Below are 144,179 nucleotides of genomic sequence, written 5' to 3'. Positions count from 1 at the left end.
ACATGATACAAATATGTATTTGTGGTAAAATGAGGTGTACGTGATGAATCAAAAAGAGGTGTAAGGTGTATGTATGGACTTGGAAGTGAAACAAATACTACAGGGTTTTCCAATAAGAGGTGTTATTTTGATATTCAAATAAAAATGCCATTTTTTTAATATAAATGATCGAATGTTTATTTTATTATAAAGAAGAAGGTATGCCGTTAATAGTGAAAAATAACATCAGTCAAATGACCACCACGACCACGCCTACAGGACTATATCCTTTTCATGAAATTTTCCATAACCAAATCGCAAAGTGGCTGCCTTATGTCCTCGGTAGCCTCACGAATTCCATCTTTGAGGTCTTGAATCGACGCTGGGCTGTTGGCGTAGACCTTCTATTTCACGTGGCCTAAAAGGAAGAAGTCGCAAGGTGTTAAATCACAAGATCTCGGTGGCCAATTGTGATGATCTATTCGATAGTAACACTGTCCGGAAACTTTTCCCGTAAAAGATCAATGGTTTCGTTGCTCGTGTGGCACGTAGCGCCATCTTATTGAAAGTAAACGTTGTCCAGATCAATACCATCCAATTCCGGCTATAAAAAGTCATTAATCATCTCTCATCAAAATAACACCTCTTATTGGAAAACCCTGTACAATACAATAATATTATTTCCACCTAAAACATGCACACAATTGTCAGGTACCTACAATATAATTCACTACCTCAAAAAGTTACCCCAAACTATTCTTAAGTCCCCGAGCAACGCCGGGAACCTACTCTTCAGTTAGTCTTTAGTTAAGAAGCTTCAAATTATGTTTGCTTAAATATGATGTTGATAATTTCGATCATGCTACTTTATGTTTGATGACTGTTAATCAGACTTTAGATTTTCGACATTTGAATGGTTCGCGTTAACCCTTTCAGTAGTGTTAATGCAAATTAACACGAAGTATGTGATTTTTTTTACTGTAACTGTAGAAATTTAGAAAAGTCTGGTTTTTGTTTGCTTATAGCGTGCAATCTTCTCTTCGGCTTCTATTTTTTCTGCATGTTTTAAATCTTTATTTCCGCCACAAAAACGCTTAATATTTTGACTTGATTGTTCGATCCGTCGAATTTCTGCTGTCATTGATTACTTAAGGCGATGCCATAGGAAGTAATGCAAAATCATGTGTTTTTGGTTTGAAAATTTGGTCGCCTAGAAATGTTTCAGATGCTTTAATTAAATACTGCGAGTAGAATACATTTGGCCTGGCCTTTGAAATAATTGAGTATTTAGTCTTTTTATAAGCCCAGAAAAAAATAATGTATAGATCTACGAAAACTGCTTAAAAGTTCAAAATCTCCTACTTACGAACGCATTTTCTGTTAAGATTTTATTGTATAATGTGGCAAATTAAGTTATTTATTAAATGATCGGAAAAAAATTAAATATTTATGCCTGAACATCTACAAAATAAAAGGCACATTTTGGCCATGCTTTTTTCTTGCATAAATCAAAACAGGCGGATGGTGTTAAGCGGGAATTTAAACCTTATCGCCATCTACGTAAGGGTTGTTATTGATAGCGGCTCAATTTAAAATACTACACGACGTAGGGCATCGCCTTAACTAAAGGTGAGATATCAATCTTTTCTACTCCATATAAAGATGTATTCTATAATAATAACGTCAGTTCAATTCATTGTTCACAGTTATTTGCCAGAATATTGTAAATGAATTTTGATGATCAATCAAATTGACACCGAAAGAACGGGGAGTTTCAGAAGATTTGAACAATTCATCAAATTTCAAAGTTGATTTTTAAGTTCTATGAAGGTTCTATTCAAGTGTTGTTATTATTTCAGTTTTGTGAAGCAACTGTTCAGTAATGATATAACAAAATAACTTGAATAGAATCTTCACAGAACTTGAAAATCAACTTAGAAATTTGATGAATTGTTCAAATTCCATGAAACAACCCGTCCTTAGTGACGGGCAAATTTTTGACAAGTATTGCGAATTTTTAAAGATTTTTAATCTCTAATATTTCTTCTTTCTGAATGAATTCTAGTTAAAATGTAATTTGTTTCAAACCTTAGAAATTATCCTTACATTGTAAATGTGGATTTTTGACACTAAACAGTTATTTATATTATTTGTGTGTTACGTTTATTTTCCGTTAGTATTTAAAAAAAACCTGACGTTCAATGTTAAGCCAAATTAACGAAAACGAATTAAAAAAAAAACTATATTCAAAAAATTTCAAATTATTTTCTCTGGTACTTATTGTCTATCATTACATATTTTAAATATGTGGAAACAAGAATGCGGGTGTGAAAGGGTCATAAATAAATCACCCACGAAAGGGTTTAGTTCCAGCATTTGATCCACTTAGTTGTTGTTAGCCGACACGCATGAGTGAGCGACACCCCGAGATTTTAATTTTTACTTATTTCAATTAATCCCGATTTGTCGACCCCTGTAGTAGAATGTTAGATTGTTTTGCTTGGTACCAACAAGCTGATGCAAACGGGATGCATATTCACAAACGCGCCCTGAGAGCGACCATGATGTTACATAATTTCTCTGAAGTTTGATATTATAATACTTGTTGTTGATAAGGTACTAGTAGTTGTGAAATTATGATGATGTCGTCATCTCATATGCAGAGATTTGCTACCGAAACAAGATGCTGTAGTGTTGAGATATCTACGGGGTGTCTATTTGTAAAAACTAATGAAAATCATTAATTATCAAATTATTATAATTATAATTATTATTGACAAATGGAAAACTTAAAAAATATATTTTTTAAATAAAATAAAAAATCAGAAAATATGTTTTGAAGATTTTGAATGTGTTAAACATCGAATTTGTTTTGGTAAAAATGTCAATATTATTTATACATTCGTTTGCTATGCTTTGTAGTCAAGGAATTGTCTAGTTTACTATACTATGCAGTCAACGAATTGGCTAGTTTGCTATACTATAAAGTCAAGGAATTGTCTAGTTTGCTATACTATAAAGTCAAGGAATTGTCTAGTTTGCTTTACTATGCAGTCAAGGAATTGGCTAGTTTGCTATACTATGCAGTCAAAGAATTGGCTGGTTTGCTATACTTTAATAATAATAAGTGTTTTATTATCTTTTTTTTTGTAACAAATAGATATAATGATATCCTCACTGGGATCTCCCGTGCTGAGGATTTCATTTACATATTATGTATAATTTAATTATAAGAAAATTAATATTACATCAAAGTTACATATGAATTTAATAATGGACATATATAAAATATTATATAGTCAAGGAATTGTCTAGTTTGCTATACTATAAAGTCAAGGAATTGTCTAGTTTGCTTTACTATGCAGTCAAGGAATTGGCTAGTTTGCTATACTATGAAGTCGAGGAATTGTCTAGTTTGCTATATTATGCAGTCAACGAATTGGCTAGTTTGCTTTACTATAAAGTCAAGGAATTGTCTAGTTTGCTTTACTATGCAGTCAAGGAATTGGCTAGTTTGCTATACTATGAAGTCGAGGAATTGGCTAGTTTGCTATTCTATGTTGTCAAGGAATTGGCTAGTTTGTCACATAATTTATTTGTGAACGGTGACAGTGAAATAGGCCCTTATGTCAAGATTGTTGTGTTGGAACTCTTAGATTAACAGTGTTAGGATTTCGCAACAGTTGAGCTTCAATTTGTCCAATTTAGTTAAATTTACAACTTTAAAATAACTTAAGTCGCTTACTCTTCACACACTGTAGGAATAATTTTAAGAACCACTAATACTGGATTACCATTTTTTTAAGTTTGTTGTAGGAGTAATTAAGCGCGCTTGAAGTGAAATGACACTAAACTGTGCTATATAAATGCTATGTTATTATTATTATGTGGTACTCAAAAACTAAAATGAGGTGTTGACGTGCCATACCTCTAATGAATGTGAAAGAGTTAAAAATAGAAAATTTCCCCGTAATATTTGTCTGCATAAAATGTCGCTTAACCGAAATGTTGGGCCGATACAAAAAAAAAACACCTCACCGCCTCACCAGCTTACCGCCTCACCATCTCAAAATATTTACATTTACAAAACAATTGGGAAAAATATATTTTGTGAGGTGGCGGGACATTTTGTGATTTTGTATGGGACAACATACCTTTTTATAGTAGCCCAATTATTCGTAAATATAAAACAAACATAATGGTGGCTTCAAATATTTTTAACAAATTATTATAAGAAAAAATTAGTCGCCTGAAATATCATTACAAATTGAAAATATCTACCGAGTAAAAATAAATGCCGCCGACTGGAATTGAACCCGCACCTTCTGATGTCCGGTCAGATGCTCTGGACCACTGAGCCACGTCGGCTTATTCCAACCCGTCAAATAATTCAATATGTACTAGTACTTCAATCAAAATTACTGCTTATAAAAAAATAAAAAAATTAAATATAAAAAAATCCAATATTTTTGTTATTTGATAACGGTTCCCCGCAAATTAACTAAATACAAATCCAAAATTAAGCTGTATGTTGAAAAATAACATCATTGAAACTCTGCTAGCCAAATAAAAATATATTTTTATTTGATTCCCAAGTTAAAACCCCTTAATTTGTTTGTTTTTGTGAACAAAAAGCTATTTGCTGGGTATTCTTTTTGTTCGCTTTTGGGAACGGATCATCCATATGAACCAAAGATAATAGAAAAAGGATATGAACCATTATCAAAAAAAATCGTAGTACCTTCCTTACTATCATGGTAGGAAATATGCTCTCAATGGTGTTTGAAATAGAAAACACCACGTTTTATATTCAAATCAAGAAGTTAATCACAGAAGATCATATCTAACTGTTTGAATTGTTTACTCGTGTTAGCAGTGATGCCATTCCTACGGAAATTTTGGTAGTTCTTCTGAAATATGTGAACTTGGGAAACCAACCAAAATTTGTTAGCGAATTCAGTTCAAATCTACCCATCTTCATTCACCCGAATTACGCAAGTTTTTGAAACCCTGTAGATCTTGGGGAGTTTTTTCTTCGGAAATTCTCCTGTTACCCCCTCCCCAAGATGCGACACATTGTAGAGAAATCGTATCTTCTGAAATTCTCTAACCACCTCTCTCTCCACGATACGAATTATTCACAATCTGGCCTTATTCACTATGTGGCCCAACTAAGCTCAGTAGTATTTTTTTGGCCCACCGAACGTTTTGGGTTGGACACCCCTGATCTAGAGCCTATTCAATATATTCGCATGGTTTCATCAAAATTAATGCAATAACAGCTAATAGACGGTTGCCTATATTGCGTAAACACCACCTTGGGAACAGTTTTAGGTAAGACGAACACCTTTGAATAGATTAATTTTCTAAGTGAATGTACAGTATTAATTAATAAGAGGCGTTAAGCTATTAGAATTTTGGGCACTTTGGGTGAAATATTACTATAATATTGTTTTTAATTACATCCGTGGCAGTGTAGATAAGATCCTTGGTTTTGGATCCTGAGACCGCAGGTTAACACACACCAAATTAAATCTGTATACGGTACGATACAAGGTTCAAAGGCAAATTTAGACTTTGCTTAATTTAACAATATTTTTGTTTTACATAAGATCTGAGATTTTCCAATGATAGTACGAGGCGTATCCAGAAAGTAAGTGTACTGAGGCTCTCACGACCGAATGATTTTTCATTTCGACATGTTGGCTACACTTACGTGTAGCCTGACTCTTCCCCTCCGCAACGAGACCGGTTCAGGGTCAGTACCAAAGATATTACAAGAACGAGATATGCTATGTTGGCCGCCGGACCGTAGGCGGAGTACTACCTAATTAGGGTACTTTGAATACTATCGGGACGTGTACGCACAGAAATCTGTTCTATGTATTAGTGCCAACTGAAACGATACGTCCTTAGCGTAAGCGAAGTTGTGCAGTAGTATTGGTGAAAAAAACCGGCGACACTGCGCAAAAAAATTCCTCACAGTATGAACTGCTCATGGCACATCTCGTTCTTCTAATATCTTTGGTCAGTACGTTGAGAAGTGTCGACGCGACAACACGTTTCGTGAAAAATGTCAATACAATCTCCCGCCAAGTGCGAAATACGCGGCGTCATCCGTTATCACGTTTGGAAGGGAAAACCTCCGTTTGAGGTTTATAATTTAGTGAAAACTGCATATGGTGATAAAGCTATGAATCGTAGGAGTATGTGCAAGTGGTATCGCGAGTTTAAAAACGGTTCTCACCTCTTCACCCTCCGCCAAAAAGTTCAAAACCACAATTTCAGCCAAGAAAATTATGGCATCCGTGTTTTGGGACTGTCAAGGCATAATTTTGATTGAATATCTAACTCAAGGGGAGACCATCGACTCTGCAAGATACTGTGAGACCCTAAAAAAATTGCGGAAGGCGATTCAAAATAAGAGGAGAGCACGACAATGCCAGACTGCACACGGCCACCGCAACGAAGGAACTGCTTGCTTCGTTTAAATGGGATGTCCTAAACCACCCCGCGCATTCTCCTGACCTAGCACCTTCAGATTTTTATCTCTTTACCTCCCTGAAGCTGTACATGGGTGGAAAAAGGTTTTCAACAGACGAGGAGGTACAGGGGGAGGTGGAGAAGTGGAAGAAGGGGTTGGCGGGAAACTACTTCGAGGAAGGCATCAAAAAGTTGATACCCCGCTTCACCACCTGCATTGAGAGGAATGGCGACTATGTTGAAAAATAGCTTACATATGTACTACGGTAACCATGTAATTTTTATGTTTCAATAAAGAAAATTGTAACCTACAAAAATTCAGTACACTTACTTTCTGGATATGCCTCGTATATCGGATGTGATAGACATCTTTGGTAAAATCCTTATCATATCTGTGTACTGTATAATATGATACTATCTGATCATATTATTACACCATCAATCTTTATGTCGTTTCCTCTGTTTTCGGCATTATCTGGCATTTTAAAATAATGTACTTTGTTCAACTCTGTTATCGCGAGCGTTAGGAGATAAGGATGATCACTTTTATTGAAATAATTACCCATATTATACACAAATGGGAAATGTACAATTTTGCACAGTAGGTAGAGAAGTGACTGGTACAAGCAATCATTCGGTCATTTCTCATCCTGATCCTACAAAGCTCCTGCTGCCAATAAAAGCTGGACTTGTCCCATACAAAACTGCTGCTGCCAATAATAATAATAATAATATCTTTATTTAGGAAAGTTTACACATTACAACTATACATACATATTGTGGTGTACATTGATTTGTAACTTTTATATTTAAGGTTATAAAATTAACATAAAAATACAAATTTAATATTGTGAAGGTAAAAAAAAATAAAAGTTCATTTGAGGTTTCTCAAATACCGCCTGACTAGGCTAGCCTGTGTTGAGGCAGAATTTTTCGTGTTAGATCCTAATACCTTTGAACATTCCTATAATTGTATTGAGATGGATTCTCTAAATAATGTGGTGACTTCAATAACTGCGAATTTGGGTGACTGCATCGGTGAAGGCCTTATTCTTATTTTTGATCCAAATTTTTACATTATCTTGGAAATTTTTTTGTGAATCACATTGTTTTATGCTGTCTGGAAGAATGTTGTAGAGTCTTGTCGCAAATTATTTAAAGTTTAATACAAGCTGAATTTGTCCCATACAAAGCTACTGGTACCAATATAAGCTGGACTTGTCCCATACAAAGCTACTGCTGCCAATACAAGCTGGACTTGTATCCCTATACCATACAAATAGGTAAGTACTTGTATCATTCAACCACAACAATCGGAACGTATTAATTGGAAAATCTTATCGCATTAATGAAAAAAAAACATCCTTTAGCAATGACGAACAGATACATATAAGTACAAAGTACATCAAAATTTGCAGCCCTGCGCAAAACTGCACAACATGGATTATGATTCATCACCACTGAATAAATAATACACGCTAGAAATGTCATCCATATAGATATGAATGGACATCAATATCGCCACTGACTTAATACCTTTTTATCGTCATCCCATTTGATCATAATGTCGAAACCATCGACCAAGCATTATCTAGAAAGGTTTTTATTTTTTATATATTCAATAATATTGTTATTGGGTTTATAAAAACAGTTTATTTTTAAACAAGTTCTGCTGTGTAATTATTATTACGCGTGACAGCTGTTTCGCCCTTTGAAGGCATTATCAAACTGACAGCAAAACTTGTTTAAAAATAAACTGTTTATAGTGAAATTAATCTTAGTTAGTATTAATATATTATATCGGTAATTGAAACACAACATTGTTTTTGAAATTTAAGGTTCGATTGGCCAGACTTTTGGATCACGAATCACACCACAATCGCATTTCTTACGTTATTTATTATTATAATTCTTCACCCCGTTACAATAAGACAATAATCATACTTTTTTCACTCTTATTAAAGGTCCCCGGTAGCTATCTTTATTTCGTTTTCCAAGATTCAATAAAATATTAAATATTACAAATGGAAGAAATTTGAAAAGCAATCGAAACAGTAAATCTATATCATGTATTATTATTATTGAAATATTAATAAGAACTCCGGTCACTGCTTGGAACGCAAATATGTTAATCATTACGCCACCAACTATAGTCACAACGACGGCATAAATTCATCATAATTGCCTACTGAATAAAATAATCATAATAATTCGTTCTGCGTAAGAACTGGGTAAGAGTGTGATATTTTCTAAATTGAAACTGATGCATATTTTAATAATAATAATTACATAAAAAACGTTAAAAATTGTATTTTAAAATTCAGACAAGCGATAAGGTAGGCATCTTCCCATTAACGTATTTTTTTAACAAGACAACTCTTTTTATTCTTTGTTTGAAAATGTTAAAATTCTTATTTCCGTGGAAACAAAATTTTAAGTGCCTAATTAAAACTTTTATTTACAAAATTTACCTTGAAATTTCTATTTCTTCCGACGGATTACTGACGTCCTCCATGGTCGAGGGGTAAGCTACTCGACTACGAATTCGGAGGTCGTGGATTTTGATTCCCCATCTCCTTTACTTCTCCATACCCTTCAGTCTCATATGAAACACATATACCGATAATTAATCGGGTTTTCAATAATCTCACTCACGTACCGCAAAAACAGGAGCGATTAAAATTATTACTGAGCCCTTTGCGAAACCCTACTGATTTGTAAAACATTTTTTTTAATTAATTAAGATCATCCTAACATTTAAAAATGATTTCAATCTTTTACAATCGCAAAGTAAATACTTTCATGCACGAAAAATATAATTACACCATTGCCCCGGGAGGATTAATTTATCAGCGAGGCTTTTATTAAGGCCGCGTGAAGCAGTGGGTCGCTACTCAAATAGGCTGAAACGCTATGCCTACACGCAGCAAATAATAATAATAATACATTTCTCTTTTACTAAAAGCTTAACAGGAAATCTATCAATCATTCGTGGGCCTGTCATCCCGTTTTTAATCGGATTACGAATAATTTGAAGAGATGGTGTACCTTGAACTTTCTGATTAAGATGTAATTTTTTCTTAATGTAGAAACTTTTCGTTATAATCGCTCTATCCTAAGAAATAAATTCCTACTAAGAGCCCAAAAATGCACCGAGTTATCGACTATTTTGGTTGATAGTTGGATAAATGTTCAGTTTTTATGTCTAGTAATTTTTGTAAAAGAAAGATGTTGATTATTTATCACAACTTTGTTCACACACATATTCCCGCGACAAATCCATGTATAAATAAGTGTAAACATAGTTTTGAATAGAATGGATAGGAATTTACAAAATGAAGGTTAAAAAATGAATTTCGGCAGCTAAATTAAATGATAAAGGACAAAAAATAGGGCTCTGGTTGAAATCCCTGCATTACTAATAACTTTAAATATCTACTTTCGACTAACCTGAAAGCATAAAAAAGATTGGAAATGAAACTTTGATGGTTTATTTTATATTCAACATCTCAAATGTAAAATTAATTACATGTACAACTGTGTGTTTCCTGAATAATCTAAAAAAATAGTAATAATTTTTAAAAAAAATCACGATGAAAAATTATCAATGATCTGATACACATCTGAAAGGCTATAGCTTTTGTCTCTACGCGACTGCGTCACTACGTCAAAATGTTCGGCTGTCCAACCGTAATTTCTTTATGTTTCCCGTTTCCCGTTGTTCGATCCCTTCCTTTATATTTCTTTTAATAACAACGGCGGGTAGGTCCAATGCGATGAGGCGGCTGCACTTGGTCAGGGAGCACTGCACGCCACTGGCGGGGAGTGAGAGTGTTAAGGAGTGGGGAGGTTTATCTGTCCGGAAATCTCCCACTTTCAAAAAGACAAAATACATTAATAATTTGTGACTAGCCGCTCTCCGCACGAACGGAATGTTGAAGGTCACCTTTGTTCTGTAGTGGGGTCTAAGACAGGGCCGGATTTAACTGGTACAGGGTTTTTCAATAAGAGGTGTTATTTTGAATAGCCTGCTTTTTCGGTAGATATTACTTTTGAAGCTGTAATTTTTTGACATTTGACAAGTAAAAACTACGTTTTTAATAAAAATGGAACGATACACGCTACAAAAATGCATTAAAATTCACTTGAGTGAATCAAATGCAAATCATCTGGAGTGATGACGCCCATTTCCACCTCGATGGCTTCTTCAACAAGCAAAATTGTCACATCTGGGGCTCGGAAAACCCAAGAGTTATTGTTGAAAAGCCTTTTTATCCTCAACGTGTGACTGTTTGGTGCGGTTTATGGTCCAGCGAAGTCATTGGACCTTACTTTTTCGAAAATGAGGCTGGAGCAACAGTTACGGTGAACGGATTGCGCTATCGAGAGATAATTAATGATTTTTATGGCCGAAATTGGATGGTATTGTTCTGGACAACGTTTACTTTCAACAAGACGGCGCTACGTGCTACACAAGCAACGAAACCATTGATCTTTTACGATTGAATGTCAAAATAACACCTCTTATTGGAAAACCCTGTACATGGAATGCGCGCCGTTGATGACAGCATAGTCGCGTGAAAAACAACGGGATTATCAGTTATTTGTTATGTACAAATCAGTTCTAATTTAAAAAAAATTAAACAAAAATCTGTAAATATAATGCTGCATGTACATTTGGGAGTCGAAACTCAAGCCGAGCCTCCAATTATGGGAATCGAATGAATCAATGTCGCGAAACGCCGCTTGCAGCTGCTTCGTTCCCTTCCCATTATTTGAGATTTCGTATTTCGGCTCGCAAATGTATACGCGACATTACATTACTCGCGCAGACTCGTGAATATTCTAAAATCTCGACGAATTATTTACAATTTTGAAAATGGAAATTATAATAATTTTTCTGTTAGAAAAAATATATATAATTTGTAGGCACTGCATTGCTTGTGTGAATTCTCCAAACAATCAGTCAATTTTTTTTTTCAATTTAAAAATTTCACTTAAAATCAAAGCAAATTCGAGTCCATTGAACCATATTTCCCGCAGAAGTAAATAACACACATCTCTAACAACCGAAATTTAGTACGTTTGATAGGTAGGTACTTCGCTTGTCTGAATTCATCAAACAGTTCCAATTTTGAAAATGAAACAAATTCGAGTTCTAGAGTTCATTGTTATAGAGTTTACACAACCGAAATTAGTACTTTTGTTAAAACATAACCTATCGCCTAGTGCTAAAAGCAGCACTAATATTTTTATAGAATAGTTCTTACTTCAACGATTTTCTACCCATGCAACAAAATTCTTGTGGTAGGTTTATAATATATTATCATATCTACTTTTTATTTTTAATAAAATAACAATATTTCATAATGACATGTTTTCTCCGTGTGGAATGTGTCAAAAGCAAATATAATATTTTTTAAACCCGCGACCTTCGGATTCGTAGTCGAGGACCTTACCACCCGAACAAGGAACCATGTTGTGAACCGATTAGTTGAAAAAGGTCATTTTTCGTACAAAACAATATATCACTGTGAACCAATTATGCATCCGAAAATGTCAATTTTTAAAACTAAAAACTATATCACTGTGAACCAATTGTGCAGCTGAAAATGGCGCTTTTCATACTACAAACTGTATCAGTGTGAACCAAAAAAAATGCTGAAAAGGGTAATTTTTCATAGTAAAACTACATCAGTGAACCTCTCAGTGAATCATTTTTAAAGACTTCTAATAATCTGTTTAATTTTATATGTATAATATGTAACGTTGACAACATATTTCAATTTAATTTTACCATAGCAACCATTTTATTTGTCAATTCAGTAGATAATCTGTGTTATTTTATTTTATGATACATTATTACTGAAGCGTCCTTGTGTTTTCATATTATAAAAGGAATTGATCTGGAAATTAAAAGGGACTGAGTGCAATATTTAACAATATCGGTAGAACGAGTCGAACTTCAAATAGATTGGCAGTTTCAGGAAAAAAACACCATAAAATAAAAACCACGTTTTTAAATTAGTTATATTAATAGTTAACTAATCAATTTTTGTCGCATATTTTGTCGGATATTATAAAATTTCGAATGGTAGCAGGACCACAAATGAACGAATCTGCCTCTGATCGAAGGAATTACTTTTTTAAATATAAAGAGATTTAACGTTAACGCGGTGATGCCAAAGCACTTTAAAACTTTGAAAATTGCGAAATACAGATACCAAAAATAAAACAAGCAAGAACTTTAATTTTTGGAGACACGTGTTCTAATTTTAACAATCTTTATCCAATCATCTGTAGTAGGTAGTGTGTAAAAAAAATACACACAATATTTTCCTAGTATTACAGTGGAGCCTGCTCGAATGAACTATTAAAATGAACATATAATTGTCATGATAATGTAACATAATAGTCGATTTCAAAAGATTTTTAAATGATTACGGATTTTTTTGTTTGTTTATAGATTACTTACATTAATCAAAAACCTGTCGAGTCATCAAATAGATTTTTAAATGATTTATTTTTATTAGTTCCAGTATGGTAAAGACGTTGGTGAAATTTAAATTATAAATATCCAAATGATAATGTTTAACCGTTAAACTTAAACGTACTTTTTTAACCATGTTTCCTTAAATGTTGGGCACACATTTTTACTGACTAACTAACTAACCATCACGCCATTTTACCGCAGGGGTAGGCAGAGATAAATGCCAAAAAAAAAATTGGTCTTGGCACACACTTCTTGTTCATTCTCGTCTTCTTATATACATTTGCGTAATTTTTACTGGAGTTTTTATTTTAAAAAAATTGATCTTTTATAACGAAACAGTCGTTTTAATCAAATTTAAAAAAAACAATCCTTTAACTACAAATTTCACAAAATATACTTATTTTAATTTTCAATCAAGGTCATTTATTTTTGTGCTATAATCCCATGTTACGCTTCCTCCTTTAGCTTACTTTTTTTTTACATTAGTTCCATACAGGTGATACAAGATAATTTTCTCAGGGCGTATGTCTTCTTTGAGGATGCTGTGTGGAGGGTATTGGTAGGGAATGAAAGTAAAGGAAGTTCTTGGTAGGAAAACGGTATCATCAAAGATATATTCATGGGGATGGGTAGGAATCTGGGGGTCAATGTGTTGACGGGAGTGACGGACGTTTAAATCCATCCCTCCCACTGCGGTGCAAGACAATGGGTAGAGAGAGAGAGAGAGAGAGAGTCCGGCTGGAGCGGTCACAAGGTCTCCCTCCACCAGTCTCTCCCGATACGACACGTCACGCAGTAGGTGGGCAAAGAAAAAATTCACCCAATGAACCCGGGCACCCTGCTAAGTTAACAAACGTAGCGAACCACTTTTGACCTATGACAGACGTGTTGGTTATCCAATAAATGGTTCCCAAAATTGTGAACAGACAGACAGTTTAGACAGTCGTGTATATTATCAAAAAAACGCATAGATTATTTGTTATTATCTCAGAGTTCACTTCTCATTTTCTAGATATTGAAGAAAGGGCCCTGTTCATAACATTAAGTAACTCTTTGACACAAAACTTTCGATATAAAATCTATAAAAATAATTCTCAAACAGAAATGTTCAAGAAAGGCTATTGGGAAGACAGCCGTTATCCATGTATAAATAAATGAATGTTTGTTGTTTGGTTGGTTTATTCCCTATAGACTCACTACTGGACAGATTTCGCTGAAAAATTCAAGGTTTTTTTCTTATTAGTGTCAGGAGTATTTAGAGAGTGTTTTGAATGGCAGAAGAAGTCAGGGACATCCGAGGAAGACATGGCACAATCAAGTGAAACTAATACTTACTAACTTTCTTTTCCGATTTTATGTCCGGGTTAAATCTTCCCCATAGGAAAAACTAAACCCTTCCACACACTTTTCCACAAATGATCATCTAGTCAATCAAAATTATGCATGTGCATTATATAAGCAAAATAAATACAAGAACAACACGTCAACTCACCAGAGATCAAATGGGAAAATAATTCACCGACTCCAGATATTTTTATATCAGAGGGTTCGGCTCGATAGAACTCCTAACTGGGCCTATAAATCCTACTGATCCCTCAACATAAATATTTTAAAAATCTTTCGTTATCCTACATGTATTTAAAATGACTGATGTTTGCATTTTTATATATAAATTTTTTGATAGATCTAATACGTCTAAATTTTTAATGAGAGTGCTAGGTATAATGCCAGTAGCCGAAATAACGAATGGTAATATTTTTATAGTCTGAGAATGACAAATTGTTTTTATCTCATTTAATAATAATATTATTTACACCTTAAAAATGGACCCAGTTGTTAGGTACAATAGACTTCACTACCTCAAAACTACCCCAAACTATTAATAAGTACCCTAGCAATGCCGGTTACAACTCAGCTAGTATAATATAAAAAAGCAACGGTCAAACAAGCCGAAACAATACCCTGTCTTTTTGTGTTTATTCTTCCAGATTGGTTTCTTTATTATTATTAGAGTTGTGCCGAGCTACCCATTGCGTGGTTCAGGACCTGTTTTAACGAGCCAACTCAATTATACTGTTTCAGCACTTTGCAATCCGGCTATCGTTCATTCTACTTAGAAAGATTTTCAAGCGCCGGATTTGAAGTGGATATTTTTTAACATTATCTCCACTAGTTTTATGTAGGAATGTTGTTTTGGGGCATTTTGAAGGAGATAATGAGGAACAAGGTTTTATTCACCGTCTCATTAATATTCCAGTATTTTTAGTTCCACTCAAATCTCTGCCTCGAAAGTGGCGAATATACAATGCTTAGGATATGACGATTACATGTCCCAAATAGCTCCAGGCATTTGTGCGGTATTCACATAATAAAGCTACCGCGCAGAAGAGACATTTCTTACCATACCACACTTTTTTTTTGTTTGTTTTTGAAACATTATATAGATGTAAACATATTTTTTCATATATCTAGTAATAAAAATACATAAAATACAAAATAAAATAAGTATAACAAAAAGAAAAAGAAAAAAAGATACCCCGGTTTAAGAAATAGTGTTTGAGAAATGTATTTAACTCCTGTTAAGATGACAATTCAATTTGTGAGTGTATACAATTCAATTTTTTTTTAAATATATATAGCACATGTTTTACGGAATGTGTCAAGACTTGAGGCTTCCTTAATGGCACTTGGTAGGTTATTATAAATCTTTTGCCCTTTATAAAACACGCTGTTCTGTGTGCACGTAAGCTTAGTTTTGGGAAGCCAGAAGTCTCGGCTACTCCTCGTAGGATAATTTAATTGATCATTGGCGAAAATTACATTGAGCTTCTCAAAACAAACCGAAATAGATCGAATATTATTTAACGTGAAAAATAATTTTTCAGGAGAAGCAAGTTTGGGAGATTTGGTTTCAAAGCCAAAAATAAACCAAACATTTTCAAGTGAAAATATCTACTGGCCCTTTTGAGGGTAAATTTTTACTATGTTTATTGCTTCGTTTGTAAAAAAAAACGAAAACCAATGGAAAATACGACACTTTTTAGTACCTGGTGCAATTTTTAACGATGAGCGAAATTAAACTGGAAGGTAGCACTAAATACCGCTCTCAGAAAAAAGCCAGGAAGTTACAACCCTCTTTCAACTATTTGATATCGACACCTTAGCGAGAACTTTTCCCTGAACAGAAGCCTTAAGATTTTGAGCTGTGAGAGAACTGCAGAGAAAATTAAAATTCTACTAGAGAAGTTTTTAGAAACAATCGATGGCTTACCTTCATAAAAAAACGTTGTTTTATTACATTGAATAGAACGGTGTAACAATTTTGAAAATAAATTTAACTGCTCTCCTCGAAGTTCTAAGTAATAAATCACAAAAAATCAAAAAACAGCCCTGCTATCCTCTGGATTAATTATTTGTAGGCATGTGGCAAGTGAACACAGCAGCGCCCTTACGGTAGGTACCTACTGTTGTATATATATTTTATTATTATATAAATATATATAATAAAATAAATATATATTTATTTTATTTTTATATTAATTACACCCAGGAATCTGTGAGGAAAATAATGTTCTTTATGGCCTTTGACATCTTTGGGGATGCTATGTGGAGGATCTTTTTTGGGAAAGGAAGGAGATAATGTTCTGATAAGGAGAAAGCTATGATCTAGCGATCTGTGTGTCCAGGAGTGACAGCGAATGAATATATCCCTACCACTGCGGCGCAAGGCGATGGGTCGCGATGCTAGTTGGAGGGGCCAAAGGGTCTACCCAAACCAGCCTCACCGAATCTGGCACCCCACGCAGCTGGTGTGGAGGTGCACCCTAAACACACCTCAACCGATGAACCAGGGCACTCCTGCTAAATCAACAAAAATAGCGCACCACGGCGTTATAATGGTTAAAGTGGCCTTGTATCATCAGCGCCGCGAGCTGGTTTGAATTGATTTGTTCTGGTCTTGATTGCCGACAATACGACAGCTCGCAAAGTACTCCCGATTCGATTTTGATTTAATAGCAACCTTTGACGCCCGTAGGCATTTTTATTGCATTTCGACCAATACTCATTGACCCATAAAATCATGAATAACAGTCGACAGCCCGTTCCGCAAAGTTTAAAAATATCTTCGTTCAAAAAAGCAGCCAATAATGTTAACATCTAGGCCATATTTTATGTGCGATGTTTTTTTTATATAGACAAGCTTATCAAGGGCTAACGTTCCGCGCAAAATTAAGCAGATATAGTCGACATAAATTGACACAATGTCTTTGGAGATCTGAGGCTGTACTCGGGAATGTTGACAAATTGCTGATATTATTGATAAACTTTTATACTGTCTAGGATGGGATTTCATGAAAGCGCTCTTTGTATGCAATTGACTATTGATATATTGGCTCCAACAAAAAATTATGAAGAAAATTCTTATTAAAAGGTCGCAGATACAACTAGATCTGTCTCTAGCCAAGAGCTATCTAGTGTTTCCTTTGTTTTCAATGGGCGCCGATGGAGTTTGGCTTAATTCCAAATGGTTTTCTTCAATTCATCAAGATACCACTAGCCCGCAATGCGCCGTGCCGCTGCTGACTTGACGAACGGTTTAACTGGGTAAATAAACAAGAGGACCTTCATTTGGTGTACACATATATAAAATAATAAGACTCATAAATACGATTCTGCTTAGAGTTTATGAGATCAACTTCTTTTATATATTTATATTCTGAATAACACTATTTAGTATCAGTTTTAGATTTAAAACAACGGTGTTCTACCGACGCGACGTTTACAAATACTGCCCTTCATTTATTTATACGCCTACGCTTTTACACAAAAGTAATACAGTGTATATAGGAGAATATCTGTATTACATAGGAAATACTAAGAGATGTAATCCATTTTAAAGTAGGTATAAAATAGATATATGAATACACAAATGTAAAATTGTGATTACAAGTATAATGAGAATATAATGAAAAATAATAACGTAAGAGTAACATAAAATATAATAGAAACTAGAACAACACTACATATAAGACCAATCACTAAAACTACATTACCAACGGTATTATACTTTGTAGGATTCAAAAGAGGCTGGTTGGTGAGTGTGTCTGATAGTTGGTTGTGTATGTATCACAGAAGAATATTACATTTTTTCTTGCGTTCCTATTCAGCACATGGAATTTTATGGTGGCGATGGTGGCAGGGCTGTCAATTAAGTTATTGATGTGTAATGTGTAATACAACCAGGTCTGACACAATTAAAAATGTATTTTTCAATAATTGCGAAATTACTTTGTGGCACAATTTTTAGATAAATTTCATTCGTTAATATATTGATATACTCTTATAAAAAATAGTGGTTTTAACAGAAACAACAGTTTTTTTGCCAAAGATAAGTCGATAATGATCCCAAAGGCGCACTGATTGCTACCGAAAATCGAATTTCCAATACTAATTCGCACATTTTATTCGTGATTTCGAATTGCTTTTGCCCTTGTAAGTGACATACCTTTTGTAGTCTGCTTTAAATAATTGACTTAACGTAACGTATTCCTATTTGGCTCTACCACTTGAAATGTCAAAATTTATGTCTGTAGTTTATGTCTGATACTGCTGCATAAAGTTAATAATATTTTTCTTTAAAAAATTTGATGAAGTGATTTCTTTTCAAGTTAAAAAATTAAACAATAAAACGTGGTATTTTCGAAGGAAGCAAACACTTTGGGGTGTGACATTATATATTAATTAAAAAAAACACACTTTGTAATACACCACTTTTTATTTGAATTAATAATGACAGCCAACCGGGTTTCGCTTATCTCAACATTACATTACAAGCAATTTACTTCCTGCATTGTTTGTAAACGAAAACAAGCTTCAAACTGCGAATAATCTCACAAATTCACTGTCTTCACATAACACGTACATAAATACAAAATAAAACGTACGAGACGCCGATACAAAACGTGAATACAAGCGGAAACCTGACCTAGGTACGTGTGAACAGAAGTTATAGAATGCATCAAATCGTAAGATGCGGAACACTTTCGTGAGGAAAACAGAGCAGCAACAGCCATTGAATAACGCCAAAGCAACGGCAACGTACTGTCAGCGTCAGACACAATTGTAGCTGAAATGGAAGGCGTCGGCGTCGAGTGTTTGGCGTCGCGACCCCACCACTGAATGTGTCACGTGACTTCAAGTGGGTGACTTGGCGTGTCTACTCCTTACTTGTATTCTTGTTAGGGTATCGGAAATTTACTTGATCATCTTTATTTAGCAGAGATTCTTTGCTTGAAAATCATTTTAAACGTGTATTGCTACATTTATCATACCTAGTTGACGCTGATTAAGTTTGAAATATTAAAATTGTTGTTTGATTTAATATTATTATTTAGATAGTGAGCTGATGCGGTCATTTCTAGTGTCACAGAAGTCAGTCAATCCTTTTTTCTCTATGTGAGAATATCTTCGGGGATGCTATGTGGAGGGTTTTTTTTATTTTTTATTTTTTTTATTTATTTATTTATTTATACATTTTAGGAAAAGTTGACAGCAAATCTTTAATTATACAATGATATCTATCCAGGAGGGGAAGTAGTGAACATAGGTTTTGAAGAGATGATGCGGGAGGGAGGAAACACAGCTGATGAACTAAGTGGTAGAAACGTTCCGTTCTCATGTGACGAATGTCAACTGTATACAAATGTACCAACTATGGACCTAGGGATCAATGACGATAGTTCCTCAGAACATTTTCCATAGAAATACCGGTAGAACAAGGACAAAATTCCCACTTGACGCATTCGCTGTTGAGATTTCAATCGGCTTGTTAAGATATGGGAATCTATCAAAGGTACCGTCAGTTCCTGCACAGAGTACCTTGGGGCTTCAGACCAGAGGTGGCTGTCAAATTCAATAGACTATCAAAGTGTCTGCGAGTCCTGTACGATTCGTCCAGTTTCTGAGACTTGATTCTGTATTCGATAGAGCTCCCGTGCCTAACCTGGTTACTTAAGATTTTTTCAAGTTCTGTTTATATTTCAGTTCTGTCAAGCAAATAGCCTATAATGATATATTAACAGAACTTGAATAGGACTTTCACAGAACCCGGAAATGAACGTTGAAATTTGATGAATTGTTCGAATTCTCCGAAACAACCCGTCCTTAGAGTTACACCATGCAAGTCAACAGAAGGCAACATATTTATATTATTTAGTCGATTACGATTTATATTAAGTAGTTTTGATGACATGTTATTTTGGAAGTTTTTTCTATGAATCCACTACCCTTTTCGTAAGGTATTAGTGTTTCCTAGAATTGGAGTGTCCACAGTGATATTACCTTTGTTTCGATGGTGAAGATTGTGAATAAAATGTTAATGAATATAATATGTAATAATAGGCTTAAGTAAATGAGAAAAAGAATTTGGCATTCTCAGACTATAAAAATATTACCATTTGTTATTTCGGCTACTGGCATTATACCTAGCTCTTTCATTCAAAATTTAGGCGTATTAGATCTGTCAAAAAATTGATATATAAAAATGCAAAAATCAATCATTTTAAATTCATGTAGGATTACGAAAGATTTTTAAATATTTATATTGAGGGATCAGTAGGATTTATAGGTCCAGTTAGGAGTTTTATTTGATCTCTGGTGAGTTGACGTGTTGTTCTTGTATTGTTTTGTATTTATTATGCTTATATAATGCACTTACATAGTGTGGATTGACTAGATGATCATTTGTATAAAAGTGTATGGAAGGGTTTAGTTTTTGCTTTGGGGAAGATTTAACCCAGACATAAAGTCGGAAAAATGAAAATATTTTTTTATTATAACAAAAATTTCGTTAAAAGGAGATTTTCACAACAAAAAACTCGTAATGTTTACAAAATGTGTCACTAGATACAAAACGAACGGAAATTGTCATTTTTCCATCTTGCACCTCACATATAAATTGAAATATTTGTGCCTGAACTTCGCAAAATGTTTTTTTTTTGCATACATCAAAACCGGCGGTTGGTGTTAAGTGAGAATTTAAACCTTATCGCCATCTTCATAAGGTATGTTATCGTCAGCGGCTCGATTCCAAATATTACACGACGTGGTGCTACGTTTGATTGTTTTTAAGTATTTGGAAAAACAACCAGCAAAAATGCCACATCTCAAACTGATGTTATTTGATTTCTGCTAAACGGTAATAGTGCACAATTATACTCGTATATGGCTCTAAACACTAGATAACCGTAGCATTTACCCTTTAAAATTGTAGTATACATATCAAAGTTTTGTTTAATGGCATTACTCCCCATAATGATAGTGAAAACGCACACCCTAAAAGTTCAATGTCTCATGTTGACTCATGTCTCATGTTGACTCATGTCTCATGTTGACTCATGTCTCATGTTGACCGCAGTATATTTGGCGATGTGCGCTTTGTGTACACCTTCGTGAACATTGTTTGGTTTGTTGTACTTGCCATAATTTAACTAAAATGGAGCTAAAACAACGAAAATAAAGACATAACGGAATGTAAAGGAAACATAATAATAATTGCCCCAAGTGAGTTAACCAATCCAAATGTTTCCCTTAATTTGTCATAAGTTCATAGGTGTACCAATTAATGCCTGCGGCTATGCACGCAAAATAATTAAAATCGAGTTATATCGAAGATGAAAAGGAAAAAGGGGTCAACCGAAAATTTTATGTTTTAAAATTTATACTTGACCCATTTGTTGTATTTTTCAACACGATTTAATGTATTTAAAAAAAAAATGCTACGATTGAGAATCGAACTCCGATCAATTGATTGGAAGGCAACAATGTTTACCATTACACCACCAGGTATTTTAATAATAACGGCAGTATAAATTTTTATTTTTATAATGTTTTGAAAGTATAAGGATTATAGTATGTATTATAATTCCAATTTTGAAAAACACTAATTAAAATATTAAAATAAAGGTGGATATCAATTTGGGAGTGGGGTTTTGCCGCCCGGACCGTTTGGTGACTTAGCAGGGGTGCCCGGGTTCATCGGATGACGTGTGTTCGAGATGCACCTGCCCAGCAGCTGATCGGAAGAGGCTGGTTTGAGGAGACTCTTCGACCTCTCCAACTGGTCTTCAGACCTATTGCCATTGGGAGGGATATATTCATACGTCTGTTAATCCTGGACTCGTACTAACTAGATTCACACCTAATCCTCATACCTTTTGACTTATTAGATTGTCCTCTTCTTCCTTTCCTTAAAAAGACCCTCCAGACAGGATCCCCAAAGATAACGTAAGCCCTTAGTGAAATTATTTTTTTAGGGCTTCCTGTGTGGAATTAATGTAAAAAAAATATAGGCACTTATTTTATCGCTAGTCTGAATAATTATGCTTCAGAAAATTGATTCCAATTTTGAAAATAGCACTTCCATTCATTGTAAATCTGTTATATAGTTAATTGAACCATAGTTACAGACAGACTCACAACCGATTTTTTTTATTAAGTATTATCACTCTTCAAAATGCCGTAGACATGCCAATAAACTGAAAGCTAAACGACAAAAATCTACTGAAATATTGATTTCTAAGCATATTATTAATTTGTCTTTGTAATATATTTTTTTTTTTTTTTTTTTTTTTTTATTAATGCAATAAACAACATAATATATTATAATTTTACTGGTCTTCCATTAAAAGCCTTAGCTTGTGGATGGAAGAAGAGTTAACATTTCACATATTATGTACAAATAAAGTCACGTGTACAGTTAATACAATGCAGTTAATACAGTTAATACATTTCATATAATTACAATTACTATTTACTAATCATGTATTTCAATATATATATATGTGTAGGTAATATAGACACATGGCAATCAGACCCGTTAACTAAAATATGTAAACATATATGTATTCAGTAAGAAGAAAAACAAGTAAGATTTTTAGTGTGACATTCTCTAAAATACTTTTTGATGGAGTTCAACAATTGAATTTTGTTCCTAATGCTTCTGATTTCTATTGGTAGGTTATTGAAAAAGAATTTTCCTTGGTGAGTATAATGGTGTTGTGCAAAAGAAGTGTTTAATTTGGGGCACACAAATACATGTTTAAGTCTAGTACGATTTTCAGTTATGAATGCGTATTTATCTTTTTCTTTTATAATTTGTATAATTGAATTTTTTATAAATAAGTTTTTAAATGTTGGAACTTTGAATTCTTCGAATATGCTGTCGGTTGGGAAGTCTGGAGGTTTTTTTAGTATAATTTTTATTATTAGTTTTTGAACAATTTCTATGGGGGTCAGATTAGTTTTGTAAGCTGCTCCCCAACTGATAATGGCATACTGAAGAATAGACTGTACTAATGCGTAGTATATTAAATAACATATTATACTAACGTAAGCCGTTCCCAAATACCAAGTCAGTTTATTAATTCTTGACTTTCGATGAGAAGGCCCGAAAATATAATGAGATTCAAAATGAAATTCATCTACTCTATTTATCCCTTTTGATTGCTGAATTATTTATTTGCTAGTTGGGAACAGCTCTAATGCGATGGATGAAGTGACGAAGCTTTTGTGATCACGTTAAGCATTAAATACATGGCCTTATGACATTAATTTTGCCCCACCTACGTTAAAACAACAGATTGAAATTGAAACTGAAACTGGTCAAATAAGCAGTAACAATAATAAACATTTCCAAATAATGTTTTTGCTCTCATAAAAAGTCTGGCGCTTGCAGCTTAACCCATTTTGCCTCTCTACCGTCGATATATTAATATAATTCACTTGCAGGAGAAAAGCACTATGAGAAAAACCGCATAACGTAATATAACGGATGCAATAATTGCTTTTCGTCGCCATTGTCGTACCGCGAAAGAGATTTATTTCCCGACTGAGAGTGGTTTGTTTGCAGCTAAATATTTACTCCGCTCGCTTTATTTCACGCCTGTTTTCACCTGAAAATTAAATAAAGGTTCGTTTAATGAATTTATTGTGGTGATGTGGGAATTTTGTTCAAATGGATAAATACATGTAATTAAACAATGTACATCGAGAATGGTTTTCAAAAATTTATTCCGATTGCTACAAATTAAACACAATGAGGTCATGTAATACAGCGAAATTTAACGTTTTTTTTTTTTCAAATGTATTTTGATGACAAGATTTTTTGGATAATATCGAATTGTTACATCAAAATGTTGATAATTGTTTGTTTTTTGTTTTTGAATCTTTATTTAGATGTACGCAAATTTTTCAATACATCTAATGGGAAAATATAAAATATACTTTGTACAAAAAATAACAATCACATATTAAGATAAAAAGATAAATACAAAAAATTACATTATATAAGATATCTAGGTGACTAAAATAATATTGGTGAGGATGTTCAACAATCAAAAATAATTTTTTACATATAAAGCACATGTCATAAGATAAGTTAACATATTTTTTATGAATTGATCATTAGTCATTAGTCACACCTTTAACAGGTCTCGAATGTCTCGACAAACTTGCAATGCTTATGTAAATCCGTGTAAATCCCATTCAAATCGGGCAACCATCGAGACTTGTTGTTTTTGTGTTGGCCCCGTGATTGAAAGAATAAAAATAGTGTGCGAAAGCGGTTTTCGACTAGCTACTCTAGTTTTAAATTTATAGAGTATTGAATATGGATGACAGAGCTGTCCAAGTATACTTGTCAGAATTTTCCAAGCCATCACTATCCAAGGCTGGCAATGAAAGTGTTGACGAACCCCCTTTCGTCGTGGGGATATCAAAACATCCAGAGTGGTAGACACGCTCATTGTTACCCTGGTGAAAAACACCATTCCGAATCTATATATATTTGGATGATTTGTATTTCCAGCCGAAATATTTGAGCAGGCTTTCTTAAATCAATAATAATAAATTCTATTCAGTAGTTAATACTTAAATGCTTAATCTTCCTCGTGTCTGATATGCCTATCAGGATCCACATTGGCACGCGCGCGTTACATATCCGTACTTTGAACAAAGATTGATGGGAGAGGTTGAACTTCATCCGCAGATAAGCCTGCTGATCCGCAAGACAATTGAAAGGATCCATCCGAACCAGGCGATTGACATCCTTTAATCATGGGATTTACTCTTCTTTGTTGCCAATGTTGCCAGATGCCACTGTTGCCTCATATAGGGCCGGAGAAAATATATAAAGGCACACAAAATTTGAAAAAAAATATATATATAGCTACACGTGAGCGAAACTGAAGCGAAATGATTAAATCACGAAATAACACAACACATTACGATTTAATGTGCAGTCATAAATATTCAAAGTTCGCTTAAAAATGTAAATGTCGCCAATTTAACTAACACCCAACTTCAACTGAATGTTATTTTATAAAACAACTTTTTCTTAGGGCCGTCTGTTTCAACAGAATGCTAAATCGTGAGCTAAGTTAAAAATTTAACTGTCAGTTAAAGTAACAAGGATGTTAAATCGGACCGCGCGCTGTTTCAAGTGCCTTTATGCAAAAGTAACAGTTACTAGTGTGGCCAGTCTAAAAAGCAGAATATTCCTCGAAATTACGTGGAAAAACGCACGGCATTATTTTTTGGTACGGCTACACCGAAGATTAAATATGATCTCTGGTAAAGTGACTGTCAAAATACAGAAGTTTGTTGTGCGTTGTGCGTTGTGCGTCATTATAACCTCTTCTGACTTCTTGTTTGTTATTGTGTTCGAATTTTTTTATTTCAGAATTTAATTTTTACTTACATGATGAAGATCGATTTATAGTTTTAGGAATAATTTCTTGAGAGTATTGGAGGGGCTAGTTTCCTTTGATTAATAATTCCAACCAAACTTTGTAAAAAAAAGTTATATATTTATTACATAGTTTCTTTTCAATTATAATATGTATATTGAAACATTATATACAGGGTTTAATTAAATAAGTTTTATACCAAAGTTTATGAAAAAAGATATACTTTTATTATATTGTTTTGTTCCTAGAAAAACATTTCTGTGGGTATTTAAAAATAAATGACGACCTGTTATAATATATACGATATTACACGGAAAAAATATAATTTACTTTCCAGTAGTCGTAATGTCTCCCTCAATTTGATCCGTCACAAATTTTGCAAGCTCTTTCGACATGCGATACCGTGCCAAAAATTCGGAATCATCCCAAATGACCATATTATTAACACGGGGTCGAAATGTTTTTGGCTTTCGCTGTAAAACATATTGCATGACGAATTCATCTTCACTACTATCATCTTCGATAATATTAATCATGATTAATAATCGTTTCGTAACAACACTCAACAGAAGAACCTTACGTATAGAACTGTCAAATATTTCAAAATGGCGGAGTAACTCGAGAATCGCGAATAACTCGCGAGTAACTCTCGGATTTCGGGAAGTTAAAACAAAAGTTAAAAGTGACGTAAAACCAGGAGTTAAATTGACTGAAAAACGCATTTTGGTGAAATTTAACTTTAGCATTTACTTTTATTCTTACTTTTACTATAGCTAGCGTTGAAACAGACGGCCCTTAAAAATAGAACAAAAGCATGTTTATATTTATATTTATAAGTAGTGATAAATATTCAAAGTTCGCTTAAAAATGTAAAAGTTGTCAATTTGACTAACACTCAAAATGCATTTTCGTTTACGACGTGGTAGAAAGTGTATCTTATTTTATTAATAACTTTTTTTTAAATAGAAAAAAACATTTTTATAGTTTACAGGATTTATTAAAAAAAAGAAGTTATTAACTTCTGGCTTTTTCAAAAGATCACAATTAGTGGTGATGTAAATCTCGGGAAAATTAAAAAAAATAGTAGTTTTTTTTCTCTTTACTACAACCAAAAAATATGTTTATTCTCTTATAAAACATTAACATTATTAATCTTTGAGACAATTGACAAATATTTGTGCGTTGTGTTCTACGCAGAATGGAATAAAAAAGAGTCTTATACCTATAATATACCTTATGACGGGATTTAATCCCTCAATAGGAAACATGATGATGTAAATGTAGTAATAAAAAGAGATATGAATTACAACATTTTATTTATTTCTACAGCGTACAAAACCAGAGCAAACTAGAGATCTCTAAAATGTTCATAATTGAATTTAATCTCAGGGCGTGTGCGTCAGATCGAAGATCTTGCGCATCGGACTTTTTAATAATAGGTAGCAATGATAAATGGTGTGACTAAAAAGGTGATCAAGAATAAGTAACATAAGGAAACGTGTGTGACATAGTATTCTAACCTGTTATAAAGAGAAGAGGGCGCCAAACATCACTTTACATGATGTTAAATTTAGTTGAGAAAAGCAACGACCAGCAAAACGATTATAACATGTTGCGTCATTCTTCACCAAAAGATCGATGTCTCGAAATGTTCGTCCAATGTCGTTTATAGCGTTTGCTGTGTCTTCCTGAGATGCGCCTGTCCCCGGCGGTGGTTGATTTGGTACTCTCAGACCGGGCCCGCTCGAGTTGCCGTCTCCTATCTTCTTGCCGGAGTTCAGTGTTTACATACTCCAAATAATCTTGAAATGTAGCGGGTAGTAAGGAACTGCTACAATGCCCCCTCATCCAAAAGACTTATGCCCATAAGTCTGAGGTTCGCCTGACACCTCGTGGCCAACTGGCCTTGGAACCACTCCTGCAGTAGAAATCAGTAGTTGCGTAAAGGAGGGCAGCAAGGGGCTTCAAAAATGACGATATGACTTTCCGACGTCCATGTGGTAGAGCACCTCAGGCTCCAAGTTGTCCAAACAAGCCCGTCCATTTCAGTTTCAGAAGGTTGCCAGAGAAGGACAGCAAATGAAGATGATAAGTGATACTTCAGTCGCACCAGCACGGAAATGAAGAAGAAGCAAAGCAATCCAGATGATCCTGATGAGCGCATCATGTAGTACGTTCAGGGAAGATGATGATTGACTTGTTCAGTAGCACAGCACGGCGATGAAGAAGAAGCAGAAGAAGTCTTCGTGAGAATGTTCGATGTCTAGCCTACCCGAACTGGTCATTGATGAAAGAAGCTAAATTTTATTAAAATAGCAAGCCCTTTACAAGGAAAGAAGGTGCACACCTTACAAGCAAGAATTATAATATATTTACTAATTGAAAAAGGTGATGCTCAAGTTGAAAACCTGAATAAAAACTCTAACAAACTGTTTTGTACTAAAAATGACAGTTGTAAATAGGCGAGGTAACCAACAATGAAAAATAAATTCCAAGGCCCAAAAAAAAATATAATAGTAAAACGTCATGATGACAAATGCAATTAATATTCAAAAGGAAAATTTTCTTAAATAAGAAGAATTTACCGTAATATCGAAGATACCAGCTAAATAATGTATAACCATACAAGTGAATGAAGCTAATAATCAAACCAAAAGCAATGGTAATGAAAAGTTTTGCACTACTTGACAATAGATGGCAGTAGTGTAGAAATTAATATTAGATAGAAAATCAATAAATCTTCTTGTTAAAAAAATATTGAATAAGAATACAGAGTTTATAGAGAAATTAATCTAATCATTATTTTATTTTCATGCACATATTCTTCCGTCACAGAGCGAACCAGTGAATGACTGAAGAATACCGTAGAAAATTGACGAAACACATGATTCGTTCCTTACTTTCCTGAGCTCTAGAAAAGCAGGGAAGGAATCAAATTACGAAGAAAAATGTTAAAACAAGCACTACAAGTATATGTAAAACATAAAACACCATACAGAACCAACCACCATAGAGCTGTGAATATGATAATGGTTTACCGACTATTGATATTGAAATTTTCATAAAAATCAACAAAAATATCTAAATTGTAAGCCTGATGAGGGCTATCATGTGCTAAGGAGCCTAAGCCATTATAACACCACAACAACTCTCCAAAATAAGTGCTGAAATGACAGCATCTTGATAGAAGTATATTTCCTTCAACATACTAAAACACAACAGAAGAGCTAGAATGCTAATGTGTGAAAACAAAAGCTCGATGCTCATAAGCTTATGATAAGGTCATTCAATAAGACATGACAGCTTAATAAGTAAGGTAGAGCGCAAAATATGCACATCATAATCATTGAGACTGAGAATAGCAGCGGTAAACATTAACCATAAGAATGAGAGCGAATCCTCTTAATACAAATAGATGTGTATGAAAATTTCAGACAAACACAAATAACAGTAGATAAAAATCATTAGAAGTAACGACATGGTAGCATAATAAACAGATTGAAAGAGGAATAGAATTCTCCAGGGAAAAAAAACCATTACTCAATCAACAAAAGTATCAAAAGGAAATGAGTTTCCTATACCCACGTGATCAGTGTAGGTACCAGAAACCCGTTCACTTTTTCCCTTGTAAATAATAATAAAAACAATTAATTTTCTGTCCTAATTAAATCTTTAATATGGAATGTTCCAATAGGCTTTCCCTTCATATCTGCCAGTTTATAAACGACGGCCGAGAACTTATCAATGATTTTGCTCCTTAAAAATTTGGGAGCAAGTTTAGCGGAAAAATGCTTAGAAGCATCCGACAACACGAAGGAACGTCTCCAAACAATATCACCAACTTTGAATTCAACATTCCTTCTACGAAGGTCATAATGAACTTTATTCCGTTCATAGGATTGACGTAAACACGTCCTAACTTGGCTGAAAATGTCATTTAGCTCAGAAACATCTTGAGCCCACGTGTCACGTTTCGAGAATGTTAAATCTTCCGAAGAAAAATCAGGAGATTTGTAATCTTTGCCTGAAATGATGGCTTCCCTGCCGAAATTTAAAAAGAAAGGAGTGTAACCCGTTATCTCATGTACAGCAGTGTTAATAGCAAGCTCTATTTCAGGTAAATGGTTTGCCCAGGTTCGATGATCCGTTCCCACGTACGAACTTAAGGCTGTAACTAAAACTCTGTTAATTCTCTCTACAGGATTATTCTGTGGATGGTATCTACAGTTAAAAAACATGTGACGTACATGATATCTGTCAACTAAATGTTTCAATTCTTTCGAAATGTATTGGGGACCATTGTCTGCGATGATGCAATCAGGAACGCCAAATTTTAGGAATATTTCATCCTCTATAATAGCAGAGACATTTTTCCCATTCGCACTTCTCAGCGGAAAATTTTTTGTAAATTTAGTGAAGAAATCAGCGACAACTAATAGATATTTATAACCTTTCTTGTAGGAGCTGGGAAGAGGTCCCAATAAATCCGTCGAGATAACCTGCCAAGGACGCTGGACCAATTTAAGATCTCCCATAAGACCGGGCGCAGCCTGATTTGAACTTTTCTGCCCTAAACAAGTGTGACATCTAGAAACAAATTTTCTTACGTCTGAGGACATTCTAGGCCAGTAAAATTTCAAACAAATCCTATTCATAATCCCAAAATGGGCGGATGTTGGAGGTACGTGATGTAACGCAATCAACTCTTGTCTTTGATCCTTAGGAACAACTTCCTTCCAATCATTAGGCTTATGCAGGGCTTCCATACTCTGCACATGCTTATATAAAACTCCCTCTACAAGTTTCCACTTGGAAAATAACTCAGGTTTAGCTAAAATGTCACGACACATTTTATTGTACCACCGATCAGTACTAATAATGGGAGATTGAACAATAGATGATATAACTAAAGGATCGCGAGATAAAGCATCCGGGACAACATTTTCCTTCCCTTTCCTGTGTTCAATAATAAAGTTAAATTGCTGCAGTCTGACAGCCCACCGAGCTTATCTTCCAGAAGGTGATTTTAAGTTTACTAGCCACTTCAGACTATAATGATCCGTAATTACCTTTACAGGAATGGGAGACCCTTCAATGTAACCCCTGAATTTCTCCAAAGCAAAAATTAACGCATTAAGTTCTATCTCAGTAGTAGAGTGGTTCCTTTCCTGAGCCGATAACGATCTACTAATGAAGGAAATAGGGTGTTCCCTGTTTTGTTCATCTAATTGAGAGAGTACTGCGCCTAAACCTTCGTTTGATGCATCACAAGAAATTGTAAAAGGTTTATTAAAATCTGGGCATGCTAAAACTGGAGCCGCGACTAGAGTTTCCTTTAATTTAGAGAATGCAGCCTGCGCTTGATTATTCCAAGAAAATTTTTTACCAATAAACTCTTTTTTGGTTAAGTTGTGTAACGGAGCAGCAATAATAGAAAAGTTCAAAATAAAACGCTTGTACCATGATATAATACCAATGAAACGTCTCAAACTCTTTTGTGAGGTAGGTACAGGAAAATCAACCACAGCTTTTACTTTGTCTGGATCAGTTCTCAGACCATTACTATCTATTACATAACCAAGATATTTAAGCGATTCTCTACAAAATACCGACTTCTCTATGTTAATAGTGAGACCCGCCTCGAACAGTTTACGTTTTACCAGTTTAAGTAATGCTAAATGCTCTTCAAAAGTACTGGAAATTACAATAATATCTTCCAAATAAAAGAAAATTTTACCATCAAATTCTGGGCCAAAGATTTTACTCATGAGACGCATCATTCTCGAACTGGCTCCATGAAGACCGAAAGGCATAGAAGTAAATTGAAAAAGACCCCTTTTAGGAATAGTGAAAGCCGTTTTTTCCCTTGAACTACGTTCTAGTGGAATTTGATAAAAAGCATCTTTTAGATCAATAGTGGATAGGAAACGAGCTCCCCCCAAGCTGTCTAAAATATTTGAAATATATGGTAATGGAAATGCGTCTCTCTAAGAGATAGAGTTAATTCTTCTGGAATCTAAACAAAGGCGGTAAGTGCCATTTTTCTTTGGTACTAGTAAAATGGGACTGTTCCAAGCACTACTGCTTGGTTCAACGACACCCATCTCCAACATTCTATCAAGCTCTTTGTGCACAACTGGGAGCAGGTGAGGTGAAATTGGATAGTAACGCTGTTTTACAGGTGTACTATTACCAGTGTCCATGACGTGTTCCTCTAAATGCGTACGACCAAGTTTGTCACCAGAAATTGAAATATACTCTTTAACTACATTATCAAGTAAATTTTGCTGATATATGGATAAGTGTTGTTTGTCCACAATACCTCTGACTTCAGAAGTAACCCGAGGAGCAGATTTAACTACCTTCGTATTCATAAAATTAAAAATATCCGGACAAATGTTAAAAGATTTCCAAAAATCAATACCGAGAATTACATCCGTCTTTATATCTGGCATGATAACAAAAATAAACTCTTTTACAACATTATTACATGTTATAAGAAGTGAGATTTTCAAATTACAACAAACGGAATGACCCGTCGCAGAAGTTAAAGAAAATGAATTATTGAGCTTAGCCAACCTGGCACCAAGTTTTAAAAGTTTTAAATGAAAATTATTACCGAGAATGGAAACATGTGAGCCTGAGTCCAACAGGCCAGAAAAAACAGATCCCAGTGTAGAAAAGGATACGAAAGGACGGCCGTCCCTGTCAGCCCTCCCTTCGCAACCTGATGCTCCTAAATTTCTGTTCTTAGAAGGTGCATTTGTATTTAGTGGCGCCTTTTCGCTAGTAGTTGAAGGGGTTTGAGGGGACTTTGAACCTTTCCTCTGGTCAGAACGACTGTCTGCCAATTCAATTAATTTGCCCAATCTTTTGAGGGTAGCGATGTCCGGAATGGAGTTTAAGGCAAGTTTTTGAATATATCTGGGAAGCATATTGCACTGGAGAATTTCCGAAATTTCTTCATCAGGCAATTTCTTGTTTAATCTTTTATTTAAGATGAGAACATTAGTGATAAAGGTACCAAGTGAATCATTAGGCGCTTGCATAGTTGACCTCAACTGTGCAAGGAGTCTACGGTCATAATCGAGAATTTCATATTCCTCCTTGAGGCCTACCACAAGGTCATCCCAGGATTCGAAAAGAGAGCGATTGACCCTCAGCCAATCAAGGGCAATCCCATCAAAAAGTTCAAACGCGCCTAAAAAAAGATTGTGCTTACTTACAGAGCGAGACAGGGCAAGTTCTTCAACACGTTCAAGAAACTTTCTAATACAAGTAGTGCCATCGTACTTGATATTCCATAAATGCAGTGGAACCAACGGAGATGTGGGAACAATAATCTCTGAGTACTTGACGGAAGACATGGCGGATTCTTTTACTTGACTCCTTGTATCAGGCATTGTGACTAGATGTACCTATTAATCCTTCCAATTAATTTCCAATTAATCCTTTACATATACTAGATGTATATGTAAAGGATTAATTGGAAAAAAAAAAGAACAACGAGTCAACCATTAATCACGTCCGAAGACGGCAATAATCAAAAATAGTAAAATCCCTAAAACAGGAAAAAATAGTGTATAAATTATTCGTACCTAAACATCTAATGGACAAAAGTTCAGAAAGGACATACACCAATACTATGAATCAGATGTGGGAATCTGGATCGACACGGGAATGGGATTTAATCCCTCAATAGGAAACATGATGATGTAAATGTAGTAATAAAAAGAGATATGAATTACAACATTTTATTTATTTCTACAGCGTACAAAACCAGAGCAAACTAGAGATCTCTAAAATTTTCATAATTGAATTTAATCTCAGGGCGTGTGCGTCAGATCGAAGATCTTGCGCATCGGACTTTTTAATAATAGGTAGCAATGATAAATGGTGTGACTAAAAAAGTGATCAAGAATAAGTAACATAAGGAAACGTGTGTGACATAGTATTCTAACCTGTTATAAAGAGAAGAGGGCGCCAAACATCACTTTACATGATGTTAAATTTAGTTGAGAAAAGCAACGACCAGCAAAACGATTATAACATGTTGCGTCATTCTTCACCAAAAGATCGATGTCTCGAAATGTTCGTCCAATGTCGTTTATAGCGTTTGCTGTGTCTTCCTGAGATGCGCCTGTCCCCGGCGGTGGTTGATTTGGTACTCTCAGACCGGGCCCGCTCGAGTTGCCGTCTCCTATCTTCTTGCCGGAGTTCAGTGTTTACATACTCCGAATAATCTTGAAATGTAGCGGGTAGTAAGGAACTGCTACAACCTATAGAAAATACCCCCGTAGACGCGGTTAGTCACTGCAAGCCCTGAGATCCAGCGCAATCGTTGAAGAGATACAATATAAAATGGACGCAGTCCATTTTTTTGACGGCTTTTTTTTTAATTTTGACGGCCGGCATAGTCCAGTGGTAACGCATTGGACTGCCATTCCGAAGGTTGCGGGTTCGAACACGGCGTGCGCAAACAAATTTTATTTGATTAATTTGTGTTATTTCACAATTAATTATTTAAAATAATATATAGTATATTTGCGGCACGTTCCAGAGTGGAAGATACTACCAGTATCGCCCTGGTGTAAGACCACCATTCCGAATTGAAACGTTGCTCCAAATGGCTTTAGCCGTGTTTAGTGACTAGATCTGAATAGCCAGGTAATTCCCCACCTTCCTCTTTCCCTTCCCCACTTACCTTCAGCCTCACAACATCCCCCAATTGGGGATGCCATAGTCTCACTGGCTCCAGACGGGAGCAGTTGGGACTCTCGTGAGGTATTCACTATAAAAAAATAAAAATAAAAAGTGTTGGTCGAAAAGACTTAGATACGTATTCTAGAGTTAAAAAAAAGATTCCTACAATTATTTTGGTTACAATTTTTAGGTAGGTACCTACTGTCTGTCAAATACTATAAATGCAGCTCGGAAAAATTTGAATATTTGTTAAAATAAAACACTATTACAAATATATTAATTACCTAACAACATTTTCTTTTGAATTCAATAAAACATCGAATCTCCGTAGATAGTAAAATTAGTTTTTAATTTAGTTGTAAGAAGTATAATGATTGCTGTCCGTAGGTACCTAAATAGAAAAAAAATTAAATATAAAATGAATGAATGCAAATCTTGAAAATGGAAATTAACCCACTTCTCCACATCCGATCGAGCTGACACTCGGCAGATAGATTTGTCGATAGCAATCAGCAATTTTGGTAGTAATTAAGCATATATTATGTAATCACACGGCATATATATACGCATCTCATTCTCTGAAATTGGATGACATTAAAGCAGAAAATAAATATCGGTCTTACCCAACCCAGTTCACGGGAATGAAGGTTCAATCCTAAGTCAAACAAAAAAAGCCTTTGATACTGGCTACAAGCCGGGCAGATGTAGTAAAAAACTTTATTTTTTTTAATTTTCATCGACGGCGACGGTAAAGTTTGTTCTCAAAGAATTAATTTCAAAAAGTCAAAGAAACCGTTGTGCAAATTGTATGAATTTTTATATTTTTATACATTATCGAAATATATAAGTTGAATTACAATTGACACATTATATTATATTATAAAATATTTTATTATAAAATAACTTTTTCCGTGCAGTGCAGCTTTTCTAGCGTGGTTATATAACTACAAACATTCAAATATGTTTAGAAAGCAACAAAATGAATGTTTAACTTATACCGCTTTAGAAAGTTTTTTCTCTTAATAATAACATACATTTATTATTGAAACTATACTTTAGGCTCTCGATTAGCAAGTTAGAGGTCGCGGGTACAAATCCGGCGTGCGCAAGTAAATTTATTTGATGAACTTATGTTTATTTAGTAAATTTGCGGCACGTTACAGAGTGGAAGATACTCTTAGTATCGACCTGGTGTAAGATCACCATTTAGAATTGAAACATTGCTCAAAATTGCTTTTGCCATTTTTGGCAACAGATTCACCAGGAACTTTCCCACCTTCCTCTCCACCATCTCCTTCTCCTCCCCACTACCTTCAGCCTCACAGAAACCCCAATTGGGGATGCCTAAGTCTCATTGGCTCCAGGTGGTTGGGAGTAGTTGGGACTTTTGTGATGCAAAATTGCTTCCTAAGAAAAAATACTATGAAATAATGATAGTGATTTTCTTAGAGATATATTTTAAGAAACACAGCAAGAGGGAAATGTATTTTTTATCAAGTTGTTACCCAAATAAATAGAGTTAGTATTAAATTGTCTGTTTAAGAAATTTAGCGATAATAATTATAAATTTGAATATGGAAATCAAAATAAAAATATATTTCTTTAATATTGATACTAATTACTGCCTTTAGATAGATTAATACTAATATTTCATTTTGACGTTAAGAGCTTAATTCTTTATTGAATCTTAATTTTTTTTTTGGTTTTAGGCATTTCACCCTGAAAAGAGTGCTTTGTGGAATCTTAATTATTACTGCATCAAAAAAAACACTTGCTGGTGCTGGTGGTGGTATCTCACACAGCTCTCAATGCGGAATTTGGGCGTAACCCGTATATACACCAGACAGATAATAAATTTATATATTACATCTGTGGGCATGGCCTACACCATATGCCGTGATCTTGCTAGCCGAGCGATATTTGAAAATTATTTCATCCAAATTATGGAGTTGCCGTGGTCACACGTCAGCTGTCAAGGTGACAGATCATTAAAAAAGAAAATAAGATTATACAGGGTGCAGCAAAACAGACAGTGCAGTTTTGAAGGGTCAGTACATCCAGTGTGGTGGACAACACTGTCCGCAAATTGCCGTTCTTTCATCGCCACCCAGCGGGCCTTCCGGCTGCAATTCACGAGTTCTTCCTGTGGGGCTACCCGAAGGAAAAATGTTTTTAAACATCGGACTCACGCCTTAGAAGAACTCAAGTATCAAATTCGGAAGGAAATTGCCGCTATACCTGACGATATGTCAAAATGCGGTCAAAAACTTCAGAAATCGCCTCCATCAATGTATCGCTGCTGGGGGCCATCATCTTCAGGATTTACGGCAACATGTACCGAATAAAATATAATAAACCCCATTTAAGTAGGTGAGCCCCTTACCAAGTACCCAAGTAAGTTGCGCAGTTTTTTTCAACAGCCTCATCAAAACTGCGCTGTCTGTTTTGCGGCACCCTGTATCTTCCGTGTGAGACTAGAACATGTAAAGTATAGCGCTCCCGTGAAACTAGCGATAAGCGATAACCTACCGATTAGTCACATTAAAAAACATAAAAAATGTTGTGTAATCTTTGCACATAAAATTATTTAAATGTTTTTTTTCTCTTTTACGTAATTAGTAGATACAAGTTAATTTTATTATTGTGGGCTTTCTAATCCTACCATCGTGTTTTTTAATTCCACTGCTAAACCATTTATACAGTTTTTTTACTATCCTTAATTTTTTCTACTCCTTGAAGATTCTTACTATGTATTTAACAGAAACTCCAGCAGATGATTTCTTTTGTTACATTGACTTTTCAAAGGGGAATTCAATTACTTAGTTTCGTTTTATTTTCTTTGTAAATCCTCTCCATTAGCTATCTTATCCGTCAATGTCCCAGCTTCATACATATACAAGTTAAATTATTTTGTTTCTTAATTCTGTGTTACGTATTTTTGGGATTCATGATCACCATTATATATATATATATATATATATAATTTGCTGTTGTTAGGTGGGTCACTGCTTGAAATCAACAATACGAGAAATGACTGACGGTACCCACTTCATATAAAAATCTTTAACATACAATTTCTTTTAAATATATAAATCTTGAACATAAAATTTATTTGAGCTTAAAGTAAAACACAAACATATTTATCAACTTGAATGAAAAATTCACATGACGCATTGAGTATTTATATTATTATGATGTTTTTGACCGGTTAGTAGCTGAGTTGACTAGTGCGTCTGGTTCCTACTTCCACCCAGTCTTCACGGGTCACGGCGTCACGTGTTCAATTCTGTTGTTAAGTCTTTCATCAAAGGTCATCCATATTAGCGAACGATTCACTTCAAATCGCGAATAATTCAATCGAAGATTTAAATAAATTTTACTTAACCATTAGTTGATATCGATCTTTTTTCTTATTTCCAATTTATATCCATTCTTAGCTGACATGAATAGGTAACTGGGTAAATAGATATCAAACATACTAATTTCTGCTTTTGGTCAGAATCACCAGAATGACAACTCTGTATGTGATTGTAACTCTGGTTCAATGAACTCGGATTTGTTTTGAATTTCGGTGTCATTTTCAAAATTGAAACTGATTGTGTCACGAAAAAAATGTTGACTGATAGTTGATTATTCGTATCAGGAACTCGAGTCGATAAATCTACCAACTAGCCGATTGCTGATCGGGTAGGACTGACATTTATTTCGTATATTAACTGGTACAATGTCACCAGATTTCAGAAAAATGCGTGTGTACGTGATTGCCACCAAAAGTTGATATAACGCATTGTCATCAACGAGTCTATCTGCTCGATCGGATTCTAAGTCATCAGACGTAGCGAACCACTTGGGGTGACGTATGGTCTAGATGTTGGTTGTTTAATAAATTGTTCCCCGCCTTCAAAATTGTGTTTAAAAAATTTATAAGGCATATATAAATTAGGAATGGGATAAGATAGCCAAAAGTATTTATCAGAAATATTCCTTGAAATGTTTGCAAGTGCAGTATGGGCATTGCCCTTTACACTATAAAGGCCTCGCACACTTCTACACCATCAGAGAGCTGTGCAGTCTGTGCACCGTGCACTGTGTGCATGCTTTATAACTTCACACAATACCAGTAAACCACAACCCGTGGCCCGCGAGGGCATTTTGTGCACCCGCAGGTTTTTTCATGCAACCCGTTTAAAACGGCAAAAAAATCAATGAGCATTAATTAAATAGTTTTACCTTGAACCAAGAATTTGTCATGGCTTTCGTTTAAAACATGATCAAATATTTTTTCTTCTGTAAACAGTAATGGACATGTTTTTATTTTCTTTTAATAATTTGAATAAGCACCCGTTATAGTATTTGTTTACTACTTATTAGATTGCCATCATTTATCATGATCAGAAATACGAAAGGATATGGCGAAACTTACTTATCACTGTCTTCAATATTTTTATCCAGCCGCCAAAAATTACATACATTTTCATGTGTATTGCTCAAAATTTCAGACAAATAAAAATCAAAAACATTTATTAGCTTGAATTTCTAGATTTTTGTCTTAAGCGCTTCTTTAGATCGTTTTGTGATTGGTTTCTTTTTAAAATTGCAATTGTTTTAAAAAATAACAAAATGTTTAGGTAGCTAACTATCCGATCAAGTTTATATATATATATGGTTCAACTTCAAAAAGTCATATAAAGTCATTAGAAACGATGAAAAAATAAATTTTAACCTAACCTACTTAACCCAGTTAATAATGTTTTTGTTTCATCACTTTCCATGACTTTATATAGCTTTTTAAAGATGTGATGAATTATCATTTTGATGATTTATCCGGTCACCGTTATTACAAGCGATGTGAACGTTTTTTACTGATTATGTAGATTTCTCTGATCGAATGTTTGGCACATTGCTTAAATCTTCTGTTTTATAGTAAATATGTTTTAAAAAAAACCAAATTAAAAGTTCTTTGAGTGTTGTGGGTGTTTAAACAATATCTTATTTTCGCCAAAATTGTGGACTGGCCGCTTTCTGCATAACTAAGTTTATTGGCCCTCCAGCTAAAAGGGTTGTGCACCACTGCTCTATATTCAACACTCCCGCCTGGCTTGCGTAATGGCGTGTCATCTTCCAATTCCATTTCCAGACTACAATCAGCCTCGGCTCACCGCTAATGGAATCTGGAAACGAACGATAATAAATCCACTCATTTCGATTTCACCAAGATTAAAATCGATTCGGTTCTGATTTAATGTTTAAAAGCCGCGCTTCGAGCGCGAATTAGTGCAAATTAATGATTGAAAAATCTGACGTGAAGGGTTTTTATTTATGAATCTTTCCCGTTTGATGTTTTTGCTATCGATATTTAAAAAAAATAATTTAATGCCTATTTATTTTTTTCTGAAAATTTCTCGCAAATTAAAACATTTTATTACAAGTTATAACGGGAAATACTTTTCCGAAAAAAAAACAGTAATAATATTTCATTTCTACCAAATTACACGAAAATTAAAATAGGTAGAATAGGTCATCTTCTAATAGACACAAGTAAAGAGGGGATTATAAATTAGTTTAATACAGTCCTAATTTAATTATCTAATTGAAATCAGGGAAAACACGTACATAACGTATTTAAATGACCAAGAATAATACAGAATAAAGTTATAAAATACATGTAATACCCTCACTAAGAAAAATACCACGAAACAAACATGAAAACTATACAAATATAAAATATGCCATTAAAAAACAAAATCGAATTCAGTAAAGACTGAAAGTGGTAAAAGAAACATAGGCCCTGAGGGTGTGCCCATATTCAATCTCATTCCCGCTAGCTTGACAACCGTAAATAGAATGAATATATGAAAAAAAATTCTCTTAAGATCAGCGAGGAAAATTAAAATGTACTTAAGTAAATTAGGTAGTAAGCAATAATATTTAAATTTTTAAAATTGTGTATTTTAAAGTTAAGAACGAGAAATATGTATATTTATTTTATCTTAACATCTTAATAAAAAAATGTCTATTTGTAACAAGCATTAATTTTGTGGCTCACCATAATTTACAATAAAAATATATAAATTTTTTTCAGAACACTTTAATTTTAATTACACCCTACCGGTTTCGGAAGCACCCTTCCTTCGTCAGGAGAACATTAAAACTCAGCTTTTCTGACTGTCTTGTAATGGACTGTCATGTAAAATGTACACGTTTTCACCAGTGAGCAGTAAATATGCTTGTAGCTTTAATCTTAGATATTGTGTGGCCATTGCGTGATTTGTTGTCATGGACAAACTGGGTGAAGGTTTTTCATCCGTTACGATGTGCTTTATCTAAAGTACTTTTTAGATCATAGATTTCTTTATTTAAGTTTTCTACCCCGACATTGAAACAGTATTATCATTAATTGTTCTTCACCTTGATACTTACGTGGTCTAATTTGTAAATTCTAATTTTCTACTGCATTAAACTAGTTTACAAGCAAACTTTTCTAAAATATACATAGTTTGCTTCGTACCCTTGACAGTATGATAAAAACAATCAAACAAATCTTTTATTAGGGTAGGTAATTTGGCAGAGCCCCAGTTTCAATACGCTGAAGTGCAAAGCGCAAATGCACCTAAACGTTAGGACTTCATCAGGAAAAGTTTAGCCATAACGCTTTCTCAAAGTATTTTATTGGATTCTCACTGCCAGAACTCGGGTTATTCGTGTTCTGAGCTTTCTAGGCGATCGCTTCCAAGTGCTTTATGATTCCCAGGCAGCCTTTAATATTTGGCATTCTACACGAGAGGTCTCAGACAGAGTTCTCTTACGTGTAACTATTTCTATTTGATTATATATTCAATATCCATAAAATTTAAAATGTTGACAAGATTAATCGTCAGAAAAGACACAGAAAAATAAAAATGTAACAGGAAATCGAACTCAAAATATCTGTTTGACTGGGATAACGCCTCTAACTACTCTAAGCACTAATTAGTGTGTTTTTCTTAAAGCAGTGAAAAATACTTTACCGTGTTGTACTTTGAAGACTATTCTAAATAAAACCACTTAAACGTAACATAACAAAAAATGTGGTTTTGAAGGGTTTTACCAAAACACAGTCGATATCATTGTACGGACTGAGACTTATAACACATATTGTCGATTGTTTAGAAATCATGCCTGAAATTAATTAAATAATATAATGCTTATATTACAGATCATAAGAAAATATGTGTACGTGTGACCAAATGTTTTTTCTGATTCAAATTTTCGTTGGAGAATCGCCAATATGATTAAATATTTTAAATGATCATAAACGTCAATATTTTTAAATTTATTGTTGAAATTTCAAAAAGATTACATACGGTGTAGATAAGTGAAACTTTGGCCTAAATAATTTGCCAAACTTTTCTTTAACGTGTTACATTAGAGCTTATTAACGTAACTTATAGTTATAAGTTGTTACATTAGCATTCAAGCCAAGTAATATGCTATGAGTGAGTACACAAGCTGAGCTTGTACTCCAATCTCCAGGGTGTGGATTATATATAGTCAATTTCCCCAAATGAAACAAGTCTCTTGATATGAGTTTTTATTGTACAGGTAATACAGGTAATACAGGTTATCAACAGATCTACAAAAGGTACATAGCTCTTTAAGGCCTGACTTGTTTCTAGCAATCTATTGACTCTAAGGGCTCTGATTGACAAAGGTATAATATTAGCTCACGTGTACTTTACGGTGGATGCGGTGAGACGGTCAGCAGGTGCCAGGGCTGGTGCCATGGCAGGGTGCTGGATGGAAGCCGAAGGGTTGCCACGTGGGCACGCCACGCTGGACGACAAAGGACGCCAGAGCGGCGGCTGGAGGCGCAGAGACGATGGAGCAGGGCGGGGGCACTGATTGGAGGGCCAAGGGGCTCCACACAAACAGGCTGGAGCGGCAGACGCCCAGGACTGAGGCAGGGGTCTATGAGTTCACTGTTCTCAGCCTGGCGTGGACGGTAGGAAGGGCGGCCGGCATCAACAGGCGAGGAAGAGCTGGAGCACGGGTCGGTTCGCCAAAGGGGTACTTCACGACCCGGCTGTGGTGAGCAGAGGTGTCTGGGCCGTAGACAGCATGTGGCCCGGACGGAGGAGACATGACCCAATTATATAATGTTACGTGCTGGTGGGCCTCAGGCAGAGGGAGACATGACACAGCTCTACAACGTATGGGGCTGGTGGCCAGCGGCCGATAGAGACAGGACACAGCTCTATAATGTAATGGTGCTGGTGATTCTGGGGATCCCTTTGAAGTGGAGAACTGGTACTCGAGAGGCGACACGCAAGGTGAAACAATTCCGCCGGTCCATTTTTACGGCGTCACAGATTTGAGCGGCAAAAGTTAACTCGGAACCAACACAGCATGTTGCAATCCACGCGCTTCCCAGGGAACTGAAGCGTGGGTAGCTGGCCGCGAGTACTTGACCTGCGTTGGTCGCTCGCGGGGGGGGGCTTGTCCCACTCTTTGGCGCGTGCCCCATGCCCTTATAAGGACACGTTTTGCATCTTAGCCATATGATTGGTTGTAGGTACTTATAGGCCTACGTGACCAATATCAGGTCGGAGACATCGCGGATGTACGTGTATGTATTGGTGTTCACCCGATTGTAGACATGCCGAGATGCGTATATACTAGTGTGTTTACACGCTCTGGGTGTATGATCGAATTCCGGCAACGCGTGAGCATATACTTAACTTTGCAGTTAGCTCTTGCAAGCTTTGTGCAAACATAACACTACCCTCCTTGTCGATGAAACAAGATCCCAGGCAACGTGGCTGAAGCAGGGCAACGTCCTCTTGTTTGCCGTACGAGAGGTACAAAGCTACCTCATTTCACAAAGATTTAAACACTCCCTAACGAGCCAAAACAAAAATTTAACTACCTGAGAGCCAAGTTGAACAATCCTAACAAGTACACTGAACAAGGGTTGCCAAACCTCTTTCAAAAATAATTGCAGAAATGATCTCCAAGGCGCGATACAAAACACGCTATGATTTACATACACAACTTTTTTCCAAACAAAAGAAAACACATGGCCTTCTTCCCAAACAGAAAAGAATACATACGATTTTTCCAAACAGAAAAGACTACACATCACCTTCTTTCCAAACAAAAAGAATACACCTGGCTTCCTTTTTTTTTCTTAAAAAAAAGACAATACCAAAACAACCAATGTAGCATACAATGTGGTATTACCGAATGGATGTACACAATTTACCACCAGGCCTACACTTTCCATCAAACCACAAAAGAAGAACAATTAACAATGTTCACAATTGTACAATGTTATACAAAATGATATTCTGGTTAGAGAATATTATACGCTTATGCGATTGACCAAAATCAACCCATATTTCGCGTTTTTTTACAATGAAATTCTTAAACTAGACATGTTTTTTTTATTATACACAAAATTCCTGTTATGGAATGTGTACGCTGATTATATCATGCGATTGATCGAAATCAACCCATATTTGCGTCTTTAACAATGAAATTCTTGACACTATACAACACAAGTATCAATACACATGTTATGTTATTTCTTATTATCCATTGATAATTTTGAAAAACGGAAAACAACAAAAATTCTACTCAAGATTTTAACAATATATTCTCATTTAGTCATGGTTTGTCTGGTTGCTAATAATTCTTAGGCATATAGACCAATCCTCTCGTATCGCATATTGATTATACAGGTCAACGCTACCAAGACCTAGCATGTAATTAATTATAAGGCTAATATTATCCTATGACATTTAACGATTTATTTCCTATAAACCGTACAGCGCTGTACCAGGTGTTAACAAGAAACACCAGCACGTCGTAACGAAAACGTTCGACAAAATTTTCAGAACACTCATAAAGTGTTCTCACCAAATGACCAGACAAAACCCAAAATGACCCTAAGTGCAATTATCAACCCAATTCTTTGGTTAAGATTCAATAATGTCCCAAAATGACATAAATATGCAACCACCATTTGTCCTTAATGACCAACAATTTTAGATTTCCAAATCTAAGACATAATTACGTTATCTTTACAAAACTATTTCTTCTTATCGGGTATATATTATAATTCCTCTTCCTATGAGAACATACACACCACACTTGACATGGCGTAACACATATTACAATTACACAATTTTTATTTCGTCTCAACTTTATGAAGGACTTTACACGTTATTTCTTTTTATTGATACCGAAGCAATCAAATACGTGTTTATAATTAAAAAAAATTTACACCATAATTGACATGGCATAACATATAATACAATTACACAATTTTATTTCGTCTCAACTTTATGAAGGACTTTACACGCTATTTCTTTTTATTGATACCGAAGCAATCAAATACGTGTTTATAATTAAAAAAAATTTACACCATAATTGACATGGCATAACATATAATACAATTACACAATTTTATTTCGTCTCAACTTTATGAAGGACTTTACACGCTATTTCTTTTTATTGATACCGAGGCAATCAAATACGTGTTTACAAAAAAAAATTCACACCATAATTGACATGGTGTAGCATATAATACAAAAACACAATTTTATTTTGTCTCAACTTTATGAAGGACTTTACACGTTATTTCTTTTTATTGATACCGAGGCAATCAAATACGTGTTTACAACAAAAAAAAATTCACACCATAATTGACATGGTGTAGCATATAATACAAAAACACAATTTATTTCGTCTCATCTTTATGAAGGACTTTACACGCTGGTTTTTTACCATATTGATACCGAGGCAATCAATTACGTGTTTACAAGAAATTACAATACACAACCCATAACTAATTAATAATTAGTTAGGGAACAATTACACAATTTTTATTTACAAACATATTACATACCACTCAACAACTACTGTGTGTGATAATTCAATTTCTGTTATATAAGACTTATTCGAGTCTTTTTAATTTAAAAATCGAGAACTACATAATCCGATTTCTAGAGATTGACTTCCTTAAAAATAACGACACGTATTCACTGCGCAAGAAGGAGAAAAGAAAAAAAATTCCAGAAAAAAAAACAAATAATTGGTATGTAACCAATTAAATACAAAAACATTTGACATAATTTTCTATATAAGAGAATGTCTGAACAAAAACCACATACGGGGTTTCTCATTTGAACTATACAATTTATAACACAAGATATTTGAGTTATATTTACAAAATGGGTTCCTAATCTACCACTGATAACTTTAAGTGATGAAGAACGAAATCATCACTTCAAAAGTACAGGACATTTCTTACGCCGTTTCCTGTCAACGAAAAGAAGATTATATATACAAATATAACCTTAATTTGTACTAAAAATTGGTATATATTCTTAGTACAATAATTCCACGAAATATAAATTAAGTTTATTTTTCGGTCCCGGGCAGGATATTGAATACTTAAGGCGGTTTTTTCCTTACTAACATAAAAAAAATTCCACTAAAACTTAAGGTTCTTGAATTTAACCCTCAATCAATGTAACGTGTCGTGTTTCGTAACGAAATATATACAAAAATGTATATTTTTAAATATAATTTTATATAACTTATGTAGTTACTTCATAACTACAACTTATATCTTCTATAACACAATACTCACTTACTGTGATAAAGGTGTCTGAGTTTCGATTTATTGTTATTATTACTTTAAAACGAGTTATAGTTATGGAAGAGAGAGGTGAAAAGAGAGAGAAAAAAAAAATAAATTTATATTGTATTTCTATAAGATGTCTGCTAGCTAGTCAGAATCTCACAGAAACATAATAAAATAAACAGAGTGGCTACTATGTCAGCCAAAATAAATGTACTCAAAGATTCATGACGTCTTTGAGTTATAAACATTGAATGACACATAGCCCCTTGTTTATTCAAATAATATTATTAAAAATGCACGAAATATGTATTATAGTTTACATAATATATCGCATTAAACTGGGTGCGAGAATGAAATATACGTATCAACATGAAAGCGGCGACCTTTGACGAATTCATATTTATTATTATTATGCGTAAATATCGTTCATTGCGACGCGGGAATGGATCCTTTGTCGGTATTTTTAATAGACGTGACTTATTAAGATATCTCAAGTTACTGCTCGTAGCGTGTTTTATATTTTCTACCAACAATTTATTTCCTGTGTAATATTTTTTGTTGCGAGTTTTTATTCTGTTCAATGATTTTATTTTTTGTTATATTACTTTTGCGGCAAGTTAATAATAATAATTCTTTGTTGGTATATTATTAACAGTGAAATTGTTAACGATATTTATTCTCAGACCGGATGAGTAAAGTGATTGTAATTGTAATGACCGCCGTTGCCTTTTCAAAATTTAAAATTCTACCACTATTGGGAGGATCCATGATTTAATAATGGGAACGACCGGTAAAGTCTATGGATCTTAATTTAAAAACAACCAATACGATATTTATTAAAGAATGTGAAATAAACAATAACTGTATTTAATCCTATCGCAAATTGACACTTGGAAGTTCTTTATAGTATTTGAATTATTTCAACTTATTATAATGAAACAGATAAGCAAAGCTTAACCTGACAAAAAGAATTATTTCTATATGAAACAATTAAATTGCATTTCAAAATTGAAATAACACCTCTATCTCTTGGAAACAACCACATTTAATGTTTATTACGCCGTAATTTCTCGTATTTGTTTATTGCGTATTTAGAAATTGGAACTGCGCATTACGTACATGCGTAACCCGGCGGACAAAGCGCGTATTACTACGTATGTGTACCGGTCGACGGAACAAACACTCCCGAATCAGAAATGAATTATAACACACAGCTGTGGATAAAAACATTAATAGACAAGAATATTACAGTAACACATTACAAGAAAAGACACATTCCATCGGGTAATTGACTATCCAGTTGTGGCGCCAGTGTTACATTAGAGCTTATTAACGTAACTTATAGTTATAAGTTGTTACATTAGCATTCAAGCCAAGTAATATGCTATGAGTGAGTACACAAGCTGAGCTTGTACTCCAATCTCCAGGGTGTGGATTATATATAGTCAATTTCCCCAAATGAAACAAGTCTCTTGATATGAGTTTTTATTGTACAGGTAATACAGGTAATACAGGTTATCAACAGATCTACAAAAGGTACATAGCTCTTTAAGGCCTGACTTGTTTCTAGCAATCTATTGACTCTAAGGGCTCTGATTGACAAAGGTATAATATTAGCTCACGTGTACTTTACGGTGGATGCGGTGAGACGGTCAGCAGGTGCCAGGGCTGGTGCCATGGCAGGGTGCTGGATGGAAGCCGAAGGGTTGCCACGTGGGCACGCCACGCTGGACGACAAAGGACGCCAGAGCGGCGGCTGGAGGCGCAGAGACGATGGAGCAGGGCGGGGGCACTGATTGGAGGGCCAAGGGGCTCCACACAAACAGGCTGGAGCGGCAGACGCCCAGGACTGAGGCAGGGGTCTATGAGTTCACTGTTCTCAGCCTGGCGTGGACGGTAGGAAGGGCGGCCGGCATCAACAGGCGAGGAAGAGCTGGAGCACGGGTCGGTTCGCCAAAGGGGTACTTCACGACCCGGCTGTGGTGAGCAGAGGTGTCTGGGCCGTAGACAGCATGTGGCCCGGACGAAGGAGACATGACCCAATTATATAATGTTACGTGCTGGTGGGCCTCAGGCAGAGGGAGACATGACACAGCTCTACAACGTATGGGGCTGGTGGCCAGCGGCCGATGGAGACAGGACACAGCTCTATAATGTAATGGTGCTGGTGATTCTGGGGATCCCTTTGAAGTGGAGAACTGGTACTCGAGAGGCGACACGCAAGGTGAAACAATTCCGCCGGTCCATTTTTACGGCGTCACAGATTTGAGCGGCAAAAGTTAACTCGGAACCAACACAGCATGTTGCAATCCACGCGCTTCCCAGGGAACTGAAGCGTGGGTAGCTGGCCGCGAGTACTTGACCTGCGTTGGTCGCTCGCGGGGGGGGGCTTGTCCCACTCTTTGGCGCGTGCCCCATGCCCTTATAAGGACACGTTTTGCATCTTAGCCATATGATTGGTTGTAGGTACTTATAGGCCTACGTGACCAATATCAGGTCGGAGACATCGCGGATGTACGTGTATGTATTGGTGTTCACCCGATTGTAGACATGCCGAGATGCGTATATACTAGTGTGTTTACACGCTCTGGGTGTATGATCGAATTCCGGCAACGCGTGAGCATATACTTAACTTTGCAGTTAGCTCTTGCAAGCTTTGTGCAAACATAACAAACATCATGAAAAATCTGCAACTTTATAATAAGAATAACGAAAATATTTTACACTATGAAAATTATTTCATTGGTATTATGATAACTTTGTTCATTTTATTATGTTTTCAGGAAAATATACAAGTTGTATTCTTTCAAAAAACAATTTAATACATTTGACCTAATAATGAAATTTTGTTTTCATGAAAATAATATTCGTAACCGCATACAAGATTAAAGTTCGTTGGATTAATCAGTTAACAAGCTGTAGAAATGACCGCAACATGTCAATATAAAATCAGGTATAATTAATAAGCAAACAAAAATTATAAACCCTCTTTTAAATATTTTCCCACTCAACTGGTATTTCCCGTCTAACGATATTGTAATTCCTAATTCTGATAAACTTCGCCCACTCTTACCCCTCCCCCCTACTTCCACTTCTTCTTTCAAATTATAATCTATATTTAATTTTTGACTTCAATGTATACTAAACTTACTCCTGATGAGTTGAACTTCGTTCATGTAACATGTAGAGGTTGTATGTAATTAAGTGATGTAAACAAAGTTATTTATGTTTTAATAAAATAAATAATGCCATCACAAAGTGATAAGCTTCCAGAAGAAATCTTCTCATGAAACGCTTGTTAATGGTCAAGTAATTTTGCGTATTGTTAGCTGCATATTTAAATATTCGCGCCAGTCATTTGGTTCGTTTTTATACCGCCAGAGGGGCAGAGTGGTAGAATTATGTCTGCAGACCCCCTATTCGGGATTTACCCGAAACATACGATTTGAATTCGACCAATCAGAGGGCCTAGATCGTCCAGACGCTGGCGTAATAATACTATTAGAATACTTACGGCACGTTTTCAGAGTGGAAGATATTCTCAGTATCGCCTTGGTGTAAGACCACCATTCTGTTAGTACATACAGTAAATACAGTAGAGCTGTTGAACTTAAGAATGAGTCGTAGAAGCGACCCGTTCTCATAAGACAAATGTTGGGCGCGCGTTTGACGTGTTACCCGATTATGACGCTAGTTCGTTGCAGTATTTTCCGTTGAAATACCGGTAGAACACGAATATCATTCCCGCTGTGATCTAAAGATTGCAACCCGTTAAGATTTTTTTTTACAGATATTTTGGAGCTCCAGATGGCTGATAAATTCAACCATGGGGTGCACTTGCGATTTGTACAGGGTTAGCAGTTGTGTACTATTAAGTGCCGAGCAAGCGCATCTATAATGACGCATGTTGGGAAGATTGCTTTCGTTGAAGGTGTGTAGATTGTCATTTCGATCGCTTTTGGACGTAATACGACGTGATTGAGTATTAAACATTAAATTCAAATTCATTTTTTACTACTTTGAAACCAAATCTTTTTAAAAATTGTCGTGCAAGATGCCTGCCGGGCGAATTCCCATCACACATCACATTAAGTCGGGGCTTTTTAGGTTCATGGTGCTCTGTCTGTGCTGTGCCTGTAGATGTGAATGCTCGCGTCTGTGTCGTGTCTGATACGCTACGTATCTGTGCCGGTAGAGATGAATAGACCTTTGGGAAACGGATTGACAGACTTTTCTTCCTAAATTTAAACGTTGTCTATTTTAATAAAATCAACGAAAAAAAATTTTATTCAATCTTTTCCTTCAAATTTTTTTAATGTAAATACGAAATTATTTCAAGCATTTATTTTTTGATGGAACCACTCTGAAGTTGACAAGATTTTAATCAAATTAAAATTTATTCTTTTACCCCGCAAAACAAATTCTTATTTTATACGCGCTTACTATAAACCTTCGTTGTCGTTTGTTATGCAGCGAGTAAATTGCTTAGATATTAATCTAAATGTAAATAAAATATGTTTCAATATTATTGCAATTTACCGAACACACGGATCAAACGAGTATACATTTATGGATGAATTAAGAAGCATTATATTATCAAAAAAAAAATAAACAGAACATAACAATAATCGGCGATTTCAACATAGATGTTTCAAACGAAAATAGTAACAAAATAAAAACTGAGTTTATCAATTTTATGTCGGAAATGAATTTTATATTGTGTATAAAAAAATATACGAGAGAAATTACGGGTCAACGTCCATCTTGTATCGATCACATATGGAGTAACACTAAAGATACCGACAAATTACACACGATAATATTAAAAAATAATATTACTGATCATCACACTTGCATATATATACAAAAACTTAATATTAATAATCATATTGATTCAAATTGCAATACTTTTACAAAAAAAGTCACTAAACCATCATAAATTAAGCCTAAAAATAAAAACAGAAACATGGCGTTCCGTATTAGAATCAACCTGTGCCGAAACATGCGCAAATATTTTTGATAATATTCTATGCAATTATATTACAGCATCAACAGATGTTAAAACTATAAAAATTAAATCTAAATTCAAAAAAATAAAACCATGGATTTCACATGGCTTAATCGTGTGTATTAGAATAAAAGAAGAGCTATATCGCTTGACAAAGAAATTTCCCTTAGATAAAAAAATATACACATATTATAAAAAATTTAGGAACAAATTAACCTGTTTACTAAAAACAACTAAAGAAAACTTTTACAAAAATGAAATTGATGTGGCTAAACAAAATGCAAAACATATATGGAAAACAATAAATGAAATAAATAGTAGAAAAAACAAAAAAAAACTCAAATTAAAAAAATGAATATCGGAAAAAATTCTATTAATGCCTTAATGGAACCGACAAAATGTGCTAATGCCTTTAATAAATATTTCGCTAACGTCGGTCAAAATTTAGCTACACGGATCGATGAAAATTATAAAATAGATAATTTCGAAAAGGACTGTCTTAAACAAAATAATCTGTCAGTTTTTTAACCGGTAACAACAGATGACATAAAAAATATTATTAGTGAATTAAAAGGTGCATCTGCACCAGGGTTTGATGGAGTCACAGTAGAAATATTGAAAAATTATAATGAATTATTAAGCATTCCAATTACACACATTGTAAATATTAGTTTAAATAGTGGAATATTCCCCTCCGTTTATAAAAAATCTATCGTAACACCTGTTTTTAAATCTGGCAACCCTGAAGAAATATCAAATTATCGACCAATATCTCTTGTCTCAAACATTGCAAAAATTTTCGAAAAGATCGTAAAAAAGCAACTTTTGTACTATATTGAAAATAGTAAAATAATAAGTCCTAGCCAAGTTGGATTTAGAGAGAAACTAGGCACTCATGATGCCATTGCAGAACTAACTTCAACTATATACCGTGCATTAGATAAAAAAAATAAATACCTTGGCATTTTCATTGATTTACGTAAGGCTTTTGATAGTATCTCCCATACAAAACTAATAAATAAATTAAATGATATCGGTATTATTGGTAAGGTAAGGTATTGGCTGCAAAGCTATCTAACTCAAAGAAACCAAAAAGTAAAATTAAATAACTCACTAAGCGTGGATGAAACTTTAGAATTCGGAATTCCCCAAGGGACTGTTATTGGACCAATTTTATTTATAATTTACGTTAACCATATGTTTAAATTATCACTTAATGGTAAACTTATATCCTTTGCTGACGACACTGCAATAATTATCGAAAAAAAGACATGGAACGAAATTACCAATGCAGCCAATCAAGATATGAAGGTAATAAAAAATTGGTTCGATGGCAACTTATTATCACTCAACACAGAAAAAACATATTGTATTCCTTTCACTCTACAAGAAGATGTGCCAAATAACCTAATTAACATAACAATTCATTCTAAAAATTGTATAAATGACGGTACATGTAATACGGACTGCGCGAAACTAAATCATAAATCTAAATAAAATATCTTGGTATCTTAATAGATAAAAATGTTAAATGGAAAGACCATATTAATCTCACTGTTGAAAGAATAAGAAAACTTATCTATATTTTCTATAATATACGAAATATTTTAAATAAGAAAACTATCAAAATTGTCTATTATGCATTAATTCAGTCCATATTGCAGTACGGGATTATTGGGTGGGGAGGGGCTTTTAAGGCTTCTTTACAGCCCATAATTACAGTTCAAAGAATAATTATAAAAATCATCCTTAGGAAACCATATGACTCCCCTACTTAAGAGATATTTCGGGAATTTAATATACCATCTATCACAGAATTGTATAAGAGAATCGCCTTATATCAAATTTATAAAGAATATTTTATTTATAAAATTCACCCCTCAGATAGCATAAGCAATAGATTCAAAACTAATGGCTCAATAGCCATTCCTATGCTTAGAACGACCACGGCTCAGCACCACTATTCGTATTTAGGTGTAAGATGGTACAATATATTATTGTCCAAAAATAAAATTAGTGTAACCGAAACTGTGAATTATGAACAATTCAAAAAGTTAATTAAGTCCCTAAAATTGGATACTGATATATTGTACCCCTAATTTACTTACACTTAATCAATTTGTAAAAAAATATTTATATATTAATTTAATTGTCTTTAAAAAACTATTTTTCTAATTTGTTTACCTGATATATTGTACCTACCCTTAATTTCCTCACGCTTACTTAATCTGTAAGAAGATATATTATTTTAATTATCTTTAAAAACACACTTTTCTCATTTGTGTACCTATGAAAATATTATGTTTGTATTTATATCAAAAGTTTTTGATTATTGTTTAAAAAATCATTAGAACTAAATGTAAATACTCCTCCCATAAACACGAGCTCCTGGAGCTCAACTTATGGAGTAGTAGAATAAAAAAACTAAAAATTATATATATAAGTCTGCATATTGTTATCATTTATAATGTTAAATAATTTACAAGTAATAAATAAATAAAAAATAAATAAAAAAAAACTGAATAAAAATACCTTTCGATGACTAAATTATAAAACATACTTCGTAACACAAAAAACATGTGAATTTGTGAGTCTAATAATCTGCAATTGTATTTCGAAATAGTAGTATTATTATAGCTACACGAATTTTATTTTGTTTTTACATTAGTTCCACGCAGGAGACCGTCAGGAAAATAATTCCCCTCATGGACTATTTCATCTTGCAGCATCCTGTGTGGAGGGAATTTTTAGGAAAGGAAGGGGAGGAAGTTCTGGGAAGGAAAAAATGTATGAGGGGTGGGTAGACATCTGGGAATCCATCCCTCCCACTGCGGTACAAGGCGATGTTCTGAAGGAGTCCTGCTGGAGAGGTCAAAGGGTCTCCTTCAACCAGTCTCTCCTGTTCCGGCCTACCACGCAGTTAGTGAGGAGACGCATCTGTCGTCAAGACCCGGACAAACCTCTCACCATCAACCCGGGCACCCCTGCTAATTCACCAAACATAACGAACCACTTGGGTGATCTATGGCAGAGGTGTTGGTTATCCTATAAATGGTTCGCGGGGCGGGGGTACCCATACCCGCCTCCCAAATTGAAATAATAATAGTTTTATCATCTTTTTTTTTTGGAACAATCAAAACAAAAATGGGATCTCCCGTGCTGAGGATTTTATTTACATATTATAAAAAAATAGTAGTATGGATAACATGAAGTTATTATAAATATGTTATTTGCTGTTTTTGTTTTTTTCTGAAATAATTGTAAAAATTTCATGGTGTTTTTTAGTGCAGTTGAGTGGATTCGGTTTCGGTCTGTGTTTAGAGTCAGTACATTTTATATTACTGATCTCCCTATGTGATGTATCCAGCTTTTATTTATAAATTTGTTGTAAGTTTTGAATGAGAGTGGATTTCGGTGTAAAGTTTAGATTTAAGTTATAGTACCACAATACACGAAAGTTTTTTGCTCAAATTTTGTATTTCTAGTTGCTTGTTTGATATTTTTTTGTCCCTGAGACCTATATACCTGTTAGTTGTTATTTCTTATGTTTTGATGAATGTAAAGTAGTATTGTTTTAGAATAGAGTTGTTTAATTAGCACGATGGAAAAATTTTTGTTATTTGTTTTTGGGGTATTATGCCGTGTTGCGCTAACTCCTTCTTTAGCCAACGTTTCGGACAGCATTGCAGTGTCCATCATCAGGGCAGATGTGTTATTTGAGGTTGGGTTAAAATGTGAGCTTATGTATGAGGTTGTGATACCGTGTTGCCAGCTCCAACCCTCTGAGCTAACATTAACGTATCAACACTACACACACACACACACACACACATATACATATATGTGTGTGTGTGTATAATAGTAACTAGTAAAATAATAAATAACTAGCGAATGAGCGAAGAAAGGAGTGTAAGGAGAATATATGATGCAAATGTGAATGGTAGCAGAAGTCGGGGACGCCCGAGGAAGACATGGCACGACCAAGTGAATCAGATACTTGAGTCGGGCCAAGTCAAGAGTCAGAACAATAGAAGAGTATGTATGAAACGATGAATGAATGTGAATGAGGCAAGGAGTGTGTGCCAAGACCGAGTTGTTTGGCGGTCCGTTCTCTCTGCCTACCCCTGCGAGGAAACGGCGTGATGGTTAGTTAGTTATATAAATAAAAATGTAGAAATTTTGTTACAAAGTTGCATTCGAATACGCGTGTGCTTTTATAAACTATAGAGATGTCACCAGTGACAGGTTAAAACATGCTTATTATGAAAAACAGCGCTATCTGTTGGACGTAAAACCAACACGTGCCATTGTTTCTCTATCTGCACAGACAGTGTAAGCCACAGCACCACAGAAACGTTTGGAGGGGTACAGCTAATGGTAAATTAAAAAATATATGTAACGTTCCCTTTAGTTGGTTAATTGTTGAAATTATTAATTTAAGTATGTTGTGTAATGTTTGAAGGACGTATCGTACCTAACTCTGAGAATTCCCCTTCTAAGCTCCCTACGATTAATTTCTATTCTCATTTTCGTTACTGAATATTTTAATTCGCTAATCTCTCTTTTGTTTACATTATTATAATCTTAATTAGAATGTTAATTATTGTATAATATTTATATTTTCACAGCGAGAAGGGTGATAGGCCTTCGTGCAAAATTCGCCGTATATCTGGAACCTATTTAAAATTCCGGTATCATTTCAAGTAATCTCCTGACATGTAATCCGTTGTGATATCATGGCCTCCCCAGGCACTGGAAATGTGAAATAAGTCCTGGAAGTTACTAGTTAGATAAAAATATATTTTCTTTCAAGGAAGGATTTTGATAATCAAGTTTAGCAATAGAACCAGCCAAATAATAAAGAAGAACATAAGAATTGCGATGTGGGCGTGTTTCGTGATCTAAAAGTCAAACCGATCGGATGCAAATTGAAAATTCAAAAATTCGGCTTCAGTAAAAATTCAATATTAAATGGCGATAAACAAAATGGGGCAAAGGTAATGTCATAATGTGAATGTGTCATATTTTTTTGCAAATGGCGTCAAATATCGGTGTGTTTTGACATTTATGTTGTAGACAGATATAGAATTAGTTGACAAAAAGCAACGAACGAAGCAAGAAAGTGAAATTATTGTTAATGCTTATTTGACCAATTTCCGGTATATTATGGCACATTGATACTATGATAATATGACATTATTTCTGTCTCACTTGTACTTGTACAATATCAGGCAGTGTACTAAGAGAGACGGAGTACGAAGTGTTGCTTTTGTCTCGATCTGATAACAATCTGATCTGATAACTAAAAGGTACAAAGTCAGTGGCGACATTGATTTCCATCCAAATCAATGTATGTATGTGGAAGGTATTTTTATTTGAGGTGCATTATCTATTCAGTGAAAATAGCAAAAAAAAAAAAAATTATTCAAGGTGTTATAAAAGCGACTGTCAGATAAATCAAATTCTTCAGTTAGGTCATGTCATGATTCAAAACCATAGAAGAGTATGTGCATGAGGATACACATAATACATTGCGGTATATAATGTAAATGAAACAAGGAAGAGAGGAAACAAGCACAGAGTGGTGGTCTAATTTTTCTGCCTAATCATCCTAGTCAGTTAGTTAGTTATAATTAATACACACTTAACAAAATCAAGACAAAAATACTTCCAGGATTTGCATTCATTCATGAGTTTATTCACGTAAACAAAAATGAAATTCATGTATCTAAAATTGAAATAAAAGGAAAAAATGCCATGCTAGCGTACCACTTTCCTTAATTTCTCTTGGCGACAGGTATTATATCACCCTATTCTCATCTAATATCCAAGTTTCTTTATAGTTTCTGTTTATCAGAGTGGTTCTTTCGGTGTATTGTAGTCGCCTCGGGGTAGATGAACCACGAACCGTCCTCATACGAGTAGAAGTAGGGGTAGGATAATCCTACCCTATGCTTTGAAATGCTTTACAGACACTGTGATATTTAATAAAATAATATAATAATTGGAAAATTTTTATAGCTCCTATTTTCAGAAAAATAACCTCAAACACGTTGTTCAATTTATTACGACTATCTTTTTTTGGACAAACAGAAACAGAAAAAATAATAATAATAAACTCTTACTTGGCAATACTCTTTGATATTTGATTCAAGTTAATTACTTAGGTACCCCCGAAAAAGAATGATATCTATTATAAGAAGAGTGTATTGGCAATTTACTGAGAAATCAGTTTATTGTCCAGAAAGCTTTTTGACAAGTTGAAGACAATTTGGACCAGTTTTTAGAGTGTACATAAGATTTATGTACGTACCTATATTATTTATTCAGCAGTACACGGAATAACGTTCGTCAACTTGAAAGTCAAAGAGCCACAGAAATTGTTCAAAAGGTCATGTTGTTATTTTCACCACCATTATTTATTAAAGGTACTTATTGTTTTTTAATTATTTCTTACTCAATATTTATTTATTGACTGAAGGTATTAAAGTCCTAATTTACTTCAACTATTTGCATTTTTATGTCTGTAAATTTTCTTGTTACACTCCGGCTCAGGTTAAAGATGTATGCCACCTTTTAATCCTGCCAGAGTTCACATGATCGTGGTTCCTACTACGAGCTCGTCAAATCATTATGTTACATTTCGGCCTAGAGAAATTTTGAATAAAGAATTGTTACTGAGATGGTGAAATATTTCAAAAATTATGCATATTTATGGTTTAGTATTTACGTACCTACGTACAAATACAATTATTAAAGAAGAAACTTTAATTTTGTTTATTAAATAAAAGACAATTGAAAACGTACTCTTTTGGACTGTCCAAAAAACCAATACTTTTGTTACTGCTTATTCGTTGGTTCCCTTCATATATATACCACTCGTTCCCTCTTCTTTGGGATCAGAGATGTGCTTTATTTCAAATAAATCCATTTCAAATGGAAATGCAAAATGCAAAATGGGTATTTTCCATTTTGCATTTTAAATCCTTTTCTAAAAACCATTTTGCATTTTAAATGCTTTTCCCAATGCATTTTCCATTTTAAATGTTTTTTTGCAACATTTTTCCTACTATCTCCACTCATCTTTTTTTCATAAGCCCCAAATATCAGTCGGTCCTCAACCTCGCTATGAGAGATAATTAACATTTGTCAAGTTGCTCCCTGGTAGGAGCCCTGGCAATTGAGTGATACCATTATAAAAAATACTGATTCAAATACTGAATATGGGGCCATGACGCTGTAATATTAAATGTTAGATAGCAGTTTCTATGTTTTTACGTTGGCAACATTAGTCCCGCGCAAATTTTTTGTGGTTTCATAATCTGTAGTCGTGATGTTTTTGGATTTACCATCATGTAATATGTTTGTTCTACATTGATGTCCATTATTAAATGACAAAATTGTTTAAAAATTTTATAATTATTTTAATTGTTTGACCTGAGAAACCATTTTGCATTTTCAATGCATTTTGAAAATAGGTATTTTGCATTTTGCATTTGAAATGCTTTTCTAAAAACCATTTTGCATTTTGCATTTTCAAATGGAGAAGTTTTGACCCATTTCCATTTTGCATTTCAAATGGTTTTGGGTACCCATTTTGCACATCTCTGGCCTCAATACACTATACGCCGGTGCACTTTTGCTTTGTCACCGACAACATGTAACAATAATGCGCTCCTCATATCGATTATATAGCGATTCGAAGATCTGGGCAATCGTACCGATGCGTACCAACATTGCTATAATAGGTACTTAGTCAATTTTGTTTTAGTTTGGCTGTCCAGTCGCTACTCGCTAATCAGTTCAAATCCAGTAAAGCGACACGGAGCACGCTATGGTCACAAATCGACCAGGGCGTATCATAGCCACTTGTGAAGAAATAATAATCTTATTATTTAGTTTTCTTTCTTATAAATTGTTTATCTTGTAGCATCATTTTTCTCTTATTCCGCTTCACTCTTAATACGCAATATTTCACTTCCAAATAAATGGATTTAGCTTTATTAATTCAAAAAATGATTTATTATGTCGGGGGAGACGGAAAAATACGCACTTTTAATTTTAATTTCGTTTATTAAGTCACTTACGCGATATGTCAATTAGTATGCGGCACCGTTATAGTCGCAGCCGACGGCGACTATGTTCATATCAAGAGTTGGATTATATTCATAATATCGTATTAGAATTAAATCACAAACGAGTCTATACAAACCTAGCGTAGCCCACAAACTACTTGAAAACTGGGATATAACTCTAAAGGGGACGCGAGCAGGCGTTATTAAAGGTTCCCCAACATTTATAGTAACCTTTAGTAATAATATAACTAAATTCAAGTATTAATTCAAAGTAAACATTCCATATTTACCGCGAAGCGGAATTCGTAACCTTTACCCATTTGGCAATTACTACTATTATTACATATATGTTACAAAAGGTAATCGTCTTTTACTACTTGAAAACTTTTTACATTCCACAGCAAGCTGTGCCAAAGCATAAATATATTAGTTCTTAATGTATCTTACATGTATTTCTTTAATTTTAAGTTTGTATGTTATTTTTTTAATTGTTAAACGAACCAATGTTTCTACCAATATTTTACCTTATTATTCGACATGTATTATGTCAGTAAAAGCCCTACGGACGTTCAATAAATACAATAAAATAATAACATACGTACAAATCGATCGTATTTATATTATTAGGAAAAAAATGACAGCAAGAACAATCTGCCATGATATTCTCTTCTGGGAATCAATAATTCAAACATCTTGTTGACAAAGAAATATAATCATATCCATGAGAAGAGGCAAAACTAGAGACTTAAAATAACAACCCGGATATTACCGTTTTTTACGGAAGCAAAACTGTTGATATTAATATCGATAAAAATATAAATATTGATAAAGTTTTATGAGATCTGATTCTATCTTCGCTGTTTACAAAAACGCTGACGTCGCATTAACAGCGAAATGACTCGCTTTCCCATGAAATTTTTGATGTTCCCTATTCGAAAGATTAGCTAGTGCAGTACTGAACGCAAATGAATAGAAGTGTGATCAATACGGACTGGAAAGAAAACAGTTGTCGCAACTTATATAAGACATTTCGGCTACTAGGCCCCAGACAAGACAAAAACTATACTACAAAAACACTACCGTACAATTAAGAGAATTCAGATATTTTTGTTGAAGACTAGCTTAGATCCCCAACGTTGCCCTGATGCTGTGCAAAGTTTTTTTTTTTAATCAGTTGCTTGTTTGATATGCTTTTGACCCTGAGATCTAATGTTTCTTGTTTTTTGTGATTTGTTGATGTAAAGTAGTATTGTTTTAGAATAGAGTGGTTTAATTGGCACGATATTTGTTGAAGATTTCGTCAGTACTAGTTACTATTACGTTCGTACACGTTTGTTCAAAATTTTAAATTCTCGAAAGTTTATTACCGATTGCTTCGAAATTTTGTCAGAAAGTTGCATTTGAATACGCGTGTGTTTTTATATATTATAGAAATGTCACTTGTGACAGGTTAAAACATGCTTTTTGTGAAAAACAGTGCTATCTGTTGGACGTAAAAGCAACACGTGCCATTGTTTCTCTATCTGCACAGACAGTGTAAGCCACAGTACTATAGCAATACTGGACGGGGTACAGCTAATAGTAAATCAAAAAAATTTAAGGTTCCCTTTTTCAATCAGATGTAGGTGTAGACAGTAACATTTCTCTCTTTTTGACGGTCAAGGGTGCAAAATTTTATCAAGTGATCTTAAAATTCTATTTGAAGGGACGTGAAAACGGGGTAGGGGTGATTTTTCAAAATCTCTTGTAAACAGTGACCTTCTTTTTTTTGTAGGTCATATGTCCAAAATTTCATCAATATCGGATTTAACCCGATTTATGATAGGATTTGTTGAAAATCATATCGCCGGCCGCTCGGTGTCCGCCACTGCCATCGGCCGCCCGCCACTAACACACAAACACTCTCCTTTAGATAAATAGATTTCAGATCACTTTTCCCGAAGTAAGACAAAATTGATCTTACCTACACGCCGACAACACATCTCATCTGTGTTTTGCAGAATATATTCAGTGCTTTGGGACATACCAAACACTATTTTACCCTTCTATCGTTTGTTCACTGGTTTTACTGGCGATACACTGGATAATGGAGTGGAGTGGGGAATGCAAGACTAGTTTTCGTGACAACGTTATAATTTGTTTAAACCGAGGTGGTTGCAGAGTACACAGGGTAGGAAATTAAATATATGTTTGTATGTACAGAAGTATTTAAAGAATAAGAAGTTTATATAAAATAACAAGTTAACAAAATATAAAATTTTCATTATTGAAGACAATATTAGCGATTTCTAAAAGAAAATCTGAAACAGAAAAATCAGAAAAGGATACGGTCTCATCTAGGACTCAAACCCAGGACCCTTGTCTTTCCGGAACACCGCTCTACCAACTGAGCTAATGGGACCCTATCCCCCTCGGTCACTTTTAACTGAATCATACTTCGAATAAGAACTACCAACATTGTCTTCATTTTTTCACCGCACATTTTTATTGGCAACTATCTTTATGTATGACCGTATCTTTTTCTGATTTTTCTGTTTCAGATTTTCGTTTAGAAATCGCTAATATTGTCTTCAATAATTAAATATTACAATTTGAGGTTTTACTCAATAAAGTTATTCCGAAAAATAAATATAAAATTTTTGTTAACAATCATCATTTATACATTCATGTATACATACACGAAGGAAAGAAGAATATAGAATATAAATAAAATGTTGCAACCTAACCAAGATTAACCTTATATTTTGTTTTTCTTCTGTATGTTTTACCACTATACATTTTCTTGTATAATGTTATGTTTTTCTTCTATTATTTCGCTTTATAATTTACCTCGTGTATATTTTGAACGTTTACAAAAGTTATTTAAAAAAAATTAATGTACTAAAAAAACTTGATCAAATTTACAATTACACAAATTACAATGTACAATGTGACCTTAGAACGAGGTACCCAAGTAAGGTCACATTCTTTTCAACAAATGTAGAAAAAAAAAAACAAAACATTTAAGATCGTGTATATGTTTTGAAAACACTGAATTTAGAATTTCGCAGACTTGACATTCAAAACACGAGGAAGGTCACTTCTTACAAGACATTTCTAAAATTTGCCCTACTCGGTTTTCCATCCCTTAAAGCTGAAGTTTGATACTGACGTTCAAAATAAGGAAAATTACTCTCCTCATCTAATTTTTAAAACTTTGCGTTAAGCCCGGGTAACCTAAGTAGTAACCCAGGTAGACACAACCTACTCAAAAGGCTTTTAAATTTTGATAAACAAGAATTATTTTCAAATATAAATCGATGTATTGGGTAACGCAACACGTAGTTAAACCATTAAAAAAAAACTTTGTGTTGGGGAGCGTAACCCGTATTAAACCATAAAAAGCGTTAACCGTAAATCGTAGGAATGAGATAATACATAAATAATATAAACACACAATATACAAACCTATTATTGATTGAAACAACAACGGTTTTTATTAACGTTTTCAGTGAACAATCGATTTTTGTTAGCAAGTATGCAAGTAAGCTCAATGGGGAATAATTTTTTTATAGTAGACATGAACAAAAAAGTACAAAGTTTATCAAGGCCTTCCACTTCCTGAATTTTGTCATTTACTATCGATAATTTTTTTTTTCATTGAAATTATTGACTTATTTTAAATTAACGTAAACAGATTTGATATTAATTTATTTTTTATTTTTGAAATAACGTAATGAGGAAAACCTCAAATTTTAATATTTACTTATTGAAGACGATATTAGCGATTCTTAAGAAAATTTGAAATCAGATAAAAATGTATGTAAGGTTCACAGAAAACTTTTTAATCCCAAAAGCAAACAAAACTATTTTTCAAAAATGATCACACTACATGGCCATTAAAGTATATAACAACCTTCCACGTAGCATCAAACAAATAACCGACACACTTAAATTTAAATCAACACTAAAAACATTTCTTTTAAACAAATGTCTCTACACCTTAAATGAATACCTTACATGAATTAAATACCTCTGTTTTTTTTAAAATTTTTATTTACTGTTATTTATTTTTATTTATATGTTAACATATAATTGTTGGGTTATGTAATATAATGTGTATTTGTTGGGTTAAATGGAAGAAATAGGATGTAACCTATAAGCTATACCCTTTGTACTCTTTTTGTGCAGTAAATATTTTTTGAATTTGAATTTTGAATTGAATTTGATAAACGAACGTTGAGAGCTAAGTTTGCCAAATACATTCTGCTTAATTGTCTTTTAGGCCCCTGCGTATCTAGCACGATCGATCGATGAAAAATTTATCGAAAATGTCGATAACTTGTCATCGTTCCCGAGCACGATTGCAGATCGATAATGAACATAAAACAATTCAGCTTCAGTTCAGTTCAGCAGGCAGTTCTTTGGCGTTCTACAGTCATGCTCGGGAACAATGACAAATTACCGACATTATCGATAAAAACCTTTACCAATCGACCGTTCTATATAATAACATTCATGGACCATGCGGCGTACTTAATCCAAGGTCAGTCTGCATGGTAGACGGTAAGTACTCTAAAAAATTCCCCAAATCATAAAGACGCTACTGATAATAATTCCACAGGCTACGACCCAGCTTATGTCAATACGCTGGTGGGATTGTACTTTTGTAAAAAATTATGTAGATAGCCTTTACGAAGCATAAATAAGTAATATGGGACCCGTCTGGTACTTAAAACAGTTCCAGGAACTTTGTCCTTCAATACAAATCTTAAAAAGATAATATAATTCACAATTTTTGAAAGTTTATCGCATTTTTTAAATAATTGAATACTTATTTATACACAAGCCACGCGTACCTGAAGTAATGAAATTAATCAAATTAAACGATGATCAATTTACCCGTCTCTTTTAATGTAAATCTAAATATAATATGTTTCTCGAAGAAAGTTTTTTTGCAAAAAAATGATTTAAGTCGACGTTCGAGAGACGCAATTAAATTTTTTTTTTTAAAACATTTCAATTTAATATTAATTGCCCGCTTCACCAAGTTATATTATTATTTATAGTTTTTTATTTTATTTATTTAGGTACAATATTTTACATTTTTTTGTATAATTACACGGGTGGCTTACCCGTGCTGAGGCCTCTATTTAAAAAAAAAACTAAAAAATATTCATAATACATTTAAGGAAAATATATAAAGTGTTGGTGAAGAAAAAAAAAGATTCAGATAAATTTAAACTAAAAATATAGATTTAAAATAAAAGTAAAATAAAATTTAAATGAAATAATAATACTGTCTTTTTTGTTCTTTAATCCATTTTGTAATTTTGCGTCTGAATTTATTTTTGTTTTCCTCAATTTTATTTTCAAGTGTTAGACTGTTGAAAGCTTTTACAGCATGATATTGATAGTGTCTTTGTCCAAAGCTTGTATTTACCGTCGGAGTTTTTATGTTTTCTTTTTACGCTTGTCTGGTCTGTTAATGATATTTTGTGTATGTTGAATTCAGTTTTTTGGATCAAAAATGTAGTTTAGTAGTGTTTTAACGTATAATTGGCAGATATATGCCAATAGTAGTACGTAGTAGTACGTCACAACTGTTGATAAAATTTTATGGTTAATTATTATCAACAAATTTATATTTAAGGTGAATCTATAAGTGAAATCAATATTTTCCTTACAACTATGAACTATAAATGAACGTACTTTTTGAATTGAGTTAATGATTTCATTTCAATTCTACCTACTGAGTCTAGTGTTGACATATTCTTACGTCTGCTATAATTTAATAAAAATCAACATAAAACTGAAGTGTACTAAACTCAAAGATCTAAACCAAGGCTGCCCAACCTTTTTAGCAGTTGGGCGAAATTGACGATTTAGAATCACTGGCGGGCCACTGAATACCTGACGGTTCCTATTTCCATGGGGGGGGGGGGGGGGGTTGTTAGAGAATTTCTATAGAACATAATTCCCCACAAAATATTTGAAATCCATGGGGGGGGGGTTGTTACGGAACTTCGCTGAAAAAAATTCCGCACACCCGAACATCACATGTGATACCCCACAGCAATTTTTCGAATTCCATGGGGGGGAGGGTGGCTACAGGATTCCATTTCGACGCAAAAAATATTATGTCGAAAACCGGTGCATTTTTGTTTCAAAAGTAAGTTCAACGTTAGATTTTTTCGTCGCTGATTCTCGTTCTGAGTAGCCTAAATAGCGATAAATCGCCGTCGTTGGCAACACTGGTGACCGCGCGCAAACTGCATTATTTGTTTTACCGCGGACCCGCGACACTTTTTCAAATTGGCGGGTTTTTTGAAAATGTTTCACGCGGGCCACTTATAATTCGTTCGCGGGCCACATTGTGGCCCGCGGGCCTGGGGTTGGGCAGCCTTGATCTAAACTATTAGAAATCAAAGACCGCGCTTCAAATCAGTGCATTTATATCTTGTGAAGTGCTATTTTTTCATGTTTTTTTGTCTTCACAAAGAAATTGCATGTTAACTGTCAAAAAAAAACCAAATAATAAAAATAAATCTGTCATTCTGTACTAAAACGAGCCAGCTGTTAAAAAATACAAAAGTGCCTAAACTGTGTTGAAACTATCAATATTAAACATCATTCAATCAATTTTATTCACAGCGAAATCACTTTTTATAAATTTATTTCAACATGAATACACTATGCATCGTTTGCGACAAAAATATTGACAGTCCAGCCGAATTCATATCTTGTGTTGTCTGTGATAATGGCTATCATCTTGTTTGTGCAGAGATTGGTGAAAACATACGTGGTGCTCGTAATTCTCAGTGAAAATGTAAAAAATGCTCTAAAGCTTTTACTAAAAAAAAGACCAGGAATATGAATTATTGTGATGAAAAAATCGATTAAGAACCATCTACCGGCAAACCTACCAAACATCTAACTCAACAGTCAACAGACGCAGAGAAATTTCCTTCATCAACCGCAGATGGCGCAAGCGGTATACTTACGTCAGATAAGTTTATTTTAGAATTAAACAATTTCAAAAAAACAATAATGTATTTTGTGGAACAAAAATATGATTCGATTATCGCACAAAACAAAGAAATCCTTGATTCATTTAAATTTTTAGCGGATCAGCAAGACCTTCTAAAAAAACGATTAACTGACATGGAATCCTCGCAAGAAAGGGTCATTACTGATATGCTAGAATTAAAAAAACAAAACGCTGTATTAGAAAATACTACTTCTCATCAGGACGACAAAATTGACCGGCTAGAGTACATTACACAGATGTGCAATATCGACATCAGAGGCATCCCTGAAGCAAACAATGAAAATATTATGGAAACTCTTAAAAAAATATCAAAAATCATAAATTACGGAGATACCACGATACCTTTACAATCTGAAATCAATAAAATGTACAGACTAGGACCAAAACTGTCCGAAAAAAATCCCAGATCTGTAATAGTGTCGTTCAATAGTATTAAATCTCGAGATGACTTCCTACTCAAAATCAAAGACTATAAAAAATTCTCTACCTCCAGTTCAAGCAAACTCAATACAGCAGATCTAGGGCTATCTCAAGAAGCAAAACGGATTTACGTGTCAGATCATCTAACGCAAAAAGGAAAATTCTTACTCTCCCAAACTAAAAAATTCGCCAGAGAAAATAACTACAAATACTCTTGGTCATCATCGGGGCGCATTCTGCTAAGACATACGGATACATCCAAAATTATTACGATTAAAAACATCACTGATCTTGATCGAGAAAAACGCCAACAACTGTGACAGATGATAAAAAGTACCTCAACATTTACTGCACTGCTAAACAAAAATAATCCGGATAATATCATATTCATCGCAAGTTTTCTCATGAGTTTTTTCTTTGTCTTTAAAAATAATAATGTTTTAATTGAAAATAATGCATTCTTACTCTTTTTAGGAGTTCTTTCATGTAGCAACAATATCAGTGTGAAAATTGTTTATATCAGTATTCACTATTTTTATTATAATTTACCTCCTTTGACTGTAACTCACGTTTCTTTTGCTCTCTCTAAAAAAAAATTATATATCTCCATAAATAATACTTTCACTAGAAGTTTTTATTTGAATATTACCGCTATATACTTTTCACACACCCTAAGCATAATACCTAATATTTATCAAAATAATTCATTCTTACTTTCATTAGTAGCTTTCCCTAGTAACATCAAAATTATTATAAAAATTTCGAATCTTACAATTAAAAATTCTAACCATACTCTTCCTCTAAGCAACAAAAACCACGCTGTTTTAGTATTCTTTAAAATATCTGTTTACTGTGTAAATATTATTCTTCCTGCATGTTCTCGTAGGAATCAGAGTAGTAATATCTTATTTACTCACTATATGATGCTCTTATTTTCTTCAATAATCTTTTTATTTTGGCTAACTTTTATTATATTCACTTGTATTTACAGAATTTACATTAACTACAAATGCTCGAGCTCTGTCAAAATAATGTTTTTGTATTTCTCAAAAACCTTTACTACTGTTTTATTTACATATTTTATTCGCACATTTTTAATCATACTTTTGCATTTTTCACATGTTACTAAATTTAATTATTGTCCTTTATCACACCTAACAATTACAATCAGAAGCATTATACACTATAGTATGCACTTTACGGTTAAAATATATATTAAGTTGGAATACTATGTATCAACATTATCATTCATGTTATATAATGTTCTCTCATTATCTCATAATAATGCACTCTCTCTATTCTCTCTCTCTCTGTGCTTCAATCAAACTCTTATGTACGTATCACAAGCAGCGAGAGTCTTTGTAAGATTATGTTCCCAACAAATCTATGTAAATCTGGAAAAAATCTTAATTTACATAAATATGTCCTAGTATTGATTCTTCTTTGCATTTTTCGCATGTTATGGTATTTAATTATTGTTTTTTGGCATTTTTTTTCGCATCAACTCCTCTACAGAATCAGCACATACTTTGCATTTGGCCATTTTATTGATTTTATTGTTTTCATATTTATTGTATTTGCAGCCTTCATGACAGATCATCATCAACTGCTTAGATTGCTCTATACAAAACATACCAACACCATCATCTTTTATAACATCTTTTATATCTAATATAATTAGTGGAATCAACTTTCATCTCGAATTAAAATACGCATCATACTCAAATTATCAGAACTCACAATCTACTATACAATATATTAATAAAACACTGATTAACAACACAGTAATTTACACTTTCGTTTTTAACTTTTTGTTTGCAGACTTTTCGCAAAAGAACTACGGGTTCACCACCACACATCATAGTAAATTTAATCATAATTATGTTTCAGTTACCTTCGGATAATTACAATGATTCTGTAATCAGCATTAATATGAATATAATTCGAGATCTGGAGAATTTAAACAACTATAACTGGGACTCATATAGTCTAAAAATCATACACCAGAATATTAGAAGCATATCAAATCTCGATGACTTCACAATTTTTCTGGATCAATTTAATTCATCTTTCGATGTTATAATATTAACCGAATGCTGGTTAAATAAATACTACACCGTAAAATCAATCCACAATTACTCTGAATATCACACCGCAACCAACCTCAACAAATCCAGTGGAATTGTTATCTACATCAAGGACGGAATTAAAGCTCATGTAGAGGAAATTACTTTAGCACAATCAAACTGTATGAAAATAGTATTGAATAATAACATATGCATATTTGCCATTTACAGATCTCCTTCCTTCATCAATATTGACCCCTTCCTTTCTTCATTGCAAGCAATTTTAAACAATGCGAAAAAATTTGAACAGCAAATTATAATGGGAGATTTAAACATTAACACTATCCCTGACTACTACTGTCAATCAATCGATTATCTATGTCTACTCACGGAAAATGGTTTCACACAGACTATTAACAGCGTTACTCGTGAACAGGGCTCGAGTAAATCCTGTCTTGATCACATCAATGTAAAAAATATTAACTTTATTGACACTTTTGTTATACACTCAACTATTTCAGACCACTATACAACATCTCTTTGTCTTAAAAACAAGCCTCCCACTTCTTCGAAAATTAAATACGTTGCTAAAACTAATTTCAACAAGTTAATTGAGGACTTGAGCGCAGAAAACTGGCTAAATGTTCTAGATAAATCAGATACTGACTTAGCAATGAAAGAATTTATTATCAAACTACACGAGTATATATCAAAACACACAAGTAATATAACCGTATCTAATAAACAAATTAAATTCACACCATGGATCACCCTGGGGCTAGTTAAATCGATTAACAGAAGAAATCATCTTCATGAAAAGGCAAAAACATATCCTGAGAATTTGATATTACAATGTTATTATAAAAAATATAGGAATTTGTGTAAGAAATTAATTACATCGGCGAAAGAAAATTATTATAAAAAACTCATTTACGAAAACAACTGCAATCCAAAACGTTTTTGGGATACCTTTCGCAACATAACCAAATCCAAAATCAATAAATCTTCTGAAATAAAATCGCTATACATTAACACATCAAACTCTGAAGTCCCCAAAGATATGGCAAACTTTGCAAACAGTTACTTTTCATCTGTGGGTGACACACTTGCGAAAAAAATTCTCGATAAGTGTAAGAAATCAGAAACCGCTCTCGCCAATTTAACTATCCCTAGGATCGGTCACAAAATAGACTCAATCCCAACTTCAACTAACGAAGTCATGAAGATAATTGACGACCTTAAGTCATCAAAAGCATGTGGTCCCGATAAGATTTCATCAAATCTTCTAAAAATCATTAAAGTATACATAGCCATACCGATTGCGTTCATTGCGAATCTAAGCTTTAAATCAGGGAAATTCCCTAACCATTTAAAGCAGTCAATCGTCATTTTACTGCATAAAAGTGGGGACAAATCACTGATACATAATTACCGGCCTGTTTCCTTGCTCAACTCTGTCTCTAAAATTATGGAGAAAATTGTAAAGAACCGTCTCATCCTTTATCTCGAAAATAACAACATCCTTTCTAGTAGACAATTCGGCTTTCGCAAAGGTTTAAGCACTGAAAACGCCATCGCTAATTTGACAAAAATCATCTCTAATAATCTAGATAAAGGTAGTAAATGCATTGCACATTTTTTAGATCTAGCTAAAGCGTTCGACACTATCTCGCACAAAATTCTGCTGAATAAACTACAGCGAATTGGGATACAGGGTCAAATTTTCAAGTGGTTTGTTAGTTACCTAGAAAACAGGAGCCAAAGAGTGGATATTAACGGTAATCTAAGTGATCCAGCCAATATTAAATATGGCGTACCGCAAGGAAGTACACTAGGTCCCATATTGTTTAATGTTTATATAAATGACTTATGTAATACTTCATTTGCAGACCACATTATTACATTTGCTGACGATACAGTACTTTTATTCGAAGGCAAAACCTGGAATGAGTCTTGCATTAAAGCTGAATTTGGCATAAAAAAAGTTAAACAGTGGCTAGATAGTAATCTCCTCACTCTAAACTCGGATAAAACGAAATTCATCTGCTTCAGTTCAACTCAAGCGGGTCAACCACAAGAAATTATTAACATTAGAATACACCATTGTTACGACACTATTACATGTAAATGCAATACCTTAGAATGTGTGGACAATATAAGATACCTAGGAATTATCATTGATAAATTTCTGAGATGGGACAAACACATAGCCTTTACTTCCACAAAGGTCAGGAAACTTACACATCTGTTTATAGCAATAAGAAATATTTTATGTCTAAATGATTTGAAACGAATTTACTTTGCAATGTGCAATTCCATACTAGACTATGCTTCCTTAGGTTGGGGAGGTTGTGCTAAAACCATACTCGATCCCTTAGCTAAATCCCAGAAATCGCCTTTAAGAGTCATACTGAAAAAACCTTTCAGGTACCCCAGCGATTCATTGTTCGCAGCGTTTCGTGTTCTTGATGTAAGACAATTATATATGAGGAAAATCATATTACATACTCAAAAACAGAGGCACTACTTAGCTTCCGTAAACCACTGTCATAATACAAGACATGCAAAAAAAAAACCCAACAGTTCCGCCCACCACTTCCTCATCTTTAGCACAGAGACAATTCTCATACTTAGGCCCTAAACTGCTCAATCTCAATCAATCATGGAAGGCAAAGAGTACTAATACTCTGCGTATGCAGGTAAACAATTGGCTTCTGGTCTTGGGGAGAGCTGAATGCGAGAATATGCTAAAAAACAGTAATTAAATTGTAAATTTTGTTTTCTTTACATTCTTCTTTACATTTTAACTTATATTGGTATTATATTAGCATTACAGTAACTGTATTTTTACATAAAGAAAGTTCGAAAATTGTTCAATTCTTCGTGATATTTTTCCTTAAGGGAAAAGTTCCTTCTTTACTTTCATTTTTTATTTTTTGTTATTTTTCATTTCCTTGTTTTATCTATTAATATTTCTTTAGTTTATTATATCAGCTAAACAATAGTAAAAAAAAAAAAAAAAAAAATGTCGTGGTATAACTGAAAGTATACTAGATTATGAATATACATTTGTATTACTTTACCAACAGAATTTCTTCAATTCAGTTTCATTTTCAAATTTATTTTCTTGTTTTTATCTATTAATATTTCTTTAGTTTATTATGTCAGCTAAACAATAGTAAAATATGTCGTGATATAACTGAAAGTATTCTAGAATATGAATATACATATGTATTTTTTTTAACAACAGAATAGTCAACACTATAATTTAGTATAATTTTACATGTAAAAACATTATCATATTGGAATGTCCTAAAACGGGCAATCGCCTAGTTGGACATTTTAAGTTCATTAATTGTATTATGTAATATTTACAAACAAACAATAAATAAATAAAATAAATAAGATTACCAAAAATATGTTTTGGATAAATTTTACACTTTTCTTTTCGTTTCGATTGACTAGGATTAAAATTGTTTTTAAGTACTGTGTATGCATATGCGTAAAATACTAAAAAATGGGTTTTAATTGTGAAAATAATGAACGGATACACTTTAAGAAAAAATATCTGAGGTTATTTGTCACAGTTTTCCTTCGTTAACTTTTTTCTTTCTTTTGCTTAAATCGATCATTGGACTGGACTCAGTTTGAATGAACTCATTTTTAAGCCTATTACATATATTCTTGGTGATATAAGACAAACTTAGAATGGACTTACTTTTGGTTTGTGAATTACTCGTAAATATCAATTTCTTAAATCCATAAATAAAGTTAACTTCTCATTGTATGTATTAAATATAAAAAATGTACACCCAGACATCTAATTTAATAACTGTGAAATAATTCTGAATGTGCAATAATGCAACTCTTTCTTGGGCTGGAAAAAAATTTAAATAAACATTTGAATTAAGATTTTTTTTTCTAAATTCATAAAAAACCCAGTTTTAAACCACTTATACCCAGTTTAAGTTTTACCCCCTTTCCCAACATCCGATCGAGCAGATAGACTCGTTGTCAATAACAATGGATTCTATCAAATCAAATCAAACTCACATGCATACATACATTTCTCTGATTGCATGACTTTATAAGAAAACAGCAGTTAAAATACGAAATAAATCTCGGTAGTATCCAATTAGGATTTGGCTTAAGTAATATCTCGGCTTACTCGTTTTAGCTCCTGGGAAGAAGGTTCGATGCTCAGTCAAACCAAAAAATCATTATATGTTTTTCACGAGTCAGAGTTTTTTTTCGAACTTTAAAATACATTTTTAAAATACTGATTACAGACGTCACACGACGTCCTTTCGACAAAGCTACAAAAAAATTTGATTTTTCCATTGAAAAGATGATGAATCAAAACTGCGATGACATTAATCTTTAATCGAGAGAAATTTCGTGCAAGCAATGAGACGTGGCTAAACCGACAAATACAGTTAACATTAGGTTTGAAAATTTTACCAGACATAACCAATCAGCCTGGACCAAGTCGTATCCGCGAAAGACCCCTCAAGCCATTCGAGGAAGCTTCGCTCAAGACCAAAAAAAGGCGCGTATCGGAGCTCGTGTCTGGAAGAAGTTAGAAGACGAGCTGCAGTTTGCTGCGGATGTGGCTAGGGGTACACAAGAGAAGGATGGGACATCTTCACTAACTCCTCATCATGCACTAGCCCTGTAATGGGTCGGTGTGAAATAATCGACCCATTTTCCTTGTCAATCGGACATTAATCCGAAGATGCGCAAGAGGCGAGACATAAGGAGGTTAGAAAAAATCTACTATCTTATACGCGTAAATGCTCGAGAGAAAGCTCCCTCACAGACCTTATCAGAATATTGCTGTTGACTTCTGAACCTCTCTTTTCATCCAAAAGGATACAACTACAAATAAAGGCGTGAGAATGGATAGAGAGGTCCAGAAGTACATTAAACAAGTGTAGCAGTCTTCCTTTTGAGTTCCTACCGTAGCGGCTGATAGCCTTCTCTAGTTGCCGTCTTGATTTGCGAACTACTAGTCTGAAGAGCGCTGTGCATCGTGGGAATTGGTTCCGTCAGAGAGTCGAGATACTCGGGGACACGGGACGGTTGTGAAGGCTTGCCGGCCTTGGCGGACTTAGAATATACGTAAGATGCCTTCCGAATTGAGATTGATTTTTTATACTTTAGTATCTTAGGGATTACTCTGATAATTATATAAATTTGTTCAGAATTATGTAATTCTGAGCTGGCGCTTTTATTAAATTTATTATAGCATAATTTTATCCATTCGTTTATTCATCTGTCATGACTTGCATTTTGTCTAATATCGAGAATATCTAACTCGACACGCCTTGAGAATTAAACCTTTTATAATGAGTCTCTTGCTTAATATTAACTTCCTAGAGCAATATGTGTAGTAAAAGAATTTTATATAATAAATGTTAAAGTTGTTTATAGAGTTTTTATTACTGGTGCAAACAATTATTCTACCCACATGTAACATCGAGTTCCCTTTTAGAGAAGTAAATAATATGGGTAAAATATATTGCTACACAAGTAGACGAACCTTCCGCCATATTCGGTCAAAACCTAAATCTAGATTTAGAATTTAGTAGCGACCAAGAATCTTCGGATTCGGATTAGTTTAAGATCCCATACTTAAACTTATATCACAGTTACCAATCATGTACATTTTTTTTTCTACTTTCTCACAGCAATGTACTTACTACAACATAATATAATACATGTAACTATCGTATTCTTAATTACTCAATAACTACAATAATGTACTGTACACTCCTCCAACCACAAACTAATGCTTCCTTGGAAGAGTAGTAAAAAATATTATAACATAGAAAACCAATGAAAGTCGTATTTTATATGAATTACCTTATTTCTTTAATAAAAAAAAATAATAAATAACGAAATATATCAAAGCTTACAAAATTCCTAATATTAATATTTATCAAATGTGTTTAATTGTATACAAATATATATATTTTACATATGAACTAACTATGATGCTAATGACTCCGATTTATAAAACTGCATTTTTTTTTAAATTTTATTAGAGTTATGATTTTTGTCCTCTCCCCCATACACTTCAATGCACTGTGCGTCATCTTGAAGAAAATTTGTTTTCAGAAGAAATTCTATTTTCTCACTAAAAAATGAGATGAAGGCGTATAAAAATAAATTAAAATAATATACTATAAAGAAAATTAATTCCTACATAAATCAGTAGCTTTGCTCAAACAATAGTTTCGTACGTGTTCTTCTCTAACAAAACTGATTAAATTGAAAAACTTCTTAATTTTTTTAGGCAATTATTAATTTATTTCGAGAATCTTCGTAAAAAAATGAATAATGCTGATTTCTTTCAATGCAAATTAATTGGCAGAAATTGTTAGATCTATTTGCATATTAAGTAAATCGATTCTTAGGAACATTAATATTTTTCCTACCAAGTAAATACTGCTTTCCAATTAAACCATCAATATATAGTATTCCTAGAACCTCTTAGGATTTACTAAAATGTTAATGTCATCACAATTATTCAAGTGCTCAAATAAGTGGACTAATTCAGGAATTCACGCATCAAAGCGAGTCAATAATGGATGTTACTCCAGATTGGTTAGAGAAGTAGAATAATATTATAATTTTCTAATGATGAAGTAATGTTTATAAGACAAGGTTTTTATGCATAGCACAAAGGATAATGAATTATTATAAGCAATAATTAGTCTCCTGTAATATCAATACAAATTGAAAATATTTCATTTCAGCCTTTCCTACAAAAATAAAGTTGGTTGTTTACAGGTGGAAAAAAAATATAATAAGCAGTAATTGAAATTGATTGAAGTACTAGTACATATTGAATTATTTGGCTGGTTGGAAATAAACCGACGTGGCTCAGTGATCCAGAGCGTCTGACCGGACATCAAAAGGCGCGGGTTCAATTGTACCTAGGTTATTTTTATATTTCCAGAAAAAAATAAAAAATGGATAGACAAAATTTGTCATTAGGCATACTAATATGTGCTTGAACGTATTTATACTAATCATCAGTTATAGGCAGTGTTAAATCTGCTGATCCGTCTGCGGTAAAAGCAGCCTAATGAGCAGTAAATTAATCCATTTTCGAAAATATCTCGCTTCAGTAAATAACTTAGTTATCGCGTTAATTGGCAAGTCCTGAATATTTACTAATTAACATATATGTCAATATGGTTCATTGGGTGATTTGCTTTCAGGTCTTAGATGCGCCTCCCCAAAAGCTGCGTGGTGGGCCAGATCGGGAGAGGTCGGTTTGGACAGATTCTTCGATCTCTCCAGCTGATATATCTCGCCCAATCGTCAGTCACTGGACAAACTGAATCCCACTGAATCCTACTCCTGAAACTAGGTTCCTACCCACTCCTCATACAATATATAAGTGTGGAGTAAAATTTACGATCAGGTTATAAAATCAAAGTATTAACTTATAACTGTTATGTTGTAAAAAAATATTTAAAATGATTTTTTATGTTCCTTTTGTGCCAACAAAATATCTGCTACTTCTTCATATTGGTTACCTAGGATTTGTATGCGTGGATTCTCTCTCTCTCTGGTTTCAATCCTGGGATTGGTTTGCAGCAATTTCATCTAATCTCCTCTTCCATTCTTCCCTGTCTTGTGCGGCTCTTTTGACTTCTGCATATGATGAGCAGCGCACGTCCACCAGTAGGTCCTCCAGGTACTCTCGGCGTGGGCGTCCCCTAGAGTTGGTCCCCTCGGTCATACCCTCCATTATGACATGCAAGAGGCCTTCTTGTCGTATAACATGGCCGATCCATCTTGCACGCCTTTCGGACAAGGTCCTGAGCAGGTGCCTTCCTCCTTCGATTCTTTGGAGAACCTCCTCATTTGTAATATGGACTCTCCAGGAAATTCCTAACAGTCTTCTATAGGACCACATCTCAAAAGCCTCTAGTCTCCGTTTATCTCTTTCGGATAGGCACCATGTTTCGCAGCCGTACATCAAGATATTCCATACATAGATCTTGATGAGGAGTATTCTCAGTTTTAGGTCTATATTATTCGATTCTATTATTTTTGACCTTTTATTGAATGCAAGCCTAGCCTGATGTATACAGCATGCGTAGATTATAAACGAATAATTGATATTTTCATTAATGTTCCAGTGAAATTAGTTTTAAGTTCATGTGACTCTATAAGGAAAATAAAATAAAATTGTTGAAATTGAGATATTGTTGATTTGAAGATAGTCCGCATAGTTCCCGTAAGCACTGAGGCCCGTTTTTATATCAACCATATTATTTTATATTATAATAACTTAATGAGTAAAACCTCTAATTGTAAAATTTAACTATTAAATAATTCAATATCACAATTTGAGGTTTAACTCATTTAGTTAGTCCAAAAAATTAAAATATTGAACAGTTTTCCAAAAAAGTCAATAGATGTCGCACATTAAAATTAAAATGGGATAAATATTCAAGTCACTATCTAGATTGCATTATACAGCTAATAAAAAAAATTGGTTTAGAAAAAAAAGATAATGTTGGTAGTTCTTATTCGAAGTATGAAATAGTTAAATATGACCGAAGGAAATAGTGATGGATTAGCGCAGTTGTTAGAGCAGCGTCCTGGCAAGGCAAAAGTCCTGGGTTCAAGGCCCAGATGCTCCCGTATTTTTTTACAAATTTATTTTGATAATCGCTTTATCAATAATATTTTTATTTATTGGTCAAGTAATTAAGTTTGTGATGTATGCTAATGGATTGCAAGAATAAGCACTGTACAACTGTAGGTATCTACAAACCTACTGCTGCCCCCCCGGCAAAAGCACGATAAAGCTTTTATCCATAATGTCGGTAACTTGTCGTTCCCGGGACAAACGCATATAGCAATGAAAAAATGAGTGGAACCTTTAGATCATATATTTTTTATTGTAATTCTCTACAGAAATATCCTTTTTTATATCAATTGGCCTAAAATACCATTGGAAGTTAAAATCTAGGTATATTTGAAATAAAACCGTTTTAGAATCTTTTATTTTGTACCTATTTATTATTTAATGTAAAAGGTTTGAGTATAAACCCAACCTGGATAAGAAACATGAACTATCAAGATGAAGATTTATTTCACAGATTTATTCCGTTTATTTACGATCGCCGGGCATGTTTAACGACACCTTCCTTCTAATTGTATTTCATTGATTTTATTGGGAAGAAGCTACTGAAACATATTAAATCGTCTTAGTTAAATTAATTCACTCGACTTGATATAAAGCAGCGTAATGAAGCTCAGTAGTGGTAGTTCTTCGATTATCGAGCTAATCCGCTCGACTTGCTCGGAGAGAAGTAATCGAATTCTACAAGTTTCTAGGTAAGGCTGTATTGTTGAAGAGGTTATATGGGTATTATTATTATTACTTGTTGATAAGATATTTCGTTTTTTCACAGTTATTCAGTTGGTGTGTTTTTAGCAATTACATTATCGGAAAAAGATTTGCTTTTGGTAGAATACTCTGAAAACAGATTTATAATTACAAAAATACTTTAATTTCGTTATTATATTACCATAATACACTTAGCAATCTACATAGTACAACTTATATCTTTACGCCATTATATCTTTCACACTTTTTCATGTGCATCTTTTATCTCTGTCATAATTTTGCTACAATAATAATAATATTTGGATGATTTGTATAGCGCCATTTTTGTGCATAATCACCTGAAGGGCGCTGTACAAATATATAATAAATTTCTGCAATGATCTACGTTATTAATAACTATATATGGGTATAATATACAATACAATAGTTTATTGTTTATATATTGTTGATAATATACAATAGTTTATTGTTTATATATTGTTGATAATATACAATAGTTTATTGTTTATATATTGTTGATAATATACAATAGTTTATTGTTTATATATTGTTGATAATATACAATAGTTTATTGTTTATATATTGTTGATAATATACAATAGTTTATTGTTTATTAGCGAAATTTAGATACGGATCTCACGCATAGGACATAAATGGAAAATTGGACATAATTGGAATTTCCGGTATATATTTTAATAATATATATTTATGTTCTTCAATGAGCTTGTTCTGTAAAACCTCCAATCTGGCGTAATGAAGGTTTGCTAAATACAAACATGCCTTACAAAAAACTGTTGATGTTTATATTTATATAAACAAAGTTACTTCACATTGCTCTGTAACTACTTTAATAGAACATTAAGTATTTATTTCGTACTCTTGTTATAATATACAATTATTGAACTCGTTTGTACAACACAATTCTCCATGATAACTTGTATTGTACCTACTTATATTGTTGATACTCAGCTTTTTATGTTTATTTATTTAGGAAACAAACAGCTGTACATTAAAGTATAAACAAAAAAAAAATTCGTATGTTCTAGACCAGTGGTACACAAACTTGTTTGTCCTGTAGACTACGTGTCATTTTTTTCTGCTTTCCTAATATGGATTTTTTACAAATTAATCAACTTAAATGTGTTTTTGAAGACACTTTGATAGGGTAGTTCACTTTACTTTAGATGTTAATATATTTTACTTTAGAGTGGAAACAAGTAAAAATATAAAAGTTATTTTATTGGTAAACATTTGTAAAGTAAAACAAAAACCGCATATATAGTAAAATTATATTAAATAAAAAAAAAATTATAACAATTGTTGTAATGAGTTGGATAATTCTGATGCTTTGAAATCAAAATTCCAATGTTTGGCTTCAATTTAGCCAGGCTTATCCTAAAATCTCCTCAATCGATTTTCAATCAGTTTCTTCTTAAATATCTGTTTATGTTTTGTCAGGATGACATCTTCGCAGATGATCTTCCAGCTTGAATGAAAACGTAGTGCCATTGCTAGATATTTTATTGTGTAAAAGGCACATGGGCAGGTGTTCAACTGACAATGACAGAATGTAGCCAAACTTCAAAAAATCAACGTTCGACCATCTTTATAAATAATGAAGATTTTTAACCCTCCGACGGGCAATGTACTTTTACCCTTCTGGATGGGCAATGTGGCCTGGCCAGGCCATTTAAGATGGGTTGGACTATCAAACTAGTTTTACATAAAGGTAGGTGTGCAAATAGTCTGTATGAACTTGTCAATATCTTATATATTTTATGTATATATTACGGGACAAACACCCTGTTTGCGCGTACAGTACCATCGTCGACAAGTCCCTTTTCAAGCAGAATTCTGACCTGAGTCTAGTAACATAAAAAAAGTTAGTATAGCGATACTTGTCAACTATACCCAACACCACTCGTGCACCTAGATTCGATTCACAAGCAGCCACTGAATGTTTTCCGGTTAAAATTTGACATCTGAGCGGGTAGTTGGTATTCGGATAGTAGACCCACCTTGAACTTGATACAAATGGTCTTCCAGAACACATTAAGTCGTCTAATTACTTATGTACTTTTTTTAATTTTATTTTTTTATTGTTGATACATTAATTTACAATATTTCATATTCTAATTCAGTAATGTTGGCCTCACTGGGTTGTTTACCCGTGCTGAGGCCCCCATTTTATAATATAAGAATTTATACATTAAAAAAAAAGAAAAACAACATTAAAATAAAGATAAATTTAAACTAAAAATAAAGATTAAAAATTAAAATATAATTATCACACTAAAAGAAAAATATTAAAAGAGAATGTAAATCGGCATTTATAATGATTTATGTGTTTGTGCGTGTTGCGTGTTTTATATATTTTTTGTGTTGCGTGTATATGTTTTATTATTTTATGTTATAGAATTTTGTTAATATTGTCTTTTTGTTCTTTAATCCTTTTTTTATTTTGTGTTTGAATTTATTTTTATTTTCCTCAATTTTTGTTTCAAGTGGAAGACTGTTGAATGCTTTAATAGCGTGGTATTTATGGTGTCTTTGTCCAAAGGTAGTGTTTAAATAATGTTTTTTTTGAATTAATGGAACGATATGTTGTGCATGTATATTTTTCATTCTTGTACATTTATAATGAATTTTTTTCTTCTATCTTGTCCTTCTTAAATTAATAATTTATTATTTTTTTACAATCAAATAGCAACATATGGTCACTGAATTGGCTGGAATTAGCTTAATTAATAATAATTAGGTACCATGTAGTTACCCAATTTGTAGAAAATTGAATGTAACAATATTGTTCTCACAATATATAATCATTGGGTTATTTTTATTGTTTTGTAAAATTATCAACCTCAGCACAGGCTTGTCCTAGTGTGGTTAAATTCCAACGTAAAAAAGATACAATGTAAAGAAATAATAAAAAAAACCAATATGCAATGGCCTATCTAGGCCATGTGGTAAAGTCCTTGAAGTTTTTAACTTAATTTTTTTTATTCTACCAACTAAACGCAAACTCATCGGCAGTAGCACAATGCGAAGCAGCACACCGAGTTGTATAGTATATTGATACCGCTTGCCAAAAAGTCAATGGAAAAAAAGAAAATCAATTTTGAAAATTAAAATGGCCTGGCCAAACCACAATGCCCATCGGATGGTTGAATATGATAAGACATAGCAATCAAAATTGATTCCCAGCATAAAACCTTTTTTCAATCTTCAGAGATCTTTTGTAAATATTTTATAAAGAGGAATCATGTATGTACCAAAGAACCTTGTCTTTAAGACAGAAAGAAAACCATTAATGAAAAGGTACTTATGTATAGTAGAACCACCAAAATAAGTTACGTCGCTGTTAAAAAAAATAGTTTGCGCATCTAAAGACAAACTAACCAATGACAATTGCAAATATTAATAAATTAATGATAAGTAATTATAATATTGCGCTTCGTTCGAAATTAAATAGGTAAATCTTCTCAGCCAATTTTTATTTTTAAGTATATTTTATTTATTTATAAAATTTAACATTTCATATCTAGCGTACATCTATTCTTAAACTTCTTTAAAATATTCTATTACCTACGTAGTAATATTTGGACTTCACAACATTGAGACATAACCCATGAAAAACTGCAAGACTTTTGGCTTCCTCAACATTTAAATGGAGTTTATTGAACATTTTGAAATCTTTATAAAAATATTGTTTTGTGCTGTCGATAAATTTGTCTTAAGCCCAAAATCGTTGCAGCTTCTCGTAGGATAGCCATGGACTGTACTATTAATACTAACACTTTTTATCATAAAATTATACAATATTTTATTATATATAAATGTTTATTTATTGGACAATTTGTAAAGTGCCATTTTAGTGAGATATCACCTCAAGGGTGCTTTACAGTTGATTCAGGTATTAGAAAAAATATAAATATTGAAAAAATAAAGTGAAGTTAAGTTTAATAAAATGAAGTACAGGAACAGGTGACACGAGGATAGAAGATGGAGACTTTGCAGCAAGAATCCTAGGTGGTGAGAAAACTGGTCCAGCTCCTGCTACGAAAGAGTCCGCCGCGTCCACCAACAGTGCCAGCACGAGGTTCGTCATCCGTCCAGGTGTTTGTCTGCTGCTAATAAAGCGCTAACACCTCACATAGATAAGAGACCCTGGCAGCACTGCTGTGACGTTCGGCAAGTCCGTCATTCATCTCCATGTAATCCTGTTCCTGGTGATTGTTGAAGTGGTGCATTCTACCCGAAATAAAAAGCGACGGTCGGGATAATAAATGTTAGGGAATTATAGACCAAACATGTTTCCATTGTTTTTATCCTAGTATATCTGCTACAGCACAATATAGATCTCACATATCCGTTCTGAATTATATCCATTAATTTAACTTGCGTTTTATTGTTAAAAAAATACACTTGTGCAGTAGTTCAGGTGGGATGTTACAGTATATAAAAATCTACTACTATTACAGGGCAGGTACAGTTTTTTTCAAACTTATTAACGTAGCTAAATTATACTCGGTATACCTAGTTGTAATTGGCTTGAATATTGAACGAAATTTAACTAAAATCATGATCGGCGTCTTTATCGGGTTGAATCATCAATACAATATTGTATTTGTTTGCTTTTCTTGAAAGAATTGACCAAATCGAAAGAATTGGACAAAAATTCACACTTATATTTTAAGGTTTAAGAGCAGAGTTTTTATAAATGTATTTAAAAACTGAGGTGTAAAACATGTTGAAAATAAATAAATATGTTTACTGTCTTTACACAAACAAGTTACCATCCAAAATAAATGAATTTAAAGAATTAACGGTGAAATTGGCAATCAGTAAATAATTTCAAAAAGGTTTTTCAAAATTTAATTTAAAAGAAAAATATTGGAAAACGCCTTGTAATCGACAGACAAAAATATTGGTTTAAAATGTTCGAACAACTGGAAGAAAAACAACCCTGACCTTGAATACACAATTCTTTACCGAGTAGATCGACATAGATATTCGAAGAATATTTTATTTTTCCATTATAGAGATTTATTGTTCTATGGAGATGACAAGACAGAGTGAGAAAATAGGTTATTGGAAACCACTGAGCGATGGTTTTCTTGAAATGCTGACAGGTCAGTACATATTATATAATATTCAATATGGAATACTTTCTCGCGAGAGATTTTCAAATAAACCTCAACGTCGAAAAATTCCATGTAATACAGTGCTTAAAAAATATTATATTTATTACTTAGGTACTTATTATGTTATTCTTGTATTTCGCGGTATATATGTTACAGTCATAGTGATTAAACAGTTATTATACATAATGACTGGTCATTATATATAATATGTAAAAAAAATAGTTTAGACAATGTGATAAATTAATCATTTTATATGGATATTATTCATAATATCGGGTCAAAGTTACCCAAAATAATAAATACAGTCCAACTGACTTGTTACCCCCCTATCCCAACCTCACCTATAATAACCCAACCTAACCTAAGCTAACCTTTCATAACCCAACCTAACCTAACCTATCCTGACCTAACCCAATCTAATCTATAATAACTCAACCTAACCTAACCCAACCTATCATAACCCAACCTAACCTAACCTAAGATATAATAACCCAACCTAGTTTAAATTTACTTTATAAATTAAAGGCAATTACTAATGTTATCCAAATTGACCCTGGTAATAAATTACATCTTTGCGATTCTTTCAAGGATAAAGAAACCATCCTGTCACTTTGAATGCAATCAACAATGTTCTCAAAATTTGTTTTGACAGCTTCGCCATTCCATTGTTCTAGAATATTATGTACCTACTAAATACACAATTTGGCTGTCCTGAAACGGGAATCCTTCCCAGTTGGACAGACAAAGGTTCATTTTGTTTTGTATTGTTTGTTATTTATATGTATAAAAAAAATATGTAATTTTTATAATCATTACCTACCTTCGAAGAAATTATATAAAATTGCTAGTTAATATTGTGATTAATTCACTGTCAATTATCACTTTATCTGAATTGGGTAGACATTATAAATAATGGCTGGATAGTATATATAATATCCGGATTTAATAATTTGGCTGAAACATATATTCTACTTGGCACTTAGGTAAGACATTTTTTAAATTGAATTAACCATTTAACCCAAATACGGATTATTGAATGAAAACACTTGATTTTATAATTCATTTTAATAGTCAATTTTGGTAGTTAATTATAAAGTTATTTTTTAAAGTTAATGTGTTTACCCACTGGAAGTGACTTATAGTGTTTAACGTGTTTGTAAACTGTCGCATCTAGGGGGGGTTCCGATGACACCAGAATTTCTCATATTTAGTGGATTCTTTGTTTGAATTTTCCTCTGATATATTACAATAAATGTTACCGTGCAATTGAAAACTTGCTTGAAATAACATTAGCTGTGATTGGTGACCATATCTGAATAGCAACGTATTTCTCCACCTTAGGCTTTCCCATTTCCTTCCCGTCCTCACTGCCTTCAGCCCACAACATACATCCATTGGGGACGCCATGGTCTCACTCAGGAGGGCAGGAGCAGTTAGAAATCTTATGCGTTATTCACATTAAAAAATCTTAGTTTTCGGATACCATCACGTTACACACAAGTAAAAATAAAATCTTTAATAAAACCACCAATCAGAATTAAGACCTGGGTACTTTTAAAACAAGCAAAAATAAACGTAAAATTAAAGTTAAATGAATGCAATATATTAACAGATCCGTCAACCGTTTTAAGAGCGCACGTTTGAATGTATTTGTTCACACTGACAGTGGTTCAAAATGTTAAAATTGGTTCGAAATAGCTAAGATCACCCGCCCGCAGGTGTTAGTCATATAATTCAGTAAACAAGAATCACAAGTACAGCAGGAATCTCTATTAAAATAACTCTGCTGTAATGTTAATAAAGTGATTTGATGAAAAATCGGATCATAAACGACTGCCAACTCACAGGGGTCGGCAGACAGCGATTTTCGAGCCGCATGCAGCTCCTATGAGATACCTTTGTATCATATACCTTTCAACTCTAGCTTGATATCCACTCCGCGGCTCATTAGAACAACATACTAACAGCACAGTCAATCCTTTATTTCGTCGCTCTAGTTCGATTTTGTCCAACAGACCATTTTTGTGAAATTGAGTTAAGTATGAACTTATTCTCAGAAAGAATTTATTTATACGATACAAGTGATATATATTTTTAATGTGTTTTTAAGACGCAGTTTGTGTTAAGTTCACCAAAATTCAACAACATTCCGAGCGTGTTTATCCACTTTGTCCTACATCCAAACTAAAAAGTGTTTTCTGCGTAATTTTAAACATTTGGAACAAATTTCACTTAAAAATAATAATTTCCATCACTTTAAATCATTTAAGTAAGCTTCGAATTGAGCTAATTTTATTGTATATGCGTTTTTCGTAAAAAAAACCTTGAGGGCGCTATATCTCCCGATTTACGTTTTGGTCTGTTGGACAAAAACGTGAAAACTCGGACATTGATGTATTTTATTTAGATGACACACGAAGCGAAAAAATAAGTACTTCTTTTTGACCCCTAACTGACCTCAAACTCTCCTAATAGCGGAACAAGTTTCAACGAGATAGGTATTAGTACGCAGTAGCACCTTTAATTATAGCTATACGGCTGGGATCAAAATATAACTGGCCATTGGAAATAATAGCTAGATTCCGTCAACGTTCAACACTATTCACGATTTTTTTGTTTTTCGAAAATAGATATAGACAATAATTTTCCTCTTATTTTGAACGTCAAGTGTGAAAAATTTCATCAAACAAGGAGATGGGATTGTTTTTTTTAAGACTCGTGTAATCAGCACCCCACCTTTTGTTTTGAAGATCGTAAAGTGTCCAAAATTTCTTTAAGAAGTATCAAAATATTATATTAAGTAGATACTGTTTTAGTAATCTTAACGCCACATTGTGTATTTATGTTTCGGCTCTATGATTTTTCTTGGAATCTGTCTCTGCAAGAAAAGGAGAAATATGAATATTGCTAATCAAATGTAGTAAAAGCTTATCAGGAAACTCGTTAATTCATTCGCTTAACCAAATTTTTAACCATTTACCAATATTTTGAAAAGTTCTTTTGATAAATTAGCCATACTTGTTTTTCTCTGTGAAGAAAGTTGTCGAGCGCTGGGACAGTGTAATAAAATAAGTTAGTATCTCCACTGACATGTTACAAACAAAGGGTGCTATGATACAATATCATAAGTCTATTGTTTCACCTTTCGCCCGGTGAGTAACGATTTTCAGATGAAGCCTCTCTTATGTCTTCTATCACCCTTGAAAGCATCACGATGGTACCCGACTACCCATGTCATTACAATACCGAGTTAAAATGGCCTCTAAATATCTTGATCTTCATACAATGTTATATTACGCTAGTGCGCCCGTTTTCAGTGAAAATATAATATTTAGACGATGTTGCCAAGAAATTATTTCTAGCTCTATTTCTCAATGTAAATGTTTCATTGTTCAGTAGAGACAAATAGAACAAATACATTAATAGAACTCGACCATAAAATAAAGAAGAACACAGGAAATTCAATTAGATTTTCGCAAATGATATCTTACAACAATAATGGGTCGGCAGGCATTACTCCTCGCGGTTTATATCGATACCCCTAGCACGGTTGCGTTGTCGATAGCCAAACCGATATGGCCACTAAATAAATAAGAAATGGTTTTAGGATGGCAATACTGGCGGGTATTATCTATGTTCAACAATCCATTACGTCGAACGGCTACGTAAATTGTGAATAAATTAACAACATTGTATTCAAATATTAACTTTAACATGCATTGGCAGTCCGTACATTTTTTTACACGAAAAAGGGTGTTTATTAGTTATTGAGGTCTTTAGCAACAACTTGTTATATTTGAACAACTTTCTTTTCTCCAAGCCCGAACGCATTCAATTTATCGCCTATACCACTTCTTTCAGTTCTAAGAGCTTCATCAGTTTACCTTCGTTCAAGTCTTTTTTGCATAACAAACGAAATTATCCAAAAATACGTGCATATTGACAGTTATCTGACACTTTGGAAGCTGCGCTAAAATTTGTCTATCGGTGGCCGGAACATTTCTTATCAATTGTTGACCGAGCTTGCAAATATCGCCGACCTACCATAAATGAAGAATTTAGTCAATATACTATTGATAGAGAGTTTTATTGATCGAACGTGGTAGGTCCCCATGAATTACTGATTTAAAGCCAAGCCAGCGATGCCAACCAGTCAGATTTTCAAATATTGTCAGGTCTATGGTACTTCTTGTTCACCCGTAGAATATTAATTCATTATTAACCGGCCTACCTGCCTATTCAAAGGTGAATAATATTAGTACAGAGTACAGTAGCATAAAAGTTTATTTTTTTACATTGTATATACATAAATCAAAATATTACTATTAACACATAAAAATACCATGGAACATTAAGTCAGTCAGGTGTTGGCGTTGGTATTATAAATAAAATTATTTGCAGAGTATTCAAGGGAACATCACTGTTAATTTTATAAAAATCCGCGCAGTGATAAGGACGTAAAAACAGTCCCCGGTCGATCAATGACGCTTGCTGAAGGTAATTGATATGGCCTAATGTGGGCATGAAAAAAATGGTTAGACAATCTTGACCAAAAAAGAAAATAAATCTTAACGAGTTGTAAACCAAAAATACATGTTTCTCTGTAATAGTCTAGCTATGAGTTTATAAATATTTTTTTTATATATTCCCCCATCTCGAATCTAAATTGTTGGTTTGCAGTAAAATCAATTGAATACGTTGTGTGATTTGGGGCATTCGTACATTAAAAAAGAAAGACAAACATTCCCTGGTTAAGAATAACCTAACAATATTTTTAAATCTTCTACTACCACCAAAGTAAGCGGAAATTGTTTAGTGTCGTGATGGAGGACTTAGCCAGCCGACGAATTGAACGTACGACGCCTGGGTGCCACCCAAACGCGATGCCAACTCCATTGACTGGTCAAACCTGAAGAGAAAAATGTTAAATGAAAAAATATATACGAAGGGAAAATTAGGACTGCTCCAAGAAAATCAAAACAATTTGCAATCCTTACTTAGATTGGAAATATTGCTAGAGTGAGCCCATTGAAATTGTTTGATCATGTACAAGGAAGGCAATGGAATAACACATACGATATTGGTTTATGTGGTACAAAGATGACTCCGTGTTAGAAAGTTTACAGTAATCGATATAAAGTTTCAATTTGGGATTTGAGAAAGACGGGTTTGGTTATCGCCGCCCCGGGAACCATTGATTGGATAACCAACACCACTGCCATAGGTTACCCCAAGTAGTTCGCTACGTTTGGTGATTTAGTAGGGTTGCACGGGTTGATCGGGAGAGGTGTGTACATGATGCGCCATCCCACCAGCTGCGTGGCGTGCCAGATCGGGAGCCTAAGAGATGACATAGGCCTTGAGGGAAATTATTTCCCTTAAGGCCTCCCGTGTGAGGTTAATGAAACAAAAACGAATTGCGATGAACGTGCTTCTAAAGGTATGACAGAAACATTCTTGTAAGAATGAGATGATTACTAACTTATTATAACTTATTTATTCATGTTTTCCATAAAATAGTTATGGTATTTCGATACCCCATGATACTACGTATAATACCATAAATTTGAGGTAAATGTAAGTATAAAAGTTCGTGGGGGGAAATTTTACTATTTTGTGACATGTCATAAGATAGTTGCTGAACTATCTGTAAGCGATGTTGAAAACGTCGATGGTCAATGCAGAATCGTTAAGGCGAAGCTTAATGCCAAATCACTATTTTGATTAATCTTTATACCCAATTGATGTACATTATGAAAACCAAAAAAAATGCTTTAGTTAAATTGAAGGTTTTCCTATCGCTTCGCTCGAGTAGAATACAAATAAAAAAATAAATTAAAAAATGTAAATGCAAAACTACTACAAAAAATATTTTTTGTAGTAGTTTGTATGAACGCGCAAAGGAAACAACTTTTAAAAAATACAGTTTGTGACAGTTTCACTTGATTAACTTTTTTGCTTTCTTATAAAATTATTTACAAAATAAATAAAAACCAGTTTCAAAAAACGTTTCTAGACTGCGTTTGTCAAGCGATTTTAATGCCTATTACCTACGATATACCAAGAATATACACATTTTTGGCTTGTAGCTTCCTCTTAAGCAGTTGAGTCCCTCTGTTGATTGACGCTTGCGGAGTATGAAAAAGTGCATAAGATCTTCAACGAGTATACGTGTTACCGACTTATAGACCTATTTTAGTGGATTAAGTACAGTTCCAGTAATTAGTTTAAAAAAATAGTTGCCTAAAAATATTTTTCGGCTTGTTTTTAAGGTGTTAAAATCTGTTACGAACAAAGATGTTTATAGAAATGGAATTAAGTATATTTTCCATATAACGCATAAACTCTTTTGTACTTTTTCTATTTCTAAGATATGATTTTGTTCAGAAGGGGCCTAAAAATGGAGCTATATTCTAGGATACAGCAAACAGGGGCTTAATTTGTTCTCCAAGTTGCACTGCGTAGACTCAGACACGGCTCATCACTGCGGTAAATAAATTCTTTAAAAATTTGTTTTTTTTGATAATGTGACCAAATATTTAAATTAGAAATTGTTGATTTCACATCGACCTGAGTGAGATTGAGCCTACTATTAACCGACAAAACCAAGGTACGTATGACGTCACACGAACTCTATCAGATTTCGATCGTTATGGCTGGATTTGAAAAATGCAATACTATAACATTGTAATTTGTTAAAAAAAATACTGGTGTTTAATTTAGAAGGTGAACATGCATTAATTTTTTAAATGGAATCCCTATTATTGCTATAATTATGAGACTTGGACACCAAACTTAATGGATTTTGTTGTTTTTGAATCAAATTTTTATTGCCTTGAGAAGCGGACAATTAATTGATGATTACATATCTTCTGCTATGAATTCCATTCAGAAACCAGCAGGTTCAAGACCAGGGTAAAGTTTTAAAAATATTCGTTGAAAACTGTTGTTTTTATTTTAATACTAAACAGGAGTCCCGGAACCAGTAGATATGGCATCGCCAGTTGAGATGTGCTGTGAGGCAGAATGGAATGAGGGTGAATTATAGGAATGATGGGAGGTACCTGACTATTAAGATATGGTTATAAAACCTATTTCTAAAAGGCCATTTCAACAACATTCCGATTCCGGAAGGTGGTCTGTCGTATTTTCATTCCTTCTCTACTCCGTACCCCAATTGGAGATGCTATGGTTTTAATTTCAGTTTTATATCATGTAATTGCTTTTGTATGGCAGACAGAGTATTGCACTCACCGCTCTGTTCGGCTGAATTAAACAAACATCATTATTATTATACTCTCAATTGCTCCAGGAAGTTAAGACTCTTGGTATTCAAATAATACAATGCATTGTTACGTTATTTCATATCTGCAAGCAGTATGCCTTATTATTATTTTTAACTACTCGTCTGAGGCCTATTAACTTATCCAAAAACTGAAAACCGTTTTTGAAATATGCTTTCAAATTTTATTATTAGAAATAATCATATAATTTTGAAAACATGAAAAAATATAATTGGCTCACTTTTTTGTAACTAAAATTATTGACAAAGAAGAAATTGTAAAAAAACATTTTATTATTATACAAATGTATTACAAACATTATTGCTACCTCAATTTTTTGTCATTTCATATAAAATTTTGTGTTTTTTTTAATTTCGGACGAAACCTTTGGTTTCATAAAGGTGTACATTTTGGTCCTCCTTTTTTAACATTAGCTCCATCTTTGGGGATGCTGTGTGGAAGGTTTTTTTAAGAAGAAACAGTAGAGGAAGATATTGTAAGGAAAAAGGTGTGAGTGAGATAGGAACTGAGGTTCAGGGTGTCCAGGAGTGACGGACGTTTGGATGCATCTCTCCCACTGCGGTACAAGAATATGTGTCGAGAGTCCGGCTGGACGGGTCAAAAGGATTACTCATAATAGATAATTCGAAGAGATAAGAACAGGCCAGTATAAAACGTTTCATAAAATCGTACTGCGTATACGAGCCGTAATACAGCAGTATTAGTGGCTGGCTGATTTTAAAACTTATCTGGATTAGAGACGAATTATTGGGGTATTAAGATGGAGATGTAAAAAAGCAGTAATACCCATTGGCAGCACTATCAAAGGAATATTTTAAATCGTAATATCGATTTATTAAGGCAAATACGGAACGCATAATCAAATGGGCCAAATTTCATGTCAATGACATCGCAAAAGTCATCTGAAGAAACGTGAAATTAACAACTAGACGTGAAATATAAAAATTACCGTATTTTTGAGGATTGGAACAAAGTGGTGCCAGTTTTAAAAAATCTTGCATGAATATTATTATGAGTAAATATTTTAACCCGAGCAGTATACGGCCCTTACACCAATATAGCTATACCAGCGCTGCAGTGGCGTATCTTTATAAGTAAGACTGATAATGTGATGGGCTCACCTAGTATTTGTAACTAAATATATTGGTATTACGTTTACATTAAAAACCAACGATTGGGTTGGTACATCATTTCAGATTATTTCAGTATGTTCTTTCTACTAAATCGTGCCTTGATTAACTTTTTTTAACAAAAGCTTATTTTCTTTATCTTCAGAATTTATCCTTTAGGAATGAAATATACGAGAGATAAGGCTGATTGTGAGATAATCATTTTTTTTCAAGATTCATCATATATTATTGAAATTTGTGGATTTTTTCCCTCTCGGAGTTTTAAACATCTAAAAGCTCTATTTAGTAGCTTCTATAAAAAATATTTTAATATTTAATCATTAAAGTCTGGATAAGCGACCCTAAAACAAAAATTTGAAACAGCAATAAATATCAGGTCGCATTTAAATGCGTCTTAAGTCTTGCCGGGGTTTCGCTCTACCACTGAGCTAATTCGACCCTATCTCCTTCGGTCATATTTTAACTCTATCAATCTTCGATTAAGAATAACCAACATAATTAGTCCATTCAGAATATACCGGAACACGTGTTCATGCAGCTGCGCTTTTCCTGATAAAGATAATGACGAAATGCGACAGTGTTAGAATTTTTATGTACTAGTGTTTCGAGATCCTCATAAAACATTCGTGTTTTACTGATAGTTTGTTATGAAATTTGTCAATTCATTGATTAAAGTCCTGCAGTCCTATTTTTTAACAGGAATACGAATAATTTGAACAGAGTTTTAATAAATTAGAAATATTTTATAACGGTAAGTTTTCTCCGCACGCTGTGAAGACTACCTTCAAGTGTTTGTTTCGATAGATTTTTATCAAATTTAAACATATTTCAATATTTACGACGTACAATTTTACGACATGTTGTAAAGAGAAATATTTCCGGGTTAAGAATTAATTTCTTCGTTTCTCTATAAAACTTTTATACGGCAATATATTACGGAGAAGATTGAACATTTGCGTTACGTGTAAGTTTAAAAGGGTCATGGAGACAATTTTACTTTTCTGTGACCTTAATGCTAAATCACTATTTTAATTAATCTTTATAACGAATTAGTATATATTATGAACACCAAAACATATGCTTTAGATAAATTGAAAGTTTTCCTATGGTTTTGCTTGAGTAGAATACAAATAAAAAATAAATTACTCAATAAAAAAGATAAATTTAAACTACTAAAAAAAATTTTTTTTCAATAAAAATTTATGAACGCGTAAAGAAAACAACTTTAAAAAATACAGTAGGTATAATAGCTAAGATTATCTGTGACAGTTTCACTTGATTAAATTTTTTGCTTTCTTATAAAATTATTTACCAAATAAATAAAAACTAGTTTTGTGCTTGAAATCGAACGTTCCTAGACTCCGTTAGGCAAGCGATTTTAATGCCTATTACCTACAGTATAAGGTATACCAACAATATACTCATTTTTGGCCTGTAGCTTTCCCTTAAAACATAGTTGCTTAACTGTTTTGATATATTATATTATATATTATTATTATTATTATTATACCTACAGTATAAGGTATACCAACAATATACTCATTTTTGGCCTGTAGCTTTCCCTTAAAACATAGTTGCTTAACTGTTTTGATTGGCGCGTTCTGATAGGCAGAATTCCTCACTTTTGGGGCATAAAAAAGTGTTAAACATCTATAAATTAAACTGAGAATTCACACAAAATTTCAATCTTTTTTAGTTTTTTTGTTTATTTATATATTTATTTACGGTTATTTTTAAATATATCATAAAACCTTTTTTTACAAAAAACGGATTACAATACACACACACAGTGTAAACATACTAATATGATAACAACTGCCAAAATATTTAACAGTAATATAATAAATTTTGGATTAATGTAAAAGATTCGATTAATCTTAAAAACAAAAAAGTAACATTCACGCAATCGCATTTTGAAAATGAGAAACCTTTAGTACAATTTTTAACTGAGTCAAGTTAAGACAATTTCACGATATCCTCGCTCCGTACTAATTGGTATGAGAATCCCTCGTGAATTATTCATGATGATACACACACAGAAGAGATAAACCAAAAGACATTTGTCGTGAGCGTATCTGTGTACCTGAAGTGAGCTCAATTTGACCTTACTTCGGAAAATTTAATTTAAAATAGGAGTTTTTTTTGTGAGGAGATAATCAATTTCATTGGCAAGTCTGGGGCCTAGGAGTCGAACGGTATTTTGGAAATTGATAAAATTTAGAAATGTATTGTATTCATCTCAGTACTTCAAAGTAATCTCAATTTTTCTAAAGTCTTCCCGTTAAAAATGGGACTGCAGGCCTTATACTAATGAATTGACAGGTTTCCTAAGAAACTGTGGATAAAAGACGAATATCTTATTAGGATGTCGGAAAACGTGTTCAAAAAATGTCTAATATTGTAAAATTTTGTCCTTTTATTTATCAGAAAAAGGATACTTGAATGAACTAGTGTTCAGATATATTCTGAATGGTCAAATATTTGATTACAAAATGTATTGCACTTTTAACAGTATTTCAATAAATCAGCCATACTTTTTTTTTCCGTGTGTCGAGAAATTGAACCCAGGCCCATAGCTTTGCCGGGGCTCTGCTTTAACCACTGAGCTAATTAGACCATATATCCTTCGGTCATGTTCATATATAGCATACTTCGACTAAGAACTATCGTTATCTTATGATATACTTTTATTGGCTGCTATCTTTATTTATGATCGCAAGATTCATCGCGAACTAAATGCAATCTAGATAGTGTCTTTGATAATTAAATCCCTTTGTATTTTAATGTGTGACATCTATTGACTTTTTTTCAAGTCTAGGATGAATATTTCATTCATTTTTTGACTTTCCTGTTTCGAATTTTCTTTTGAGAGTCGCTAATATTGTTTTCATGAATTAAATTAGAACATTTCAGGTTTTACTGCTTAAGGTATTAAAAAAAGATATCTCATCTATTACATTAGGGTCCAGGAGTCGAATGATCTAATTTGAGTCAGTTTTCTTTCAAGTAGGTGTAGATCTTCTAGGGATTATCCATTCGTTGGCATAATCCATGTCAGCGTGCTATAATTAATGCACCAATTGTTCCAGATATCAATTTAAACGATTGCATTAGGCACAAATTAACTCCAAAATCTACTGAGAATTGAATGCACCTCCATAAATGAGTTCTCCGTGAGCAGCTGGCAAAGAAATTCAATTGTCAACAACATTGATTATTGCACAAAATGAAAAATGCCTTAAAATAATAAGTAACGACAATTCACTTAGCGTAGCGATGTAGCGAACGGTTTAAGTCGACCGTTAATGGTTCACTAAAGATTATTTTTAAATGTGAAATTGTCGTGTATGGAACATTATTATTAGAATTTTTTCAAAATTATTGTGGTACCTACCAGCCTGAAGAAAGTATGAAAAAAATGTCATTAAAATAGGGACGTACCTTTGGACAAACTGTGCAATTCTTTATTTTAAATAAAACAAATGTTAGACAAAATAGTAGGTACATACGGTTGATAATCAAGTTGGTGGGTACTTAAGTATCTACTTTGAAATCTGATAATTTCCGAGGATAAATATCCTCCAAAATTGGAGTAGTTCTTTTAAATAAGAAAAATTAGAAACGTGATATTTTGGACGCTAGATCTACCGTTCACAGAACTACGAGTTAATATTGATTATGTTTAAGCTTAATTGGGACTTACGGAATTAAATACTTAGTCTACTTGAAAGCCCTTTGAAAAACCACTACCTTCCATTTGTCTATCAACTATAAATTATTAATTCTGTTGTGTATATCAGCTCATTGGCTCCTACAAATGGAATTAGGATTATAGGTAGATTAGGTTTTATCTGAATTCCTTTTTTTTAAATATAAACACTATTCACTCGAATTCGTTATTATTAGGTAGATAATACATGTATTGTGAAGCTTCATGAAAACGAACCTTGCTTCCGTTTATTTCTCAAACATTTTGTGTTTGCAAAATTTCTGGGTATTAATATATTTATTCAACCTTTATCACACCTTAAGAATAGAATAATCAGCAATTCTCCGGACGATTACATTTTCCCTTGACAACGCCTAATAAATAACAACATTTTCCCTAATAATAATTAATGTTTCCTAAGCCGAAATGATAATTGAGTCCTAGGATTTATAAGACAAGCAAGGACCGACCCAGATTCCAGATGCTACCAACATTATGGGGCTCGGGTTTACAATCTACATTTTCTAAATGCTAGCCCGACAGACCCTCGGATGAAAACCACTGAGTCAAGAGGGACGAATATACCGATTATATTCCTTTGATAGAGACTGGATTCAAGTTTTAGTTACCTAGCTCTTAACTGGTACCCACGAATAAAATTAATTAACTGACATGCCAGATGTCACATTTATCAATTTATTTTGTTTTAGGAAAATCAACAGTTTACAATATGGGTGGTTTATATGTGTGCAATTTACTTAACTGAGAAACCAATTATAGATTTCCTAATTATACTAATATATTAACTATCTTATCAGGTTGTTACACGCCCGTTCAACGTTGTTGCAGTAAAGCTGGCCTCGAGTGGAATAAGGTCAAGTTGTCAGAAGACCTTACGCGCAGCGTAATTTTTACACCTTGTTTTTTTGTGAAGGCTTTAAGTGATTAAGGAATAAACAATATATTTATAAGGTTTAACAGGTATTATGTACATACATTATTGTGACGGTAGGCAGAGATTAATGAAAGACACGATAGTATCACAGACAGGATAGTATCTTTATTGGGTAATCAGTGTAGTTGTGGTTTGTTGCTGATTATGAATTCCTTCGGACCAATGCTCGAGACTGACCCGGTATTATAAATCATTATATAAATATAACACGATTTATAACTAAACCATAGAGAATACATCAATGAACTAAACGCAAAATACCATTTGACTGTAATACTAGCTCTTAAAGGATTGCAGTTGACACCACGGTATATCACATCTACATACATAAGTACACAAACATCTGCCCTGATGACGTAATGCTGTCAAAGAAGGAGGTAGCGCAACACGGCATAATACCCGAAAAAATAAATCACTATGATATTTTTGGCCATACATTCTCAAAATCATATCGATTATTGTTTTGCTCAATGTTTGAAATGTTGTTCACAATTATATAAATATATGTACTGTAAGGTTTAGGCTGGCCGCATACATACGTTTTTCGTATTCGATTTCCGAATTCGTTTTCCGTATTTGGACATCCGAATGCACGGAATCAGTAGAAAATACATTAACTGCCGCACACGTTCGTTTTAGTTCAGAACGGAACAAATTCCTTACGCACGTTCCGAATGCGAGCCGGCGCGTTCGGAGAAACCGAATGGAAAAAACCTAATGACGTCATGTGGAACGCAGCTATTGCATACAGTTTGTTTGTGCCGACGCAAACGTACGGAAATTTCCGTTCGTAATTCAGTGTTGCCAACGGATCTTGACCTAATATCGCCGTTTCTCATACATAAGGTAGCGTAAAGTAGCCGAATTTACTGTTAGGTGGGACAATTTCGTGGGGGGATAAAATTTGTCCCCAGAAAATAAAAAAAATTCATGGGGAGGGTGGCTAGAGAATTTCGGCACATGTTTAAAATTGATGTTTTTGAAGTAGCTTAATTGGCGACCAGTCGCCTTTTAAGCTACTTCACTTAGATTCTCGCTCTGAGTAGCCTAAATGGCGATATATCGCCCTTGTTGGCAACACTGGTACTGACGTTTATACATTCCGAATGAAGAAAAACGAACGTTTGCGCTAGTCTCACGGAATTCCGAATAAGGAAAACGAATTCGGAAATCGAATACGGAAAACGTATGTATGCGGCCAGCCTTATGGGTGTGTCTGAGATTGCACTAACCTCTATACGTTCCAGAATAAAGAAAAACAAAACTAATAATCTGTTCAGATATAACGGTAACATTGGCGTGTCATCTTGGTACCAGATTGATACATACAAATTTGGCAATGAGAATGTTATCCGAGCAGACAGTTATCGGAGCCCAATCGTTGCTGAACACCGCACTAATCGAACGTAACATAACCTAAAGCAAAACTAACCTAACCTCCCCAAACATTCCAGAATAATTAAATAAATTGAATTAATTAACAGTCTGCTCAGATAAACGCTAACATTGGCGTGTCATCTTGTTACCAGATTGATGCATACAAAATTGGTAATGAGAAGGTTATCTATTATATACACTGACTATGGTTATACACTGACAGTTGTTTGAGCCCAATCGTTACTGAACATCGCACTAATCTCAGTAGTTGGCTATAGGTACCGAACCACTGAAGAGATATTTAAATAGAAAGGCGTTATGTGCGTGTTCCTAAAGATAGTACTATTTTACCTCATTTCGGGGAAATTGATCAAACCTTTTCTAGTATCGCAGTTCTTTCTTGAATCAGACTAATGTGTATGTTTGGACCTCAGTGTTTTATATTAAGTTTTATTTGAAATGTTCTTGATTGATGTGCAGCACTGTTGTTGTTAATTATTAGTTCTCTTATCATCGCTTTGAGTCCCAACTGCTCTCAACCGTCTGAAGCGATTGAGACTATGACATCTCCAATTGGGGTATTTTGTGATGCTGAAGGTAGTGGGGGGGGGAAGGATATGGGAAAGAGGAAGTTGGAGGAGTACTTGGCTATTCAAATCTAGTCACCAAGCAATGCTAAAGCCATTTAAGGCAAAGTTTCAATTCTGTATGGTGGTCTTACACCAGGGCGATACTGAGAGTATATTTCACTTTGGAACGTTCCGCAAGGACACTATATGTTATTTTAAATGAATAAATTGTGAAATAACACAACTTAATAAAATAAAGTTTACTTGCGGTCGCCGGAATTTGAACCCGCAACCTTCAGTTTGCTAGTCGAGAGCCTTACCTGATGATGATGACCTTGATGATGGCCGTGATAGGTTGAAACAGGATCAAATTGTTTTAATAAATTATTTTGGTGGAATTACTCCACGAGCTGTCAGTATCAACAAATAGAAATTTTAACATTTAATTCTGCTTGATAATCAGATAATCAATATCATTGGCCAATTAGGGATCTAGGAGACAACCACTGATGCTATTTTTGGCATGTTATGCCAGGTTTGCAAAAACTTTCACATTATATCAAGCGATCGCTTGTTATAATGTGACAAATTTATAAGACGTAAAAATATAGGATAAGCGGTGAAATCTAGGTAGATTCTTTATTCCACAGTAAACAGTTTCATATGTTTCCATATTAATAATTTGATGAATGGTATTGATTATATAATATATGACAGCAATCGCTCGAGTGTATGTAAATATGTATACTCTCAAATTAGTATAGATTAAACCTCTTGAGATTATTTGTTCGGTGGGCAGGATACAGCTTGCTCAACGCTGCATGATACGACAGTGTTGCATAAATTTAAACTTGGATATCTATCTACGGGGGGGGGGGATAATCACATAAGTCAAAATTGCTTACTTTTCAGTGGGCAGTTTTAAGTCTGTCGAAAAAAAATGAAAGGAAAATAAGTTAATTTTTTTTTGTAATTACGATTTAAAAATCTTTTTTGAGTATATAAATTTTCTTAGTTATACAATGCTTGTGTTAAGAAACAATAAGAATATGTGACTTTCATGTTGGAATACGACATAAAAAACATTTTAGCCATTCTCATATGATTAGTAGGTATATGAGAAAATTAATTTATTTTAAGATAAAAACCTATGAATTACGTAGGTATGTATTTGAACAATAAAAAGAATTTGTAGCTTTGAAATCATATTGAAAATGTACATACTTCATCGTGCAAAGGGAAATTAATAAAACAACGCAGAGTAAATTAGGATTTTGAACTAAGGCTGGCCGTATACATACGTTTTCCGTATTCGATTTCCGAATTCGTTTTCCGTATTCAGAATTCCGTGAGACTAGCGCAAACGTTCGTTTTTCTTCATTCGGAATATATAAACGTCAGTACCAGTGTTGCCAACAAGGGCGATATATCGCCATTTAGGCTACTCAGAGCGAGAATCGGCGCCGAAAAAATCTAAAAGGCGACTGGTCGCCAATTAAGCTACTTCAAAAACATCAAATTTAAACATGTCCCGAAATTCTCTAGCCACCCCCCCCCCCCCCCATGAAATTTATTTTTCTGGGGACAAATTTATTTTCTTGAAATTTGGTAAGTTTTTAGATTCTCACGGCCAAAAGCATTTTTGTTGTTTGTTTTTGGGGTGTTATGCCGTGTAGATCCGAACATCTTACACATCTTCGGATCTACCGGATCTGCCCTGATGATGGACACTGCAACGCTGTCCGAAACGTCGGCTAAAGAAGGAGTTAGCGCAACACGGCATAACACCCCAAAAACAAACAACAAAAATTTCTTGAAATTTGTTTATTTTCTGGGGACAAATTTTATTTTTTTGAAATTTTCTAGCCACCCCCCCCCCCCCAAGAAATTTTTATTTTCACGTAAAAACATCAATTTTAAACATGTCCCACCTAACGGCAAATTCGGCTACTTTACGCTACCTTATGTATGAGAAACGGCGATATTAGGTCAAGATCCGTTGGCAACACTGAATTACTGAACAGAAATTTCCGAACGTTTGCGTCGGCACAAACAAACTACATGCAATAGCTGCGTTCCGCATGACGTCATTAGGTTTTTTCCATTCGGTTTCTCCGAACGCGCCGGCTCGCATTCGGAACGTGCGTAAGGAATTTGTTCCGTTCGGAACTAAAACGAACGTGTGCGGCAGTTAATGTATTTTCTACTGATTCCGTGCATTCGGATGTCCGAATACGGAAAACGAATTCGGAAATCGAATACGGAAAACGTATGTATGCGGCGAGCCTTAAAACACTAATCAATAAAGTATATACAAGATCTGGGTCTTGATCCGAAACAATGTTTGTGGAAAGCTGGCATTAAAAGTCGTGAAATATTGATGGAATTAAATCAATCATTGACATCAAATCCCCTTTCTTTTCAACACTGATTGGCAAAGGGTGGTTTGAAATTATTTCGAAAACATAATTTTCTTCTCATTTAAAGTTTTTCTCGTACTGGAACCAGCAAAGTTTCATGCTAGTTAAATGGCAATCATTCCGCTTTTGTGGAAATAGTGGTCCTTTAAGTAAGTATGAAAACATTAAAAAATCATCATGTATCATTTCGATAACCTTGAAACGACTGCCACATGACTTCATTAGGTGATACCAATCATATGAACGGTTGACCTGAGTACAATTTTTTTCTTCTTTTTATGAATGACTGTGTGATCACTACTTCCACGTGAGAGCGTCCAGAGACCATAAACTCGTGATCGATGACTTCAATGTCTCTGTCTCTGAAGTATTGTAGTTATCATTGCCGCTACGGGTGAATTCTTATTCTCCCCATTCATCAAATTCATTCTACACATGTCAAAAATCACTTTGTGGACATTTGCAGGCAGGCAAACACATGAAGCAATTTGATTTGCACCACGTGTAACATGTAGATCATGTATATATGTGACGTCACGAACCATGGAGATTACCGTGCATTTTCTTCGGTTCTAAATTCGGATTGCAGTTATACCCCCCTGGAGGTCTAACATGGATGATCGATAAATCCCTATGTCAATACAATATTGAAGAAATCCGTCTGATTCCAACAGTCAGTAGACTCAAGCAATTTTTAGCATGCCCTCCAAGGTTTCGGATAAGGTATTGATATGCACAATTTTTTGGAAAATGTCGTTGGTTGCTCAAAGCAACTGGCTTATTAATGAATGGGGTGATCTAACTAAGCTCTTAGAACTGAAAAAAGCGTGTACACGGTCCATTGGCTTATTTAATTCATCTAAGACACGATCGATTGATTCCGTTCCGGCATAGAGAAACAAAAGTTGTTAGTTATGACTAACTATCTCCATTTTTAGTGGGAAAAGTTCACGAGGACTTCCAATGTATATTGAAGTTAATATAATTCGACAACTATTAGTAATTTTATCTTTTACGTTGCAGTCTGACGTTTATGAATGTATAGGTAGGGAGATGCGCCAGTTTTGCCAGGGTACGTATATCGATTCTGATTTATTGCGTTAACAATAATGGTCTGCTTATCAATCAGCGTGACAGTGCTTGGGAAATCAGTATAAAATCATCGGTAGTTACGCCCATCAATCCGATATAGTGAAGTTATCGATTTTGCTGTGCCCTGTCCGCTGTGCCCCCTTAATGATAGAATGGACATAAACATGTAAGTCACTTAACATTGCAAGCTAGAAACAAAAAAAACAGTTCCTAATAACACAAGTCTGTTATGTTTTGTGTTTATTTCCCCCGTTATCAATTGCAAAATATATTATGTGATTGTAAACATTCTGAATATGGACCACTTAAAAGTGACTTGAAATATGTTGTTAGGGTGAAAAATGTTGTTCAATTTGGACTAAAATATTCACCTATAAAAAACGCATTTACTTACTAATGTTATTGTTCCCCTCGTACATACTCGGAGATACATGATGATGATATGCGGAATCCATAACACATCGTTTGGGGTTTACGATTTGTTCAATACAATAATTTCTGTGTTGCTTTCTTACACTGATTCAAGAGTAATCTTCCACGAAGTTGAATACAATTGGAAGGATTATGATTTCTAGGATCTGTTCGAGAAGTTTGTTTGTTGAAGCTAATTTTGGCAAATCAAATATTGCTGAAATTATTTTTTTTAAATTCCAGCGCGTTTGCTTGGGGTGTGTAACAGATTACCTGCCATACCTTACAATACCAAGAACCTAAACGTATTAGTAGGTACACATGGCGTATAGGTAAATATGTTTTCATCTTTTGTTACCGTTAAAAAATAACTGGTTGTGAAACAAAAGGAATTAAACCACTATTGTAATACTTACAAGTAATGAGTTCATTCTCAAATAATATCTCTAAACCAGCCCCACGTTGGGCGCCATTTAAACGAAAGGAATTAAACAACTATTGTAATACTTACAAGAAATGAGTTCATTCTCAAATAATATCTCTAAACCAGCCGCGTGTGGGCCGCCATTGACAAGGCTAGAGGAACCAACATCGGGGATTTGCTAAGTTTGTAAGAATAAAAGGAGTAAAGGTTTCCAATATTACATTTATTGCTACAACTTATATAACAAGAGAACTCAATTAAACATTACTAATTATATCTCAGGAGTGAGCGGCCAGTCAGAAGAACTGAGCGCACAGGTGGAATTTAAATTACAATGAAGGGTCACAATGGTGTGGTGACATAAAATTATCTGACCTGAATTATCGTGTGAAGTGCGCCAAACTACGCATAAAGCGTTGTTAAATTTATAAAACAGAGCGAACGATGACCAAGGTAGAAATTCTACTAGCTGACGGCGTCATCGCTGCACCTAAGGTTTGTCGACTGGAGTGCTCGCTCGTATCCCTCTGAAGACACGACGTTCCCAGCTGGGTGCCCGTAAAGTACTGAAGTTCGTGGCGATGGTGTTTCCGCAATTCAGTCTCGAGAACCATCTGGAAGTTGCCATACCGCATGCGACACATCAACAAGTGCAAGGTCTTGACAGGTGCTAGGATCTCTGTAGCGGGGCAAGATTGAACTGCTACAGTTGTTACTGCAAAGTCTCTGGATGGATCTACATTTGTTTTTCTAAAAACTTTTTTTAATATTAGCTCCACCAGGAGACCCTCAGGAAAATAATTTCCCCCAGGGCCTATGTTATCTTTGGGGATGCGGTATTTAGAGTCTTTTTAGAAAAAAATAGTAAAAAACGTATGAATGGTGAGTAGGAATCTGGAAGTCAGTGTGTCCCGGAGTGACTGACATATGTTATATTACTTCCGATTTAGTTGTCCGGGTTAAATCTTCCCCAAAGGAAAAACTTAACCCTTCCACTCACTTTTCCACAAATGATCATCTAGTCAATCAACATTATGTAAGTGCATTATATAAGCAAAATAAATACAAAACAATACAAGAACAACACGTCAACTCACCAGAGATCAAATGGGAAAATAATTCACCGACTCCAGATATTTTCATATCAGAGGGTTCGGCTCGGTAGAACTTCTAACAGGGCCTATAAATCCTACTGATCCCTCAACATAAATATTTAAAAAATCTTTTGTTATCCTACATGTATTCAAAATGACCGACTTTTGCATCTTTATATATAATTTTTTTGATAGATCTAATACGCCTTAATTTTTAATTAGAGAGCTAGGTATAATGCCAGTAGCCGAACTAACGAATGGTAATATTTTTATAGTCTGAGAATGCCAAATTCTTTTTATTTCATTTCTTTTTTTTTTTTTTTTAAACTTCCGATTTAGTTGTCCGGGTTAAGTCTTCCCCAAAGGAAAAACTTAACCCTTCCACTCACTTTTCCACAAATGATCAGCTAGTCAATCAACACTATGTAAGTGCATTATATAAGTAAAATAAATACAAAACAATACAAGAACAACAACACGTCAAATCACCAGATATCAAATGGGAAAAAAAAATTCACCGTCTCCAGATATTTTCATATCAGAGGGTTCGGCTCGGTAGAACTTCTAACAGGGCCTATAAATCCTACTGATCCCTCATCATAAATATTTAAAAAATCTTTTGTTATCCTACATGTATTCAAAATGACCGACTTTTGCATCTTTATATATAAATTTTTTGATAGATCTAATACGCCTAAATTTTTAATTAGAGAGCTAGGTATAATGCCAGTAGCCGAAATAACGAATGGTAATATTTTTATAGTCTGAGAATGCCAAATTCTTTTTATTTCATTTCCTAAATCTGTGTATTTTCTTATTTTTTCACTAACAGATTTTTGAATATTACAGGAATTTGGAATAGCGACATCAATGATATAAGTTATTTTTTTAATTTTGTCATGTAAAACTATATCGGGTCTATTATGACTAATCGCTCGGTCTGTTAGTATAGTTTTATCATAATATATTTTATAAAATTCGTTTTCTAAAAATGAATTTGGTTCGTATTCATAATATGGTACTACATTACGGCAGTCAATCAAGTTATGTTTAATTACCAAATTTTGGTGAATTATTTTTAAAACTTGATTGTGCCTAAATGTATACTCGGACGGTGCTAATATAGAACATCCCGATATAATATGTTCTATAGTTTCCGGAAAAGCCAAACATTTTCTACACAAATCATCAATTTGATTTGTATCTTTGATTATATGCTTTCTATAATTTTTAGTATTAATGACTCTATCCTGAATTGCAAGCATAAATCCTTCTATTTCTGCGCTCAACTCTCCAATACTCAACCATTTGTTTGACTTAATTTTGTCAACATACGTTTGGTTGAGATAATTGAAGTGTTTTGCGTGTAAAATTTTATTTGACCAGGAATCTAATAATTCCTGGTTGGGATTTATAAAAATGTTGGCATTCTCATCATATAAATTTAAAGGTGTAATATTTCTATCTGCCTTGCAAATTATTTTGTGCATTTCTGAGCTATGAGCTTTCCTATGGAAAAAAGTTCTTAGCATTTCTACCTGATTATGTTTCAAAGAAGTTATTTTGACTATACCTCTACCTCCTAAATTTCTAGGTAAATTAACTCGTTCTATAGCTGAATTTGGATGATGGCAATTAAACTTTGTTAGCGTAGTTCTAATTAATCTTTCTAAGTTATCTAAATCTGTATTAGACCATTTAATTATGCCAAATGAGTACGTTAATAGAGGTATTGCCCAAGTATTTATTGCTTTTACTAAATTTTTAGCAGATAGATTGCATTTTAAAATTTTCCTTATCCTAGTTTGAAATTTAATCCTAATATCATTTTTAATACTACTATGGTCTAATCTATTTGATTGTGGGTATCCTAAATACTTATAAACCTCATCCCTTTTCATACTAGTAATTTGGAAATTTCTAAATATACTCTCGTCCCCATCTACAATTTTGCCTTTTTCTATATGGATCGTTCTACATTTATCTAAACCAAATGTCATTTTGATATCATCTGAAAAGTTTTTAACTACCTCGATCATTTTCTCTAAATTTTGTTCAGAATTCGAAAATAATTTTATATCATCCATAAATAATAAATGCGAAATTGTACTACTCTCCCTTGTATTACCCTTAACTTTTATTCCAAACTTGCTTTTAATTAACATTTTAGATAGAGGATTCAATGCTAAGCAAAACCAAAGAGGACTCAATGAGATATTATTATTATTATTATATTATTATTATTATTATTATTGTATGAATCCATCCCTCCCACTGCTGTCCCAAGGTGATGTTCCGACAGAATCTTGCTGGAGAGATTAAAAGGTTTTTCCTTAACTAGTCTCTTCCAATTTGGCCCGCCATGCAGTTGGTGGGCAGACGTATTTGCCGCCAAGATTCGGACAAACCTCACCCCATGAACCCAGTCACCTCTGCTAAGTCACCGATCGTAGCGAACCACTTGGGGTGACCTATGCCAGGGGTGTTTGTAACCATTTGTACATGTTGATGAATGCATGTAAATAAGTATATGCATACAATTATTCATGTTTGTTGCAATCCAGCAAAACATAAAACAAGTAAACATAATTTCATTTTTATAAGAGAGAAGAGTTATTTTATTAAAACCGTATATACTTTCCTGTTATCTTTCTCATCACATAATCAGGCAGTATTTGATTTACTTGATCGTGCAGTATCTTCCTCTGGCATCCCCGACTTTTTATATCATCTACTTCCTCGTCCCATATTTTATTACACTCTTTATGTGTGTGCAATATAATACACATCCATCCTCCGTTATGAGACACCAGCTGCCGTAAGAATAAGATCAATTTGCAGAATAAAACGCCACCCTCAGTGGAAGAAAACAAAATCCAAATATTCCGGTAGGATAATTTTTCATTCAAAGCATATCTCGGGTGGTAAAAAAACCCTTGCTCATCCACCGGTACCAGGGATTCTTGTCCCTATTCCTGGATTACAAATTCAAGCATAAGACCCTCTAAGCCCGAACCTTTTTCAAACCCTTTAATGGCGGGAATATCGGCTCGAGGCGTGAGTTACATTTTTCTCAATTTTAGTTAACTCTTCGGAAAATCGTGGATGTCGCTTTACGTATTAACTAGTTGATAGTTTTTCGTAAAATTGTTTGTTACTTTGAGAAAGATGTCAGTTTTAAAGCAGTGTAATCAGCACAGCGTTAATTTATAAAGTTCTCTAGCACCCCCGTGCTGATTCATTCGGTAAAAAAAAATCATTCTAAAAATTTTTTTTGACTATAATACATCTATTTTTATTAATAAATATTTTGTAAAATACATATATTTTTTGTGTTAAAATGAGGATTGAACCTTCTTTTCCGGGGACTGAAATCAAACGCGCTAACAACTTAGCCAAATCCCAATTGGGTAGTATCGGCATTTATTTCGTATATGAACAGCTGTAATGTCATCCAATTTCAGAAACATGCATATGTAGCCGCGTGTGTACGCGTGATTGCCACCAAAAGTTGATAGAATGCATTGTCATCGTCATCGAGTCTCTGTTGAGTTTTAGCTCGATGGGATGTCAGAAAGTGTGTTAATTTCCACTTCGATCATACATTAATTCAAGAAAACAAAAGTGAAATTCAATTTGATGCATTTGAAATCTCCATACGATGACAGGGAGAAATTGCTGTTTTTCTATGACATATACAGATATTTGTCGTTTAGAAACGCCAAAATTAACCAGAAATCGGGTTAATTTAGCAAAACTGCTTTAGTGAATATTATTTTAAGCGTTTGCTATTTTGATTTCAAAATAGTCATTATTTTTGCTTGCGTTGACTTGCGACCACGAGGTTTATTGACTTATGAATACTTTTATCCAGGAAACTGCAAAACAATATCTCAAAAACTCATAACAACGCCAATTCCTACTCAATTTCAGCGCAAACGTTTTAAAAATTTAGTATCACCCATTTTTTTCTTGAATCCACGATTTGATCCTTATAATACATATCGTCTTTGGCCTGGCCAAAAACCAAACGGATATGAACCTAACTGCTTCTTAGATTATAGAGCTGTAGCTTTATTTATAAAAAAAATAATATGAGACAAGATAAGAAAAAAAAATAAATTATTTTGTGCTTTCCACTTTTAGACTGATTTCGTCCTTTAAAAATTGTTACAAGAATTATTTTCTTCTTTTATAATTTTGCGATAAAAGAAGACTCTGCATAAAATACTGATACTAGGAGCCAGTTATATTATAACCTAACGTTTTCAAGCAAGATTTTGGTTTACCGGGAGAAATTTTTATTTTTTACGAAAAGCAATAATTTTTGTTGTAAGAAGCAAATAACTTTGTGACAAGGCATAATATATTTAAATAAAACAAACACTTTGTATTTAATCACGAACTTTTACGAAGCTTTGTCCAAGTGAAACCGGTCGATATGTAAAATAATAAAAGTTCGTGGTTAACTACATGGTGTTTGTTTTTTAACAACCAGCTGACGTGTTCCCGGCGTTCCTGGGGGATATTCGTAGGAGATAAACATATACCATAATGAATTTTCTGTAGGCATTTCCATTTTACATTATTTTGATGTATCTCATAAGGTTTAGCCAGCGTTAGCAATGTAAACTCCCGAAAAAAAAATTTAAGACTTTTTTCCACTTTCTGTAAACACAATATGCATGTATTGTATAATATATAAAATTTGAAGAATTTTTTTTCTGAACGATAGTGAAAAAGTGCGAAGTTTAGAAGAACTAAGCTCACAAACAGACAGACGCGGATGGTAACATTGTTTTATACAATTTAAAGAAATAATTTTTTTGTTTTGACATTGGTATTGTAACTCACATACTAACTAACCATCACGCCGTTTCCCCGCAGGGGTAGGCAGAGAGGACGGACAGCCAAACAACTCGGTCTTGACACACACTCCTTGCCTCATTCACATTCATACATCGTCTCATACATACTCTTCTATTATTCTGACTCTTGACATGGACCGACTCAATTATCTGATTCACTTGGTCGTGCCATGTCTTGTCTTCCTCGGACGTTCCCGACTTCTGTCACCATTCACATTTGCATCGTATATTCTCCTTACACTCCTTTCTTCGCTCATTCGCTCTGCATGCCCAAACCATCTAAGCGTCCCTTTCTTGAACTTACTCATTTTTTTATTATTTTATTTTTTTATTATCAATATAATTACGCTTACATCTGCCTTGCACTCTTTCCGGATCTCCACATTTCTCACGCGATCGTACATAGTTTTACCACACATACGCCTCAAGGAACTCATTTCAACAGCATTCAATCTACTTTCATCCTTTCTTTGCCAGTTCCATGTATTATATTCCAGGTATTGTACAATCAACAAATATACCTAATATACAGTTCTTGTAAGGCCTTTTTGTAAGCGGTGATGGTATGCAATACGCATATAAAATAAACGAAGTTATATTATATAAATATAGCGCAAAAACATATTTTAATCAAAAATATGCGATTAAAGTAAAAATGTCACTTTACGTACACTACACTATACAACAAATCAAACTATTCAGCTATTTTTCGTTGTTTTCACCGATCTTAACAAGCGGATAACGAAGACATGAAACCAGTTTTCAAATAATCTATTTTATATATCGTTTCTCTATCACAAAAAGTGCAAATGATAAATTATTTCCAATAGCTACAATACGATTGGGAAGTTTTGAGACAAAAGTTGACCACCACCTCGATATGGTTCGTGCCAGGGGCAAGGGCAGCCTGACCATTTTAAACGTCTCAAAAATCCAAGAGTGTCATTTCGCAAAAGAAGGAGATCAATTACTGTCTAGTGCAATTTGAATGGAAGCATCTTCCCCAATAAAGATTTGAATGAAATGCTTGGAGTAATTATATATGACCGGCTCAAGTCACACGGCTCTATAGAAGCCCGAGTAAATCTGGCTTCCAAGAAACTGGGCTTCTTGTAAAGAGCTAGCAGATTCTTCAATAGTAATCAGCTGCTTACCCTATATAAATCTCAAGTACGTCCAGCAATAGAATTTGGTAGTTACCTCTACAACCACAATACTTGATAAACCTACTTGATTCTGTACAAGGATGGGCGGTCTGTTTGATTGACAATCCATGGTTAACAGACTGACTGTCATTTCAAATGCACAGACGTATTATGGTCTGATGTATGGTCTGGTCTGATGTAAGACGTATGCTGAGTCTGTTCTTTAAGTATTTTAATGGAACCTGCTTTTGGGAGCTAGCAGCATTGATCCCCGGTGCACCGTGCATGTGTGTGAATGGGCCGCTTCTTTTTAGTTTTTTTGTAAGACGGCTCTTATGTGGAACCAGCTACCGGCATCTGTTTTCCTCCTACATATAATCCGGGTCTCTTCAATACCCGCATTAATAAATCCCTTTCTACAGCCCCCACCTTAACCCGCCTCGAAATGCTGTCCAAACGGGTGGCGACATATCTCCTCTGCATTTACACAGCCAGGGGCGCTCTTGAGAGGTGTAACATAAAAAAAGTCAACGTAATATACTAAATGGTCTGGGACCGATAGTATATTCGTTTTCCTTTTTTATAAATGCGCAAGTAATTGCTTGACGCATGTAATTATTAGTATTGTTAACATAGCTGGGGTTTTCAAACTGAAATAACAATAACTATATTATCATAGGAAACTACGACCGGCCAAATATACCTACTATGATAGTCACAATAATTGATTTCACAATATTTTGCCATTTTGATTGATTAATTTAATTATTTTTTTGGTAGTGGGAGCGATTCGGTGAGGTATGTGAGCGTCGTTGTCGTTTGGACGTAACCATTTAATAAGATGAAAATATCCCTTTGAATTGTTTCGGGGGCTGTATATTTCTATTTACATAATGACGTCAATTTAAAAATATAACAAGATTTAGGCCTTCTCCTCTGTTAGTCCACACATTCTCCGGAACTTTTCCACCACCGCATGATCCTAACTACCCCCGTATCACGAATATCCCTTGGCATAAAAGCGGGATACGGCCGGTCCTTAGGGATTAAGTGAAGCACCTCCAAAGGGTCAACAGCCAATCAGGCCGCACTATCGGAGATTAAGGACATTTGAGGATTCGGCGTTTGTTTCACCCTGGTGAGAATAATCCAGAGCTTTATTAGCCAGATGAAATGCTTTGGCAATACGGTCGGTGCTTTCATTGTCAGATGTTAAGTAGCGTCTTTATGTTCAACTACGGTTTGCCCTTCAGTCGTCAATGCTAAACAATTAATATATTATACTACTGTCTGCTTGTGTACGATTTAATAACTACGTAGAGTCAGCTTCTTTCTGTGATTTAGTAATTCGCTGGGAGTACGAAAGATATTTTTTTATAGTTTTTTTATCTTACAAGTAAAATAATTTAGGGCCCATGTCATTTTTGGGGATTTTGCGTGGACGATATTTTTACGCAAAAGAAGGAGAGGAAGATCTAGGAAGGAAAACGGTATGACGAGGTAGGTAGAAATCAAAAGGTCAATGTATCCAGGAGTGTCACATGTATCCAACCATCCCTTTGCGGTGGAAGGCGTTGGGTCTAAAACATATCCAGCCTCTCCTGATTCAGCCTGTCGCACAGCTTGTGGGCAGACGCATCTGCCACCAAGATCTGGATAAACCTCACCCCCTGAACCCGGGCACCCCTGCTAAACCACAAAGTAGCGTACCATTTGGTGTGTGCTGTGCTAAGGCAAACGCATTGGATATCAAATTGATGGTTCCCGGGGCGGCCGTATCCATACCTGCCTCCCAATTTGAAGGTGTCGCATTATGCAATATTTTTGTATAAATAATTACTAAGTAGGATTCCGGTATCCTGTTCCACAGCATTGTAAATGTATTATTACTTTTTGTAATCTGTGTTTCTTAATGATTATCAGCAGGGCCAAAACCGCGCCGTATTCATCTTATCAGATGTTTGAGAATTAGGAGGCTGGCATTAGAAGGTTGAATAATTTATGTGACGGAGTGAACGCGAGACGTAATAACTCAAAAATCTAGCAGGTTTCAAGGGAATTTCAAGCAATATTTGTATTTATTTTAATAAAACACAAATAACTTTGTTTACATCACTTTAATATATATATAACCTCTACATGTTTCATGAACAAAGTTCACCTCGTCAGGAGCAGGTATATACTAAAGTTAAAAATTAAATATAGATTACAATTGAACAGTGAAAGAAGTGGGAAGGGGTAAGAGTGGGTGGAGTTTTTCAGAATTGAGAATAACAATATTGTTAGACGGGAAAGACCAGTTTAGTGGGAACATATTTAAAATGCACTTGCATTATTTTTATGTTTAGTTTTTCACTAAACCTGGACTTAGATTTAGTATATTCTTCCTCAGAAGTGCAAATATAATATCAATCGCTTTCACTAGGATAAGGTAAACGTACCTTTATTTTCGCAGAAAATAATAAAAATACTTGGGAAATTGTCATTATTTTTAACGTAAAGAAGACTGAAAATGAGATTTCTGAAAGTTTGAAAAGTGAAGATATAAATAGTCAGTATTTTCATCAGCAGAATTGTTATGAGTTTACAGCTTGGGGGCTTCCTGTAAAAAAATAGCATTCATGTTCAATCAGTGGTCAAGGGATAAGGCTCTCGACTAGCTTGCTCGACTAGGAGGTTGCGGGTTCAAATCCCGGTTTGCGCAAGTTAATTTTATTTGATGACTTTGTGTTATTTTACAAATTACTCATTTAAAATAATATATAATATATTGGCGGCATGTTCCATAATGGGAGATACTCTCAGTATCGCTCTGGTTTAAGGTCACCGTTACTTGAAATGGCTTAAGCCGTATTTGATGAGCAGATCTGAATAGTCAAGTACTTCCCCACCTGCCTTTTCCTATCTTCTTCCCCTTCCACTAAATTTAACCCCACAATTTACCCTCACTGACTCCAGATGGTTGAGAGCAGTCGGGACTTTTTTTTTATGAGTTTTCTAAAAATAAATCTTGCCTCCGTTTGATAGATTCCCAGGTGGATTGCAATCTTTGAAGCAAAGGCGTCAGGTAAGTATGCTGTTCTTGTTCTACCGGTATTACAATTGAAGATGCTTCGAGGAACTATCGTCATTATTCCCTTCGGCACCTGTGCATAATCGGGAAACACGCCAAACGCACGGCCAACATTTGTACACGGTTGACATTTGTCACATGACAAAGAGTCGCTTCTAGGACTCGTTCTTGATTTCAACAGCTCAGTCTGTGGAACATATATAATAATAGTGTGTACATATATAAACAATTACATTTCACAATTTTTAGTTAATAGCTTAATTATAATAAGATTAATTATATAATATAAAAGGTACATTAATAATGACAGGTGCTAGAGAATACCATTATTTTGCTCTTGAAATGATTGAGATTCGATTGAAAAATGTCAATTTCAGAAGAAAGGTTAAATAGTGAGGTCATTCCCTGTCACTCTAGAGTAATGATCATTGGTAGGTTGGTCCTGCCTCTAGGAAAACTAAACAGCCTGTGTTGCCTCGCTCTGGTGAAGTTATCGGGGACATAAAGTGACAATTTTTTCAAGACATCAGGATTGCAAATCTGCCCGTTTAGCAGCAGATTTACCGGCCTCTGTGTGTTCTCTTTCCTACAACACGCGTCTCTTCAAGACTCATGTTCACTCCTTTTTCTCCTCGAAAAGACCCTCCAGCCTTAAAGGAAATCATTTTCCCCATGGCTTCCTGTGTGGAGTTATTGTAAACTTTTTAATAGCTTTTTCCGAGTTTTTAATAATTTTTAAGGATCAGATTATTTTTAAGTTTTCTGGAAATGTAGAAAAATCGTAATTTTAAGAAGACTGTACTCCTTGAGTGTGATTGCGAGTTTACTAAAATTTACACTGAAGAGAAAAAATCAAGAGGAGAGTGCTGTATACCTTACATGTTTGGTGACCAGATCTGAAGTGACAGGTACTTACCCACCTTCTCTTTCCCGCCTCCTTCCTCTTTTCACCACCATCAGCCTCATAACATGCCTTAATTGGGAATGCCGTAGTCCCACTGGCACCAGACGATTGTGGGCAGCAGAGACTCTCTTGCGGTATTAAAATGTAATAAATTTGAATGTTAATTAGTTTTGACCGTGCTTTTACATTAATAATTATTATGTTACCTTGCTTTTTTTCTTTTCTTAGACACCCTTCTTTATTATTAGCTGTGTTATCATCTGCTTACTACACGGAAAAAAAATATCATTGTTTATTTATTGAGAATCGCTTCAAATTATTGGTAATCCCGTTAAAAACGGGATTGCAGGCCGTTTCCTGATAAAAATTTAGTAAATTCCTAAGATATATCGGAACACTGTTAATACACCTGCATTTGCCTTGATAATGTATAGTGATTACGAATAATTTGATGACATTCTTAATATATTAGCAATATTTTTTTTCCTTGCACACCATTCAGCTTGTTTTAATAAAATCATATATACAATAATTGACACCCATGAACTATTTTGCTACATTTCTTTCCATATACCTCGTAAATCACGGTCGAGGCAACATCTACCGTATTATTGCGACAACTCCAACACAGAACCACAATTTTACACTCTCATTCACCGTATACATAATTTGGGTAGTGATTATAAGGATGTTGTTGACATATAAAGTTTAATTTTTGACTTTAGTATATACTTGCTTCTGATGAGGTGAACATTGTTCATGAAACATGTAGAGGTTATATATATTAATGTGATGTAAACAAAGTTATTTGTGTATTATTCTAATAAATAATGACATCACAAAGTGATAAGCTTTCAGAAAAAATTTTCTTCGAAAAATAAATTTTTTGATGTTTTGCTTTGATTTAATATGTTTGTATTTAAAATATTTTGTTTTATTATGTTCGCCAAATAATTAAAAAATATACGTTTTTAATTATTAGCACGCACGATGATGTGAGCTCACTTAAGATTAATAAATAAAATATATAAATCCCTTAATTATTGGTCTCTCATCTCAATAGACCTCACCACTTAGTTCACAATCCTTGTTGACTATAAGCAGCTGTCAGGCTTAGTGGTACTTAGTCCTTCCGAGGTGTGTGTACAATATGTACATAGTACATTATGCAGCTGTCTTAGCTTGTGTCAGATAATCAGGGATGTCATTGGTGAAGTCAGGTACAGTAGTTGATCTATCTATCTATTGGTGTTACCTGAATTTAGATGAGATATTTACCTTTCAATAGCCGGTCATACTAGAGCCCGAACTTAACTTAACAAAAAATGCGCTAAATAAATTATCCAAATATATGATTATATTGGGGATATTATGGCAGTGTTACGCTACCTCCTTTTTTAGCCAACGTTTTGGACAGCATTACAGTGTCCATTATCAAGGCAGACATCAAAACGAATCGTTGGTTAAAGAAGCAAGTAGCGCAACATCTCGTAAATATCCCAAAAATAAATCACTGTAATACTTTTGGCAGTGAAAATCTCAAATCATATCCAATTATATGGTTAATATTATTATTATTTAGATTATTATTTTTTATTTTAGTCAGCTCTCGAATAAGTCTTTTGTCATAAAAATTTATAGAAAAATGTATATGAGTAGCATTTTGCGATTTATAGCCTTCTCTACAATATCAGAATTCAACAATTTTATAGGAATTTTATCGCTATTCCATGGGATACAAATAACTCTTTGTCATATTAAATATCTCAACAATAAATAAGAATAAAAGAAATGTGACGTTGGCTTCTTTCGTGATTCAAAAGTACTAGTGTTCTTCTCTTAGCCTTTGGAACACCAGACCATTTTTGCGGGAAATCAAAAGTGGAATTAAAAATTTACTCTGAAGTGTTTAAAGTGCAAGCGATTCTGTTAAAAAAATGCATTTTTTGCATGGCATACAGGTTTAAATCGCATATCCAAAAATTCCAGCTAGGGAGAAATTCCAATACCAGCAGCGCATGAATAGTTTGTCGGCGGGAAAAATTCTTGTCACTGGTGCACGAACGGTTTTCTAGAGGTACTTCAAAAAATAAATAAATTCGTTTAGTAATCATTTTAAAATTTTCATTTGATAAATGACATCAGGCAGTGTAACATAATCAGAAAACGTGTTAAATGAGCTAGAACCAAAATGTAGTAAGACATCGGTTTCTATTCAAATCTACATGGAAGGCATTTCTAAAGTGTACATACTAGCTCTTCATTGGATGTACCTGTACAAATAAAGCATACTTCTTGATTAAAAATATTAAATTTAGTAAGATGTTTTAGGGGTTGAGTAAAAAATATATATTTATTAGGTAGTACATATTTGCTTGTATTTATTTCATGAACAAAACCGATCTCACATTTTGGTTATTTTTTAAATAATATTTCAATACTTTTTCCAATTAAAGCCTACCTTAAGCATCATGTTTCAATACAGAATTCCTGGAAGTGTCATTGTTTTAAAAAATCGTCAGATCTCAAAGGACAACAGACATATTTCATATTACATGATTTATAATTCATTCACTGGATTATGCTGCAAATTTTATTTTGATTGAATAAATTTTCAAAAGTACGAATTGTTAAGGGTTTTAGGATTTTGACATATTATCTTGATCATTACCTTTTTATAAATGGGTATTATATATTTTTAGATTTTTCATGTATTATTATGTTTTATCGGCTTATGTAATTGCTTTTTTATAAATGTATATTTGCAAGACCCATATTCACTTTATCTTGTTCTGTAGACCTTCTCAAAGATGACAACATTTTGGTCAGCTATAGACATGAGAAATGGATATAAAAAATATTTTTGTAAGGTTCAATATTCGTAATTTTCGCTTAAATCTTCGATTGATTTTAAGTGAATTTGGTGGCTATGTGATGGAGCGTTAAGTGGTTAAGGACTAGACAGAAATGAGATTGGGCACATATTCCCTGGGAGGGTAGCTTGGGAGGGTAGGGGGCGGCCAATGCCTCCCCGGATTCAACGTCAGGCCAGTCCCGGGGCGCACATTCTCGACGTTTGAATTCGTCAAAGGCATTTAGCGATCGCGAATACGGTGGCTTAAACATGTAATATTATGGCAGGTGAGCCTCTACTCTACAATAGTTCGCCGTCTTTCTCTCGTAAGACATTTCATACCTAATGTTATGCATATATTTCAAACGTTAAAGTATACTGACATACCTAGTATTATTAGGTCGCCTCAGTGCTTATAATTACCATGCGCATTGATTGATTGCCAATACCATGCGATTGGAGGACGCGCGTCTTCAATTGAACACGAGTTTAGAAAGAGATAATTACGCTAATGCGTAACAAACCCTTACTTGTTTCAAGGTAGTACTGCCTCCCATTGAACATGTAAAAAGAAATATGCGCCAAAATCTGCTCGCTAAATCCTTCATTATTATACAAGTAATACTTTATGATGGGAGTACGAAGAATTTAAACTCTATCAAAACCCAGAAATTTACATTAAAAAAGTAATAATCCATTAAGGCGATGCACTACGTCGTGTTATATTTTCAATCGAGCCGCTATCAATAACACACCTTATGTAGATGGCGATTAGGTTTAAATTCCCGCTTAACACCATCCGCCTGTTTTGATTTATGCAAGAAAAAAACATGGCCAAAAAGTTCATTTTATTTTATTTTGTAGATGTTCAGGCATAAATATTTTTTTTCCGATCATTTTATAAATAACTTAATTTGCCACATTATGCAATAAAATTATAACCGAAAATGGGTTCGTAAGTAGGAGATTTTGAACTTTAAAGCAGTTTTTATAGGCCTTATACATTATTTTTTCTGGGCTTATAAAATGACTTATCTAAAAAATTCTCGATTATTTCAAAGGTCAAGATGTATTCTACCCGTAGGATTTAATTAAAGCATCTGAAACATTTCTAGGCGACCAAATTTTCAAACCAAAAACACATGACTTAGCATTACTACGTAGGGTAGTCAACTAATACAGATCCTTGGCTACGGATTCAGAGGACGCGTTTTTAACTCCGGTTTTGGGACAGGAATAATCATTGATTTTATTTAAGATATTTTTTTATCAAATATTCACACACAATAAGAGGTAAAAATGAAGGTAATCGAATAAGATTCAAGTGAGTCAAAGCTCTAAAACGTGCTTCATCGCACCATTATGATAGCATCCCTATCTACGAACGTATGATATTGCAGATTTCCTACTGATTACGCAAATTATAAGCAACTAATCAAAGGTGAGCTCCACGCTACCTACCGAAAAATGCACGCACGACCTTTAAACGAGCAGAGTTTTCGAGTCAGTCGTAGGCTCGAGACCTGATCCTTGTAGCCAGATGTGTGGTCCGTTTCAGTAGGTTAAAGAGTATCTAGAAGATTTTTGAATATATAGTCGGAGATAAGAGCCTTTCCCGCGTCTATAGTAATACTGTTTTACATAACTGTGTATTGATTAATATTATTTTACTACTGAATAAAAGCCTTTGTTTCGAACACGCGTTTTAAATTAATGTTAACTTTAAAATCCTGTTAAACAGCACCAAACATGAGGCTGAGTTGGTAAAAGAAACTGTTACGTAAAATCTACTTAACAAAACTAAATTATTGCATAGTAATAATACTCAACATAAGGGAAGACGTTTAAAATGAAATTTGCCAGCGTCCTAATATATTTCTAAAAGATTATTTTAAAATGTAATGTGTCTTGGTAATTATAAGATATTCTAGGTCTGCTATTCCACAATACCTACGGCCATTTGAATAATAAGAACATTGGTGTTACATGAGTCAATTTAAATATTCCTCGTATCAGAAATGTTCCTTTAAAATAAACAACACCATTGCACAAAAAATCCATCGTTAGTGAGAATTCGTAATTATTTGGTGGTTGAAAGCTACCATAAAATTTATACATCATCCATATTAACATGTACCGGACTATCCGGGGTTGGGAAAGTTATTAATTTCGTGGCAGGGGGGCTCAAAAAGGAGGCTTTTACGCGATCGTTAACTCCACCGAAGTCCTAGTGTATCATTAGAGGGACTTCAAACAGTCAGTTATATTTCCCATACATAAAAAACACAGTGATACGCAATCTGGGATTTGTTACTTCTTTTGGTTCACGCTATTTCGTTTAATAACGTGGTTTTTCATCGTAATATGTTTTTTCGTTTCATAACATGTTATTCCATTTCGTAACATGGTGTATCATTTCGAACTTTAATTTTTTATTAAGGCTTTGCGGGGTGCTTTGACCGATTTGAAAGTATGCCTATATATAACCCTCATAATATATTTATGTACTTGCGTATGTTTTCCGACATATAAGTCATTTGAGAGTTTGCTGCCGTTAATTATCTTGGGTTAGCCATTAAGAGTTATTTCAGAAGTGCCCTAAAAATTGATGAGAAAAAACATCGTTTTTTATTTTAATAATCTTTTCAAAATAAAAAGAAAAAACACAGACTAAACGCAATTTTATTTTTTTTAAATTATTGAAGACAATATTAGAAATTCCTAAACGAATGTTTGAAACAGAAAGTCAGAAAAAGATAAGGTCACATCTAGGACACAAACTCAGGACCCTTGCCTTGCCGGGGCACCGCTCTTCTAACTGAGCTAATGGGACCCTATCTCCTTCGGTCATATTTAACTGTATCATACTTCGAATAAGAACTACCGCCATTGCCTTCATTTCTCACCGCACATCTTGTCCTAGATGTGCCTTTTTCTGATTTGTGTATTTCAAATATTCGTTTAGGAATTACTATTGTCTTCATTAAATATTACAATTTTAGGTTTAACTGTATATTACAATTTTAGGTTATTCCAGAAAATAAAAATAAATGTATTTTTTTATGTATTATGCCAAAGTATTCAGTTTATTTTTCATTGTGTTTTTAACGTGAAATTAAAATATTTGTTGTTATGAATATTTCGGATACTTTCTGGTAATGAATAAAAAAAGTTTGCTCCAAGATATTTATAGTTGAATTGCCCCATGGATTTTTTACGTTTGGAGTATTGACGTTTGTCTGAGAAATCTATTGTTTTTAAAAGGTGCATTTTAGGTGCAGGTAAATTTGTAATGTTGCATGATAGAAGTATGATGTATTTAGATTTCTGACTTTTAATTCTTTAAAAAGAAGTATGGTTTAAATAGAATTGTTTTATTTTTATTTGTTATGCTATATAAAGCGGTTGTGTGAGTGTTTTTATACGTTCCACCCATTGATGTCGTATTTAGTCTATGGTTCCACCCCATCCTGAAACACCATACTGAATTTTTGATATTGACGAAATGTGAAAATAGAGGGTTTTCTAATAAGAGGTGTTATTTTGATATTCAATCGTAAAAGATCAATGGTTTCGTTGCTTGTGTGGCGCGTAGCGCCGTCTTGTTGAAAGTAAAAGTTGTCCAGATCAATACCATTCAATTCCGGCCATAAAAAATCATTAATCATCTCTAGATAGCGCAATCCATTCACCATAACTGTTGCTCCAGCCTCATTTTCGAAAAAGTAAGGTCCAATGACTCCGCCGGACCATAAACCGCACCAAACAGTCACAAGTTGAGGATAGAGAGGCTTTTCAACAATAACTCTTGGGTTTTCCGAGCCCCAGATGCGACAATTTTACTTGTTGACGAAGCCACCGGGGTGGAAATGGGCCTCATCACTCAAGGTGATTGACATTTGATTCACTTAACTGAATTTTAATAATTTCAATGCGTTGTTGAAGCGTGTATTGTTCCATTTTTATTAATGGCATAGTTTTTGCTTGTCAAATGTTAAAAATGACAGCTTCAAAAGTAACATCTACCGAAATAGCGGGCTATTCCAAATAATAACTCTTATTGGAAAACCCTGCATAAAAATGTTCCGACGTTACTTCATTTCTTTTTTACTAAAACTTTAACATGAAACCTATCAGTAAATTATTTAAGGACCTGCTGTCCGGTTTTTAACAGGATTACGTATACTTTGAAGAAATTTTTAATAACTTTGTAATATTTTAAGTAATTTTTCTTAGCGTACCTCTCGCTTGCGCTAGTAAATTATGGATTAATTGTCAGTTGAGATACCTAGCTCTTGAAGTACTGATCAATTATCTGAGTTGTTTTTTTTTAATATTAATTTTGTAGGATTGAAAAAGACTACAAAAAAATTCAAATATAATGCTTAGTAGAAAAAAGAAAATTAATTAAGATATAAAATTTTCCTTCAAAATAATTCCATTGAAATAACAAACAATATTTTTCACATGCCATCGGTATACAGAAGAATAGTTTTTAACTACAAATAAGTCGTACACCAAACATGGCACAAGAAATTGCAACAAACAACAAAATATGAATCAAAATCTACAAAAATTGATCAAATTATAGAAGCCGATGTGAAAAGCCTCCATTTTGACTTCAGCGATTGGAGATTGAGACAAAATGAAGTAGATAAGTATCAGTCACTCTCCTTTCTTAAGACAACCGCCGAATTACTGTAGTCAGCAGTACATAATATAGATATTATTGATTTATTTTGCCAAAACAGTGCAAAAACCAATAAATTGATTAAGCCACATAAAATTACGAAAAATATTGTTTGCAAAATACATTAAAAAGAGAGATATAGGAACCTACATACAGTTAAAAGTTACAAGGATGCTTCGTGCTATGGTGTTAAAGGACACGTGGAGAATATTCAGATTTCCTACGAGGCAGTTAATTAACCTATTAAATCTTCCCAAGAGCATAAGCATTTGGTAAGTAAGTAAGAAGGGAGAAGGTTAGCACCTGAGAAGAATCATAAATCTGTGTTGACAGCTTCGCTTGAAATTATCCGGGATTTAGAATCCTATTTCAAGGAGAATATTTGGTATTGATAGGAAATATTAAAACATTAAAAAAGTGTACGGTGAGAAAAACAGATCGTGCTCTTATTCAGAACCGTTTAATGGTAAAACCCAACATGGACGTCGCTAGCTTCCAAGCTAGAGGGGGGTGACTCGTATCCGGCGATGCTCGGGGTTATGAATAAGGCCGTCGTAAGCTGTGAAGAGGCCATGGGCATACTAAGATTGGGGGCCCCCTTTGAAAACATGTGAAAATATTATTTTGCTTTTGTAAATATAAAATAAAATTTGAATGTATATTTTATTTAAATGTGTAAATTATATTATTATTAGTGATCGCGTCAATAACCGAAATACGTGTCCAGCGCACAGCTTTTTTAAGCGTTCGATTTCCCCGCCCTCATTAAAAAATCATACCTCTGAATTTTTATATTAACTGATTGTAGTTCTATATGGCCAATGAATTCACCCATATTCTACTTTGTAACTAATATTTTTAGAATTTATAAGAAAAAAATTAAAAATCGTAACTTTATAGTCGCGCGAATTCTGCTTGTTAATACTTCTGAAATTACCGCTAGTTATACTTATTCGAGTCATTATTGAACAGTTTCTATTTTTAAAAATTCTGCTTGTTACTACTGAAATTACCGCTAGTTATACTTATTCGAGTCAACATTGAACAGTTTCTATTTTTAAGAATTCTGCTTGTTACTACTTCTGAAATTACCGCTCGTGATACTTATTCGAGTCAACATCGAACAGTTTCTATTTTTAAGAATTCTGCTTGTTACTACTTCTGAAATTACCGCTCATGATACTTATTCGAGTCAACATTGAACCGTATCTATTTTTAAGGATGTCTATTGCTTATTTAATAATCACAGATACAAATATAAACACTACAAAACTTATTTTTTAATCGTGAACAGCTGTTCCAAAGATTTCCATAAAATAATATTTTACGGAATAATGGTTAGCGGACCGTCAAAACTGAATTCACTAAATTAAGATATTACATATATTTACCACAAAACACTTGTATTAAATTACATAGACATTTTCTCTATCTATAATTATCAAGTAGAATAATTTCGATTCTGGCTACAATTAGTTGAATAATCGTTTTACACAAACAAGCTATTCTCTAACTCGTAACTCGCGGGAACGTTTGAAAAAATTTTAATATTTTTTTTACGTTTTGTAAACTTGGCATAGTATTCCAAAAATCACTCGAGTGGTTAGAAAATAATTGCGAATACCATACATTAGTTTCAATACCTCTATAACCTCGGAGTCTATGGTATTCCTAACTGGAGTAAGTGTAGAGAGCGAAAGAAGTGGATAATTAGTTACAACACAACCTAATTTTTTTCATTGGAAAAAGGTATGTGGTGTGGGTGAAGGGAGTGGAATACGAATGATTGCATTCAAATGGATTAAGAATATCTTTAAATTATTGGTAATCCGGTTAAAACGAGATTGCAGGCCGTGTCCTGATAAACTTTTAGTAAGTTCCTGATATATATGAACACGTGTTCATGACATCGTGACAATACATTGGTATTTTAATGAAAGTTGATAATTAAACTTTTCAAATCAATCTTTAATGACCTGCAATCCCGCTTTTAACTGAATTACGAATAATTTGAAAAGATTTTTAATAGGTTATATTTGTAACAATATTAGTTCTCCATCATTTTCCGGATACAATTTTTTTTCCAAGTTCTTTGTTCTCATTGTGTAGCATTTTGGCATTTGGTCGGGCCCGCTTTGACATGGATGAAAAAAAATTGCAAGTACCGTTTCCTCAATGTTTTCAATCTTCATGGCATAGCCAACGATGAAATTTGCCTTAAAAGGAGTTATTTTTTATCGAGGCATCCTGCGTGGAATTAATGTTAAAAAATATCATTTGGCTGTGGCCCCCAACCCAAGGTTGTAACCCTAGGCCAGGGCCTCTTGGGCCGAGGCGGAAGTCCTGTCACGTTATCTGGCACGAAACTTCTAATAATAACTAAAAAATAACAGATGTTGAGGTTTTGGCGGCAGTTATAATTTTTGTCAAAAAACCTCTACTATTAGATGTGTAGTGTCCTCGTAGACTCTCTGTAATACGTAAGTACAAACAGTGCAGTACTACAAACTAAACCAAATGGGGTCGCAAATCATAATAATGGGGTCGCCAAAAAAATCAACCAGAATTTTACTCACTGCATTACAATTAGGTTATTTAAACTGAAAAGTTTTACGAGATGATTCATAAATCTATGGATAAAATATGTAATTATTAATACATTAACTTCTGATCTTAACAATGTTAAGTTAAACTAAATGGTAATGTTTACTTAATGTCCGATGAAAGTCTTAGAAGTATTTAAAAAAAATCTGTTATTTCTTACCTAATTTTGTTTATTAAAAAAAAATTAAATTGATTGCTTGCTTAATTCAATATGTGAAATTAATGTTTTCCTATCCCCTTTACCATAATTTTAGAAAAAATGTGTTTCAAATAATGAAAAACAGCCAGAACCAGCTGTTGACTTGATGTATATTTAAAAAAAATTTATTTATTAAGTTAAAAAAAATTTACATTACACTTTCTTAACTTAAATATATAAAATTAAATAAGTAGTTTTCTAGTATTGTTCTAATAACTTATGATTAATTTATTTTTTTTAAATACATTTATACCTACTCTCCGTTTTAAGTTTATCTGGAAGGAGATTGTATATTTGTACACCCTCGTGGCCAATGCCTCTTTTGCCACTTTCAGTCCTTACAGCATGTGTGTACAATTTGTTATGCTGCCTAGTATAATGTTCGTGTACTTGTGACGTTTGTTTAAATGTTGTGTTTGTGTGTATAAGTCCATTTTGGATTTGGTAGATTAGGAGGCATATGTTGTATTCGTACAATTTTCTTATTTTCAAAAGTTTCATTTCCTGATACAGTTTTTTTGTGGGAGTGTCCGGGTTATAATTGAAATTTTTTTTAATAACTTTGTTCTGTATTGTTTGTAAATCATTTAGGTATGTAATGTATACCCAAACAAATCTGTGTACACCCTTAAAATTCGGTTTAATGTTTCTTTTTTGGGTCGCTGATTAAACCTTCTTTGATTTTGGTGTCCAGCTCCAAAAAGGTTGCGGACCACTGCTGTGACTACTGAAGAGTTAACTCTTGGAAGTACAATAAAATACGCAGGTTGTATTGTGTATATTTTAAATAAGTAGGTACTCTTAAAAAATAATCATAGAATCACGTAGAAATAAAGACAGGACAATAATACAGAATAATAAAACATTAATTTCACATTTTTAAAATTATTTTTGTGAGACCATGCGATAACTAATGCATATTGTGAGGCTGAAGTAGTGGGAAGAGGAAGGACAAAGAAGTTGGGTAAGTTATGAAATCTGGTCAACAAATACAGCTAAAGCCATTTCAAGCGACGTTTTGAAACAATTCTGAATGGTTGTCTTATATTATTTTTGATTAATGAGTTGCGAAATAACACACATTAATGTAGTAATATTTACTTCTGAACTCTCCGAGATTTAAACCCGCGACCTCCGGATTGCTAGTCGAGAGCCGTACCCCTCGAAAACGGAGGTCGGCTAATCGTAATTACTTCAATTCACGGAGATAAATGTGTATCTAATTATTTGCAATCCGGTTAAAAACGAGTACGAGAATATTCATTTTTCTCTCGTGCTGGGACGAAATATTATAAATTGATTTTAACCTATCAAAATAAATCGAGCGGTGCTTGGTTTCAAAAATCAGGAAAAATGCTGTCAAAAAGACACAACACAACGGAAAATAGAATCTGAACATAATTATGGCAGCCCTATGCGAAGCGAAGTGTACGGCGCTGCTGCGATACCCAATCACCGGTTATGGGCAGGTTAAGCGTCATTCCACTACATTAAGCAAACAAACTGATCGAACACGGTGTGGGGTAAAAACAAGCACCGTGCCACCCTGTACCAGTATCGATAATGACACTTTTATTCTGGCCTACCCGAATCGTGATACTGTCATTAAATATTGAACACTGAACGCACCATCAATTTTTGGATAAAGTTGTGGTTTTTTAAATAATTGGGTATTTATGAATGAAAGATACTCTCGGTGCACGGTGAAACCTTACTGATAAAGAAATATTGCTTATTTATTAAGAATATATTAAAATTATTTGTAATCCTGTTAAAAATTGTATTGCAGGCCATTAACGAATGAATTGATAGATCTCCTTATAAACTTTTCGTAAAAATACCAATGTATTGTCACAATGTACGATAGAAATGTTGCTTGAAACCGCTTTTGTCGTGTTCGGAGACTAGATTTGATTAGGCAGGTGCTTCCCAACCTCCATCTTCCCTATCTTCTTGGGAATACTATAGTCTCACTGGCTGTAGACGGTTGGTAGTAGTTGGGACTCTTGTTCGGTACCCACCTACTCAAATAAAAAAAACTAAAAAATACGCGCAGCTTAAAATTATTGTGCTTTCACAAGAAGCTAGTGACTTTCTCTTCTAAACTTGAGGATGTCATAGTCACTCTGGGTCAAGACTGTTGGGAGCAGTTGGGACTCTTGTGCGGTATTCACACAAAAAAGTTGGACATTGCTATGCTACGTATTCATACGCGAGCCGAACTGCCGATCTGAACCTCAATTTATGGGAAAGGAACAAAGCAACCGCAAATAGCTAGAAACGCCGCTTGAAGTTGCTTCGTTCCTTTCCCGTAATTCGTGACTCGGTTCGCGTTTCGTTTCGAAAATGTAAACGTACCATTAGATTCTACTAGTTCTTAGAAATCTGGATATTGATTAGGACAAGAGGGATATCAATAGAATTGTGTAGAAGTGTGCCCAATATATCCTGACGGTGAATTTGATCAAACGTTTTCAAATATCTAATAGTTATACTTTAACGCCATTTGCAATCGTACTATATGGGCCAAATACCGTTAAAAGTTTCATTGAAGAAGAATATAATATGAATGAATCTAAACAAAACATGAAATAGAACAAGACACAGAAAAAAAATATTACGGTCTCAACTGGGAATCAAACCCAGGATCTCCATCTTTATTGAAGACTTATTATTATATGTCATTTTGTCAACCTCATATTTAATCCAGAAGTAACAATATTATCTTGCAACTCATTATTCTCATATTTTTGAATGAACAAATTACTATAAAAAAATATCTGTACCCCGGACTGTATCACGGATAAATATATCCGAATTTTAATTATATGAGATAAATATTCTTCTTCTTCTTCCTAGCACTATCCCAACTCATTGCCTAGGTAGGCTGTTGGGGTCGGCTCTTCTCGTTCTCAGGTTATAGCTTCTTCGGTTCTGAGTGTCGCTTTCATCTAGGCCGTTTCTTTGTAGGATTTTGGAGCATTGGGTCATCCAGGAGTTCTTTGGTCTACCTCTGGATGACTGTCTTTGAAGCTCTATAGACATTGCCTGCTTCACTGTGTATTACTTTTTATATGAGATAAATATTGACTTTCATAAAAGTCTTAATCAGTTATTCCAAAACGGTCTAATATCGGGTCGATTTCAATCTGGAGGGGATCCAAGTCAATGGAAAAAAATATTAGGGGTGTGAGTTATGATATTAATTTTGCGGGGAATTAATTATTACGATATTCTGTAGTCACTCCCAAACCAATTAGTGGATTCGAAAATATTGTGGGGAATCCCAGTACTTTGAGAAATTGAGAAGAAACAAAACAGAAAAAATCAGCACGTGGTCTACAAGACAACAAAGTTTGGGGAACTCTGGTCTAACGGAATATAAAAATTTTATTCCAACAATTTTTTTTAAATAATTTTTGATGGTTATACCCATCAAAGTAATAAATCATTTAAGAAGCAGATAATACTAATAAATACAAATATAATAAACCTTTAATATTTTTATTTTTTTGTTTCATTTTTTTACTATTATATTCTTCGTCAATTTTACATTGATATTGAAGAAACTTGTTAAGAAATTAAATTGAAAAATATATTTATATATGTTTATTCGCCAATGTAAATGTAAAATTAAAGTTTTTTTTATCGCAGTACCTACTAGGTACGTTCTTTTGCAAAAAATCTAGGTGATTGGGGCTTCAAACAATGCGGCGCGGTTCTTTACGATCAAAGAAAGTTTTGTAACTTAAAAATAATATTGAGACGGAATTTGAATTTTAAGCGAGAGTTTATTGATTTTGTTGTAAAAAAGATTCTTTTCGATCACTGATTTTGTAAAGATGGATACCTCTTTGTGGCTTTGATATATTATTATTTAATGGATTCATGAACAAAAATTGAGCAAACAGGCTTTCGGGAGGGAGGAATGTTTAGTTTAAATCAGAGCGAATATAATCAATGGAACTTTGTGTCTTTAGTATTATTTCATAACTAGTTAAAACGAACGATGATTAAAATATCCACGTTACGGTTGAATGTTTTTTAATCAATATTATCATTTAACATTAATTTGTCCCCTTTGTATAAAATTCCCTCTAAAGATATTAAGCAAAAATTTCTTATTCACATAAATTTTAGGCTCAAAATTCCAATTGAATACGTTAATTATGTTAGTTTGATGAATCACTTGCATCTTATAACGCTATATGACAGGAGAATTATGTCAGACCGTTTTGTATTTAATAGAATCATTAACGACTTAATAGATAGCCCTGCCATCGTCGCCACTATTAAATTCCACATACCGACTAGGAACATAAGACAAAATGTAACATTCTTCTGCAACACATACACAACCATCAATCAGACACACTCACTAATCAGTAGGATGCATGATCGGGACAACAAGTTTGGGCGTACTGTTGATACAAATTATAGTAGCGTTGGTAACGTAGTTTTAGTGAATTGTCTTATTGTATCGTTGTTTTAGTTTCTATTTTATTTTATGTAACTGTCACATATTTTACTAATATTGTTTCATATTTAGTTTATCAGTTTAACATTATTTCATGCTTTAAAATTTTTATTTATAATTTTTGATAACTCACTAGGTATATGCTGCTCTTATAAACCTTTTTAAATACCAGCTGGGCGTAAATGCAAATAATGAAAATAGTTCATGCCACTGATAAATTCATATTTACCAAAATACTAAATTAAGAAGGTGTTTTAGGTGGAACGATTAGTATGAAACAGACTAGTTTTTTAGGTGGAACGATTAGTATGAAACGGACTAGTTTTTTAGGTGGAACGATTAGTATGAAACGGACTAGTTTTTTAGGTGGAACGATTAGTATGAAACGGACTAGTTTTTTAGGTGGAACGATTAGTATGAAACGGACTAGTTTTTAGGTGGAACGATTAATATGAAACAGACTAGTTTTTTAGGTGGAACGATTAGTATGAAACGGACTATTTTTTTTTAATACTCGTACATATGAAACTTCTTCAGCGCAAAATTACTTTAATATTTATAAATATATATAAACTCGAGCTCCAGGAGCTCAACATATAAGTCTGCATATTGTTATAATTTGTAATGTTAAATAATTTACTTGTAATAAAAAATATAAATAAATATCGGTTGTTACAAAAAAAATAATTTTTTAACGTGCATTTATTTTCGGTATATTTTCTTCCATGAGTAGTTTCTTCCAAAGTTACTTCAACGATTAATTTTTTAAAGTTGTTTATTATTGTTTCATGTTACATAAGAGACCATATAAATATTATTTATCATATTCACTGGCATACGACAGGATTAAGATCAGAATAAAGGATAATATTACCAATACGTATACATCGTTTGGACGATGTTTTCATATTATCTTCCTAGCTCCTTACGTATATAATGAATTAAAACAGCAATACATCAAGCATAAAATAGACCCTTTTAAAAAGCGGATGTCTGATAGAAAGTGGCAGAAAAGAATCTGAAAACTTCCTGAATAAAATCATTATCTGACTGAAGAAAGATACACTTTAACGAATCGGCCTGGAAATCGGGTAAAAGATAATGACAATTGCCCATCATTCCATCTTTATCCGTATTATCGATCAACCCTGACTTTGAGACAAGCCTGTTGTTGATAAGTGGAGGATATAAGTATACAAAGAGGACTAAAATTAAGAACTAGACTGGACAGGACTAGATTTCTGATCAGATGCTATAATAAATAGGAGAAATTTATCGCGAACCGAGCCACAAATTCTGGGAAAGGAACAAAGTAACCGTAAACGTCGCGAAACGCAGCTTGCTATTGCTTCGATCCTTTGTCCTAATTAGTGGCTAGGGCTCGTGGAAAAATTTTCACGTTTATGCAAAGCCTTAAAGTCCGCTATTATCCAATATGACGTCTCCGGATTTGCCTACCAACACTTAGGCATTCAAATCCGTCAGCCTCCAATTAATAGAATAGATATGTGGAATAATAATTATTTTTGTTTTCATGTTATTATTAAGTTTAGTACACATATAATTCTTGGAAATTTACCTAGTTTGTGGTATTTGCATGATAATTAAACAAATACCCAATTTTCGAATGTTTTACTAAATAGTTATATTGTGAAATCTGTGAGTTTCCCCATTCCTACTAGAGTCACAAACTACTTAGAGTAACAGACTAATATTCTTAAACAGTCTGAGTGAGTGGAATCTCGTTACAAATTCCATTACGCATTTCTCAGGCATTGTCAAGTAGTCTCTCTGAAAGTGAATACCACGGGCCCGTGCGTAGAATTTTGATTCCTGAGCGTGATACAGTTACACGTGGCGTTTATGGTGCTGGCGGAAATTATTAATGCCTCAATCTCACGGTTGCTTTTGAATTCAGGTTGTGTTCTGTTCTTCTAGGCTGTAGGGGGCGGGATCGCTGTATTGCCGTATCACTGTACTTGTGTAGTCTGTTTTATGAAGTCTCTTGCTGCGCTGTTGCACGATATGAAAACTCACTAAAATAATTCCAATCTCAAATATTTCTGTAAAACATTAAATTTGTTATGATATTTTGCGAAGTTTAGTTTGTTTTTTTAAGGTTGTATTATGTATTGTATAAGCAGTCAACACTTTAGTGTTTTATTTTTTTTAAATAGTACATTACAATGAAATCATAAGTCGCTCATCTCACTTAGGAATTTTCTGTGCAGTTTTACAATTATTATAAATAATCAAAAAATATCTGTGAACAAATATATCATTAAAATATAAAACTGAAAATTAAAGTATTACAAATCATTATTCTACAATAAGTATTAGAAAGTACCAGTGTTGGCTTATCAGCCACAATCATGGGTTGCCCATATTGATAATGACAAGAGGGATACTATGAATAATTATTAATAAAATATAATAATAAATGAATGTAAGTAAAAACAGATAAATACAAACAGTTAAGTAAAATATGTACGTAAATATATAAGAACACTAAGAACATAAAAACAAGAAAATATTGATAGCCAATTAATAATACGTACATAAATTAAGTGTATAATAACAGGTAAATTAAGAGATAAAAATAACCATATTTAGTAGATTATTATTAACTGTCTTACTAAAATTGGTAAAAATTGTATTCAATTGACAAACGACCTTGTATTCAAAACCTTACTAATTGAAACGTAAAATAGAAACTGATATGAAATGGTCCATGGAAAGATACATAAGATATATTGCGGGGCGTTACAACCCCCTGTCATAGAGGGTTATTTATCGGTTGTATAAAAATAATAATAATTTCTCATCGAATTTCTGAAGTTTTAAATGGTATACTATTTTAGAAATTAAATAAAATCACAATTTAAATCTAAAAATAGCAATGGATTTATTTCCCCGGTCAATATTATTGTTAATAATATCAGTCAATGCAAAATGCAATAGCATTTTCTGTTCATAGATCTTGTCTAAAACCGAACTGGTTTTTTTATAGGATCTTCTGACTTTCTAGGTAGATGATGAAACGTTTTCTACGATTTTTTCAATAGTTTTTGTGGATAATTGAGGAGAGATATTGGCCGATAATTGCGTACATCCGATTTATTTCCATTTTTTAAAATCAATATAACGATTTATTGTTTTAAGTGGTTTGTGAATATGACTAATTTGAAACTAAGATTGCATATACATGCAATAGGACTTGCTATAAGCAATTTAAATACTTTCAGAAAATTTCACGAAACTTTGTCTGGCCCACAAGCATTCGATGTCTTGAATTTATCTATCATTTTTATGACTTGTTTAGTCTTTTTTCGTATCTCGTCTGCTTTAAGAATAATAACACAGGTCTGCAACTTTTTTTTTCTTTGAAATAAGAGGTAATTCTGATGTATTTTTGGTTGCTGAATTCGGGAAAATTATCAAAAAAATTCCATCAAGTAAGGTTTTTCCGCAAAACGCAAAATACTGTGGGATTGCCTATCTTAAGTCGCAAAACGGGGTTTATTGCCGAAATATATAATTTCTATTATTTACAACTTATTATAAGATAATATTAAGTTTTATAGACTGAAACAAAACATTTAGTAACTCATGACGATAAAATTAGTCAGCTTTGAATCATATATATTGGGAGAGAGTCTCGAAACCACAGCGATGACTGCTACTTTTGTTCGTGCAATGTGTAAGGGTATAGTACCAAAAATAAAAAACAAATTTGTTACCCAAACATGGATTCAGCACTCCGCCCAGTCCCTCACGGACCTGGCATTCCTACACCACAAGCACCCCAAAGCCTGGACGATTTGCCATCATCAGAAAGTGAATCAGAAGAAAGTTCTAGTGACGAGTTTCAAGTAGGCGACTCCAGTGGACCTCAACAATTTTCTCAAACTGAATTAAATGACCTGATCCGAGATTTAAAATCTTGGTGCAGTTAGTGAAGAGCAAGGTGAGAGGTTTCACCAAGATATCAAGGAAATCGAGAGAAACAGTTGCGTGCATGTTGGCTATTTTAGATTCAGTTTTCTTACATTCGTAGAGTATTTTGGTCGCAAGTGAAGCTCCCATGAAGTGAAATAGTGGTTAGCAAAATTAGCCATACTTTAGGGGCTAGAAGTGATTGTATTTTAATGATTATTTTTAACGATCGTTTGAAGGAAGTCTTATTATTTTAGTTATGTTAATTTTTCGAAATATTTCCCACAAACTTTTTGAAGTTAAGGTTTTTCCGTATATATGTTTTGCTGTAGAAATGTTCTTTTGTAGATTTAAATATTTTTTAATTTTTTTTTCCATATTTCTTATATTGTTCTTGTACTAAAATATTATCTGGTTGTCTTTTAGCATTTTTAAGTTGATTACATTTGTGAATAGATTTAACAGGCCAAGATCTCCCATAGCATAAGTTGATATTGTTTGTTCGGATAAAACTTTGTTAATGGTTAGCTATGTATTACTGTAATTTCGTGATAAATTTCTGCATTTCCACGTTTTTGCAACTTTTCCGTGCGTAACTCTTCAAGCAGGCTGCTGTAATTTATTTTTGAAATAAATTTATTTTTAGAAGGGGTGGAAGACTTTTTTTAGGCCTAGAGCTATGATATGATGATCGGAAATTATTGTGTATATGAGAAACGAGTCCATAGAATTTTTTTTAAGTTAATGTGATCTAAACAGGATTTACTCGTGTCGATTGTTGGAGTGAAACCGTTTTCTGTGAAAAAACATAAATAATCATCAGATTGACGATAATTGTCTTGAATAGTGTTAATATTCAGGTCTCCAATGATTATTTGCTGTACTGGGTTACTTGTGCTGTTAAAGATAGAATGGAGTGAATTTAGAAAGGTATCGATGTTGTAGAATGATGGTGATCATATAGATATAATTTCAAATGAACATATGTTTTTGCTAAGCACAATTTTTAGACAGTTTTCTTGTGATAAAGTGAGTTCGTCTACTTGCGTTTGAATACAATCTCTCTCATAGATAACAATTCCAGTTGCTTTATTTATTGCGCTAGTTGTATGATACGTATGTCTTTGGAGGTTTAGTATTTACTGATCCAGCACTCAGTCGAAACTAGTATGTCAAATGTGAAATTAAGTTGGTCTAGAAATACAGGGAAGTCATCAATGTTGTTTATACTTCTGTTCAGGTGTATGATTTTCAGACCGTGCAAATCACAACAAAATTTATTCACGTCTGTAAGATTATCAATTACATTTCTGTTACATGTGAGCATGGTTTGGTTGGGGATATCAAAAGATATTTGATAAATTTAATTTATTTTTGAGGTATTTAAAACGATAAAATTTGGGATCGTACATATATATGTGGGTGATGTATGAGTAAAGTAATATCTGCATTCTTGTATCAGTAAATCTTATAATTAGTAAAATTTGGGATCCTACGTTTTTGTGTGTGATGTATGAGTAAATTAATATGTGTTTGCTTGCATTTGTAAGTTTTAAAATTAGTACAATTTGGGTTCCTACTTATTTATGTGTGATGTATGAGTAAACTAATAAATGTATGCTTGTATTAGTAAGTGATGTATGAGTAAACTAATAAATGTATGCTTGTATTAGTAAGTGATGTATGAGTAAACTAATAAATGTATGCTTGTATTAGTAAGTCATAGTATGAAAAGGGTACTTTCAGAGGTAATGTGTATAGCTCGCGATTATGTGGTTTGGCGTATGTAGACTCGTCTCGCTTTTACCCAAACGTAAGCTAGTTTTTTTTTCGATAGGCATCTTCTTCGCTAGGTAAAGTAAGCATTTATTTCTTGATGTTAAATGTTCCAATACGCCTAGTGTATTTTAATGATTATTTTTAACGATTGTTTGAAGGAAGTCTTATTATTTCAGTTATTTTAATTTTTCGAAATATTTCCCACAAACTTTTTGAAGTTAAGGCTTTTCCGTATATATGTTTTGCTGTAGAAATATGCTTTTGTAGATTTAAATATTTTTTAAACAAGTTTCCATATTTCTTATATTAAAATATTCTCTGGTTGTCTTTTAGCATTTTTTAAAGTTGATTGGGTTTGTGAATAGATTTGACAGGCCAGGGGAAATCCATAGCATGAGTTGATATTGTGTTTTCGGATAAAACTTTGTTAATGGTTAGCAATGTGGTATTGTAATTTCGTGATAAATTTCTGCATTTCTTCCTGGTCCGGGGAGGCCTATGGAGCTCATGTTGAGTTTTACTTCCTTAGAAACAGCCTTCACGTGTTTAAACCTCATGATTATAGGTCTGGTTTTTGTTAGGATTTTCCTACCAGAAGCTGATCTATATATCGTTTCTCTTATTGGTTGTGTGTTACTTATTGGCCTATGTTAAATATGATAAATGTAAATTATCTCCTTCAGCTTCCAATATTCCTCTAATTTCGGAAACAAAATTAATTTGTTGGCGTTCTTGATCGTCGATTTTGAATACGAGCATTACTTATAATCTTGCTTCAAGTTTAGTATTTTTTTATGGACGGAATCTAAATTTTTCAGATATTCTGTTAATTTTTTCAATTTATCCTTAAATATAGTGCATGCTTCCATTTAAAGTTGTGTAACTTCTGCCTCCAGTTTTTAAACCTTTTGGAGGTAATTTTCTATTTCGACAATTTTTCTTCCGAACGCTCCGACATCTTGGTGGCAGATAACAAATTTTGCACCCTTTGCACTTCCTCACGTAGAATTTTTAGTCATTGTGGAGAGCCTTAAACGACCACAAGACCATCTGGATCCTATTTATGTCCTCCATGATGATAGAAGTGCCAGACTGGATATTGCCGTTGTAGGTGCGGATTTAATAGTTGCGGTGATGTTAGAAAAAGTAGAGCTGGTGAAATGGGAATTGATGTTGTCTTATTGATCTTAATTCCCTGCTTCTGTATAATATATAAACATTTTTTAGAAACTTCATTGGTTCATGCAACCAATGTAATTAATATTGTTTATGTAATTATTTCATTAAAATATGTGTAACTGTTTGTTTATCTAACTAAAATTAAAATATTTTTTTGTCAATCTATATACTGTCACCGTGGAGTGCGCGAGTGTTATTTTTTTCCTCGATTATTCTTGATTTTGAAGAGGAAGCAGATAAAACTTTTAAATTAAAGTGTGTAAGATATCTAATATATATCAGTTATGTTCATTAAGGTGTTTTAGGTTTATTTATATTTTTTTCTGTATGTAACATTAATTTTATGTGGAAACTTCACTGGTTAATGAAACATGTAATTTTTTTTTTATAAAATTGTAAGACTGTTTGTTTCCTCAATACACTAAATAAAAAAAAAGAAATTACTGATTATATATTTTGATTCCTGAATATGAACATATCATATATTCAATTTAATGTATTTTTTATAGTTTTGTAACGACTTGAAATATTTTATTTTTGGATTTAGTGAAAATTCAATTTTTAACCTATTTTTGTCACTTTTAGAGGAGAGGGTAAAGACCAAACTCTTAAAAAAAGTGTCAATGTGGGCTTGCTGTTGAGGGAAACATAATGTTTCATAAATGTTATTTAAAAACTAGTCCTGAAACTAATATTTAGAAGAAAGGTGAGGGTAGTAATAATAATTGTCAGGGGACTGTAGATTCTGTAAATATGTGGTGCGGATGTAAAGCCCCTTGTACACGTTGGGCCAATGCGCTGGTACGACGTGTACAGAGTGACTTGGCGGTTGCATGCGTTGGCCGCCAAGATTGGCCGGTCAACCCGATTATTGTCGGTTTTCGTGCACACATCAGAATATAAGACGCGAATGTGAATAGTAGACGGTAAATTGCTGATGCCCGAAGAAGTCGCAGAGCGACTAAGTAGTGAATGTAATACTTATGAATATTATGAATAACCAAATAGTATGTATGAGATCATGCAAATGATTTAAAGAATATCATGAGACTAGACAGTATTGTATGGCTGTCTATCCTCTCTGTCTATCCCTACAAAGATAAAGCGTGATGGTTAGTTAGTTGGGTAATATTATGCCGAAACGCAGACTAGATATTACATTTCTTTGTGTACATCTGAATTATGATTTTTAGTTGTTCATTAAGGTATTTACCTAACAAGATATTTGCGAACACGGAAATAGACAGAAAAATATATTTGTGTTAGGATGGCAGAGATACATACATTATCAATCTTTATCGCTTAGATTGTGCAAAACAAGAACTTGTTAGCTATCGTTAAGTATTTATTATCTAGGTTGCTCATGTTTCGCATTTTCTTATCTAATTAATAATGGCTAGTAAAAAAAAAATACAAGTCCCTTTAAATCAAATAAACAAGAGCCTGGAATGAAAGGGATTTGTTTCCTTAACTATTCTAATATTCAGCAACTGATTGCAATGCTTTTAATGTTTTTATACGGAGGGATTACCAATACTGACTGCCCGGTTCTAAGAAAATTTGTAAATTTATCTTTTTAACCCACTAAAAAATTAAATTAATTAATAAATTAATTTAACCCATTAAAAAAACACACAACTAAAAACAAATCAGGAATAGAGTCCATATGGACTGCAAACTTGATATTGTATCTACAAAATGTTATGCGTGGGACGTAAAAGACCGTATAAACAGCGAGTGAAAACAGACCAGACGTGCAAAAAACCTGAATATGGCGTTTAAAATATACCTGGCTTATAAAAATACACCTCGCTTGCTTAGCGAAATCGTATTTGAGAGCTTTTCATCTCACATCCGAATCGTATCAATTTCTTTTATAATGCAGCATAAATCTCCAGCCGATACCCTCGTATAATCGGTACCGTTACATCTCTCCGCCCTCGGGAGGCTGTATTTTTAAGGGCGGGAGTAATATCTTCATTTAAATTCAAACAAGTAGGTAAACTGCGCAACTGTGATTGGAATACAAATGGGAACCAACCTCCTTCTTTCTTTCTTGAGAACACCGCACAGGAGCACAAATCTCTTTCGCACTAAGACGTAGGTAATAGGTACTTACTACAGTGGGTTCACTGTTTACCAAAATCACTGTCTAAATTCAATGCCAAATTTTTGGCCATTTTTACAAAGTTTGTTTGTCTCCTGAAAATTGAAGTGCAAAGAACTCTTTACAATTTTTACCCAGATGGTACACAAAATTTTCAAAATCAGATAAAAGAGTAATTTTCCTCTTATTCTAAAAATAAGTTTGCAAAATTTCATTGAGAAGTATCAAAATTCTGCTTTAAGGGGCGGGAAAAGATGGTGGGAGGTTTTTCAAAATTTCGTGTAGACAGTGACCTTCCTCTTGTTTTGAAAGTTCAAGTATGCAAAATTACATCAATCTTGGAATAAAACTTTAAGTTTGTATAAAAATAACGTCCAATTCGCGGACACCCGCCCGATCATTTAGTCTATCTTGTCATGATGGTAGCCATGTTTGGAAATGTGGTGAAAACAGAACTTTGCTATGCTCTTTCAATAAACAATAAGCAAATATTAATGTTACAGGAAGTAGGCAGGTAAGAATTCGATAATTATATAGTTTTTAAGGTCTGTGAAGAATTTGTCATTGCATTTATTTGACGTTCTTCTTCCCCTCCAGTTAACAGAGAGCCGCCTGTACTTTCACACTCCCCTTTATTTCCCGCCTTTGGATTGCGATACCTCTCCACATTGCAAGGCGCCATTTGAATTTCGGGTCACATTTGGAATCCTTGCAATGGCGACGACGGGATCCTCGATTCAAAGCCTTCCGCAAGATGTGTACGCAACTCTCTCATAAATATATGCAGGCACACCCGTCGATCTTTTCACTAAAAAAAAAGTACGGAATAAAAAAATACCAAATTTTTCCAACACAAAGGAGTCTGGATTTACTTCATAAAACCTCACATGACCTTTTTTAAATTGGGAATTGGTTTATTATGCTTTTTTATATGAATACAGCACAAGAGACCCAGCAGCCCAGAACCAGTGGAACAGTGGAAAATGATAGCACCTCCAATTTGTTATTTATTTATTTTATTCGAGTTATTTGTACATTTAAGATTAAAAAATACTACGTTGTTATATTGTGGTATGATGTGAGGCAGATGGAAGTGGGGAGGGAAAGGTTGAAGAGTACTTACGTGGTCATTTATATCTGGTCACAAAGCATGGCTAAAGCCATTTTTGCAAAAGTTTCGAATGGGAACGGGGAACCTTCTTCATAGCGAAGCTGACAGTATCTACAAATCCGGAACTAAATTCTACTGATAATTTTACGAGGTCAACAAGACTTGACGCATGACTATTACAAAAAACACGAAGCAATACAAAGAGAATCCAAAAGATGTTATACAATATATTTGAAATTTTCACTTACATTTTTTAAAATCATTATAATTATGTTTAAAAGCATTAAAATTTTATTTTAATTATTTATTTGCTATCGGACCGGTTGCATCCTGCTACGACCATCTTCCTATGTAAAGAATATATTATCATTAAAATTAGAACAACACTTTCCAGGGCAACGGCAGAGACAATGAAATATGTTGATGTAGAAATCACTTAGGTGTCTATTAGGTAGACAGTATTTACTTATTTATGTATTCTTCGCCCATACGGGATTTTATAAATATATTTGATATTTTATTTTTTTTAAATTACATTTTCACTTATTTAACTAGAAATAACATATATATTACACATAAATATATTACACACCGATATTATTCACTTTAATTGTCTTGTTGATTGAGCATAAAACTGAACATTTTTTTTTTAAATGTACCTATACTTTTTTCATTTTTAATTTCGTCTGGGAGGCAATTATATATGTTGCTTCCCTCGTAACCAATGGATTGCTTGCCATAATGAGTATATATGGTGTTTAAATGTATTTTATCGTGTTGCCGTGTAAAGTGTGTGTGTACTTGGGACGTTTTAATGAGTTCTGTATTTGTATGTATGAGTTTATTATTTATTTTGTAAATAAGGAGACATGTATTATATTCATATAATTTTTTTAATTTTAATAGTTTTGTTTCAATATTTTTTTTTTGTTGATGTTCTAGGTTTGAAGTGAAATAGTTTTTTGATTACTTTGTTTTGTGTTACCTGTAGTTCGTTTATATATTTGATATACATAATAGTTAGTGCAACAGTAAAGAAGAAATAAATATTTTCTCTATTAGGCATAGAGAAAACCAATGCAGAATAATAGTATTGTTTAGTATGCCTTGTTGTAACTTTATTCCGTGCAGTTGAACACATCTACTATTTCTGCAAAATTATTGCCACTGCATATAATCTAGGTACACGTAAGTATCTAAATAACTCCTGATATTGTTGTTGCAATAAAAATAATTTTCGATCGAGTAGTTCTAGTTGATATGTTGAAGATGATTAGGCTCAATATATTGATATATCAAGGCTGACTGTAATAGCATTAACAATTTAAAAAATAAAAGTTATATCGGAAACGAGTCTTCTATCTGAGAGTTTTGATAATTTTAATTCTTTCATCAAGTGGTTGTAATTTATGGTTTCTATTGGCAAACCTATCTTAGAAATAATGCTGATTTTTCGCAATGGAATCGGAGTGAATTTTAAAGTGAGGGGACTAGATAGAGGAATTGTATTTAACTTGACTTCGAACTTGACTTCAAAGTATATAACAACCTTCCACATAACATTAAACAAATACAAGATACACACAAATTCAAATCGTCACTAAACACTTTCCTTGTTAATAAATGTCACTACACGTTGAGTGAATACCTGACGTAAATGAAACGCCTATTTTTATTGGTATATATATATTTGTATTTTTTTTTTTTTTTTCATTGGTATATTGTTATTTTATCTGTACAAACATTGTAATTATTATAATGAAACAAATAATATTATATAAACATTGTAATTAAATAAATGTGGTTAGCTGGAAGAAATGGGGTCTACCCATAAGCTACACCTTTTGTAATTTTTATTTTACAATAAATAATTTTTGATTTTGATTTTGATTTTGAACTAAGGAAGAATATAGGATTTGTACTGATGATAAGTTTTTAAAGTCTCTGCCATTACGGAGAATGAAGCCAAGCATTTTTAATTCTTTATTTGTTAATGTATTCATGTGAGAAACAAAATTAAATTTGGATTAAATAATTATCTAACTTATAAAAATCTTATTATGTGGCATTTATTAATGTTTGTTAGCTTTACAGCAATCTTGTAATTTATTTAAATTTGATAGTATTTAGTGTATTTATCACGTTGGGATGCATGTCGGCTAGGTCACATCACGTTGGGATATTGATCTGTAATCAGTGATGTTATGGTCAGCTGGTGGTGAAGATCACGGAACTTCCTGATTTTCCAATGAGATGCTCGACACCGGGGGTGGTGGAGATAAACGGTGGTCGCAGAAATAGGTTGGTAGCTCGATGCCATGCGGGCGGAGACTGATACCGGAGTCCGTAGACGCGAGTGTCTCCGGTCGCAAGTCGTGGCGAGTTGATGATTCGACTGTATTTGAGTACTAGACTAGACTAAACTGTATTTAAAGGAGCGCCTCATAGATCGAAAATGCCAGCTCCGTCACGGGCGGCCGAGCGACGCCGCGTGGTACCTCCTTACATAGTCCATGCCGACCAGTGGCAGTGGCAGTGGCATATTCCGAGCGAAAGCCTAGCTTTATTATGGTGGTATATCTTATGAATAATATTATGTGAAATGATTTCTTCGTTTTATAAGAATATTTTCTGTAAAATTAAGCAACATAATTATTTTTTGAAAAACGTAAAATTTTTTTTAAACTAAATATAATATACATTGGCAGTCCACATGTACTTTTTTTACACGAAAAAGGGAGTTATATAGTCAATGAAGTCTTTAGCCATAACTCGTGATATTTTAAACAACTTAAAAAAATCGTTTCTTCACGCTCGAACTGATTAAATTGATTGCGTATATGATTCAACTCTATGAGCTTCGTTAGTCTGCCTTCGTTTGTTAATAAGCCAGTGATTTTGTTTAACGAACGACATTATTTAAAAAGCTGCGTAAATTTGATTGCTAACCAAAGCTCATTGACAGCCAAGTCGGAATCAATGAATTGCCTACTGCTCGCACATACAAGAGGCTAACGCCGCATAGTACCCATATATAAGAGCAATAATAGAACTGATATTATAAAACCATATTATGGTTTTATCGATCGTTCGTGCTAGATTCCCATATTTGAATAGCCAGTTACTTCTAAACTTATTTTTCCCAAAATGTAAGCTCTCCTCATTTCCTTCAAACCCACAAAATTCAGAACAGGGGAAAAAACATGACCCCACTGACTCCGGGCTGTCGTGAATCTAATAAAAAAACACATTATCGTAAATTGCTTCTCAAATATTTTCAAGAGCGATCGTAAAGAAATGCTTATGGCCAACGTCTCCATAATTTGTAGCATTTAATTATTTAATAACATACCAAACTACTAATTGGTAACTAAACGATGTTTTTTACTGCTCAATTCGTTTCATTACTCCTTTGAAAATTCCCAGTGTTTCTCTTCGCCTTAGGTGGAAATGATTTACCTCTCAGCAGTGGAGTGCAGTCCATAATGGCTGAAAAGTTGTGTCTATCTTATGAAAAAGGCCTGAAATTAAATTTAATGTTTTGAAAAATCTATATTTTCTGACATAAATGTATTTTTTTAATAAATCTGAGAAGTTTTTATAGGCAAAAGTAAATTATTCTACGGTAATAAATTTCTTGATTTTTTGTTGTTGCCACCTGCCTTGGTTCAATAATACCCATGTACATAATAAAAACTATTATCTTCCTCAAGACAGTACGTCTTGCTTTGTCAAATGATTTAGCAAGTCACTTAAAAATGAACCCTGTATCTGGCTAAATCACACTTTATTAAATATTTATGTTTTAATTTTTTTTAATTTTAAAAAAGGTAGTCCGGCAAAGTTGCCAGATGGCTGCATGTCCGCCGATTCTATCTTAATTAATAATAATAAGGAGTTAAATTGTACATATTACATTAGTAGAAAAAGTGGAAAATATTCTTTGTTCTGCATCAACACCACAAGAAACACAATAGTGTGCGGAGTGAAAGTTAAAAACTAATATTTTAGACAGTGTAACTATACATTTTTTTTACATACCTATACATGGATTTTTTTCGTTATTAATTGACCTTTTTACTATTTTAGTGTTAAGTTTCTACGTATTGATATATTGAATAGTATTTTAAAATGTAGCAGTCGTCATACACGTAAAATGATGTATAAATCATGTTAGCAAAAACAAAAACTTTTGCATATTAGTATTAATACTTTTAAATATTGTGATCGATGTTTAGTGCTTATTGTTGGAAATAAAAGTAGTAAAATAGGAAAAACTATGCTTTCTTGTCGTTTAATGTCTGTTAACTATAATTAAATAGTAACCGCAGTGTTAATGCACTTAAAAAAGCGAGACAGTTGCTCTCACTCACTGTAGTTGGACACTACATCATCTGTCAAGAATGAAACTGTTTCCATTTTAAAAGGTGGAGTAACATTAAACATTATTTTTTGTACAATAATAGATTCACAATTTACCTACGGTCATAGAGCAATGTACGCCACTGTCTCCAAGATGTCTTCCTGAGTATTTATGCCGCCATTTAAACTGAGAAAAATGTCTTTCTTTGTCTGCACGCATCCCTAATGCCTGCTTCTCAACAGCCCATTAAGGTTTACATAAGGGGAACCCCTCCACGGTTGACATTAACTGCTTATTGTGAGCCAGGCCTTACAGTACTTTATTTGAACCAATCTAGAAACTTATTTCACTACCGCCTTTCGAGGGGAGTTGTAACAGTAGGCTTTGGTAGGAAGAGTTCACGATTCGGTGAGCAAGTTTCAGATAAAAAAGAAGATTAAGTATGTATATTATACCCAGGACAAGAGCAGGACAATGTTTTTTAAACTCAATTGTTTATGGTTTGAAATATTGATCGCTTAGAAATATTACAGATGATTTAATTAAATACTACGAGTAGGATCAAAGATATTAGAAGAACGAGATATGCTATGTTGGCCGCCAGACCGTAGGCGGAGTACTACCTAATTAGGGTACTTTGAACGGTATCGGGACGTGTACGCACAGAAATCTGTTCTATGTATTAGTGCGGATACCTTAGCGTAAGCGAAGGTTTGCAGTAGTATTGGTGAACAAAACCGGCAACACTGGGCAAAACAATTCCACACAGTATGAACTGCTCATAGCACATCTCGTTCTTCTAATATCTTTGAGTAGGATACATCTTTGCCTATTGACATAGGCAAAGATTTGTTCTGTCTTCATACATACCAGGCCTATAAAAATGCTATAAAATGTAATATCTCCTACTTACGAACCTTATGATTCTATTGGATTAAAATTTGGATACTTATTTAGATTTAAAAAAATTTTGATTCATTCAAAACAAATAGACGTTGTTTAGTGGGAATTTCAACCTTATCGTCATCTACTTAAAGTGTGCCTGATTTCAACCGATGTCAAATGTTAACATCGAGGTGGATCGCATACAAATAGAAATTACACCACGCGTTTTAAAAAAATAAGTCAGAATTATTAATAAGCCTTAGCTCAGGATTTAAATAATTTGAGATGAAAAAAGCAGCGTTGATTAGATCAGATAAAATATACCTGACGGAGAAATCTATGAAAATATCATAACGAAAGAGCAA

Source organism: Hesperophylax consimilis, chromosome 13 (genome assembly GCF_061612785.1).
Source record: "Hesperophylax consimilis isolate HC1 chromosome 13, BYU_Hcon_1.0, whole genome shotgun sequence".
Lineage (NCBI taxonomy): Eukaryota > Metazoa > Arthropoda > Insecta > Trichoptera > Limnephilidae > Hesperophylax > Hesperophylax consimilis.
This window is presented reverse-complemented; position numbering follows the sequence as displayed.